Source organism: Ambystoma mexicanum, chromosome 6q (genome assembly GCF_040938575.1).
Source record: "Ambystoma mexicanum isolate Mex_15411 chromosome 6q, UKY_AmexF1_1, whole genome shotgun sequence".
Classification (NCBI taxonomy): Eukaryota; Metazoa; Chordata; class Amphibia; order Caudata; family Ambystomatidae; genus Ambystoma; species Ambystoma mexicanum.
The window spans coordinates 1129958183-1130102361 of NC_090937.1; positions in this window are offsets into that span (position 1 = coordinate 1129958183).

Here is a 144179-nt window from a genome sequence, read left to right on the forward strand (position 1 = left end):
GCAAGTGTGCCCACTGCTGAAATCCCCCGAAGATGTGTGGACACAGTAGTGGGAACATTTCCATAACCATGCTATGTTCTATTTTCTAGCATTGAACTAATAATCATCCCAAGAATCATCAAGGAGCCCTGAGTATCGCTCCATACTCCCAACCGGAACTGCCAAGGAGAGCGGGTCGCCTCAATCACTGACAGGTGAAGCAACTGAATTTTTCCACATAGACAGAAAAGAACATCCCAATCTCCCTCTTCCCCTTGACGTGAGGTCAAAACCAAGTCAGGAGGGGGGGATCTGTGGGATGTATTGACCTACTCTGCTATTTTATGTGGTATCCCTCTGATAGTTATGGTGCAAGAAACAATAACAATGGTGGCAAAACTCTTGTGTGTGCCAAAAACCTCCAAAACCGTGTGTTTAAACGCACAGAAAGATGGATGCACAACCTGCCACCCATGGTGCATATGTGGTGGGATAGAGCATACACTGCAGAAAATGTGGCAGTGGGCTCCATGACCAGCAAACAGAGTGCAGAGAGAGAAGCAGCGTTTTGCAAATGACACTCCAAAATGTGCCTATAAATGACATTTGCTTTGTTGCTAAAAACTCCAAAATGCCTATACACAACACTTCTCAACATTCAAAATCTTGATTGGTGCTAAAATTCATGTAATCTAATGAAGCATGGCGAATATACAAAGTCCTAAAGTGTAAAGAGCAAAACATTTCCTCAGACAAACTAGATTATCTGTAAACTGACTGCTCCTGTCAAAATCTATGTGCAGTACACTGGGCTACCTGTGAATGACAGCTGTCAGATGAGCTTCTGATGAAACCTCAAAGTATCTAAACTAAAAGTCTGCCAGATTAGCAAACATAAAAGGATTGTTGCTTAAAGGAATACGTGTTTTTGATCCCACATATTTAAAGCTAAGAAAGTAATGTATTTATGTTTGATGCAATAAGTTTTGTTTTTTCTGGGTTTAAGAAATTAAGAATAAATTAACCTGGCTGAGCTGCAAGGAGTGGAAAATCAGGTTTCTCCCAAGGGGATGGAAATCCTCTCAGCAGAAACTCACTAGGAGATGATAAGTGTGGGTTAGGCCAGACTTTTTTCTACAAAAAAAGAATGAATAATGGCAGATCCTCCAGCCCAGGAAAAGGACGTGTGAAAGGGTCCTAAACTGCTCCTGGAAGGAATTCCCCAAAGGAGGGGGCTACTCCTGGACTCCAGGGAGAGACAGAGGGGCGGACCATTTTCTATTAAGAATGAACAATGAATAATTTTTAGAGAGTTGTTAGTCTAATTTTTGGCTGCACAATTTAAGAGGTGGTAGAACTGTGTAACATATTCTGGACAGGAATGGCAATATATGTGGTTTTATGTGAACTGTATTAATACTAGAATTGTGAACATTAACACACACATCCCTATTATAAACACACACATTTGTAAACATTTGCAGAAAATGTGGAAAATGTGTTCATGGCGAAAAGGACAAAATTCTGTAGAAAGGTGAAACAAGATCCCACAGCTGCAGGATTTTGATGAACAGATGTAATCTTTGTGGGAGGTTTGTGTAGAGGTGACCAATGTAGAAATATGTATTTAGAATACAATCCGATTTTGACACTAGTAGCTGAGGGGAGGTTTCTAAGGGCTGTAAAGCTAAACCATAAATGTGACATCATCTGGCCTTGATGCAATCACTCAGATGCAAGGCGGAGATGAGGCCCTGATCCAATCCAAGCTCACAGGGGCAAGCTTAGTTAAGCCGGCCCATACACCCCTTTTGAGATGTTATTTGAAAGGCTAAATAGAGACAGCTGACAACACATAGAGACTCACTGATTCACTCACTTTCCTGATTCTGGCGAAGCATTTTGTTCCAGCATTCTACATCCAGCTTTAACATCCTTCCAGATCCAGATGCCAAGACTCTTGCTAAGCAGTAGAGAACCATTGACTTTCAGCAAGGCCTAAATCCTCCAACTTATTCTCACAACCCAGTGGAGCGCTGTGGTGTGGGAAGGCCTTTGGAACTAGTATCCTGAAACTCTCTAGCTTGCTACCACAAGGCTTGCCTGAGGAACTTGCTATCCAGCTGTTTTGAACTACTCAGAAACAAGAAGGGCAGATCCTGTGCAGATCCGGTGACCAGCCTATCTGATCCAGTCCCGCACCTGATGTGCTGTCCTTTCCTTGATAGACCCGATCCAATGACCAGAACTGAGGGTCCAATTTAATTACAAAGGACTGTAAGTATTAATAGGAAGAACAGTGACCCATAATATATCTGCATGGTATTATCACAATCTCAAAACCATTCCCTCTTTAATTCAGAACCATAGTATTGCTAGAACTTTCCTTGCGCTGACTTTTCTCTCATCTGTGTTACTAAACCCTAACTTCTTATTGATTTGATTAAGAAAAGTAATTCCCAAACCAAATGGAAACTAGAGTATCACACATGAATAGAGTAATGAGCGGCCATGAATAACGGATTCCTGTGTGGCATTCTCTTTTTTGTAGTCCTTAACATAGTATAAGAAAATCTATCTGTCAATTTTAAACCCGAATTTATGTTCTCCATTCTCGCGCCTATTTTGCAAAAACGTCTTTTACTAAAACCTCTATAACTCTCTCAGTTTTTGTGATAGAAGCGAAATTTCAACTCCTACTCGTACCTAACATCCTTAGCTATCCACGTGTGAATTGGCTTTAAATTATTTCCTACATTGACTTTGAGATTTCAAATGTTTTCTTCTGACTAAATCATTGCTTGTGATTGTTTGCATTTGTTCAAAGCGGCCCCAATAGGAATTTATAATAATTAAGTATTTTTGACCACATTTGGTATTTTTGCTTAGCCAATTTCAAAGACAATTTCAAAGCCAATCTGACAGTTGAAAAGTCAATTCCGTTTTTCTCTTGTGTTTGAAAGGGGAAGGTGGGGGTGATATACTGTTTGATTTGTGTTATTCCCAAGTACCTGCTCTGTCCTCACACCTATTTAAATTGCCTATTGGTGGGTTGAGGGGTGTTGCAGGATGAACCTCTAACCATAGCGCTATCTGTTCCAAATCAACCCAAAAGTATTCTTTTCTGTGCTGCAATTTTTTTTGTGTTCATTATTCGATTCCCAGTGCATTAAATATATTATTCAGTGTTCTGTCACCCCAGTGGTGATTGTTGTTACCTATTAAAATATATTGTGATTAAATTCTGAATACATAAATAAATATTTACCTTTGCAAGCTAGCCTGATTCCTGGTTCAGTGTGACCGGGGGGTCTCAGGAGAAGGGTGTGATATGAGTGGTATATTGTTCAGAATATTTAACTTATAGATAAAAATAAATAAGGGTTTCATTGCACTACATGCTGGGCGTGACTTGGGTGTGTGCCAGATTGAAATCACTTACAAAGAGCTAGAGGCAAATCAGAAATATACTGTTGAAAAGCAAGGGGGCTAAGGGACACCCCTGCTTTACCTCTCACTTAGTAAAGAATGAACCAGATAGCTCCCCATCTTTTGACAATCTAACCCTGACCTGGGTGTCACTGCACAAAGGTAATAACAACAGGGTAAATTATGGCTTGCTTGAGCCGAAGTAATAATTATCATCCCAAACCGTAGGGGTATAGTGGTACACAAAAGACGGTTGGACGGGGAAAGGATACTTAAATTAGCAGTATACAACTGCCATGGATAAGTAGTGAAGGTTGGGAGGTCCGTAATGGATGCTAGATGAAGAGATGCTCTGGCCCTCTGATCAGGTATCCCCTGCCCTACCTGTGGTGGAAAGGAGGGGGGTTGTATCTGAGGTAACCCGAGTGTGAACAAGCCTTAGTGTGGGGCTTTGTTTAGGAGGGAAGGGGTCGTTGGATGAATCGCTTTTTGTGGGGTGGTAGGTATCCCCCAATATATGGTGGTAACACTAATAGCCTGTTGGAAAAGGCAAAATCAGGCACCACCAAAAAGTTCTAGGTTGCTTAGAGAGGGAAATTATATCTCGTAGTGATGACTCACGCACCTTATAACTAGCATGAAGGGTGTGAGGGCATTGGGATTTCCAAGTGACTGCTTTATTCACCCAAATGTCTCAAAATCCTTTGCATGCGGGCGATTGTCTAGGTAAAAAAAAAAAAAAAACAAACAAAGAAAATGTCTAAAAAGTGTACATTTTTCCGCAAGGCTTAATTTCGAAGTCCATACCGACTTTTCGTGGAGTAAAGCAGGGCTGTCCTTTGGCTCCAGCTTTGTTCATATCTTTTCTCAGAGACTTCAAAGAGACCCAAACCACACTCAGATCATTTCCACCAAAAATAGGTAACACAAGGGTCCCGAGACTTTTATATGCAGACGATTTGATATTACTTGATTTCACTCAGGTCGGTCTGCAAAGACAACTGGATAACCTTACAGTTTACACCACTGAAAATAATTTGGAAATCAATAAGGCAAAGACTAAGATAATGATTCTGCAAAAACCAGGAACCAAAAAGAAAGAGACCTTTCGATGGCACCATGAGACAAAAATAGAAGTGGTTGACTCATTCAAGTACCTTGGAGTGCAACTGTATAGTACAAAGAAAGCACGGAACATGCAAGAGGAACTGTGGTCTAAGGCCAAGAATCTGGCTGCACAACTGAGAGCAGTTGATCGAAAATACGGCAAATTTTCTCTCCAACCGGTGATCAGCTTTTATAAGGCCAAGATCATTCCCTCGCTGACATATGGTATGGACGCTACCCCTTGAATTCCTTCGGCCCTCTGGCTTAAACGTGAAGGTTTCATTTGGAGATCGGTGCTAGACCTACCTAAAACCACTGCCGTAGCTCTGATAAGACGGGAACTCTGCATTGTCTCCCTAAAAGCAGTGGTGGACATAAGAACTTTACAGATATATAGGAAAGTCATCCATCCTGAGAGCCTGGAAATCTACCGCATGATTGCAGAAGAGATCGATAAAGGCAATAACCACTCTATGAATGAGTGGGCCATGGACAAAAATTTAAAACTGCAGGAAATTGCATGCAATAAAGAAGATCCTAAGAATAATCCTGTTAGGATTAAAATTAAATTGGAATACTTGGACTGGATTTCTACCACAGAAAAAGCCACACTTAACAAACTACTAGTTCATCTCCCTATGACTACCAATAAATTGAAAGAACATATGGCTTACTGTAAAAGATATCCAAATAAATCACTTATGAGAATCTTTCCGAAAGCTCGTCTTAATGTCCTGCCGACGCAAGAAATCCTTGCCATAAGAACAGGATCCATGGCTAAAGCCTGCAGACTCTGCAAAAATCCTGAAGAGACAGAATCTATCAGACTCCTGCTGATGATCTGCCCAGCTATGCATCAAGCCAGGCTAGCCTTTTTTAGTCCTCTGATGATAAATTAATTTGCTGGCAATGAAGAAACTTGGTGGAATCGCCTTATCACTGGGGACAAGACACGATGGCACACATCGTCTGCCAAACTTCTGAATCTGGCAATGGAAAAAATAAAACTGAATATTGCCGTCTGATCCCTGTCTACCACACATTGGTCAAAATGCTGTCTGTTGTCCCCCGTGTGATGTCTTTGCAAATCTTTCTTCTCTGCAACAGAATTTGTCTGTGATCTTGTAAAACACTTTTTTGATTATATACAAGTAATAAAAACATTTAAAAAAAAATAAGTTGATAAATGAGGAAACACAAATTTGCACAAAGGATGCGATTAGGTGGATTTCGGACATATCGATATCTCCCGTAGAAGTATATGACACGTATAGTCAGTATACGCCAGAAATGCAGAGGAAAGTGATGCCGGTAATGGTGGAATACCTGCAGGATCAATGTATAAAAAGAAAGATTTGTTGTCCCGCAGAATTATTGAATATCTACAAGAGAGCTTTTTCATCTAACTCTTCTTCAGCTGCTTTAGCGCTCGATCTAGCTCTGCTGCTCAGTAAGCATTCAGAGTTTCCTATCTCTCAATTGCCTATGAGAGAGATTCTGCCGACATTTGTCCCAAAAGATGAGATTCCAGCTAATGTTGCAGCAGGTACTGCTGCTCAAGAAATTCCTGCACATTATGGCCCTCATTCTGAGTTTGGAGGTAATCATGGCGCTATTTGCGCCATGAGTACCTCCAATACCGGTACCGAGTCTGCCCTGGTTCAATGGGGATTTACCGGTCTATTCCGACCTTTGCAGGACCGGTAAGTCCCCATTGAAAAAGCCATTCCCCATTCCCATTTCAGCCCCCATAGGGCTCAATGGGAAGGTGCTAATAACGGTACCGCAAATTGCGGTACCGTTATTAGCTCTGAAGTCCCTTATTGGGCTCCGTCCATAACGCCTTGTAAAAGCAGGTGTTAAGGAAGGGACCCGCTAAGGGACCTCAGAATAGGGTGCAAAGGAATTACCGGCACTGATGTCCTTAACAGTGCCCAGTATCCCTTTGCGCCCAACTCGGAATGCGGGCCTATGTATCACAGTTTGTTCATGTCCCGTTCTCAAGACAGGAAGTGAACATCATTAAACAATCCATTCCCGATATTAGAAAGAATCCGACGGGGTTCTATAAGGAGATGGAATCTGTATTGCAGTCATCAGTATTTACCTTGACCGATATTTATTTCTTATTTCCCATGCTCCTACCTGTTGATTTGTGGAAACAAATTAGGACTGTAGACGATGCAGCAGGGTTAGGACACACATAATAATACTGACTTTGCCTGAGAGAATAGTCACGAAATGAAAAGCTATAATTCCTGAAAGAAGGATTATTTGGGACAAACTTACTACTTGTGTCCAAGGGATGTCTGTGGGTGCTACTAAATTTTTTAATCGGTTCGAACAAGTGTTTTCAGATTACAGTGGACAAGATTTGAGCACAGAGTCTGGGAAGCGACTTTTTGTAGACAAGTTTGTGCGTGGATTGTTGCCTGTCTTCGGAGAGCACTTGGCAAGCTAAATCTCAGTCTGAAGTATTGCATATGGCTCAGCACTATGAGAACCTAGTCAATAATGAGAAAGAAAGAATTGAAAAAAGAAAGGGAGACTTGAAAACTAAAGTTCTTTTACAACAAATTGTTAGAGGCCGTAGAGGGGGTGATTCACAGTTTAGGGGACAGTATGCTCCACCGGGAAATGCGCCGTTGGGTCCTGTAAACATGAACCAGTGTGCTTATTGCAGACAAAAGGGTCATTGGTATCCTCCAGCAGAGGTCGAATAACGCATTTGGGAACATGGGTAGATGATCCAGAGGCCGTCCTGGGGCAGGGGGTCCTGGTAGAAGTCAGTTTTCTCAAAATTCGCAACCTTTTTCACAGGATAATCAGGCACTGAGTGTGGATAATAGAAACATTTTTGATCATCCTTCTGCTGCATATCTCTCTGAAGAACTTCCTTTTGATGACATTCTGTTTCGTTAGGATTGCCCGAAGCAGGGTTTGGAACCGATGCCTATTCCCGTTAATCAGAAAGGTCCCTACATTGAGATGGTAGTGGGAACTAGGAAACATCTATTATTGATAGATACCGGGGCACAGAACAGAAGTGTTCCATTCACCATTCACAGGTTCCAAACATTCCACTGTCAGGGCAATCCAATTTATCTGTAGGGTTTTCCGGTACGCCAGTAGTCTGTCCGGTCTCTTCACCAGTACCGATTACATTGGGTCCATTCACAGACCACTGTCCATTTCTTTTGACTATGAACTGTGGTGAGAATGTGTTGGGGTTGAATCTGTTGAAGGAATTAAATGTGGTAATTCATTGTTCTTCGGATGGAGTGCGTTTGACGATTTTACCACAGCAACGTTCTGTCTCTCAGTTCCTGACCAGACCTTTGCCGCCGGAATTTAGTGATGTTCCGGAGTGTTTGTGGGCAATTGATGACAATGATGTCGGTGTTCTACAAATTGAGCCTGTTAAGATCATTTTGAAACATGGAGTAAAGTTGCCACGTATTCCTCAGTATAAGATTTCGGTCGATGGTGAGCAAGCTTTGAAATGCATAGTCTCCGATTTTGTACATCGTGGGGTAATTGAGGAAATTGCAGGTAGTTTGTGCAATAGTCTGATTTTGCCTGTGTACAAAAAAGGCGATAATGCAATTCCCTTCCGTTTCATTTTTGATTTACGTGCCATCAATAAGATTGTTGCTCCATAATTTCCTATTGTGCCTGATGTGACGACAATATTAACCATGATTCTGGATTCTGCTACTCAATTTAGTGTTGTGGATCTTAAGAACGCTTTCTTTAGCATTCCTATACACCAGGATAGTAGATACCTGTTTGCGTTCACCTTATGGGGATGCTCGTTTACCTACACCTGTGCGCCGCAAGGTTACACGGAAAGTCCTAGCATCTATAGTAGGGCTTTGAAAGAGCAGCATGACACACTCGAGTTGCCTACCACTTGTACACTGCTTCAATATGCAGATGATCTACTTTTAGCTGCTGACTCGGAACGTGCCTGTAAGGAGGGCACCGTGTTGTTGCTTATACACCTAGCAAAACATAGACACAAAGCTTCACTCAAAATGTTTCAGTATTGTCGACAGGAGGTTGCCTATTTATGCTATCTCCTGTCAAAGAAGGGAAGAAGGTTGACGCCTGAATGGATTAAAATCATTTCTAGCACGTCTGTCCCAAATACACAGAAGGAAGTCAGAGCCTTGATAGGAATGGCTTCTTACTGTAGGCAGTGCATCCCAAACTTCTCGTTAACGATTAAACCAATGTTGGCTTTGATGAAGAAGGGCATTTCTTCGCCATTGCCGTGGAACTTGGAACACCAGCAAGCGTTTGATCTGCTCAAGACTGCACTGTGTTCGGCACCAGTTTTGGGCACACCAAATTATGAAAAGGCCTTCGTGTTGTATGTGCATGAACGTGAAGGATGTGATTTGGCTGTATTAATGCAGGAACATGGAGGGAAGAATAGGCTGTGCGGCTACTTTTCTTCCGCCCTTGATCCTGTTGCATGCGCTTTGCCAAGATGTTTGAGAGCTGTCGCTGCTGCTGCTGCATCTGTAAAACAGAGCGAGGGAATGGTCCTAGGCCATACTTTAACCCTGATGGTACCTCACTCTGTAGATGTTCTATTAAACAGGACACAAACGCACCACCACACCTCTGTACGATTAACGAGATATGAATTGATCTTGTTTGCTCCGCACATCAAAATTCAGAGGTGTTGTGCCCTGAATCTGGCTGAACTTTTACCTTTCCTGCAAGGTACTGCTTGCAGTGACGAAGCGTCACATAACTGCTTTTACACCACAGAGCAAGAGACAAAAGGCAGAATCGATTTGAAAGATACTCCTTTGAACAATCCACAAGGAGAGCTGTTTTGTGATGCCTCCTGTTTCCAATTTCCAGATGGTACATCCACGGCTGCTTATGCAATCACCACATTGGGCACAATTGTGGAAACCAAAAGAATCACGCATAACTCTGCGCAGGCCGCAGAGATTATAGCATTGAACTTTCCGAAGGGCTTACAGTAAATATATATTGTAATAGTCAGTATGCTTTTGGGATGGTTCACAACTTCGGCAGACTTTGGGCAGAACAAGGTTTCTTGACCTCCCATGGAACTAAAATCCAGTATGGCTCCTTGATAGTGCGGTTACTCTCAGCGCGTGCACTCCCCACTCAGTTAGCAATTATGAAATGCGCAGTGCATCAGAAGATCATAGATAATGTGGGAAAAGGGAACGCTTTCGTTGACCAGATAGCCAAACAGACTGCCACTGATCTCTATTCAGAAATGTATACTTCAAGGGAAGCCACAAATGTTTGTACTTTGGATGAGGGTATCGAATCTGTGAAATATATTCAAGCTGATGCCACTTTAGAGGAATCTAAACAATGGGCTGAGGGTTTGGCATGATTGGATGATGACGGGTGTTGGGTGGACAAGTTAGAAGGGAAATGGTTGTTGCCAGACACGTACTTTACAACGATGGTCGCTATGGCTCATGTCCCCACCCACATCTGTGTGTGGAAGGTTTCCAAAATGTTACAAAATGTCTGGGTGAATGATAAAACCTCCAAAGTAGCTGAACGTTTTGTTCAAAGTTGTATGATTTTTTTCCAGCACAATATGGGAAAGGGCACATCGACTCCAAGGGGTAATTCTGATCCACCTTCTGTCCCCTTTGAGGTTATCCACTTCAATTTCATTAAAATGGAGCATTGTAACAACTACAAGTATGTACTAGTTGTAATCTGCGCCTTTAGTAAATGAGTTGAAGCCTTTCCTGTTAAAGATGCCACAGCAATGACAACGGCGAAAACCATGCTGAAGGAATATTTTCCTAGGTTTGGTTTGCCAAGAGTCATCTGGTCGGACAATGGTCCACATTTTATCGCTGCTGTAATTCTGCATATATGCGCGGGATTACAGATCGATAAACGGTTCCATTCGGCTAGACATGCTCAAAGTGCTGGTTAGGTAGAGAGAGACACAACAGCATCATCAAGAACAAGCTCGCTAAGACGTGTGCCGGCACCAAACTGAAATCTCCTTACTGATTCTGTTGTTATCAATGAGAACGACCCCACAGACTAAGACTGGGCTCTCCCCATTTGAGGTGGCTATGGGTAGGCCAGCTTATATTTGATTTTGCGTGATATTGAACATGTACTTCTTTCCGACTACTGTGGCCAGTTAACTAAAAATCTGTAGTTGATTTATCAATAGGTGCGAGAAGCCCTCCATGTAAGGTATGAGAGCCCAGGTCACAACATACGGCCTGGAAGCTGGGTTCTGGTCAAATCGTTTGAAAGAGCATCCTGCCTCGTACCACCTTGGCAGGGCCCGCATCATCTTCTCTTGGTCACACAGACCGCAGTGCGAGTGTCGGGGCGGAAATATTGGATCCACGCGTCACACATCAAGAGGATTCCCTTCCCTTTGCCACACGATACAGAAGACACAGGTACCCTTACCTGCGCTGCACCCACAAACCACGTAGCATCGAGTAGCATCAAGAGTACTTCGGAGACTCTCCCTGAGCCGTAGGGCCTGGGGAAACAGCCGTTTTATCTCCACACTCTCCCACAGTTCCTTTTGCACCATTGTCAGAGTCCGTTACAAACCCACCACTTCCATCAGGAAGCAACAACACATTGTTCGCAGATCACGCAGTACCAGGAGTCACAAGGTACGATCTGTGCCCGAGGAGTTAGACTTACTGCACGGTTCGGCTGTGCCATTAGAAGAAATCATCGGAGGGCTTGTCTTTTTGGCCCCATTCTTTTGCACGTGAGGGAATATTGTTGGCTAGGGTTTGGAAAGGACTAAGAAAACACGCGATCGGGAGATCGCCAGCAAGCAAACTTTGGGGTGTTTTTGTTTGAAGAAACAATGCCTGCAACCGCTCCCACTCGTACGGAACAAATAAGAGACTGTGTGACCGACTGTAGTAAAGAACAATCAAATGTGTGGGCCCCGAAAACGTATTGTTGTCTTGTGATCATGTCAACTGGCTTCACAATAGTAATTGTCTTAGGATTTTGGTATTTGGAAGAAGTACATCCACTTGAAATTCTGTTACCCACTGAAAATGTACCTACTGTTTCTACACCTTTTGTGCATCTGCACTCTTTATCTCCTAGATACTCTCAGCACAGACAGAGTTACCACAACAACACTTTATTACTCATCATGAATGCCACACATGCCATTTTTAACAAGTCTAATCGTTGGGTCTGCTCGCATTTACCGCAACATGGAGATAAGGGACTGGGCTGGTATATTCATCCTTTACCTCTAGTGCCCTTAAAGAATCATGGTATGCTTCTTTAAGGGCAATATTCTTTGGCCGATGGAACAATAGCATCTCGGGGAACTTTGATGGACGAATTTGAATGATTTTGAAAAATGAGTTCTAACGCCCCAGGGATGCTCACTCTTTGCGAATAGGAGCACATTTAATGTTGCTTCTATTAGGCCTTCTGATAGACTGTCTCGTCCCTTTCAATCTTTGATCTCTTTCAACATTGCTCCTATAGGCAATAGGGATGCCACGCCACCTTCCTACGCTGTCAACCACCGCCCCGATTCAGTTTCTTTCTGCATACAGAGGAATGATACTCAGTCAATGGGTGATTTCAAGGGTTGCGCCAACGTTGCAAACTTGACCAGTGAGGACAGACCTTTGTATGTAGGCGAACCTGTCTACTTTGTTTGCGGTAATGAAGCTTTCCCATGGTTACCGAGGGATTGGCAGGGTACCTGTTATTTAGGAATTCTGTTACCCAGGGTATTCATAGCAAGCACCATGGAAATCTCTAAGGCTTGTCCAAGGCGGGACGAGATTGGTGATACTTCAGTACAAGTTCTGGGTGATGTAGCTAAATCCTTTGTACCTTTTTGGGGGCAAATATTGAATTTGGAAGACATCAGAAGACTAGCGAGAGTACTGGAGAGTACCATCAACCGGACCACTGACATACTCTATAACATGACTTTAGAACAAAAAGCGACAAGGTTAGTGGCACTTCAGAAGCAGATGGCATTAGACGTCATCCTGGCTGAGCGTGGTGGAGTATGTAAATTAGTGTGGTCCGCTTGTTGCGTTTTCGTACCAGATTCCTCCCCAACTATCTTTAAGGCAATACAAAATCTGCACGTCCTTAGTTCAGAAGTGCATGTTCTCCAGGGAAACTGGGATCTTAGCGCTTGGTTCTGGGACTTCTTACGAACTTGGGGATGGAAGCTACTTTCAGTCTTCCTGATCATTTTGGGCATTCTGTTGTTTTTCTGCTGCTGTATACAGTGTCTTACTGGCCTATGTTCGGTGTTAGGAGGATGTTGTGCACAGGCGATGGGAACATTAGGACACAAGGTACGCGCCCCTGAGAAAATGACCAATGCATTTGTGTTAAAGGAAATATCTGTTTCTGACCTCATGGCGATCGATATCTCTTGTAGTGAATCAGGGGGTATGGACACTGAGGCGTGGAGTGACTAGAAGTAGTTTAGCGCTTGGCTTAGGCCAAAAGGAGGGTTTGTTAAATGGAAATCATATTGTGCCTCCTTTCTCGTATATATTGGCCTCAGGCTAGTCGCTCTGAGAAGAAAACCGCGTTGCAAAGTTCCGATTTTAGATTGACTTCGCTGCCATTTTAGGTTTATCCGTCATTTTGATTTCTGTTCAAATGTAACTCTGTATTCTAAAATTGTGGACTGTGTTTCCAATGTGTAACCAAGCTGCTGAACCTTGCAACATAGTTAATGTTTAGACTGTCCGTTGGCTGAATGTTTGGGCTATGTAAAGGGACCTTGTTCCATGCCTGACTTGTGGTCTTAGGGCTGTCTTCACCAATAAGTCTGATCCGGGAACATACATTGAAACAATATAATACAAATATTGAACGTGGACACTGGCTGAACTGCATTATGAGGGACATGAGCTAAGGCTTACTGCTAAATCTTGGAATACAATGTTGCCATTGTAACTTGTTTGTATGTAAACCAAAGGTGATCTGTGTGCATATTATTGTATAAACCATAAGTGAACTCGGCACAAACTCTAGACCATGGATTATTAACTTGTAGAGGAGCTGGACATTATTACCGAAAATTTATAAAATGCACGAATGTCTAGATGTCCGGTACCTCTCACTTCTCACACTGAAGGGCTGGTATTCGCTGTGATGTACTGAGGGCCAGATAGCTATCTGTTTTGTTCTTTGTAAACTGCGCAGTAGTAATAAAGTTCTATGAATCTTCTAAGCCTGTGTTTGGTGTATTTCCTTTTGTGGTACTCAGCCTTGATATTTCCTTGCTTTTACACCACACCCTTTCCTGAAACCCGTCTGCTGCAAATTCAATAGACCCTTTTCTCTGACCCACGATGATAACAGCTCCAGTAGCAAGCCAGCAACTAACTTGGAGCTGCAATCCAACATTGCCAGTAACCTGTAATTAGCCAGCTGGTCGCTCAAACCCTTCTTGAGGATGGGAATCAGGATTGATGATTTCAAGTAGGTAGAATGACACCAGAATCACAAATCTGATTAAATAGTTGATGCAAAAAAGAGGCCAACTATTGCGGGTCACCCTTCAGGACCAGATTGCATAGTCTGTCAGGACCAGTGGACCCAGAAGCCTTCAACCTGCTAATGCTTAATACCAGGTCGGCCTCCCTAACAGGCTGGCTTACCACTGAGTCAGATGTTGACTCTGAAGCCTCCCCCACACAGGGGGGGCTCTCCCACACATACAATTTCTCAATATAGTGGCCCCAAAGCTCTTCTGATATACTCTAATTCATTGCAACATAGCAAGTTGGGAATACACGTGACCTGTTGGATACTAGTGAAAGTATTGTAATAAACATTACTACAAGGTGGCTTTTTCAGGCTCATATTTACAGAATGAGAAAGTCTTCCCGAAGTATTTAGTGTCAAGGAATTTGTTTTAAATGTTTTATTACATTTCTAAACATGGTTAATGTCAAACGTTTTTATGTGCAGAGTTTGTAGTGTAAGCTTAAGAAGTTTCAAAATCTATACACTTCTCAATGGGTGATGGGTCAAAAGGCATGAATTGTCAACCCTTTCAACTGAAAATACATGTTCCCATTGTACAGTCGTACATCTATCATAGGAAACACAACTTTTCTTTGTTTTGTTGACAGTTTCCCATAACATATTGAATGGGAATAACCTACCTCACAGTCAACTCTAAAACGTGGTAGCACACTCGCTATGATCGTGTCTATGCTGCCTCAATCATTGACTCTTCAATGCAGCTGATTGCACACATACATATTCCACTGCCTTACATAAAGACAACCAAATAAAGAAAACAAGAATCACATACCTACCTCAGCACATATGTGAATGCAAAGAATGCACACACATGCTCACACACACGTACACAAAAACATCCTCAATGACTGTAGCTCCACACTCTCCATATGCCCACACACTGTCCATACTTGGACAGGTAATGCCAATACCTTCCAAAGGGTACAAGACTTGGGCATACAATGCTAATGCTTCATGAATGCTTATGTAGCGCCAAAACAATTGGCATTGCCAATGATTGTTTTTTTCATGAGCTTGTTCGGGTTTTGGTACAGTCAGGCCTCAAACCCCTCTCCTCTTAGTGTAGATGACCCAATTTGTAGCACAAAATGTAGCACAAAATGTACTGACAGAGATACACAAAAATCATACTCACAACAATATCTTTATAAATCATCAAATGAAGCTGCATTGGTGGGAACTGAATTCAGATAAACATTCAACAAAATCATCATGTGTTGCATTTGCATTTACTTATTATATTAATGCAGCTTTTCATTTCACCTAAGTATAATAATGTATTGACACGTGAATAAATGGGGCATTCAATTATTTACCTTAACACGGAAAGTAAATGTTCAAAATGTAAATGTATTGAACAATAGCAGGATCATATCTGACCATAGGTCATTGATTAAATTGCAACACTTAACAAAGGGGAAACAAAAGAAAATATGAGCTGGTTACTGTAGGGCAAGTCCCAATGATCAGACCAAGAAAAAGGCTAGGTGCACACGCTTTGAGAAAGACAAGAGTTTTATTTTGTATACAAAAGAAAAAGGCGGAAGGGTATTATAAGTCCGCTGCCACAGAGCTCTCTCGTCCATCATGAAATGATGTATATTAAGTGGTCAGCATAAACTGGCACCACCCTACCCTTTATCCTAACCATATGATGTGCACCTGGTTATCAATGTGAACTCCTTGCGGACAAAGCATCAAATTTCTCATCCCAGACACGTTGGTGGCCCCATCATGCCCTCAATGCTGTATGGGCATTATCCTTAGCTCTCCTTGGCACAAAACATAGATCCTGTCGTTCTCTGTTGTCAACCGTTATCAGTTCCCCTCTCTGAGAGTGAGCCTAGCATCCCACTAATCAATCCAATTTACAAAACATTTAGAGGCCCTTTCCCTGCATATTTGGACGTTCAAAAAGAGTAACCATCATTCTGTGGGGAGCTAATGCCTTAAATCTTGGTTCATGTTTTGGCATCCCAAGATCTCTGCCATTGCTTCAGGAATATGATTGTGGTACTAGGCCGCAGCCCTTCACTTCTTCGGTTGCACATATTCCTACCTAATTAGTTCAGATGCCTAAAAGATGTGGGGGCATATATATGTTATTTTCTGCACCTGGGAACTGGATGCAATAATGGGATGAGGAATAAGGCCTCGTTTTTCTGTGTTTTCTGTGAGAACATGGCTTGCAAGGATTCAGGCCTACTCGTACATGCAGTGCTAGTTTGTGTTATGATTGTCGTATATATACATACTATGTCCTACATAATGCAATTACAACACTACTAACTAACTTCCCCCTTCATGATTTCCTACTGCCATCAATTATCTCTAGCCATGACACACCCTTTCCCCCCTGCACCATTCTGCGCTCATTTCCATATGCTAATATATTTATCACTATCTAAATCATCGAGAGGTGGTTTGGACATGCATCCCAACATTCCCCCCATTAGTTAATCCTTCATGAACTAACTTATCCCTTTCTCTTTGTCGATCAGATTCATCCTTAGGAACCCATGCCCTACACACTTGAAATACAATACCTCCATCTCACATATACCTTTCATGGGTATTCATTAGATATGTACAATCCCATCACCTGCTAAATCTTCCCACTGCTCAGTGTGGATCTGATGGGGGTGATGTTAGTGTCTGTGGAGGGCGAAGGGGTTGTTCAACCCTGACAATATGTGTATTGTTCGAATCCTCAGTTTGAGCCTGCACCTCTTTTGTGCCCTGAGAGCTATCCTTGCCGGAATAGTAACCATCATTTTTGTGCTGCTCAGTATAGTCTTGACAGAGCATTGGAGCATCATCTGGCATGTGCAAAACACCACCCATTCTCTGCGTCATTTGCGGGTGTGTATGTGCAACATGCCAACCCAATCTTTTTGAACATGCCCACTTCCATCACCTTTAGGAGATCTAAGACGTATCTATTTTGAAGCGTCATCAGCCAGATCACCCTTAGTTCACTTTGATCGCTTTGAGGCCTTGCTCTGTGTCATTCGCCAATTGGATCACCTCCCATCGAACAATCTGCAGTCACTTGGCATTCGCTGCAGCCAGGATTCCTGGAGTCATGAGGGAGGTGATAAATACTTTTGTTTTGGTGTGCAGCCAGTACTTTCTGGAATTGCTTTGAGCAGTTTGGACGATTCTTCTCAGATAGTTTGATCTCTTCCTTCTCAGCTTCAATGACCGCTTTTTCTTCATAGACGGTGAGATTGACTGCACCACCTCATATTCAGATGCTATTGTCAAATGACCTCCTTGCACCACCAGGATAGCTGAGTGTAGGGTTGTCAATGGACAGGTGCCTCGTCAAAAGGGTGGAAGGTGCAGGTATGCTGTTGACAGCATACCCAGTACATGTCCTTCAAAGAGTTCCTTTTGAAAAGTCTGGAATGAACAATGTCTTATTGCACTTAGTCTTAGTGCCAAATGGAACAGATCCATGCTCTCAAAAGCAAAACTGGTATTCACCCCCTGATTGCACTTTTACATGCTTCAATACATGTTAGTTTAGATATGTATGCAGACCACATCTCAAAACAGTTCTTATTAATGTTCCATATGACTTCTTCTCCAAACCCTGACAACCCCCCAGCTGCACAGCTCACCACCACCTTCTCCCTGTTTGATATGAACAGTACTCCATCCAATGTCAACATAGGCCGGGGCTTGCATTGAGGGGCACTGTTATCCTTTGCACACTTTTCTTCATCTTTGTCCATTAGTACAACGTGTAACCTGGAATATACTTCAGACCCAACACAGCGCTAAGTGTACCAAACACTGAGCCTCTAAAGGCGATATCTCCTGAGGTACAAATATGTTGGGTGTTCCCAACGCATGGGGGCTAGGGGAGCAGACATAACAACTCCCATTATACCTCTGTATCCCCTCTGAGTTCACATCACTGTACCACATTTTGCTAAACTTTGGGTGGTGCACATTGGACATTGTATCAAACACTATTACTTTCTACTGGTTATATTCTTTTTCCTCCTCCAACTCCCTTTTTACTCATATTTTTAAATCCCATAACAAAGTATCCTGTATTCCATTTGCATATGTACATGCCTCTGCATTACTACTACTACATTCCCACTGCTCGTTATATGGCATACCCATACAACATCACTAAATATGTATATGAACAATTCAAAGGCAACCCCACACATTAGCGGATACAGCATGGCACTACAAGTACACCCAGATGACACATATTTAATATTGTTCCATAATCTAGTCATTTGGACAAATATAGTGCAGAAAAGCCAATACGAAAATGATTAATAAAAAAGAGAATCTCTTCAATAATCAAAAAAATAGAAAGAAAATATAACACAATTGATACAGCTATAAAATGTTTAAAAAACCAGCATTATGAAAAAGAAACAGTTATTCAAAAACATTCAGTTAAAATGCTTGCTTTATCACCTTTTTTGTTTAACATTGCATTGGAACCCTTGGTTGCATTGATACGGAACGAACAGAGAATAACTGGGTTGAATTTTGGGACAAAGGAAGTGAAAGTTCTTTCTTATGCAGATGATATGGTTCTTAAGGAGGTGCTTGATAAAGTGGGCAAATATTCGGGTTACAAAATCAACTGGGATAAGACTGAGATGTTCCCACTTTCAACTGCAGTCAGGAGAGGGGATTTTGTAGGATGGAATTGCAAAATGGTCTGAAGCTTGTGTGAGATATTTGAGGATTATTCTGATCAAATATATGCGGAAAATGGTTCAATTTAATGTAACTAAATTGTTGGATACCCTTAGGAGGGATATTAGGAGGTGGTCCAGATTGGATTTAGGGATTTGGGCAAAAATTAATACAATTAAAATGACACTTTTACCCAAAGTTTTATATGTTATGCGATCAATTCCCTTGCATTTGTCTAAGACATTGCTTAAAAATCTTTATCAGGTTTTTCAGGATTTTCTTTGGGGTGATAGGAAGGCTCCTAAGATTCTAAGGTTTATTTTGTTACGAGACATGAAAGAAGGGGGGTTTGGATCTCCGGATTTGGAGAAGTATTATAGAGGTTTTATTTTGAAAAAAGCAGCCTTTTATGCAAATGAAGAATTGGAGGTAGAACCGATTTGGTTAACCATAGAAAGGGAAGCTTTGTTGCCGTTTCGGTTAGGGAATGTTTTTTCAATTTTTCAATGGGGAGACTGCCTAAAGGATCTACTAAATTGCCAACTATTAAGGTGACTAAAGACATAATGTCATGGTGGATACTTAATTTCAATCAAAATGTTTTTATGAATCTTAAATCGTCTATTTGGTATAATCCGGTTTTGCAAATAAGGAATACATTTCTATACTGGCGGAGCTGGGTCTCAAAAGGTGTATTGTCACTGGATGATTTACTGCAGGATGGGCGTTTGCTGACCTTTGAGGAGCTTCAAGTAAGGTTTAATTTAGGTGGAAGAGAAGTGAATAGATATAAGGAACTAGAAAAATGTTGATTCAAATATTCAATATGTTGTCTATGCCATTGGAGAAAGAACTGGCGGGTTGGAACATGTTTAGCTTATCGATACGTCAAGTGTCTACATATTTGAAACTGATGAGAGAAGGTGATTCAGTAATGGAGTCTTGGGAAAAATTGAAAGAGAAGTGGGAATTAGACTTGGATCGTGTAATTGATGACGAGGCCTGGAAATATGTATGGAGGGTTGGATACAGCAGCAAGTTGGATCTTAAATTGCGGCTTATACATCAGAAGATTTTGGGGAGGTTATACTGGACACTGGTATGGATGTTACCTTTGAATTTAATAACTGAAGATATTTGTTGGGGTGTGGGAGTGGTAGGGGGACGTTAGTCCATATGTTGTGGTATTGTCCGAGAGTGTTGACCTTTTGGCGAGAGGTATTGGATAGATTAGACATTACTCTGTCAATCTCATCCCAAGAAAACCGTTTCAAGTTTTGTTGTTGGTGAAAAGTGGGCGATGCTTGAAGGCTTGCTTATACGGAGTCTGGATAGATAAGGTTTTAGTGATAGCAATAAAACAGATCTTAAAAGTGTGGAAATCCAGGAAAAAAACAATAGTAGAAGGGTGGATCAATGATGTGATTGTATTATCTGAATTTGAATTGGTTATGTTTCGTAAGCAAGACAAAGAGGAAAGCTATTGGTCTTTATGGAAATCTTTCATTGATTTATATGGTAGTGATATGCATAATGATGGTCAAGATGAATGATTTTTTTCCCCTGTTCTTTGTCTTGTTCTTTTGTCTAAATGTTGAATGGTGAACTTTATGAATCTTGTACATAGTACTATGTAAATATGGTTGTGGTGTAATATTGTTGAGGAACATGTTAAAACTCTGTATTACTGTATTCATTTCTTTGTATTCACAATCTATTTGTAATTGTTCAAATCAAAATAAATATGGTTTTTATAAAAATGCTTGCTTGTGGAGACACAGTTTGCAGTGCTTTTCGAACATCAGATAAATGTACCCAATAACACAGTTCCTTAACCTTAAAAGCAAGGGGACTAGCATGTACTACAGTGTAAGAACCATTATAATGAGGTTCACTTCACCTATTCGCAAAATTATTTATGTAAAACATGGCATTAGGAAAAAATTGCAATGGTGGTGAGCTGGCAGATTCCAGTGCAGTGCTGTTATCGGTGTCAACTGATCACCGTGGAGTAATCTGTTGAGAAAGGTATTTGATACACTTTGATAACTGGATCAAATACGAAAGGAATTCATCCCCAAGGATCGATACAGCCCTGTGAGGATCTGAGGCACACTGCACAGGTGTTAGTGGCATGTGCATAGATCTCCCTGTCACATTCTCATAAGGTGAGAGGTGATTATCCTTACAGGGTTGAGTCCTTAAATGGAACAAGCCCAAGGGGTGACAATGCACCCAATTCTTCTTCAGTGTCACACACAACTTGGATAGTTTTGTTTTGAGAAGAACTTTCATCCTCTCCACAATTCCACTGTCCTGAGGATGATAAATGGAACACAGCTTGTTCTTTATTCCTAAAAGTACTGCAATTTCTTTAAACAACTCATTAAATAAGTGGGTTCTATTATCACTCATAAGAGTATCGCACACTCCCCCTCGAGGAAACACTTTTCTCACCAAGAACTTGGCGGCTGATTTGGCATCAGGATGTGCACACGGACCAGTCTCAACACAATGGGCAAAAGCACAAACAATCAAGTACCAAAAAGAATTGCACCTCTCTCCCACATCAGCAAAATCTATGTGCCATTCAGAATGGACCAGTGGGGCATGGCAAAGTTCCTTTTAATGCCTTCAAAGTTTGTCCTGTGCTGTAAGTCTGGCACACCACACAGCTGGAGGTAAACAAGGATAACAGTTCCTGGATATTAGGCACATACCAATCTTCCTGAATATCTGCTACAATTTGTTGTTTAGCTATGTGGGCAGGATAGTGCAGCTGGTCAAATAGCACCAATGCCAATGTTTGAGGTATCATGACCTTCCCTGTACTCATTTGTCTCCACACCAAGTCAAATGGGGATTGTGCACACCCTCTCTTTTGCCACACTAGCCTTTCACTTTGTGGGACCTGATCTTGTATCTCAAACATTTCTATAACAGGCAGGGCCTGATGCACAGGTATCTCAGGTACTGGCAAATAAGCGTCCTGCTTTGCTGTGACATCTGTCACTTTGTTCCCGAGGGAAACAAAGTCTACGCTGCTTGTGTGGGAGGCACATTTTACTATTGTGGCAAGCATAGGTTGTCCGAATGCAGCAATCAGTCTGTCTAACATGGCTGAATGTGTATGGGTGATCCATCTGCTCTACAAAACCCACTCTTCATCCAGCCTGTCGTAACGTGCGCATAGTCTGAAAATATGGTTACTCAGCACCCCTGTGCTTCCTCAAGTGCTTCAATGAGGGCAATTCATTCTGGTGCTTGTGCTGAATAATGACCTGCAACCACCGCTGCAAGACAACCGCAAACTCTCCCTTAACAAGACGCATCACTGCCACCCCCAATATGTCGCCTGACCTGTCTCCTGGTCAATATTTCAAGACCCGTCAATGAAATATACCTGTCTGTCATCAAGAGCGTAGTCGTGGGCCTTCGGGATACCATCTTCGGGAACTTCATGAGTAACACAATCATGCACCTTGCCATCATCAGTAATAGGTTTAGTCAAAAATCTAGATGAGTTCACAAAAAACAATGGAAATAGATGGACTTGACAGTATTACTTCTTATGCAAAAGCTTTTTGCATGGTCAGAGTGGATTTGCACCTTTCTAATATCGCAAAGACCCTGTGCTCAATGTACAATCTTAATGACAAACCTATGACTATAGTCGCAGACTTCTCAATAGTGAAGGCAGCAAAAGCCAATGTTTGTTCGCACAGGAACTGTCCTTGCATAACAGAATCTAACATGCCCCTCAATATGCCAAAGGTTTATGCCCCATTGTACCATGATGTGTCAATACAGCAGTCATCATTTGACCATCAGAATGTGAAAAGAGATAAATCTTTTGCGTATGATCAGTTGCAGCCAATACTGACCATCCCATCTGTCCAGATATTAGTATTGTTTGTGTGCTGTGCTTCTTTGAGTACATGAAGCAATGGTTTAGTGTACAACATGTAGTCAAAATTGCATGCTCTTCAATAATTATATAGGCCAAAACATTGGCACTCCCTGCTGCTCCTCGCTCTGGAGTAACTTTTTTACCATTCACTAAAATCAACTGTCCTAAATACAACACTTGCTGCTGACAATATTGCAATTGTGTTCGATCCACCTTGTACCCTTGGTCAATCAACCATTGTAACAATGCTATAGAGTCTTCCAAGCATTGATACTCTGTGCTGCTGCACACCAACACGTCATCCACACATTGGATTATGGTACTAGGGACAGAGATGTTACCTAATACTTCATGTAGCACCCTAGTGAAAATATTCGGGGACTCACAGTACATTTGAGGAAGCCTAGTATGTTGGAATCGGCTCCTGGCAAACGTAAAGGTGGTGAGAGACTGCGAGTCAGGATGCAAGGGCACTGAGAAAAAAGCATTTTTCAAATCCACTACAGTGAAATGAGCGGCCTCAACAGGTATATTGCACACTATTGTAGCAGGGTTTGGAACCACTGGGAACTCTACCTGTACAATGCCATTAAGAGGGCGTAGATCTTGAATCATCCTCTAACTAGCACCTTTTGATTTCTTCACTGGATAAATAGTCATGTTACCGGTTGAACTCGAGGGTACTATGATGCTGTGATGTAAAAGGGCCATAATAGTGTCATAAATCCCCTCCTTTGCTGCCTTCAATAGAGGATAATCTATTGCTTGCGGCAACAAAGTGGCAGGTTTCATGGTGATGCATATCGGTGGATACTTTTCAAAAGTCCCACGTCATGCAGATTGTTCGTCTGCAAATTGTCAGGAACCTTTGCCAAATCTACAGAGGTAAATGAAAGAGCAGTTCCTACTAGCAGCATAGGACACACTGTATATTAATTTCACAGTGAACACACACTTCCAATATTATTTCTCCCTCTTTTTTTTGGTTCTCAAACAACTCCTCATCTGAGACATTTTTCATTGGTTTTGTAGGGTCATGCACAGAACCGTGTCCCATTCCCTGTTGTTGGAATCAACTACTATCAAAACAATTTTGTGTTCTCCCACTAGACTTCTATATCCAGTTCAGTGATGGTGCCTGCAACTATCTCTTGAGTCTGGGTGGTCCTGAACAGAAACTCAGAGGGTACTCACCAATACTTGTTCGCCACTTATGGCACGGCACTCAGTAGTATGGTAATGCCATGTACAAACAAATCAGGGGCCCCTGGCATTCCTTTTATCACAGACTCAATGCCTAATGCATGCAAAGTCAACATAACCCTGACGGCACACATAACAAGCTTGGAATACACCCCACCTTTTTCGGTGAATGAGGTGGTCATGATGAGCTTACTCAAAATATCCCTTCTGAACAGATTGATTGGAGTCACAGTGGAAAAAAACAAGGCAGTCTACACCTCTCTGCCCTCTATGTTTATAGATACTTTCTTTGTGAAAGGAACCGATTGAACTGCACCAGAGAAGCCCTGAATTTCCATAACCTCACCTGATAGAGGGAATCCTACCTCGCTAATACATGATTTAGTCGCACCTGTGTCTACCATGAAAATGTATGGTTTACTCACTATCTCCATGCTTACCAAGGGTTCCTCTACTGGGTCAGCAATTACTGATAGAACTGGACACACTAAGGCTCTCTCTGGGCTGTCCTAAACTGGGTATGTGTTTGACCCCGGAAAGTGTCCCTGATAGTGAGTCACTGTACCATTTGGAACAGTGTTATTGCTCGGGATATAGGGACCCTGTTGCTGTCCCTGATGTACAGCATATGAGGGCATATTACTAGCTCCTGGGGTGGGTAACTGCAGGAAAGTTGGTGGGGGATCGGGCATTGGTGCACCATAGGAAGCTGCCGGGGGCATCTGTCCGTATGACTGGGAGTATAAACCTGGACCTCCCTGCGGATAAGGATACATATGGTGTTGAGGATAAGCAAACACCTGTTTGTTCCAAAGTTTCTTGGAAAAATGGCCACATGTCCAACACTGCCTGCTCCTCCTTCTTGCAGTCCGATTCCTCCGAAGCCAACTCACCCTCCCCTGCACACGAAAATCCCCCTATGTCCTGTCGAAATCCCCCTGGGAACTACTCTTGGTACTGAGATTGATACCCGCCTGTCCACCTGTTTTCTCCTCCCCACCTGGGTGCTGCGTGTATATCTGCATGAATCACCTAAGGTCTTCCAACCATTCCATCTGCACTGCTGCTGCAACCCCCTCCAATTCAACCTTAGCTGGCTTCTTTTGAACCAGTTTTGCTGTTTCCTTCTCTTTTTCTTTCAATCGCTTTCAATGGTGGGTAATAATAGACTGAATTTCTGCCTCAATCCTCACTATCTTGTCAAGTGCCTTCTGTACATCTTTCGGGAGACCTGTTCTAACTATGAAATAGAAAAAAGGAATTGCTTGATCCCATGTATCCTGTCTCCACCCGCCACATTTCTTGTATGTGTAATATGTATTGGCTCGGATCCTCATCGTCACGCATTGTTCATTGCATGAATGACTGAAGATCGGGCGTGTCTGGGTACGCACATTGTAATGCCCCCCATACTTGGGGCCCAATGTCATTACAATGTGCTCCGTCATGACTATCGTCACCCAATTTCACACCCTGGATACCCTGCTTTAATCCATGTATCATCAGCCTGATCTCTCAGTATCGACACAAACAAACTTTTCAAATACCCTACAGCAGAAGATTTCGCAGCTGTATGCTTGTCGAATGTTTGCATCCATTTCCCCGCCCCAGCTGTGAGGGATGGGAGAGTCTTTATGAGGTTATTTTTGTCCAAGTGTGCCCAAGAGATATACTGTGCTCGCCCTGGGCCTTTATGCAGCAGCGAAAGCGGTGCCCTTACTGTCTTCCCAATTTTCTTCTTTCCCACCACTGATCTCTTAGCTACTGCCATTCGCCCAAACCTGTTTCATAACCTGGGTCCTCACAAACTTTCTACTGATGGGGATATTACAGGTGGCTGCTCTTCCTCTTCCAATTCATCTATGGTATCCCACTTCTCTTCTCCTTCGTGTGTGTAGTCATATTCCTCCTCTGACATTGCCATTGCATAACCCACCCCCCTTCTCGCCTGCTTCTACCTTTACATTCCTTTTCTATATGCACATCTTCGATATCTGTACTATCTATGCAAAAGAAAATGTCCCCTGTCCTCCATTCATCTACCTCTATTGGTGTCTGTTGCCCATCTTGTCGTTCTAATTTTAATCATGCCAAATCACCCTCCACCTTCCTTAATTCATCCACCAGCTCTTATTGTGGATTTGAATCATCTTCCTCTGGTCTTTTACCCCTCCCAGCTGCTGACGCTGTGGGATTGGGAAGATTCTGATAGTGTGTCGATGTAGATGGCAGGGGTATTGTAAAAGGCATTCGGGCACACATAGAATGTATATATCCTGACGCAGTGCACATAGAGTAACATCCTAATGTTGGACACCTGTCTGTTTCCATAATGGCAACAGGAGCGCTTGGGACAGTAACTGCAGTAATAATAGTACTACACAAAGTAGTCACATGCTGCCTTAGACTAATCGGTGGGGCAATCATCTAAATCTTCCACCATTTTCCATAATTCCAACACCTCCTTTTTGTTTTTGAATTTTCTTCCCTTATATTTAGATGTTAACAACGTATACATGCCTCTCAATATCTATCTATTATTTGTGCCCTGGTCCGACCATGGCTTAAACATCCCTCCGTTTATTTCTGCACACCATTCTCTATGATATTTACAATGGAAGGGCCATGCACATGTAATCAAACAGGGTTGTTTGTTCCATAATAACTACCCCGTCCCGTCAATATTTTTGCAATATTACAAATAGACTTGTACCACCCCAACAACCCATATCTCATTCCTGTACCCCTTTTCATACCCTACACTCAACCCTCTTTGCTCACACACACAAATACACACACGTCTTTCACTCGTCCCATGTCACACCTTAATCAGCTGTACTTTTGGCCAATACTAACTGCACTGCAACAGAAAAACGTACTAACAATAAAATCACACCAAATTCTACTTTTTTGTTCCAACACCCCCACTATATTGAGTATCCCGTTTCTCCACAAATCATAATATAAAAGGGCTCAATACAAATATATACAATACCACGTGGTTTTCTATTTCATCAATCCACACTATCTTCTCCATACATATATACCCACACTCCTTCACACTTCCCAGGACTCATACACTCTCCTTGTACCTCCTAGTACCCCACCTATTTTTCTCCAAAAGGGGGTGCACTTATGTCTGCGTGTTCACCCGCAGTCCACTGTCATGGGTTCCCGTAAAGGGCCTGCACAATCCGGGGACAGCGCCCGCTCCAAAGAACAGACAGGAATTCTGATAATACAGGCCTTGTAAACCTTTCTAAGGTTGTCCACAAGGGTACTGGTCACTGCAGGTGGGTATGACCACTCTGGATGTGCGGCCAGGAATCCTCCATCTTTGTGGTGGTCACTGGGATCATGTCAGGGTCACCAAAAATGTAGGGCAACTCCCAGCAATCTGAACAAGAAACTACAATGCGCAAGGGTTTTATTTTGCATACAAAAGAAAAAAAGGTATCACAGTATTATAATTCCATAGCTTTCTGATACCTTCCGTACAAGATACAGATTACCAACACACACATTGTCACTCATGATGTAATCGATTTACAGTGTTTATCCCCACCCTCATTGGCTGCTGCCTGTATACATGCTAGAAATAGTCCATTCTCCAAGTGATTCCGCTGTCTTCTCGCTCATCTTCACCACACGTGGGTGACATCCTTGTCCATCATGGAATGCTATAAAGCAGTTGGTTAGCATCAACTGGCACCACCCTACCTTTTATCCTAACCGCTGATGTGCACCCAGTTATCAATGTCAACTCAGTGGGATTCTTCAAAGTCAGCCTGTTCCTTGCGGACAAAGCAGCCCTTTTCTCATCCCAGACACATTGGCACCCCCATCATGCCCTCCCCACTCTATGGGCATTATTCTTAACCCTCCTTTACACAAAACATAGATCATGTCGTTCTCTGTTGTCTCTGTTATTAGTTCCCCTCCTGAGAGTGAGCCTAGCATTGCACTAATCAATCCAATTCATAAAGGATTTTGAACCCATTTCCCTGCACATCTGGTAGTTTAAATAGAGTTACCGTCATTCTGGGGTGTGTAATGCCTTCAATCTTGATTCATGTTTTGGCTTCCCGAGACCTCTGGCTTCACTTTCAGGAATACAACCTTGGTGCTAGGCCGCAGCCTTTCTCTTCTTCGATTGCACACATTCCTACCTAATTAGTTCAGAGGCCTAATTGATGTAGGGGCATATGTGTGTCCTTGCAGCACCTGGGAACTGGGATGCAATGATGGGGCGAGGAATAAGGCCTTGTTCTGTGTTTTCTGTGAGAACACAGCCTGCGAGGATTCAGGCCAACTTGTACATGAGCTGTTAATTTGTGTTATGATTGTCTTACATATGCATACTATGTCCTACATAATGCAATTACACTTGTACTAACTAACTTCCCCCTTCATGATTTCCTACTTGCTCCAATTATCCCATCCCATGAAACACCTCCCACCCCCCTGCAGCGTTCCATGCTCATTTCCATATTCTAATATATATTCGCAATCTAAATTGCCAGGGAGCGGTGGTGGTCTGGGCATACATCCCAACATTACTAATGTGAGAAAATGCAGGAGGGAAAATGTATTTCTTTGTCTCCCAAACCTTTAATATTTTACACGTTGTGAGTCAAGGCCATGACATGAATGGAAAGTCAAATCTCATGCTTCACTTTTTAGAAAGAAAACGTTCTTCTCAATTAAATCAATGTGTGCAGTAGATAGTTATGGAGTCTGCCTGCTTTATAGTATATCGGTATAACACAGATGTAGAAAGTTGACAGAAATAACGTTCTGTTCCACCTATTTTCTCTGCCATATAAACAAATGAAAATGCTTCGTGGTGTGAATAGAAGCTGTTAACGCCTTGCTCAAGGCTTTTACACCTTCCATTCACTTTACACTGCCTAAGAACAGGAGCTCCCTTTGTGTATTTCCACCCTTGATTACTGCGACTATGTCTGAGTACGATATTATCACAAAACAGAGAATGAAGCTATATCAATTTGACTCCTTTCTTTGGTACTCTTTAATATTGGTTCTTAAAAGAGCCTTTTTGTTCTTGTAAGCCTGTGATCTTAATATGTACACATGCAATGTGTACTCATACACTTTTCATTGCATACTCCTCTTCCAATTTAATTTCTAAATTAATCATATTGAAGTACTTACTGAATAACACATTACTGTGTAAATGTCTGTCAAATCTATGATATATCACCAATCAAATAGGATGCATAGATTCCTTATTCCTGTTAGAAGTGATCTATCATTACATTGTAAAACATGTGTCATGTGTCATGTATCTACTACCATCCTATATCAAGAGTCTTTCCCCTTAGTCGCTGCCATGTGCGTGGACGGCTGCCATACAAGTGGGGGCTGGCCTTACACCTGCAACCTGAAGCCAAACAACAGCCCAGAAAATAAATTTAAAGGCCCTAGAACGAAAAAATATAAAATTCAGAAGATTTGCTGGTCCTGCAACCGATAGGCCAAAGGACTAAAAAGTGAAACAAAATAGAAAAACCCCATAAAGCAGTGTCAGCTTGTCTGCTGCTGCAGGCACAGCCCCTGTTCTTGTCTCATCCTTCTATACATTTCCCAAATTCGTAGGGCTGCCTCTCTCAGCATATGACCCTTGCATCAGCATGCCTTCTCAACCCATGTCACACTTCTGTAGTTTTCCCTTTGCTCAAGTCAACCTGATTTTGCTCCTAATTGCAACAGTAACAGCTTCTTTATTTCTTTTGCACATGGAAAGAATTGGATAAAGATTTTTATCACCTCTTCTCTCTAGGCACACGTTTCCTTGTGTGTATTGTTTAAAACAGTGCAACTTGTCTTTGTTTATGGAAATGTTCTTTCTTCTTCAAGATTCACTCTGTGCTATGTGACGGTCTCAGACACGTAGCCAGGAGCTGTTTAAGTCCCTACACAGCAATTATGAAGACTCTACCAGCAACCGGCAAAGGATTTATAGTTGCTGTGCCTTAGATAAGAATTTTAAAAGAAAGAATTGTATATATATATATTTGATTATGGACCATCTTTTTAAACAATAAAATGCTTGAGTGAACTACCACTTTAAGTAATTTACTTAATGAAATTACATTTATCAATTTGCATGTGTAAAGTGCATAGTAACACTAACACATTCTCTTTAAATTTGATCTTACTATTGTTAATGCAGTTAAAACATCAATCAGATATTTTAGTTAAACGGGTTATCATATTCCATCATCCAACTCATAACATGAATGTTCTCCACACCCCTTTTTAATCCGAATCTTCTTGAATTTGTACCATAAATTGAAAATGGCCAAAAGTTGGCAACATATCTGGACCGCCAAGCACCAGTGCCAGAAGCTCTCTGTAGCAATACTGTCTTGTTTATATACAATCTTTTCCCCAAGCTACTAATATACCATGATGCTAAGGAACTGCACAATGTTAAAACATGCCTGCTTGTTTCCAAAGCATCTAGACGTTTGCATAGTCTACTGTTCTGTGTACCCTCATGCCTGTCTATGCTCCACATACTGCCAGCATGGGGAGTTCACTCATTATTAGCAATAAGACACTTCTGTGTTTAGGGGATGGAAATTGCATAAAATACTTCTGCAGGGTTAAAAACCTGTGGTCTAACTTAGCAAACCTTTGCTATGTTTTTAACTTTGCTACATGCTGAAGTAATGAGATCCCATCATGTTCTCTTGCTTTCATTAATAGTTCTCTCTTAAGAGTATAGAAACCCTTACCCTACTCTGGCAACCAGTCTATAGGCCTCATTACGAGTCAGGCGGAATGGGTTAACGGGGTCCGCTAATGGATGCAAACTCGTTATTCCAATTCCGCCTGATTACGAGGTCCCCTCGCGGAACCCGGTAGGGACGCCTGGTAAAACCAGGCATCCTTACCGGGTCCCGCGAGGGGACCAGGGAGCTAATAACGGGCCGGTTGTAATCAGCCCGTTGTTAGCTCCCTGCACCCATTTCCATTGAGCCCTATGGGGGCTCGAATGGGAATGGGGAAGGTCCGACCCGGGTTCCCTGAGGGAGGAATTACCGGGCCCTCCAAACTCGGAATGGCCCGGTAATTCCCCATTCAGGGACCTGGACCCGGTTTTGGAGGCAGCAATGCCGCTAATAGCGGCATGGCTACTGCCAAAGCCGTAATGAGGCCCCATGTCTCTAAAACAATCTTCATTTAAATTACAATATTCACTTTCAACCTGGCCACCGTGCTATTTGAATACTTTAGCAAGAAGGATCAGGAAAAGGCACTCCGGTTTAGACAGACTTATGATGTACAGAAGCCCTCATTTAATGCACATGTTCATATGTATAAAACTGAGGCCAAGTTCTAGCCGTAAGGCCTCGATTGGTGTCCCTGTACATGCTTCCAGATTTTGCTCTCCCTTTTATCTATGAAATCTACTACAAGGGTCACCCCATAATTTTACCTCAGCGGGAGACAGGACGCCTACTTTAACTGAGGAAATTAACATGAAATCTAAAGAAGACAAGATGTGGGTAACCAAGTCCTATGCAGGCACTGAGACATGAGGTCCGGGTGCTACTTCATATGGATTTTCATCCTAAGTTCACACTTCAACAAATTCAGAACATACAAATTTGTTAAGAGAACATTAAAAAAACGTTATTTAAAACCCATTTCACAGATTTTTTATAAACACTCCATAAGGAACATTTTTCATAATTTTCAATGATAACATTTAAAAGTGCGAGGTTAGTAACCCAGTGTAAGGTTAGTAACCCAATAAAGTGCTGTATACATTAGTGATTGCAAATCAATTATTTAACATGGGAAATACACCACATAACATACTGCGCTATTAATGCAATGTCCAGCACAACTTCCTGTGACTTAGAGAGTGTACAATAGTATGTAGAAAAAGTCACTGAATGTCACATGCCGAACGCTTGTGGCTAAAATTCTATTCCCTATTGTTTATTATTATTTTTTTTTATTTGAATTTGTAAAGCACCAAACTGCCTTTGGGCATCGTGGCGCTGTTATGAAGGCCTAATTAGTTACAAAAGTGCATTGGGGGCATACATACATCTATTGGTCATTTCAATCACCAAGCAGATGCAACACTTAAAGAGAATGAATCACTCATAACTCTAAAACAAACATGTCGACTGGTGTTTTGGCCTTCAAGGTTCTGGGGTACACCCATGCCTAGTGTCCCCTGGATTTCATTAAATGGCCTTCTTCAGGACTGTAGTTTAAATTCGATGCACAGGTGTCATTAACAATCATTGTATTGATTGTGATATGCCGTAGCTATTGCACTGCCTGGGTAAAAGCTCATAGAGCCTGTTGGACACGTGTGACCTAAATTCACCCTCAATGAGCACATGCTGTCACTTCTCAGCTATGCTATTGTCAAACAATACACAGCCTGTCGATAATGTCCACTTTTCATTTTCAATCACTGAATGGTGAATTGTCTTAAAATGTCCAAGGCAATATTCTTTTTACAAAACATCCTGTGAACCAACTCGTCTCACCCAGGGGCCTAGAAACCCCGGTAAAATTATCCCCAGGAATCCCAGGTAACAGGGAAAACGGGACACCCGGGAGGGGAACAGAGAATCTTTATGGGATCAATAAAAACCCAGAGAAGCAATCAGACTTTATGGGACCAATCAGACTTGTCCCAGTTAAAGTGAATTTATAATAAAGAAGCAGAATCTTTACAGAGCCAATCACACTAGTCCCAGTCATGGTAAAGCAACTACAAAATTAAGACCGCGAGACATGAAGGAGTATCATTACAAGACCAATATTACTCATCTGCCCATACAAGGAACAGTCTCAGATGAGAACAGTGATGCAGACCTACTGGCTGAACATTGCAGTTTTGAAGTTCAGATATACTGAAACCTCACAGAAATGCAGCTTCAAGGTTGGCACATGTGTTTTATACATTTGTAAGTGCTTCCCTTTTGAGGTAGAAGTTCTGTGAAATAAACAACTCCTGGAGTATATGTTATAATATTTAGGGCTGGGTTTCATTTGAGCATCAGGTAGTCACCAAACAGGCGTTCTTTCTATGTTTCTTTGTTTAGTAAGTGCTTCCATATTAGGTGAGCAATTGCTGCAATATCTCCACTACAGAAAACCATCTTTCAAAACCTTCATTAAGCAAGCTTAGAAAAGGGTGGGGAAAATGTGGGAGGAGCCTCACATGAGAACAGTGATGCAGACCCACTGGCTGAACATTGTAGTTTTGAAATTCAGATGTATTGGAACCTCACAGAAATACAGCTTCAAGGTTGGCACCTGCTCTGCGTTTTATGTATTTAAATATATATATATATATATATATATATGTATATATATATATATGTATATATATGTATATATACATACATATATATATATATATATATATATATATATATATATATATATATATATATATATAATTTATTTTCTCACTGTTTTATTCTCTGTTTTCTCCTCCTCTCCCTTCTCCCTCTCTCTTCCCACCCTCCCTTACTTTTTTCTATGCACTTAATGTTTCAGAATTGTCCTTGGACCTAGTATGATAGCAGCAAATGTTGTCTCCTCCCCTCCTCTCTTTACTTGTCCCCCCCAGCACTATCGGAAATGTTGTCAGGCCAAGTATGATAGTCGCTTGTTTTGTTCCTCTCCCTCCTTTCTCGTCCCCCTCCCTCACCTCTTGTTAATCACCGACTCTACCAGAAATGTCATCAGGCCTAGTACGGTAGTCACCTGTCTGTTTCCCATTTCCTTCCTTTCTGTGTTTTAGCTCTTGCACTATCTGAAATGTCGTCAGGCCCGGTACGACAGTTACTTTCCCATTCTTGATGTTCATGCATGTAAGAATGTCATTGTATTTTCCCTTGTTTCCTCCCTTGCCGTGAAGTGCTTTGAAACACATTGTGTAGAGGCACTATATAAATAAACTATCATATCACATCATAGCTCAGTCAATAGATATACAAATAATGAAACCTCAAGGAAAGAATAAGAATCAACATTGGAATACTCAGTTATGTGCCAGTAAAGTCAAGGAGGGTATAAAGGAGAGAACTATAAGTCTTGGATATATAAGTCGAAAGAGAGAAGAACACATCTCTGTGGAGAAATTCAAGAGGAGGGTGATAGAACCCAAAAGAATACCTATCAATGAAAGGCAACGCCAAGCCAATTCTTGAACACATTGTTTGAACGGATCAACACAGTTATCAGAGACAATCTGAACATTTACTATTGAAATAGAATTTTGCAAGAAGCAGATAGGCTACAGTAGAAGGGAGTCATTCTCCTGTCCTTGGCTATTATTATAGTGGTAGGGTCAACTATGTTATTTTTTGTTGTTGGAGAAATTCTTTTTAGGACAGGCATACCCGTCGCACCAAACACAGAAACAGCAAAATTGTATTCAGTTGGTCAGGGCCAAAACAAGGAGCACATTTTATTATTATTATTATTATTATTATTATTATTATTATTATTATTATTATTATTATTTTTATTAGTATTATTATTAAATTAAATGCAAGTATTAATTAAGTGCAAACGTACATTCAAGATCAGGGAAAGTACATTATATTGCATTACGGATCTTGTGGGCTTTCTCAGTCCATGACAGGAAGAAGAAGCAGGGAGCACCGATAAGAGGTAGGATTCAGGGCAACAGCAGCTAAGTCGGGTGTGCTACCCATGGTTGCTCCGGCTATGTTGTGACTGTCCATTTACGGGTCTGCTACCCGTGGTTGCTCCGGCTATGTTGTGACTGTCCATTTACCCCATACCTTGAAAATGATTTGGGGGCAACCCTTGGCAGTGTATATGCGTTTTTCCAGAGACTCACACCTGTCCATCTCATTAGTCCATCTACTCAGGGCTGGACCTTCCGGCTCTCCCCACATGGTGGCCACAAGTCTTTTGGTTAGACCCATTGCAACAGCTAGAAAAGTTTTTTTCCGTTTGTGTATAATCCCCATCCCCCCCGATTTCCAACAGAGCGGCCTTGGGTTCCAGCTGAACCGGAGCGTTCAGGACCACATTCATTTTGGGAATACACTTACGCCAGAATTCCTGTATGACCTAACTATGTTAGTTTGGAAGGTGGACAGATGCTGTGGAGACAATCCCTGGCGACTGGCGAGAACCTTAGCTAATTTTGTTAGGTAAGTATGCCTTATAGCATAGGGAAAATCAGGTCTTTTTCCTTTTCTTTAATAAACCAATAGTGAAATGGCTTATCAGAGTCCAATGCTGCAGCCAGATCTCCAAGTATAGTTTCGCGAATATTTACCCTTCAATCTACCGTTAAGCATTACTATGTTACAGTCGTTCACAAACTCCAGCCAACGTTTACCTTGCATATTCTGTGTCATTTGCTTCATCATACAATACGAATATACACCATCAGAGTATGCATTAAATGGCATGTCTGTACAATGTGCATTTAAGTCTGTCATTATGTCCTCTATATCATTACCCCCAGGGGCGTTATAGACATTTACAAGCAGCAGTTTATGAGTTTTAGTGGTGTACACTATTTGCATCTTACCCACCAAGATGTTATCATTTGAAGAGGGACGCATTTTAACAGATTGCATGGAGTTATGAACACCTATCAATAGGCCTCAAAAAGAACGTCCCTTTGCACCCTTTCATGTTCATTTCTGGAAAATCTTGTATCCGTCCAAGTAGAACAATTCCATGATCCAACTTTCTTGTATATAAAATATTTTGGCATTTTGCAATATAGGATGACCCCCATACTGCTTGCAAAATGTCTATCGCCCCTGTGTTTCAACTGATTTACTTACAGGGTCATGGCCTCTTCGCGGGTTTAGTAGGCAGAAAAGATCACAAACATATACAATTTTCGGGGCACTCCCGTTCTACTATCACTATCACTAGTTGTGTGTCACGCCATCCTTCACCCAGCGTTAGACAGAGTCATTCTTAAGTCTTTATCACTAGTCCTGGTCAATTTCCCGAGTGCTGGTACTGTGGTATTCATCACGTAATTATCCAGGTCATAACCGAATTTAGGAAGCATTGCAAATGTGCTATAATCATATGCAAAATAACTGCTGATATGCACTCTGGTATTGGGACCATTAGCTTGATCAGTAAGCTAGATTTAATCAATGTCCCTTGAAGTCAGTACCCTTAAAGGTGGAATGTGAGATACAACGTGCAGGATACAACCCCTTGTTGCATCTTGATAGCACCTCGTTAGATTTGTATGGTTAGCTTGCTGATGATAAAAGATGCTGTGTTGTCAGAAGTCTGTATGGATGGCAGCGATCCAGAGTGCCAGGCAGACGTTTTCAAGGCGGCGTGTCTCACAATCAAAGTCCTCTGTGAACCAGCACCAAACAAGTCAGTGTCTGTGCAGAATATTGCACTCAGCCGCACTTGTGCAGTGCTATGCGCTAGGCAAACACTTTGAAGGCGGCGTGTCTCACAATCAAAGGACTCCGGGAACTGGTGTGTCTCACAATCAAATTGACTCTGGGAACCAGCACCAAACAAGTCAGGGTCCGTGCAGACGGCTGCACTCAGCAGCACTTGTGCTGTGCTATGCGCTAGGCAAACACTTTGAAGGCGGCGTGTCTCACAATCAAAGGACACTGGGAACTGGTGTGTCTCACAATCAAATTGACTCTGGGAACCAGCACCAAACAAGTCAGGGTCTGTGCAGAATACTGCACACAGCCGCACTTGTGCCGTCCATTGCGCTAGGCAAACACTTTGAAGGCGGCGTGTCTCACAATCAAAGGACTCTGGGAACCAGCACCAAACAAGTCAGGGTCTGTGCAGAATACTGCACTTAGCCGCACTTGTGCCTTGCTATGCGCTAGGCAAACACTTTGAAGGCAGCGTGTCACAGAATCAAAGGAGTCTGGGAACCAGCGTGTCTCGCAATCAAAGTCCTCTGGGAACCAGCACCAAACAAGTCAGGGTCCGTGCAGACGGCTGCACTCAGCCGCACTTGTGCCGTGCTATGTTCCAGGCAAACAATTTGAAGGCAGCGTGTCTCACAACCAAAGTCCTCTGGGAATTATTTTTTAATCATACAACGGCCAGATAAAGGTAACACAATCACCACAACATATTTGTTACCAGGCACCAGAAATAATATATGCCTTAACAGTGACATCCAATAATTTAGTTTGCATGAGCCTCTGTATCAAATAGAAGTGCAGAATCTACTAATTATGTATGCAATGTGACCACCACAAAATGTTAATGCTGGTTTCCCTTTGAATTGCTTGTTTATCTGACGATTGCTCTCAGCACAGCACCCTGGCTATCACAAATGTTATGTTGTTCCTGTTTGCAGAGTGAATTTCAGAGTGAATTTCATGCAGATAACTCTTGTAGAAGACTTCATTAAAGCGTCGTTAATGGAGCCAAGGGAATTCATTTAATTGGTATTTCTCAAGATGCACAGGGCTGCAAAGTAGAGCACTGTCAGCTCCGAACTTCGCATCCCTTTTGTATAGAATATACACAGCCTCTATTTTGCTCTCACCAGCAGGGTGGGGTGGGGGTTTTCTCTGCATTCTCATCCTATCTGGAGTCCATTCAAAGAACAACTGAATCAAGTTAAAATACAGTATGGCGCTTGCAGCATTATCAGGCACAAGAGTGAAATATGCCTGATGTTTGGGAAGGGAACATATTTTATTTATGTCTTAGAGGTGGCTGTAACAATTCAGGAGCCATGGGATCAGCGTTGAGAAAAACAAAATGTGCCTTTCTCCTTGTGAAAAAGGAATTAGGGGGGCCACTTGCTTTTAAAGCAGTCTTATTTGTTTACAATGACCCCTTTGACTTTCATGCGTTCTATATGAGGCCTTCAAAAAATACCTATGAGAATAGGTGTTGTGAAGAAGAAGGATAATCCGCCACCTCCCCAAGACATCCAAAAGGCGAGGATGGTTACTTCTTAGCAACGCGTCTTCACAATGGTTTTTAAAACAGCACTTTCACAAATTCAAGGTTTTTTTTAACATTTGAAACAGGATAAGCACATAGGCCTACATCCAAACCACATTCAACGGGTGGGATTATCACATACAAACATCTCCACTCTTAATAGTTTGGATTACAACCAATCTGATTAATTCATATGCCCATGTTAGGGTGAATTTTCAGTTTCTGTGCTAATTCCCTTTTACCCAGGAGACCCCAGCACTATTGCTTGATTTTAATCTCCTGGGTGAGAGGAACTTTTTACCACTCGCTCATTATTTTTCTCTGACTGGGATTTTTATTTTTACTGTTTTATGAAGTCTGGTAAAATCCATATGTTTAATACAGGCATCTGCTTTTTTCTTTGTGACACACAGCACCGTCGGTGCAGTGTCACTGATGAGTATCTTGGACTTCTCTTTATGTTTTAATACCTTCATTGTGAGAACTACAGTTCCCAATAGTAGTAAGGTAACTTTTATCTTGCTTACCCTTTCTTTTGTGGGTTGAGCACACACCACCTTATGTAGGGTTCTGGGGGGTTATATTGTAACTCCTTCTTCCACTACTCATTTAACGTTTTGTTACATTGATTAAACTTAAATGGCTGGTGGCAGTGGTTAATTTTACAACCTTCTGTGTAGGTTATTGGCAGGCTGATTTCTGAGCTGCAGTACAGCTCCCATGGGTGTCCATTTTCGCAAAATGGTCCCTGACCTCTTTTTTTGCAATGTTTTGTTTGTCAGTTCCTTCTGAGCTCTTTCTATCGATTCATGTAGATTTGAATCATTTGTGAGTTTTACCTTTGGTGGTATTCAGCCCTGAAGCCTGCAGGGTGTCTGGGAAAGCAGAAAGTGAAGAAGGGTCCTGAAACTTCACTGTCCTTTGTCTATAGGTGTGCCTGGTTGAAACCAGTTCTAGCTGGGCAGCTGGCTGTCCTGCAGCACATCCAACTCCCAGGTGATTGAAGGCTCCATGGGAGTGAATGAAGGGGTTCCAGTATATTAGGTGAGGATCTTTAGACTACAGGCAGAGTGACCAGTGGAACAAGGAATTCGGATCATAAGATGAGGAGAGATGCAAGCAACACCTTCAGCAGCTGTAGAATTACTGCTGAAGCCCTGCAGCTGTGCTGACCCCATTTTCATCTCAACAGGGAAGCTCAACCATGGATGATTTCCTCTCTCAGGATAGTGGGACCAACTAGACTCAAGACCTTCTTCATTTTGAGCCAGCCCCTGACATTCTGCAACTTTCATGGGCTGCAGAACACCAATACCTGGTGTACCTGGAACATTGCAAGTGCATCATTTTGCGAAGATTGAATCTGGCTGAAACTTTGCAGGCATCCATGTGGACCTCGAGAGGCAGCAAAAGTCCCCTCACAAGTTCAGGACCAGCTAATCGGAGGGTAATCGATCCAACTAGCAATATGTGTTTGTTCTTGGTGCTAAGAAAAAAACACCAAGTGCCGCTGGAGTGAGCTGAACGCTTTGCCACTGATCGCTTCTGCCGAATTCTGCTGATGAAGCCAATCAGAGGTCCCTCCTATCATCACCATGACCAAAGAGCAGGCATCAGGGTCTTCATTCTTGCACCTAGAAGGCAACCAACTACATTTTCATCTTCATTCTTAAGGTACTGTGGGGCTTGGGTTGCACTTATCGTAGGCCATTTTTGGTGCTCCTTTGCTTTGGGAGGGCTGTTTTCCTCAATTGGGAGTTGACCTCAACACCATTGTCTTACAGCATGTCTGCTATCAGGAATGCTCCTCTTGAGCTCCTGTATATTTTCTAGAAGAACAACTGACTGGTTACTTAACTTTCCTTTGAAGATGTTCATCAGAACTGGTGCTGTCCATTTGACTGTGGCTTTGCTGGTTTCCCAAAGACCCATCTTCTTGATCCTACTGGCTTTGGCAATGCTGGTTCCTCCATAAATTTAATTGTGTACACTTGTTTAGTTACGAAACAGGCAGCCTACATCCCTCTGGGAGAGTATATTTGTTATTTAACAGTTTCTAGCTGTGCTCTGTTTAACCTGTAGCTCCTGCCATAATCAATTTTGCAAAGGTGATACACACAAGTGGTTTACAGACCTTTACTGACGTCACTCTATGTGCTGGATATGTAAGGCATATGAAAAGCTCCTCACCTGCATTATTGCTCCTTCTATAATTTGGTTCCATTTGTAATTCAATGTTATTGTTAGTTGCTTCATTTCAGATTTGCTTGTGTGCCTTGTGCATACATAAATGCATATATATGATCTAACTTTAAGTAAGTGTTTGCTTGGGTCGATGTATGTACTGATTTCTTTGCACTGATCTACAGCTCGCATAACTCCCTCCTAAGCATGGCTACTCAGCTGATCTACCAACGTTTGTAGTACAGGCCTTTATTAAGAGTTGGGTTCCTATAATGATTTTGACTAAAACATAGCACCTATGTGTGCTTTTTACTCAAATATAGCACTTTGTGCGGTGCACCCAGAGCTATAATGGATATTTGCTTCAGGCCTCAGTGGAAGCTGCACTTGATGCAAACTACTTTTCCATTGGTAAACATGTTGTCAATGCTGTGTAGTGCGTATGTTATTCTGCAATGCTTCAAGGACACGTTGGAGAGAAGCTACACACAGAGCCATCTGGTCATTGTTAATGTTGTTGTGGAATGTAGCTTTCATGAGAAAGGGAAACGCAGAGACTTGGAAAAATCCAGAAAGTTTAGGAAAATGCCATTGTGCATTTCCAATGGCTTAAAAAGGGGGGCGGCGCCAGACAGTCAGACAGAGAGAGAAGGCTTTGCTTGTAGATAGGCACATCGTGCCAGGCTCACTGATATAAAGATCTATCTCCCTGTCTGTGGGTGAGCTTTCCATTGCAGTTTTTCCTGCGAGATGAAGTCGTTCTTTAACACTGTATCAACAGTGATGTATTGTTTCTAAACTACTTTTATTACTTCTTATTCTTCTTGTTTTTCTGCATTTATGTATGCTTTTGGTAAATAAATAGGCCATGTAAAGAGCCATTTCATAATCTAGCTTAGTGTGTGTCTGTGTGAATAACTGTCTCCCAGCGTCCAAGGTTGCTTTCCGTTAGTGTACTGAGGAGAAAAATAAGCAATATATCTGTGCACTTTTTGGAAAGCAAAACATTTTGCTGCTGTGAGCAGGATGTCTTGTGATGATTAATTCCAAGCATCAAAAGATCTCTGCTTGAATGCTGGTAGGCAATTATAGTGAAAGTACATGTTTTTCTTGTAGTGGGAGTTAGGCTTTGTTAATTAGTGTGCACTTGTGTGACTGCATTCAGGCTGTGGTGAATACGTTACTGTGCATAGACTATTGTAAATTATTGTAAATATGAATACACTGTTTAAGAAGAGAGTGTCTTCCGCAGGTGGAGATTGCCTTAGTGTTTTTATGATTGCCAGCTGGACGAAGGCCCCATCTGATCTGCAGAGGCAGTGTTGTGTTTACATCAGGTTCCCGTGGAGAAGGGAAAGGAATTTGCTGCTCTGGCGAGAAGAGAGTGGATTCTGTTGTATGTTTACAGAAAAATGCATCCGAGAAATGTAGAACTAGAGGCAGATGTTTTGCTCTTGGAAAAGGAGTTAGATAGTGAGAAGAAAATGTTATTGATGCAACAATTACAGTTGAAAATCTGGCATGACAACACACAGAAATATCAGCAGGTTGCTGAAAGGGGGCCTGTCAGATTTGCTTGATATAAATACAGAAAAGGATGAGGCAGTGTCAACAAAAGGAAGGCAATGCTGTGATTGTCACTGCAGGAGCAGATTGGGATCCTGATAAATGAGATGGTGATATTTGGAATTCTACTCACTCAGAGTATAGCCCAGAGGTGACAGCAGAATTGGAATGAAAACAGGAAGAAAAGCCTGTAACTGCTAAGCCAGTAACTAGGCGTAAGGCTGGCCTCTATACCCATAATCCACTGGGGCTTGTGTAGATTTGACCTCACTGGAAGATTACACAGAACATGAGGTTGGTGATATTAATACTTGTCTGAGGCAGAAGTCAGAGAATCCTTTACTCACCTGGATGGTGTGAATGTATGACGGGTGCCGGGGGCCTGTTAGTTGATTTCCCAGATTGCCCATGCTTCCTGCCTCTCTTCAGTGACACTAATATACAAGAAGCATTGTGGGCTGGACTCCTCCCGATGCCAATGGCCAGGCTTTACAGGTGTCTTTGTTGTACCTAGCGGGCCAAGGGTGTAACCAAAAGTATCCTATCACCAAGGATTGGTCCACTGAGGAAAATAAGTGGTATACATTGAAGGAGGCAGTTAAAAGAAATCAGAGAACATGCTATGAAGGAGGCAGTTCATGTAGATGAGCCAGTATATATGGGGGTGGTGTCAACCAGAAATATGGCCATAAGTACTGCCCCAACCACATATAAGAGTGTTATCATGGCTTTGCTATTGGGCATGACTGGGAAGCCAAATGATGAAGTGGTGGATGCTATTCAGATCTAGGTGAATGGGTCAAAGGTGAGGACAGACCGCGAGAGAGAGAGGTGTGCAGTGAGAGCAGAACAGAAGTAGGGACTCCCGAGTTTCAAGAAAGGATATGTATTTGACATTTTTGAAAGATGGTGTGCCACGAGAGGAGTTTGATGGTATTGAAACCAGGGAAATGTATGAGTTATATAAAAAGAGAGGGCTTGCTGTGAAAGAGCACTATAAATAAGCTAAGAGACAAATGGTGAGCAAGCAAAAAAGGGACAATTCACAATCAGGGCCTCCGGAGGAGGGGTATGGAGAAGGGTCTTTAGGGATCACTTGCCAGTACCAGCCAACATGTGCTGATTTGAGAAAAGTGTTGAGTGCAATGTTTGAGTTGGATACACTAATTCCAAATTTGACTAGGATTATGGCCATGTTCTGGCGATTTTAGCTTATGTAAAAGTTGACAGAGGACATAATGTTAATGTTAAGATATTTTGGAAACCTGGAAACAACCTAGAGGTCTGGCCTTTGATAGACACTTGGGTAGAGGCATCATTGATTCATGGAAAGCCTTCAAGATTTAAAGGTTGACACATTACCATTACTGGGCAGGGAAAGGAAACACCCAAACTACAGACAGGAGTAGAAACGAAGATAGGCAGTTTGTCAAAGCTTGTTAATACTGAGCAAATCGCAATGGATCATGATGTATTGATCAGGCTGAAATCTTGATTATGCAATGGGTGTTCAGCTCCCTTAAAACACACAGGATAGGACACGCTCACAAAGTCAGTATAATCAAATGGAAATGGTATATCCAAGACAGACGAATATCAGAAAAGGGTGGAGTTGCCAAATTACATCAGCAAGTGCCTAGTGTGCCACCAGTAGACTATATACCACAGGAAGTGACAGAAATGTGTGAATCTCCAGAATAATCCGGAGTAACTTATGGATATTTGACAGTAGAACAGACAGAACATACCTGGTTCACTGATGGCTACCTGGTTCACTGATGGCTCAGGCCATTATGTAGAAACGAGCATTATTGGAAAGTGGTATTAAATAATCCCAAAACAAAAAAGATCCTAACCACGTCCGGTGTCCGGTAAAGCAAAGAGCAGCCCGTTTGCAGAGCCTTATCCAGTGTATCATGCTTTGAAACAAGGAATATCTGGTCAAAATCATTTGTATACAGATTCATGGTCAGTGGCTAATGGGCTAGCTACATGGTTGTGGACATGGTAAATGAATGGTTGGAAAGTTCATTCCAAAGAGTTGTGAGGAAAGGAAATGTGGCAAGATATCTGGGAAATGCTATCACAAACTGAAGAAACAGTCATGTGGATGCACACTGTACTACTGACTCATTGGAAACACTGGTTAGATTCTGTTGCAGATGAAAACACCAAGATTTCCTCTGTGGATGCAGAGGCTCAGGAGGGCAATTTGGAGGGTTTGGCAAGGTGGGCTCACCAGAAATGTGGACACATGGGAGAGAAAGCTACTTGCAGTTGGGCACGAGCTTGAGGGATTAGCATCCGTCTAGAAGTAGTGAAAACAATAATTTCGCAGGGTCCTGTGTGCCAACATCAGCAGCATAGACCTGTCCATCACATTGCCCAGCGTAGTTTAAAAAGAGGCAAGTTGCTGGGGCAAACCTGGCAGATCGATTATATCAGTCTTATGCTAATTAGTAAAGGTTTCAAGTATGCATGCACACTTGTAGACACATAATCTGGATATTTTATGGTATTACCGTGTATGAGAGCCACACAACTGAACACTATTACATTGTTAGATCACATTACCTTGTATTATGGCATGCCCTTGCAAATTCAGAGTGACAATGGCTCACACTTTAAGGGAAAGTTGATTCAGAAATATTGTCAGGAAAAGAACATTGAGTGGCTCTATCATGTATTATATCACTCTGAAGCATCGGGTTTGATTGAAAGAATGAATGGTATGCTGAAACAACAGTTGCAATAATCAGGCAATGTTAGCCTGCCAGTAATGAGCCAGTGGTATCCTGGGATCTTGATTGATGAGACTTGATCAATGTTCCCGGATGTGGATTCTTAGATGTCTCATATTACTGCCAATATAAAAACATTTACACACACATTATATCATATACCACATGTGTTGTTTTACAGTTGATGAAATCCTTGATTGATATTTCTGTTCCTTCCTTATAGGCTCATTTTTCAAAATCGCTGTGTGTATACTTGCACATGGAGCATGTACCACATTTGTGGAAGCCTGCAATAGTTCTCAACCAGTCACTACCACTGGTTACTTGTATTTGAATGGTGTCAAAAAATGTGGTGCCTAGTTGGTGCCTGATTGTCAGAGCTTGGGTAAATACAAACCTGGTGAATATGATATAATTTTGGATCCAGATATGGCAGTGCTTTCCCATTGAGACACTTGTGAGTCAGTGTGATTACTTTAAAGCATACCTTTGCAGCCACTGGTAACCAGTGTAGTTCTTTCCTAGTACTGGTTACGTGTTCTCTTTTTGATATATTACTGACCATCCTGATTGCCTCATTTTTGTATTATTTGGAACTTCTGGATAATTTATTTACTCACGCTGCTAAGTAGAGCAATGCAGTAGTCTAATCTTGGCATAAAAATGACTATAACGAGGGGTCACAGTTCCTACGAGATTCCAGGGGTTTAATCTGTTTTAGTACTCGAAGATGGTAATGGAATTTTTTCACAGCTACATCCACATGGGCTTCAGCACCAAGAGAGGCCTCCAAGAAAACACCTAGCATTTCTACTTTATCTGACATGGGAAGGCAACTTCCTGTATAGAACAATACATTTGTCTGCTAAGATTAGGAATAAAACCTTTGCAAAATGACTGCCGTTTTTAGAAAAAGAGAGTCCCTTTTCTATGTTTGTAGATTTGTACATGACAACAGAAAAGACCGAAACGCGTGTTAGATTTTTTTTTTTTTGAGCAGCATTGTCACGCAGAGCTTTAAAACGCTACCACCATGCCTCTCGCCCCATTGGTCGAAGAACCCAGAAACATCCCCCTCTTCAAGTTCCAAACTATCGGTGTCTCTACTCTTGCTAATATCATCAAAGTTCTCAAACCTTCTCAATGCAAAGACAACACCTGCCCAGCCTCCAATGTATAATGATGAACCTCTTCTCCCACTCAATGGCTCCATCATAAACACCTCCTTTGCCACCTGCATGGTTCCACCTACCCTCGAAGAATCCTGGATCTCCCCTTTTCTTAAGAAACCGCCCTCAGCCCCTTAATCTCCACCAACTACTGACCTATAACTACAGTCCTGTTCCTCCTGAAAGTTATTGACAGAGTTGCATATCTACAAATTCAGGAAATCCTAGAAACACACTATATTCTGGGCATTCGGCAATCAGGTTTCCGCTCAAAGCATGGGACTGAAAAAGCCATTCTGGACCTCAAGAATCAGCTTGATGATGCAAACTATCCAGGCAACCTTTCCCTCCTCTTACTGCTTGACCTCCCTGCGGTCTTCAATCTTGTTGACCGATGCTCTGCCACCACCTCACTTCATCAGCTTACTTATCACCAGATGCTGGCAATTGGGTCACCTTGTTCCCGGCTGACAAACCTATCGTGCCTTTGCCAGCGATGCCATTGTCTGCCCCACACCAATCTCCTTTGGAGTACACAAAGGCTCATGTGTCTCCCCCACACTGTATAATGTCTACACAAAACCACTGTTTGACCACCTCGACTCATTAGGACTCTCATACACTAACTATGCCAACAACATGCAAATTTTCATCCTCCTCTCAGGCTACCACCCGCAGGATTCTCTCAGAGTGAACGCAATTTATGAAGCCATCCAATCCTGGATGGCCACACACAGCCTCTGTCTCAACGATGAAAAAAAAAAGCCTCTCCCCATCAGCCCACCCCGCCCAGCCTAACTAGGCCTAGAAAGCTTTCACCATCGACAGAGACAACATCCCGTTTGCCATCGCAGTGAAAACTCTTGGCGTACACCTGAACTCCTCTCTAAACATGACTCAACAGGTTAACCATATTGCCTCTTCGTCTGGCTATGCTACAAAGCGTATCAATGCTAGCTAACCCTTCATGTCCACCAAGAACTGGCTTGGACTAGCTTGTGCTCTTATCTGCTCAAAACCTGATTATTGTAACTCACTTTTATGTGGCACCTCTGCTAAAAACTTGAACAAGCTACAAATAAAACAGAACAATGCCCTGTGAGCGGCACTAGACATTGGCAAGCACGGCCATATCGCAAAGACCAGAAAATCTGTTCACTGACTCCCAGTTAAGGACAGAATAAACTTCAAGATCCTGTCCATCACCCACTGCTGTTTGTCTAACAATGCCCCTTCGTACCTTGCATAAAAAATCAAGACACATACCCCAGCAAAACTCCTTGTCACTCTTAGATTCAATAATACAATATCAGGGGGCTCCAGCTTCCCGTTCCGTGCCTCCACCCTCTGGAATGATTTCCCGCACACCTGTGGAAAGAACCATTCTACAATATCTTCAGGAAAAATCTCAAACCCACCTCTTTAACTAACCTCCCCCATGCACTCTTCGCCCTCCACCCTTTCTGTATCTGTCTCCTGCTTTTCTTTAACCAGTGCCTGGATGCCCACAGACTGTGTGCGCTTGTATAAATGTTTAAATAAATAAATAATGAAATAAAACGGATTTCACACAAATGATTTCGCTAATAAAAGGTACAATATGTGCACACTGCACGCAGAGATACATTTTGATTTCACGTGGTTATGATATAATTTTGAGTGAAGAACACTGTTTATGAGGAGTTGGCATTTGTGTGTGTTAACGAATGTGCAGGGAAAACATTATGACTTACGTGGTGAGGACGTGCTGTAACTCAAAAAACGTTTTCACACATATGCCAAGTTCAATCTACAGATACTGTTTAAACATATCACATGCAAATGAAAGATGCATGTCACACATTGTGTTTGACAAGTGCTTACTAAAGATTGAACAGAGAAATGGACCTAGCTAGAATGTGTTTAAATTGAGAAGACATGCACAGCACAGTCTCTCTATGAGAATATAGACATAGAGCTGTCTAATTATATTTACCATTTTAGAAAATATTTCTACTCATGGTTAATGGATTGCCCCTATGTGTTTTCTTGATAAAATAAAATATGTTGGAGAGTCAAAATGGATGATCTCCTGCATCAAAAATCTCATACCTGATTAACAACAATTAGAAAATGTGAGTGTTTGGGAGTCACTCCTGCTGATAACGCATATATATATTTAGTGAAATAAAACTTTGTTAAAGGAACGTTATGCTTAAGTTGCGCTAATAAAAAGCTATGAAATTCACTAAAAAAACATTGTTAAATGGACGTTATGGTTCCAGGTAAAACCGAAAAACCCCTGAAATTCGTCAGTTATGGTAAGCTAACCAACCATAACGCATGCCACCACCGTGCACTGCTAAGCCTAACACCCAGAACATCAAAGATGACATCACAGATGTTATTGATGACATCACTGTCACTGTGACTAAGAAATATTGCATGACCAAAATCTATGAAAGTCATTCCATTACAAGAACAAATTGCACCATCTTCCAAAAGGTTCTCATTTTGGAATGATGATATGCCCACAGAATTGTAAATAAACACCTTGCAAATGTTTCCCTGGCACATCACACCAGGTAGCCTCCACTCCCTGCTTTCCAACATTGTCTTAAATGTCACACATGTTTGCATACCACTGCAGATTAGTAATATAATGATCTCCCACTATCCACACTCTAACTCTGTCCATCTCAGCAACCACAGCCATCTTTACAGCATACAGCAATGAAAAAAATGAATACCCTCTCTCCCTATGAATGACACTCTCAGCACATGATTGGCCAATTCCCCTAGTCCTATTTCCATGCCAGATATGCAGAGAAGCCCCAAATGTGGCATGTCCTGTCTGCGAACAGCAGCGCTGTCTGCGGAGCTCTTAACACTGGGGCAGCCCTTCTACCCTTTCTGCTTCTCTCTTTGCACCATTCCCGCATTGGCTACTGTTAAGCAGTCACACAAACCATCCACCAATCACATCCAGGAACTCTACATCTAACTCCATCATCACAGTTCAGCACTTTAATGTACTGTTGATCACTCTGAGTACAATTGTGCTGTGATTGCAAAGCACCTACAGCAACAACTACTATAAAACTCTCCAATACTTCTGCTTGCAGATTCATACACATCCACATGCATGAACACAAACTACAGTTATGAATATTTTCTGCACAGTACATGTTCAGCTCTTGTATAAATACATATAAACAGGGTAACTTCCACTTACCCTTTATAACCTATAAAAAAGCTTACTGTCATTTCTCCTATCTGCTATGATCAAGTGTCACTTGCAAAACCGTCTGCTCTCCAACTTTTTGTTTACCCATATTACTAACTGTAATGTGGAAACTGTTATTCTCTTCATCCATTCTGTCATATGTGTAACCACTGCCACCTATTTATCCACATTAGAGCCATAATAGCATTTAATGCATTATAGTGCATTGGATGTACATACAATTTTCCTTCTATACATTCTGGATATTTTACATACAATCTATCATTTGAACTTCCTTTAGGAATGATTATAATGGTAATCAGACACAACACACACATCTATCTAACAAAGTGTCATTTCATGTTAAAAGATGGGAGAAATAACAGTATAATTATGGAAAAATGCTTTATAGTGTGTTATAAAATGACACGCAGCCAAGATGAGCACATGCATATTTATTTATGCACAGAAATAGCCAATATCATTTGAAAGTTTCCCAGATGAAACAACACCACTGTCTCTATAACTGTTCTTCCAATCTACACAACTCTCTCATTCCAGCTGGTTACCCATTCCATTCTAGATTTCACAACAGCATTCAACTATACACAGGTGCAGGCATATCTATGACATCATCTACAACTATGTACAGTGTTGTAAAGCAAGACATACAACATATCCCCCTTCCCTTCAGTCTGCAACAGAAGCACCAGGTCCTTCCTTGCAACCCTTACTTTATTTCAGACTCTCCCATCTCCAAACACCACCGAATGACGCAGTACTTAGTAATCACCTACTGAGTAATGAACTGGTGACCCCATCAAATCCTTCACATTTATTTCCCCTAAGCAGCCCACATACCACAATCAAAAAGTTTGGTAGCATTGTAGAGGTATGGTGTGGTGGTTGTGGCCGGGGCCTAGAGTCTAGGGTGCATGGCCTACGGCCTTCAGCCGTGCACCCAAGACTCTAGGCCCTGGCTACATCCACCGCAGCATAACACACCCATAGAAACACCTACCAAATGACCAAAGCCCAAAAACTTATACATCCACTTCAAAACTATGCACTTCAATTAACATTCTAAGTAGTGCGCCCAGTGTTTAGTATGTCCGCTGACAACCGCGGTGACCACGGACACCGCAAACACATCACGGCCTTCTCCCACCTAAAGAAATACAGCATTTGACCCATCTCTTCTCCCCCTCCCTCTCCAAGCACTCATACACACCAACACACTCCCCAAAATTGGATTTATGCTCACTTCCAGCGCATGTCCGCACATCCAATATGGCGGGGAACATCGAAACAATTTGCCGCACCTCACGCCTCATCCCAGCCAATCAGAGAACACGTCGAGTGTCCGCTGACATGACGCAAGCCCATCATCCAATTGGTGTCCTGTCCGCGGAGCGAATAGGGAAGTGTGTCCGCGGAGAGGACATAGATATCACTCATTTTTTTGCCTTATGTTTTGGTCGTTAAATAAAAACTACTGGACGGATTTACACCAAATTGATAAAAGCACGATTTCGGGACCAAGCCACCACTCCTGCCACAAATTTGGTGAAAATCCGTTCAGCGGTTTGGGCTGTAGGCGCGACAGAACGTTTTTCCCATTATGTCTATGGGAAAAAAAGACATTTTTGGAACCCCACTATAACTTTGCCCCGCCTTTCACCAATCCTCACCAAACTTTGCAGAGTGGGCCATATACTTTTTTATATACTTTTGTGCAAAGTTTGCCCATTTTGTCCATGGGGAGCGAAGGCGGTCCATGGGGAGGATTTGTCCAGGGGGAGCGAAGTTATAAGCCGCCCAAAAAGTGCTCTTCCTATGGGTTTAGCAACATAACCATAACTACAGGGCCACTACCGTGGTCAGTGTAATATAAGCTGTTAGAGTGAGATACTTACAAGTAGTCCAGTTTCTATGTTGTTACAGGATTGATGGACAAGATGTGCAATATCATGAATGCTAAGCAGTGAATGCACCTAGGTGACTTTGCAACAGAGTTATTATTCTCATGTTAATTCATTAGTTCAGGTCTTTAAATTGAGCTTCCGATAGACTCGCTTAAACAGACATGTAATTAAGTCATATTTATTGTTGTTTTTAGACACACGAACACAGGAACCCATCCATGGGTGTTGTAAGACAGTCCTGATGAAGTCATTTACATCTAGAGCGTGGAGAGGTTTGTGAAGGAGAAACACTTGGTGTCGTCTCTACTAGAAGATTAAGGCTCAGATTCATGTATTATTTGCACCAAAAAAAACGGGATTTGTGCGCCATTCTGCCCGCAAATCCCTGTTTAACTAATGGGGATTTGCGGGCAGACTGGCGCACAAATCCAGTTTTTTTTGGCGCAAATAATCCATGAATCAGGCAGTAAATAATAGATCACTGTGTAATATACAAGGGATTTAGAAAAGGAACAACAAATTGTCATTGCCCTTAATTTATATGAGGGTCCAGGGGTGAGAATTGTTTTGGGATAATTGCAAGAAAAGGACAATAGGCAGCTTGTGTTTTCCTGTGTTTTAGAGTTAGGTACTATGTCGGGGAGGACATTTGGTATTGGTTGTTTTGAAGCATATTTTTATACATTCAATGCTAAGAATGTTGAGTTATATTGGGTGTCTGTATGTCTAGTGAGATGCACTTTATATTTTATGCACTTTATATATGAAAAATGCATTCTAAATGTATGAATTTTATATATGTGTAAAAAGAAAAACTTTATTAATAAAACTATTGGTTTCAATAAAGTGAAATAATCATTCACAAACAAGATGTGTTTTTATAAATAATTGTAAATCCCATAGTCTATCTGAAGCATTAACCCTGGTAAATTTTTGTATTGTGCTTTCTATATTTTATATAATCACTCAATTTGATGTGGATCTTTATTGCATTATAGAGAGCTGGCTTGATTGATCTCTGAAGCTATTTTCACAAATGTTGGGGGTTAGATTGCTTATGTTTAGAATGCAACTCTCCTATGCTTCCCTATATCGTTATCTATGTAATGTTCAACCTTCTGTTTCCTTCGTTATGGTAAAGGCAATCTGCCCTTAAAATTGCTAATGCCATTCATACCCGTATAATATTTGTTTTAGGTTATTAAAATATAACCTGAAATACAACTCAGGATACTTGTGTGTCCTTGCTCTAATTTTAGTATTATATTGTAACCGCTGTCAGTTTGGTTGTATGCTGACTTTTAACATGGGTAATATTTAGCACATAATTATTTCTTAACATGCTTTACTTCAGTGTGCTCACCTGTCGTAATTGTTTGGTTAGGTTACCAAGACATCCCTTTCCTTTATCTGTGCCTTGTAGACCTCCTTCAGTCCAAAATCTAAGCACAATCGGTACTGCAAGATCATTCACTAATGTTGTATCTACTCTCCAAAGCAATACTTTAGGATTTTTAATTGTACAAGTGCCTTAGTGCCTTTTGGTTGACTGATCATCGTATCTCAATGTGTTTCACTGCTGCTTACTAAACATGTGTTCTTTTATCCATTATTCATATGATTAAAATTGAACAATGTCCTTGATCCCCCTTCAGCTAAGAACAGACAATGAACTGATTAGAATTTGGAATACGTTTCCTTTTTACCAGTTACATTTCTGTCTCATTCTTTCTTGTATGAAGTCAAAAACATATTCACATTATTGTGTGCCTTCCTACCTTATTTAATACATTATAATTATCATTCTGGCTGACCCATATAAATGCTTTCTCGAGTCAAGGTAATTCTGGCTGACTCATATAAATGCTTCCTTGAGTCAAGGTTTCTTTCCTGAATCACTGAAAATGGCCACATACTCCCTCTATTGAAGAAAGGCCATGATCCCCTAGAAAAAGAACATGTTTGATCTAGTGGATCACTCCATAATTACCGATCGCCTGCATCATGCAGCCTCCTTTGCTCCGTCAGCTGTGGCTTGGATAAAATCCTTCCACTTAGATTGAAAGGCCAAAGTCTTTTTCAAAGACGCCATGGCCGAAGAGTTCACAGTGACCTGTGGGGTACCACAGGGATCATGTGTATCACCCACCTTATTTCACATATTTATGTTACCACTGTTAGAACGTCTGCATAGGGAAGGAATTGTGTATACAAATTATGCTGATGATACAAAATGCCAGATCCCCCTTACTGGGATTTTCCATTCTGACCAACTTACCATCAATGTTATCAACAGCCAGTTTCAAACCTGGATGCGTGTCAATGGACTGGCACTGAACAACTCCAAGACCGAGCTTATGATCATGGGCAGCTTGGAACATCTTGGCCCAGAATACCAAAATGTTAATATCAGGCTGCAGTCTGTTCACCAAAACAAAAATCGAAACTTGTGAAGTCACCCTCGATCAAAATTGTAACATGCAGGCACAAATAAGCAGTATCGTTTTAAGTACTTCCTACCATCTCAAACTACTTGCCCAGCTCAGACCATTTCTCAACCCAGCCAACTGTGCTACCATTTCACTGCCATAATAGGAGCTAAAGTTGATTACTGTTCAAGCCTCCTGATGGGCGAGGCTAAGAGTGAAGTAATGCGACTGCAGGTTGTCCAGATCAATGATGTTCATATTGTAGAAGGCCTCCGCAGATCGGACCATGTGTCCGCTGCACATAAAGCCCTACACTGGCTCCTGATCAGCAGTAAAATCTTCTTTAGAGTCCAAGTGTCTGTATGGAGTGAGTCCAAAGTACCTGACTTACTGTATATCCTGGCTCCCAGATCGCATGGTGCTAAGATCCAATAATGCCTGCCGTCTAGACACTCATTGGGCAAAACGATGTACTGTTGCCCAAAGATCCTTTTCTTACGGAGCCTCCAATTTGTGGAATGCCTTACCACCAGACCTGAGATCCTGCGCCTCCCGCCCTGCCTTCAAACATGGTTTAAAAAAAGCCCAGTTTAAGTAATTCCTGCATGCCCAGGCTCTTCCCTCATTTTACTTGTAAGTCACTTGTTTTGTCATGTCTACACACCCCTATGCCTACAGGCTCGTTGTCCTTTTATTCAGACCTTTACACTCAAAGATAGATTTGAGGGTTTTTTGGTCTGTTCTTATGACAAACTCAGTAGCCCAATGGCATGTCAACACCTATTTTTCCAAGACTGAATAATTTCTTTCTGAACCCCTCAAAGCTCTTGAGGAATCGGCAAAGATCTCCTCATCAGCATCGTCCCTCATATGCGTTAACACAGCTCCATACCATTATCACTTGCATTCACAGTAATTACACTCTTTCTGTGTGTATCAAAACCTTTCAAAGTGTGTGCCAAATCAATTTCCTTTTTTATCGCACAAAATTCTCTATCACACTTTTCACTCCAGACAAATTCCTCCCCCTTCTTCAGCAACTTTCTCATCTCAGATACTTTATTCACATAATTCTTTATGAATTATTGGTAGAACTCTATCATACCTAGAAATGAGCACAGTTCACCTTTTGACCCTACTCTTTCTACCCTCTTTATCGAATTCACTGTAATGCTAGAAATGCATTGGAGAGACATTGCCTCCATGTCCTTGTCCTGTACTCCCTTATCGGGTGTGTTCTGTGTTGTTTTCTGCACAGGAGTCCAGTGGGACCCCAGGCAGTGCAGCTCTTCCTCTGTATGGTAATTGTGAACAGAGGCCCTTGGGATACCCTTATGGCAAGCATGGGTGGGGGTACAACCCTGTACCCCTAGTGTATGTTTTTGGGCATCTGTGTTTTTTTCCCACCGTGCAGGGTATGGGCTTTTGGCATCTCCATTCAGAATTTGACAGGTGCTCTGAGTATCCTTCATTTTGGAAACCCAGGCCCTGCCATGAGGAATCAGTGGATTCCTGATAGAAGGCAAGATGGCCCCTGGGGCCTTTTAGTTTCTAGTGCCTGTTACCATGTTTTCCCACATTCCTGGGAAGCACTGACTCTGTCCCTTCCACTGACTGGCTGTTGGCTGGAAAAACCATACATGGTATTGTTGGGAAGTCCAGGCCAGAATGTCTAGAGCCTTCCCAGTGACTGTATGTGGTGGGGACACACTTGGGGTGGGACCTGTGTGAATAGAGTGTGTGACCAATATGCATTCTATATTATGGGTGTCTGGTTTGTGTGTGTGTGACACAATGAATGAGACAGCCATTCCTGAAACTGACATAAATGCATTGTGGTGTGCTGAAAGGCTAAGTGTTTGCCCCAATCCACATTCCTTGTTATCGGTGTATGAATGTCCTTCTGTGTGATTGGCTGACTGAGCTTGGCTCAGCCAGCGTGAATGAGGGACAGATGTGTATATCTGGGGACCATTCACTTCCCAATTTGTTCAGAAGCTGTAGTTGAAACTTGAACCTCATTGTTGAAGCCCAGCTGAAAGAAGATGAATTGCTGCTGCATTTTCTTCAACAAAATCTAAAAGCTGTTGAGTCTGTCAAGGACTGATCCGAGAGAGGACCTGACTAGGAGAACTCCCCCGAGCTATGGGGACCATCGTGCATAACTGCTGCTCTTCATCGAGGCACCCTGGAAGCAAGTCCTGAAAAGCTGTTGACCGCAGAAGGAGTCCACGAGAATTTTGAAGTAAAGCACCACCACATCAAGGCCAACGAAGTCCATTGCAATCGACTGGGGTTCCGAGGATCTCTGTAACTGCTGGAAGCCAGTTGAAGAATGTCACCCAGAAACGGGAATAAATGGACGCGTGCTGCTCGATGATCAGAGCTGCAATGCTCCACCTTGCCTAAGAACATTGAATGAAGGGCTCCCTTGCCATCACCGTCAACCGTGTTGTCCCGCTAGAAAATCTGCCGGTGGATTTCCTGCCACCCGAAGCCAACAAAGACACTGATGGAGTGAAGATCCGAGGACCAGCCTGTGGTCGAGTCCCGATCGCTGAAGCTATCCCGAGGTGCATGCTGTGGCTGCAGCACTGACTGGCCAGAGGACTGCCAATGCATCTCTTGACACCCGATGCCCGCTGCTGGACCTACATCCATCTTCTTTGCAGCACCCAACACCTTTCATAGAGGTGGATCGCATGCCTCATCTTCCCAGGACTTCCACGAACGATCGTAGAAGAGCACTGCGAAGGTCGAAGCTTCTGTCCCGACACCAGTGTTCACTTTTCTTCAAGGAATCCCGATGCCCTGTGGCTCCTGCTTTAAAGGGAATCCACCTTCGACGGATCCATCGACGAACCGTTAAAGACAATCTTCTATCTCAGGTATATTGGGGTAGTTGAACATTTGACCAGGAAACAAGACTGATAAAACATTAATGGACTGGGCTTGTTAACACTTCCATTACAGGTTGCCCAGGTGGGGGAATTCTCACTCAGAATTGTGTCTTAGTAGCTTTGCATCCTTGGCTACGCTCACGCCCGCTCTTCCTCTGCCCGCATGGTTCCCTTGCATTCACTGATCATGTGTGCTCCACGCCCCTTCCATCCTTGTCTACGTTCATGCCTGCGCATCCTCTGCCTGTGTGGTTCGCTCGCAACCCTTGATAGCGTGAGCTCCGCACCCCTTCCATCCTTGGCTATGCTCACACCTGCGCATCCACTGTCCATGTGGTTTCCTCGCAAACCTTGAACAAGTATGCTCCATGCCTCTCACTTGCAGCTACACGTCCTCTGCATGTCCACTGCTCCCCGTGCAGGCCCCTTCCATTTCCCATTCCCTTTTCCCCATCCCAGCCCCTGTTGCTACTCTGTGCTCTGCTGCTTTTTTCTTCTTCTAGGCCCCCTTTTGCTTGACTGCACTGTTCTTGGGTCTGCAATCCTTGACTGCTGTATACTTGTACTGCCTACTTCTGTATGTGTTTCACTCATCACCCTAGCTTCCCTTGATCAGTGTTCTGTTACTTAGCCTTTGCTCTGCCTGGTTGGTCCCTTTTCTTTTTCCTTTTTCTTTCAGGTTTCCTCATTCTTATTCTGTTAACTGGTTTGTTTTTCACATCTATATGACTGCTCTTTGTTAAGCAGAATCATATGCAGTACCTTTTGGGACCACCACATACAATTAAGACTACAGGTGTAAGTACAAATTTGGTACAAGCCTGTACCACACAGTAAAGTGGTAGCGATGGCGGATCAGCCAGACTTATCTCAAGAGTAAAGTGAGCAGTATCAGAATTTACACAAAGGACAGCAATTGTTAGGGTTCAAACAAACACTGACTCAAGGTTTCTGATTAAAAGAATATACATTTATTTACACCACCAGTTGTAAAACAGTTCACTAATAAAACGCAGCAGAAAATCACAGTCTTAATATACTACACAACACCCAGTCAATTCTGGACAAGTTAAGCTAAAATGAAGTGTGAGCAAAATGGCACTCCAGCAATTTACAAAGGGAGGGAAAGACAAGGTTATTCTAAATCAAGCATCACCGACAAGTAAGTAGGCATGGCAATCTAGACAAGGCTTACTACAACTAGGATTCAATCAATAGGCTTGGGCCAATGATAATGGTTCAGAGTCTTTGCAGAGGATCACACAGTTCAGAGTAGTTTGCGGTTAAGTCTTTGCCAAGAGTTTGAAACGAAGTTGGTCACTTTCACCGCGGTCGGACGGAACAAAAGACCAGATTTGAACAGTACCTTAGTAGAAGAAGAATGTTGTAGCTGAGGCAGAACTTCCTGGCAGGTCCTGCAGGCTCACGGTTCCTGAAGCGACTGTCGGACTGACAAGAAGGAGGAAGACTGGAGGGTCCTGCACAGCCCAGGGAAGGAACCAGCAGCAGAGCAAAGCAACGAATAAAAGGTGCGCTCCTTAAAACCCAAACAGGGTCCGGTCCTCCTGGCTATCTGGTTCACTGCAGCGATTCACAGTAAATTCGACCAGGGGAGGGATGCCTTGCTTGGTGTTTGGTGAAGTGGTTGGTCACACCAGCTCAAAGGAAGAATATTCCATGCATATCTTCTCTGTCGTCCAAGTTTAGGAGATACGGACCCGCAGCAGTGCTTCACCGGGAGGTTCAATAGTTGCAGTAGTCCCATTCCTTCAGCTTCTCTTTGGTTCTCTCGATCCAGTGGCGACTCTGCCTTCCAAGTCCCAGAGACCTGCTTTTTATGCAGTTTTCCCCCATCACAAAGCCTGGCTGTCAATCACACAGCAGGGTGGCTGTCCTGGCAGGACAGTCACCTAGCCAATCAAACAAGAGTGTGACTTGGGTCTCCAAGGAGACCCTGTGCAGGGGGCCTAAAACCCTCCCTCATATCCTGTCCATTGAGACTCTCAGGCGCCTAAGGAGGGCTTCTGTGGAGAAGCGCGCCAAAGGACGGCGAACAAAGGAATCAAACCTGGTTTGATACGCAGAGTAAAACACGAGAAAGTCCTTTACAAAAAGAAATGGCAAATAAACCAAGCCGGAACTAAATAAAATTAAATGGGGTCCAGCGGATTTTGAAAGTTTGAGGCTACTAACATAGCCTAAAGCAGTACCAAGGCTATTTTCATAGTCTGCGGTAGGAAAAATATGGTAGATACCACTGCCACCAGCCGAATCTTAAAGAAAGGGGAACGAAATAATGTTCCATGAGAGGCAGACAAAAAGGGATAACTATTAACCCTTTCCAGTACTCTATTGAATATAGTTTGTACTGGGTCTGTGGATTTAAAAGACTAATAAAGTCAATGGCAACTTTACATGTTCTGGGAGACAGTATTCAGTCCCATAAAATGGAATTTAAAGTGGGAAGTCTGAAAAAGATAACTCTGTGTCACTGCACTAAAGGTGCTTCGTGACACACAGTAACAAGATGATGCCTATGGAGTAGGTGATACTCCACAGTCTATGAACACAAAAATTTAAAACACACAGCAAAACACAAGTAAGAATGGCAAAATAGGCTCACTCTCTTATCAGGTGAAAAAAATAAATCCTAGAAATCCAGCAAAGCTGCTGAGGGACTCAGTAGGTATTGGAAATTACCCATTCTTGAAAATTCTCCCTAACACTCTTCTTTTTTGTCTAACTAGCCCATCATGTATTTTATTAATTTGTTGTTGTCTCGATCTTGTCATGTCTGCTTTCACCCTTCCTCTTGTGCCCTCCCCTAGTGTCTCCTCCTTATCTTTGTTCCCCCTCCCTTGACCTCCCCCGTTCTCCCATCTCCCTTTCCTCTGCATCCTCAATGTTGCTCTCTGTCTCTCCTATTTTCTCTAACTGCTTCTCTATTGACTATCCTGTCCTTATACTAGGTCTGGTAGGAAGAAGTTCAAAAGGGATGACCTAGTCTCCAACCCAGGACTCCCTATGGCTGATACCTACACCAGTGCTTCCTCCAGACAGACCCTCACCGAAATCATCTTGGGTGTCCTTCGCCAGACCTATGCACTCCAGATATGGTCTCTGTGCTCTCTCCTTTTTCCTCCTCTCCTCTCCATTAATGGTGGCACCCGGTTTGTGGCCCTCCTGGCCCCCTTCTACTCCTCTAAGACCATAATTAATGTTTACCTAAATGACACCGTCTTGGTCCAAGGACCTCAGGCCAACCTCTTCTGTTTTGATAGATGCTTCCCGTGCCTCATCAACTTCCTTTATTCTCCTGCTGTGCCTTCTTTCATGTCTTTGGCTCCTTCGCCTCCACCCTCTGCCACCTCTCTGGCTTCCCCGACTTCTTCTCTCACTGCCTTGCTGCCTCCCACCCCTGCCACCTCTCTGGCGCCTTCATCCTCCTCCTTGGCTACCTTGCCCTCTCCTCCTTCCTCTTCTGCCCACCCTCGGGCTCCTTCTACTCTGCCGCAGGGCGTACCTCTGACCTGTACCTCTCCACAGAAGTCTTTCAAGGGTGGCAACCTTCTCCACATTGCGAATCTCAACTCTAGCTCAGCTGCCTAACACTATCTGCCATCTCCTGGAAGAACTCAAGCTTGATGTTCGGCCAGATCTGTCACAAGTTTTGACACTCTCCTGTCTGATGGCTACAAGATCCTCTCCACACCCATATCCAGCCGTCCCAGTGGACATGTAGCCTTGATCTTCCCGGAGTGGATCTCTGCCTCTATAATTCCTAGGCAGGCCTACTTCTCATTTGAATGCCTGGTCTGCACGCTCTCTCTCCTGGCCGCTCTCTCACTGTGGCTACTATTTACCTGACACCTGTTCAGGTAACCTCCTTCCTCTCCGAGTGGGCTGATCCCTCCTCCTCCCTCCGGCCTCAAGCACTCAACTCCTCATCCTCGGAGACCTCAACATCCATCTGGCCTGATGAAATCTGCAGGGCACACCCTGGATGTTCTGATCTCCTCAGACCTCCCCCTCTCTAACCCTCTCACAACTCCCTGCACTGCCACCCACCTTCTCGGTCATCCAACCCATGAAGCGTGTGTCAGCTGAGGCTTTCACTGCCACTTTCTCTCCCCCTCCTGCACCTTTGGCTAACTCACATCCTGACACAGCCCTTTCCAACCTCCCTTCTTCTATCTCTGACACTATTGATGTTCTTGCCCATGTCATGAGGATCTGCTTCAAGCCCAAAGCCAAGTGCAACTCTTGGTATGACTCAGACCTTGTCACCCTTAAACGCAAGTGTAGAGCGACTGGAGGAAATGGCAGGCATCTTGTGCATCATCTAACAAACTAGCCTGCCTCCTGTTCCAAAGTCAGTCCACACTAAGAAGAGAGCTCACATCCAAGCCTGCGTCTCTGTGGCATCTAACAACTCGGCCAAACTCTTTGAAATCTGCAAGGAGCTGGCCAATCCTGCTGCAGTCTCTACTTCTCTTTCCCCTCCCAGGCCCTCTGCAAAGCCTTGGCTTCACATTCTATCTCAAAAACCCAGGACATCCTTTCCACCCTCTCTTCCTCTCCTTCTTCCACTATGTTTTCCTCTACCTCTGGCCTTCCTGCGGCTGCCTCTCGTTCTCCCTTCTTTTCCTTTCCTTTGTTCACCCCTGATGAGGTTTCTAGACAAGTCTGATCTATGAAAGTCTTGTCAAAACAGTTTCTTCCCTGTTTATCCAAAATCATCAAGGACCACATTGACACCCTCGCTCCAGCCTTGGCTGACTTCTGCAACCACTCTTTCACCACTGGAACTTTCCCTTCCCCCTGAAGCACTCTCTTGTGCACCCTCTTCTTAAGAAACCCTCAGCCGACTCCTCCTGTCCAGCTAACTATCGCCCGATCTCCATTACTCCTTTTCTGGCCAAACGCTTGGAAAAGCTGGCCATCTCCCAGCTTAACCTTCACACCAAATCTGTTGGTTTTCTCCATAACCATCAGTCTGGCTTCAGAGCAGCCAGAAACATGGAAACTGCTCTCCTGAACATCTGTGAAGACCTGCTCTCAAACTTTGATACTAACCACCCATCGGTCCTCATCCTATTTAATCTCTCTTCTGCTTCCGATACTGTCAACCATGCCATCACTGATCAGGCCCTGGCCTGACTGACCTACTTTCTCTCTGACCGACGACCTCCCAGGTCCAACTTGGGTCCTTCCTCTCCTCTATCTCTCGCTCTATCTCTGGTGTTCCCCAGGAGTCTAATCTTTTTCCCAGGATGTGCAGCCAGTACCTGGCACCTCTTGCTCACTGCATAGCTGCTCTCTGCTCCAACTTTTAGTGCTATGGTGATGACACTCAGCTCGGATTCAGGCTCCCCTCAGCCACCTCTTCTCCCTCTCTTATCCCAGATTGCCTGTCCGCAATCCAGGAGTGGTGTGACGCCAATGATCTTTGCCTTAATGCCAGTAAGACAGAAAACCTTCTCATCGGCTCACTAGCACCTCCCTTTCCTTTCACTCTCTGGCCGCCCACTCTGGGCTCTCTTCCTGCTCCCACCTATGAGGCTAAGAACCTTGAGGTCATCTTCAACTCCACAATCTCCTTCTCTCCTCACATCTCAGATGTCTCTAAGAAGTCTAACTACCTGCTGCACCTCCTCAGAGTTATTCTTCATTTCCTCACTTTCACCTCAAAGCTCACTGTCTCCAGAGCTCTAGTTCTTTATAGGCTGGACTACTGCAACAGCCTCTTTCTAAATCTACCTGCCTCTACTCGCCGTCCTCTAAAACTCATCCAGAACAGGACTGCAAGACTTGTCTTTGGTTTCAAGCCCAGGGATTGTATTTCTCCAGCTCTGAAATCTCTCCATTGGCTCCTAGTGGTGGCAAGGATCAAGTTCAAGACCCTCTGCATTGTCCACAAGGCTTTCTGGGGCCTGGGACTGCAATACCTCCAACTCTCCCTATAGAAATATCTTCATACTCAAACTCTTCGCTCAACTCCTTGAGGGTCAGTCGCTTCTCCAAGCAATGAGTTGGGGCAGATCTATTTTTTCGGCTGGTGCCTCCCTCTGGAACAGCCTCACTGCCTCTCTGAAACTTGAGCAGAACCATCTCTGCTTTCGGAAGCACCTCAAGACCTTCCTCTTTCCTTCTTCCTTCTCTCATCCTCTCCCATGCTGATCTCCTGTCTCACACATGCACTGGTCTCCTGGCTACCCTCTGAATTTGGGCCCAGGTCCCTTGCCCATCCAGCTGCATACCCATTAGACTCCTGTTGTCTGCACTTCTAACACCCATATTTGCCACCTGTTGGCTGCACTACTTGTTGTGTTGATTCCTTGTCCTGCACTTGTCCATCTTCCCAACCGCCCCCCCCTACACTGGCACTTCTCCCCTCCCCACTCCCCATGCACTTGTGCGGTCTCAATGTCACTAGCCTAGTAGGATTGTTTTTTTGTCCTCCCTCTTTTTCCCCTCCCTTGACTTGTCACACCTTGAAACACTTTTGTATAGGCCTGTTATAAATGCCATATAATATCATATCATAACATATCATATCATATCAAGGAAAGCATTCTGCCATTGTTTAAGATAACCTGCCTTCCTTCCTTATGATCTATGCTGTTACACCTTCCTGTATGATTTGCCATTATAACTGTCAGTAGTTGATGCATTTCAAAGGAATCTAAAGCTAAGTCTAGTACCACATAGACATTATATATATGTTTCCCACATTATAATTACCAAAGTACAAAGTATGCTATTAATTGTGTATATATCTCTGAACCTTATTTTTATATCAAGTACTGTGTTATCACATAACATAGTGTGTGGACATTCCTTTGTGGTGGCATGGGGCTCACTGTACGTAAGAACCAGCCTGCATCACTTCCTGAGAGATTAAGCCTTGGTTGCTCATCCATTGCTACCACAATAGAGAACCTTGGCTGGGGTGCTCTGTGCCTCTGCTCTGCCATGTAGAGGGCAGAAGTACAGATACACCCCTTTAGTCTTTACATCCACCATTTCAGATTTTGGCTTCACACCATCCACTGACACCTCATGACTCAAATATTCAACTTTGTTTCTTTTAAACACACACTTCTCTTCTCTCAATGTCACACCTTTCTGTTCCACAATTGTCAACACTTGCTTCAGAAGTTGATCATGTTCCATCTCAGATTCTCCACATACTAACACATCATCCTGGAATCAAAAACAACCTTTCATCCCTCTAAACAAGTTTCACCATCACTTTTTGGAACACGGAATACGCTGATAGAATGCCAAATGGCATCCTTCGAAATTGTAAAATTCATTCATGCGTTATGAACGCTGTCAATTTCCTACACTCTTCCAATTCTGTCTGGTGATACGCCAAAGCTATATCCAACTTAGAAAACACTCTCCACCACCACACATTTATTCAGTTCACGGCAATAAAAACACAATCTAAAATCTCCAGATTTTTTCTTTACAACCAGCAAAGGTGAAACCCATTGAACTCCACCTGTCCTCTCAATTGTACCCATACTGAGCAAATCCTCAGGTTCCCATTTTACCTTGAAGGTCTTCATGAGACTGGAGAGTGAGAATGACCCCTTAAAGCTCACATACAATGACTCGGAGCTAAGGGGTGAGGCCCTTGGGGAACAAACCCTAGTAAATCCTACATAGCACTTGGCAATAGTGACATCTGTTAAATGGCATTCTTTGAATAATGAATCTATATTTCCAGCTTTATACTCTGATGTGCTGCCCCCCTTGAATGCTTACTCAGGAGGTGATGTGGATTGTAATTATTTGTTGTTTATGATCAGCTATTGACTACGTTGAAGGGTTATGTTATCTGCAAAACCATTTATCACAAGCTACCACCAAATGGGATAGATGGTATGACAAAGAATGTAGAGGGGCAAAGGTTGAATTACTTGCAGCTTTAAAAAATCCACGTGGTAAGAATTGGGACGATATAAAAAGGGAACGTCTAGCCTATACGTCATTGCTCATTATGAAAAAAGATCATCAATGTGTTGGCAAGCCCTGAAAACTGTTGTACAATCACATTATGAGAGAGATTTATGGAGGATGGTTTCTGAAGGTTGAACGTCTTCTGTGCAGCCTTCTTTGATAGCGGGCCATATATGGCTATCTTAATTTAGCTCTCTGTTTGATGCAGATATTGTGGTCATAGGGCCGAGGGTGAAGCAGACCAATTCTGTGGGTCCATGAATTATTGAGTTGGGATCAGCTAGGCTTGAGCCTCTGAAATTTACCGAAGGGGAGATATAACTCGCATTAGCTCGACACAAATCTAATAAAGCGCCGGAATGGGATTTTTTGCCAACAGATTTCTTTAAGGAGGAACCATTAATATGGGTATCTTTCCAGACACCATTCTTCAATGAAGTCCTTGAGAGGAACAGAATCCCTAGAAGTTGGCATGTTTCAGTCATTCATTATAGGCCAATATCCTTATTGGATTCCCTCTCCAAGCTCTACGCTAAAGCATTAACCTTAACGCTTGAGTCTTCGTGTGCAGATAATAGGATCCTAGCCCCAGCTCAGGCGGGGTTTAGGAAATCATTGACATTAGATCAGTCCTTCAAATTGTCCCTCTTGGTGGACAAATATGTTAAGTTTGGAGGATGCCTTTATATATCACTTGTATTGACTGTCATGTGTCTTTTGATTCTGTTTCTAGGCCTCAATTATGGGCCTTGTTAGAATTAATAGGGGTGACAGCAACACTGATTTTTGCAATATCTCAGTTATATGAAAACAATTTAGCAGTTGTCCATTGGGGCAATGCAGGAGAGTGTACTGCCCAATTTTCTATCTCAAAAGGGATTAGGTAGGGGGTATTATGGCTCCTTTCCTATTTTTCCTATTTACTAATGATATTGCATTTGTCAATTGTTTTGACCCATGTTGAACCAATAGACTGGGTAGATGTGGGGATGAGCTGTCGCCGCCCATCATTCCATCCCAGAACCAGGAAAACCGCGCGGTTGTGCACACACCAAAATGGTTGTCTAACCTGCCACCCACCAGTGCCAGCATGATGGACCGGAAGCGCCAGGGGTGAAAGTTGGTGTCAAAGGAAAAATAACAGTGTTGTTAGACCAAAAGCACCTTAAAATCACCTTTGTTTTCCTGAATGCAAGCTCAAAGTGCCTATTTCAAACATTGCAGGATATTCAAAAATCTTACTGAACACCAGCAGACATCTTGCACAATGAAGTGTTGTGTGCATACAAAATCTAAGCTTGCTAGGGGGGAACTGAATTATATTTGATTGCAGGGGGGGAGCGAATTGTCAAGGAAAAGTGATTACATTGTCTTTTGTTGAAGCCATATCAAGTTATTTTCTGTACTGCATTTCATTCACCCTTGTGTTTCCTTGAACCATATAAAGCATTCTTTCCCACCTCATTCTTCTGTTCCTATTCATAAGTAACCACGAACTGTGCTACTGTAGGATTACCTCTTGCTGATTACTGCTCATATTCACAAGTGTACTATCCATTATCAATGTATTTATAGAAGTGTGATATATATATATATATATATATATATATATATTGTTTAGTTTTTCAAATAAACCTTTTAAATTTGCAAAACAAGCCTACTTCTTGGCTCAGTGGGGTCAAGGGGGATTCTAAGAGAGGGGTGTTATACAAGGGTTCATCATCCAGATTATAAATTGCCATAAAAATACATAAATAAGGGCTTCCCTTGGGCATCCCAGACAAGGCACTGACTTAATGGGATTGCTTGATTGGAGTCACTTACACAGTAGGGATTAACACTTTGTAAGCTGATGCGCCAGTATTGGGCATCAAAAAGTGTGGTATTTTACTATTTGCCGATTATGCTGTTTTAATTCCAGAGACCCCCTTAGCCCTACACAAACAATTGACTGATTTTTGAATTTAGTGTCAGGCTAAAGGCTTAAAAATTAACATTTCAAAGTTTGAAGCCATGATCTTAACTCCTAAGAACCATCATATTTGGCATCTTAACGCCACAATTGTATAACTGATTATTTACTGCAATTATGTAACCTATCCTTAAGCGCCCATTTACCCCTGGGTCTGGAGCGCTATACTAAATAAAACAAACAAACAAACATGCGCAAATCGTATTCATTTTACATGGGTTGCCTTAATTTGCAACAGGTGGAGGGTTATTTCTTTCTGAGGCTATTGGTTTGCTTGAATTGCACTTGGAGTAGCCAGGCAGAGAAAAGCTTAAATACCCTGTCCAGGTGGGATTTGGTGGTGATTAGTTTCAACAATCAGTGTGGAGGGAGAAGTATTTCCCCAACTATGGAATTCATAGAATGTAAGCTCTGCCTGCTGCGTTGTTTGGAGCAGAATTGCAGGGGTATACAGATACTCGTGGCTTAGTTTGGGAGGAAAATGGCATCTCCTTAACCATCCCAAAAAGGGCTGGTATGGGCTGCAGTATCTGAAAAAGCTGTGACTCTTACTATACTGATTGCCAATATGGCATACAAGTGAACCTGTAGCATACCAGGAGGGAATGAGTGACCTGCTGCATCAGAATGGTGCAAAAGGTCTTCCGTGGTTTTAATTTATAGAGAATTGCTAGATTGATGGACCTTCCTCATTTGTGTAAGGACCCTCCGCGGTTGGGACATAATTACAAACTTGAGGTGTAAAATAATGGTTTTTAAATGAGATAGGCAAACAATTGTCAGGAAAGAAGGTGATGCTTGCATTTATAGAGTTTAAACATGTTGTTGTACTGTAATTAAATGTAGATATCCCTTGTACAAGTGTTAGAACTGATATAATATTGTTTTGTCCTCATCGTATATGTTGGCCTATGCCCAGTCGCTTTGCGAGGAAATCCGTATTACAAGGTCGTGACCTCAAGTGAATCAAGCCTCCATTTAGATTAGAACCGCCATTTTGTGGTTTTGTACAAAGTCACCCTGTAATCTAAAATGGCCGTCTCGTTTGCTCTTGTTCTTGCCTTAACCTCTTCAAGTTCTGTAGGAGAGTTAATGTCCAACCTGCCTTCAAGCCACATGTTAGGGTCATGTAGACCTTGTCCTTTGTTGACCTCGGGAGCAGGGGATCACTTGAATCAGCAATGCTAAACTACAAGTATACAAGAACAGTAATGCTATCAGAATATAATATGCGAAACATTTGTTTGATCTGTATTAAAACCATATGTAAAGAGTGTAACATTAAATTAAAGAATAATGGAGTGTGTTAGTAAATGTATTTAAAGGTAAATTAAACCGCATGCACGAGATGTGTAAATTAGGAAAGTGAACCTGGCGCGACCCTAGCCCAATGTATTATCAACTTGTAAGAGGCTGGAAATCATTTTTACAAATTGTATAAATACGTCGATGTCCAGCTAGCAAATTCTGCTCACTGCTCACATTGAACCCTGCTGGTGGTCTCTGTGATGTATTGACGGCCAAATAGCTATTTGTGTACTTTGTTGAATACTGTTCAGTTTTGTAATAAAGATTCTGGGAATCTTTATAAGCCTGTGTCGGTGTATTTTCCTTTGCTTGGAGTAACAGCCGTAATATTGTATTTTTTTCTGATTACACATAAGCATCAAGAAGACCTTGATGATAAAGTTTAGATTAGAAATTCTTCCAGTTCATTACCTTGTTTTGCGTTGGAATAAAGCTTCTCTAGTTAAATGTCCATTCTGTAGCACGTTAGTGGAAGATGTTATGCATTTTATTTGTATCTGCCCTGGGAGGATAGCCGAGCGGCAACGTGCACGCCTTGGAAGCAAGACGACACGAAACAACACAAGTTCGATCCCGGGGTCCGCGCTTTGAAACCTCTGGGTGTTTAAGTGCGTTATAAATACGCAACTAAGACAAAAACAATTAAGCAACTAAAAAGCAAACAATTTCTGTAACAGCACCTCAATGCCTGCGGGCTGTGTGAGCGCTTCAAAAAGTAATTAAAAAAAAATGCAAATATATCTCCATAAGGAGATGATATTTAAGACCGTTATTTGTTCAGTGGCAAACAAGGACTATTGTTGTGGCCTATAGCCTTCTGAAAATAACAAGGGGTGAAAATTGTGTAGTTCAACTAATGAAGTATTTAGTCTCTTCTTGTGCTTTGCACACAACATTTTTAAATCCTTGTGTACGAATTTAATTTATATGATGTATAATGTACATTTTATTGTGTTTTAAAATTGTAAACATGTTATGACATTGCTGAAATAAATGCAACAGAGGCCACTTTCTCCTTTCTTCCCACCTCACCCTCTCTACCCCACAGGCCAAGCCACCTCCATCACTGCCACCCACCTTCTCGGTCATCCTACCCATGAAGCGCATTTCAGTTGAGGCTTTTGCCGCCACTTTCTCACTCCCCCGCCCTTTGGCTGATTCTCAACCTGACGCAGTCCTCTCCACGCTCCACTCTGCTATATCTTATACTCTTGATATCCTTGCCCCTGTCATGAGAATCCACCTGAAGCCCAAAGCCAAGTGCAACTCCTGGTATGACTCAGACCTCGTCACCCTTAAAAGCAAGTGCACAGTGGCTGAGAGGAAATGGAGTGCTTCTTGTACATCGTCCGACAAACTGGCCTGCCGCCTGCCCCAAAGGCAATACCGGCTCTCTGTCCTCACCAAGTAGAGAGCTCATATGCAAGCCTGCGCCTCGGCAGCATCTAATGAATCGGCTGAGGTCTTTAACATCTGCAAGGAACTGGCCAATCCTGCTGCAGTCTCTACCTCTCCTATCCCTTCCCAGGTCCTCTGCACGGCACTGGCTTCTCACTTCATCTCTAAAACTCAGGACATCCTGTCCTCACTCTCCTCCTCTCCCCTCCCTCCCTATACTCCCTGCTCTTCCTCTGGCCCTTCTGCAGCCACCTCTCCTCCCTCCTTCTCTGCCTTTCTCCACAGATGAGATTTCTAGACAAGTCCCATCAATGAAATTCTTGTCAAAACAGGTTCACCCCTGTTCCTCCAAAACCATCAAGGACCACATTGACACCCTAGCCCCTCCTTTGGCTGACTTCTGCAACCAATTATTCACCACTGGAGTCTTCCCATCCCCCCTGAAGCACTCCCTTGTGCACCCTCCTCTTAAGAAACGCTCTGCTGATCCCTCCTGCCCGGGCAACTATCACCCAATCTCCATCACTCCCTTCCTGGGAAAGCTCCTGGAGCAACTAGCCACCTTCCAGCTTAATCTCAACACTGAATCTGTTGGTTGTCTTCATGACCATTAGTCTGGCTTCAGAGCTGCCAGAAGCACGGAAACTACTCTCGTGACATCTGTGAAGACCTGCTCTCCAACCTTGACTCTAACACCCCCTGTGTCCTCATCTTGCTTGATCTCTCATCTGCCTTTGACACTGTTAACCATGCCATCCTTCTAAAGTGTCTCCATTATAACCTAGGTATCACCGATCAGGCCCTGGCATGGCTGACTTCCTTCCTCTCTAACCGACCCTCCCAGGTCCAACTTGGGCCCTCTCTGCTATCTTTTTCTCTACCTGTGGTGTCCCCCAGGGGTCTACCTCTCTCCCTTTCTGTTCAACCAATACCTGGCACTCCTTGCCCACTGCATTGCCACTCTCTGTGCCAACTTTCAGTGCTATGCGGATGACACTCAGCTCATTTTCAGGCTACCTTCAGCCACCTCTTCCCCCTCCCTTATCTCTGACTGTCTGTCCGCTATCCAGGAGTGGTGTGCCGTAAATGACCTCTGCCTTAATGCCGGTAAGACTGAGATTCTCCTCACATCCACTCTCTCCTTTCCTGTAGTTCTCTGGCCGGCCTCTCTTGACCCTCTTCCTGCTCCCACCTGCAAGGCTAAAACCCTGGGGGTAATCTTCGACTCTGCACTCTCTTTCTCCCCTCACATATCTGACGTTTCTAAGAAGTCATACTACCAGCTGCACCTCATCAAGGGTATTTTTCCTTTTCTCTCCTTCCCCCAGAAGCTCACTGTCTCCAGAGCTCTGGTTCTCTCCAGGCTTGACTACTGCAACAGCCTCTTTCTAAATCTGCCTGCTTCTACTCTTCACCCTCTGCAACTCATCCAGAACAGGACTGCAAGACTTGTCCTTGGCTTCTAGCCCATGGATCACATCTCCCCAGGACTGAAATCTCTGCACTGGCTCTCTGAGGCTGCGAGGATTAAGTTCAAAACCCTCTGCATTGTCTACAAGGGCTTCTGGGGCCTGGGGCCTCAATACCTTCAACTCTCTCTTCCTAAATATCTTCCCTCTCAAGCTCTTCGCTCATCTGCCTCCAACTCCCTCAGGGTCCGTCGCTTCTCCAAGCAACGCGTTGGTGGTAGATCTCTCTCTTCGGCTCGGGCCTCCCTCTGGAACAGCCTCCCCACACCTCTGAAACTTGAGGAGAACCATGTTCAGTCCTGGAAGCACCTAAAAACCTTCCTCTTTGCTTCTGCTTTCTCCCCTCTCTCCCCTGCTGAAGTCCTGGCTCACAATGAGATTGCACGGGTTACCTGGCCACCCATCTGAACTTGGGCTCTAGCCCTGCCAGTTGCATGCTTGCGCTGCCTCCCTAGGAACCCCTGCACCTGGGGACTGTTTACCATATCCCTACAGTCCCCAAACCAACACTTTTGTCTGCACTCAACTTGCACTTGGCATCAGCTGGCCTTTCTTTATTTATTTTATGTGATTATTTATTATCCCATTTACTGCACAGTACCATACCCCTGCACTTTTCTTTTCCGCCTTCCCTTGCACTTGCGCGATCTGAATAACACCTGGCCTAGTAAGATCGTTGTCTGTCTTCCCTCTGTTACCCCTCCCTTGCCTCATCGCGCCTTGAAACACTTGTGTATGGGAGCGTTATAAATGTCATATCATATCACATCAAATCATGGGAGTGGATGAACTCAACTAAAGGCTGGATGTAAATGTTGAATACAAGAGAAGTAGACTGAGAATGGAAAGAAGAGAGAGTCAGAGTTTGACCCCTATCAGTCAGGAAAGATGTAAACCAGGACAAGACCTGGCCAAAGAGACCTGACAAGACCAGGCGGTGCAACAGCAAGGGGTGCTCAGACATATCAAACACTGCTGATAGAGCTAATAAAATTATTTCACCCACTCCACCCTGATCAGAAAGCCGGGCCAAGTCATCCAACACTGAAATCAGGACACTCTCCATGCCACAGCCAGGAGAGAAACTTGACTGTAAGGGGACAAAGAAGTGAGATTTTTTCAAGAATAATCACTCTAATATTGTGTACGGTGCACTTGGTGTCACTGATAGATTTATGATAGAGTTCCGTAACTTGATGTAGCACAGTTTGTCATTCTGGCAGTAAGTGGACCACCACATATGCTCAGTTTGCCTCAGTTTCAAATGCAAACTTTTGAGGTCCTCATTAAACCATGTCTCAGATGGATGGCCACAGAGCTTAAAGGACCAAAGAAGGTCAAGACTATCGGCTATAGAAATGAAACACCTGAGTCAAAAGGGACATATCAGCAGCATGACCATTCCTACATGTATCTTCAATAGAGGAAATAATATCAGCCTTGGCAGCTGTCCATCAGTTGGGTTTAGAAACATCCTGCCAAATAAGAGTCGGCCGAGAGACCTGAAGTTCAACTGGGAGCAGAACAATCAAATGGTCGGTCCAGGTTACTTGAAAGACTGGAAAAATAGTAGGCAGAGTCTCTAAAGAGAAAATAAGGTAAAGAATGTTCCCCAAATAGTGTGTGGGCTCCAATGCATGTTGTTTAAGACTTACATCGGACATAGTATCAAAGAAATGTGAAGAAGATAGGTCAATAGGAACATTAAATCTTAGATTAAAGTCCTCCATTATTAACAAATTAGGCTATTTGATTTGGAGATTAGCCACTAGTTTTAAAAAAGAGTCAAAAAAGAGTGAGTCAAAGCACGGAATGCAATAAACAATTAGAATATGTGCCATGATTGAGCTGAAGCGGTCAAACTAACCAAGAGAGCCTCCATTATAATATCATGGGAGAGGGGTAGTGAAGTGACCAAAAGATGTGAGTTATAATCACAGCAATCATTCCTCCTGAGTGTGTAAAGGCAAATTGAGACTGATGATGGTATACTTGCCAGGAAGCACTTGAACTTGGTCTGAGGAATCCCTGAGCCAGGTTTTGGTCACGCATTCAACATCAGGCCAAAATTCAGATATCAAACCATAGCACAATGCTGAGTGGGCAACCAAAGACAAACATTTGTAAAAGTATGCCTTCTGAAAACTCTCAGCAGAGCTCACTGGCGAGCAGGATGTGAAGGTGTGAAAAGTGATATAAAATCTGCCTTTGGCCAAGCCCATAGTGGGCAACCATGCATCAGTCTTAGACAATCTCTGAGGGGGTTGTGGATCACTGTGCCACCCTGCTCATGTATCCCAGGGCCTTTGTGCACTCTGTTACTCCTAGATTACTCCTATCTTACTCCAATGGACACATTAACATAAGACACAAAGAAAATACATGAATCGATTCAACAATAGAAACACTGTTATTCATACATAGCAACTATCATAATGCAAATCTTGAATTTGCACCTTTTATGCTTTTGGTGCAAATCTACCAGCAATGCAATAACTATAAGCCTTACAGGCTTCTAATGCAAGCGATCTAATAGCCACACCATTCCTTTCCATTCCACACCATACTTCCCACTCTCTCTCTAAGACAAACCCTGTCTGATTACCTCATCTATAGCTCTGTGTGAGTGCCTGTTCTAATTCCCCATGCACGTGTCTTATTCAGCAATACTCCCCTTTGCTATGTGTTTTGCTCTGTCTCTCCTCTCCTGCTAACTCTGCAACCAACCAGTCAGTCAGGGCCAGGCCTCTCTCTGCCAGATCCCTGCCAGATCTCATCAGCTTTGCTCAGAATGCTTTTCCAATGCTCCCTCGATCTCAGAGTCATCCAAACGTCTCTCCTATGCCACCGCCAAACATCTCTCTTCCATCTCAGTTTCAGCTCCCTCGATCTCAGAACTACATCTCCAACTACATCCCATAGAGCTACGAGCAGAGAGCAGCAACTTCCTCAAATCTCAGAGCCTCACTTCTCATTATTCTGTTCAATGATGTATACATATCCATGGTTACACTTGTTCTCTCCAAGCTAAAATCCCTCTCTTTCTGTCTGTCAGCAATTCTAAATATGAGCAGTGCCTAAATGTCTGTGATGCATCTACTTTTTCAATCACTGCGTGTTCTGGTGAATGTGACGTTTTCTACATATCTATACCATATCTCCTTCTGTCTGCCTGCCACATCTCCTCATATTTCTCCATTCAAATCCCTCTATCCTCCTGCATGCAAAGCCCTCCCTACACAAGCTCTTCCTCTCCATGGCGCTGCCTACCCCCACCTTCCTCTGTCTGCCAAGCAACAGAGGCTTATAAGGCCTCTCTTGCCTTCTCCCTCTTGGACAAAGGTCATGTTATCTGTCTGCGAAGCAACTTGATTATGCATACTTGTACACTGTAACTCATAATAACTTCTCCGCACTCCGCGGCACTTCTGTGTGTCTCATTCTGTGAAATGGCTTCATGCTTTCTCTACTCTCGAATGTAGTGCCTAACACATTCATTAATACCAAGCACTATACTCTAAGCTCCATGCACATTCTAAGTGCACAGTCAACGCATGTCTCTCTACATGCATACATAATACATAACAACATATCTCTACATGTGTCTCTACAAATATAACATGTGTCTCTAAATGGCACTTCAAATATAATAGGCCTCATTCTATAACAAATATAAAGGGCTACATATATGTGGATAGTCTAATGATGTACTGCATGTCACTACTAATCAGTCCTAATCAGAATGTATGATGGATAATTGGACCCCTAAATGGGTAATGGATCCCTAATGGGTAATGATTCTCTAACAATGGGTAATGATTCCATAATGATAACAAACCAGCCTTCTCCATACTATCAGGTTTCAAAAAGGCTGGAGGCAACACCGTATCCGGCAGAGCCAGCCAAAGTAAATAATCACAAGCCAATGTTAAGATTCTATTAGGGGTAGAAGAACAAGTAGGTTTCCTTGGCCATGGCCAGTTCTGCACATGGAAACAGACACAGGTGGGTTTAACTTAAGATCAACTTCAGGGCTAGAAGTTAGTCCACTGCGCATCCTGGAAACAGTCTGTCTATAAACACACATGATATCGCCGGAGAAATCTGTCAGCTCCTGCCAGATGGGCAGTGAGAAAAGACTGTGCATGGTCAATGCATGCTAAATTAAATGAAATAGATAAAAGACAGCCTCACTGGGCACAAGACCCCAATCCGTACCAAGAGGCCACGCAACCTCCCACCGTGCAAACCGGCATACAAATAAAATTTAAAAAAATAACACAATCAATTAAAATAATAAAATCAACCAAGTAACTATAATAAACTGTCTGCTACTCATGAAAAGGGCATCCAGTCAACCGCTATAGCCCGGGTATACCGGTGCTTAAAAGGAAATCAAAATAAGACAACTAATAAAAACTAAACAGAAGTAGTGAAACAAATTAAACAGGAGGCACAGTACGTTTACCTGTTGGATGCTCCACGGATGGCAACTGTGGGACTAAGAGCCCACAATAGCTAATCCGTCAGCTCCTACCAGATAGGCAGTGAAAAAAGCCTGCTTGCAGTCGATGCGTGCTGAATGAAATGAAATAAATAAAAGACCGAAAGTGTGGGTAGAACATAGGTATGGGCTGCAAAATGTGGTCATTTGTGTGTCGCATCAAGTACTCGCTCTAAGTACCGCTTGGCTGCTTGTGGACGGTGCTCCTGTGGACTTCTGCGGATTTGGCGGTTCTCCTTGGTGCCCGGAGTGTGTGGATTGCCTGGAGCCGTACTCTGTGCTGTGGCTCCTTTAAGAGACTCACTGAGGACGAACAGGAAGTAAGCAGGAGGTTGTTGGCTGGTGGCAACTTTTGTGGCAACCTGAATATTTGACCGTGATCCAACTGGCTCTTCTTTTCCTTCCTTGGTCCCGCCCTTGTTTTGTTCTCCACCAAATTCCTTTTCCTTACATACGAGTACTTGCTCTAAGTACCGCTTGGCCGCTTAGCCGAGTAGCCGGCAGCCAGTGAGCTGCAAAAGCAAATTTGATCAGGTAAAGGTAGTATTTTGATACACGTGTGTATTTGACAGTATGAATTTGCATGGAAGATTATATTCTTTAAAATCCGACATGCCAAATGTGGTCAGTCTATGTAACAGCGTAGATAAAATGGTGAATCACAAGTAATTGCACGTGTCTCATAAATCGATCGTTCTCAATCCCTCACCTGTCTCGTTGTATGGTGGAAATGATGCTACCTTTAAACCTCAAGAGCTGCCTACCCCAAAATCCACTAATATGGGTAAGTGGCAGACTGCCAATATAACCAATATGCGACCTGATGTTGATTCATCAAAATGCCAGTGTTGTTTGAGGGGTGTTGGAGGTCCCAGGGTTCCGCAAGTATTATTAGATAACACTACGCTAGCCTCTCTCTGCCCTATCCCGACTCATAATTGGGGCCATCAGTCAACTAGTATACTGTCAACAGTCTCATCAACTGGAAGTATAGACAAACAGGAGGTCTCATTGTACTCAAGTCAATGTGAATCTCCAATTTCTATTCATAGCTCACAAAATAATCTTAGAATTGTGTCTGTAGCAGATTCTTCTTTTAAAGATCAATCTATATCTGCGGTATCTTTTGTGCAGCCTACACCGCAACGTGCCATAGTGATGCCTTGGGTGAGAGAAACACAATCTCCGTTCATACAAATAGCGTTAACTGCTATCAATACCACCTTATTGACACTTTTCAAATTATTTGAAACTCTTGATATAAAAATGTTTAATCAAGAATCAAATGTAGATGTTTTGCTGAATTGGCTTCAAAATAAGGACAACTGGCCCAAATGTTCTAACCAAACCCCTGCCCAAGTTGAATCCAGCAAGGTAAATGCGCCTTCTGTGGCGCAAATCGAGTCAGAATCAGATGGGATGGACAAGGTAATTCGGACTGCATTACCGGCGTTCAACCATATAATCACGCCGCCAATAGACGGCGTAAAGCCATCTTCCCCGCCGGTGGTTAATACCTCGTGGATTAGCGTGCTGGATTCGCCAGCAAAATGTGATGATGAAAACTGTGGGCTGCCGTAGCCTCCGGTAGGGGCTGGACAAAGATTTAGGAATGACACCCAACCAACCAAAAAAAAGAAGGGTGCCAGGTTGACAGCAAAAAAACCAAAGAACATGCCATCTGTAAGAAATGTTAAAGCCTCTCTAAATTCCTTTTTAAAAAAATAACACTGAATAAAACTAACACGCCTGATGTCCCAATTTGCAATAACCCAATAGTGGAACAAGCGATTACTGCCCCTCAGGCGACTAAATGCTTAGATTATCGCTTCGATCCGCCGGCTCATGAGCCGCTAGATGATTTGGTATATGAGCTTAAATGTGCCGGAAATTTGAGCTCCCTTATTGCTATACAGCAACAGGTAGTTCTGGTGCCTGAAACCAGAGCTAATGAAGCGTTAAACGTAATAGAGTCAAACATGCAAAGATCAACAATGCTAACTGAACTGCGCAAAGCAGTTGATTCCTATTTGGATTAACGTGTACATGGTGTGAATGTTGAACAAATTAATCATGGGTCAGGCACACATGCAAAATCGGTATCGTGTGCCATTATAGTGGCTGTGTGTGAAAATTTGCCAAGCAGAACAGATAATAATAGGCAGAGCTCAGTGCAGTACACTGCCGCTCAGAAGGTTGAAAGTGCAAAATACAGACCTGAGTCACTTAATAACCCTTCTACAAAAAGCAGTATACCAAATTTGAGTTCCAGCATGTCACGACACTCATTCTTTCTACAATTGGTCTGTCATTCTCTAATCTTGAAATGCCGAGTAGGTCTATATGACTCATATAATTTGAACAGACAAAGTGTCCTTAATATCTTTGGTGATATTGTGAAGCTTGAAGATTTAGTATCTCGCGACATTGCTCAAGTTGAATATCTTTCAGACACTGTCACTTCCATCGTGAGACTGTGGATAACTTCAGGAGTAGTGCTAAACGCTATATGGAAAGCTAAAATGTTTTTGTTTGAAATGGGGTTCTTAATTGCTCAGGACCCAGAACGTGTGGCATTGCGTGCAGAGTCACACAGATTACAATATAAGATGTACGTGGGTTCTCGAAACGTGGCTCACTCTGGGTTGGATCAGACATCTAAAATCTAACCATTAACAGTTGCTCGGGCGCCCTCATTTAGGGTGGCCAGTTGGAACTCACGAGGACACTGCCATTTGCAAGCCTCGATTAACATTTTTCCAGAACAATATGATATAATTTGCTTACAAGAGACATGGTACACCGAGACCCCTACATGGGACAATTATGATCTGGTTCTTTTGCCGGCAAGAGAGGGCCTTCATGGCCGTCCCTCTTCGGGGCTCCAAGTAGCGGTAAACATAAACCATGGTCTTAACATTGAAGAATGGAGAAACATCAATATCTATATACAACTGGTGAAAATCACTTGTCCACGACACGTGATTGCATTTGTTAATGTATATCGTAACTGGGGTGGCCTGACAGATGAAGCTTTCTACCATGGTTTGGCAAAATTATTGGATCTGATAACAATGACAGTGGAAATCACGGACACTATTTTCGTCGGGGACCTGAAATTTAGACTGCCTATCCACCAGTTCAAAACGTAAGGACAAAGATGTTTCCATATGGTCCAATTTTATGAGCGATAGGAACTTTTACATGGTAAATGGTGCAGTGGAGGGAGATATGCCACGAAAATATACATGGCATCGTGAATCGAGTAGAAGTACGATTATATGAATGTAGAGCAACAACTGTTTTATAAAATTAATCTATTTGAAAACATCCCACAGTCACAAAGTGATCACCATTTACTATTGTTGCTTATTCATTGGCCAACAGTGAACCTAAATTGTGAGGGGATGAGACAACAGGTAGTTGTTAACAACACAAAAACTTGACTTAAATGGTCACAAAATAACCTGTCAAAATGTTCACATTTAGTAAACAGGTTCTCAAACTCACATAGGCTGATTCATTATATCAATCTATTGGAACCTTTTAAAAACACGATCATCCCTAATCTAAATAAGAGAGCTCATATTCATTCTTTTGATCCCAAAGTTAAATTGTGCAAAAGTGGATACTGTAAAGAAGGAAGGTTAATATTGGCTGTGAATTTAACCAATCCTTTTCAAGTTTTAAGAAAATCCAAATGTAAATATTTAAATTGTATACGCAGCCGACGCTCTCTGTTCTTTCAACATGACGGTGAAAAAATTCTAAATGCCCTAGGTTCCAAAAATTCTGCAGAAATTTGGAGACTTTTTAAAAACCGTGCGGATTGTAACCAAGCACATGACCAAACGAGTGCAGTACTGGAGGAAGTATGGGTAGCCCATTACACAACCTTTTACAACGATCCTGAATTAAGAGCAGACAAATACACTAGGCAAACATCATCAAAATGGTCAATCGAATGCTCGCCAGCACTTCTTGAAGAGCTGATAAAAAAAACTAAGCTCTTCAAGTACGGCGGGCCCTGATGGGTTGCATAATGTGCTATTTAAACAAGATCCGAGATACTGGGCTAATATCTTCTATATTACCTTTAAAGAAATTATGGCAAGATGCATACTACCAGCATCTTGTAAAACATCAATTATTGTGCCCATATATAAAAAAGGAGATTGTACTGACCCGAAAAACTACCACCCAATCGCATTATTAGATGCACCGGGTAAACATTTTGCGAATTTATTTCTGGGTGAATTTAATGCTTGGACAAAGTCACTTGGCTTAAGGGACCCACAGCAAACTGGGTTTGCGGCAGCATTAGGAACTAATGTTAACCTCTTATTACTTAATGCCATAAAAGCACATTGTATCTCAACCAAGCAGTTAGTATTTTTTGCCTTTGTGGATTTACACGCGGCCTTCGACTCTGTCTCCCGCACTCTCCTCATGGCCAAGGTGAAAAAAGATGGATGCTCCCCAGCCCTACAGGACATCATCCACGCATTTCATGCAGATACATCTATCCGAATAAGTCTCACATTGGAAGGATTATTATCTGCCCCAATTTTGACAGCCCATGGGCTTAAGCAAGGCTGTCTATTAGCATCAGCAATTTTTAACTACCTCATACCAGATCTGCGATACTCCTTCTTGCATATAATATCTGATTTTCAGATTCTTAATGGGACAAAGATCCCAAACCTAAATTATGCAGATTACATAGTTCTTAGCTCCAAAACCCGGTGGGTTTGCAAAATTTGCTTTGTGCTTTTAGCTCATATTTGGAATCGAACCAACTAACTATTAATACAAAAAAACATAAGTTGCAAATAAGAATAAGAGGAATACATATAGTTGTACTATAAATCAATCCATACTCGAAGTTGTCAATAAATATACCTATTTCGGCACGGTTTTTGAAAGTGTAAACAATCCAAAGGGTCAAATGGAAAGCATGGAGTTGAAATTAAACACAGCCATATCACAAGCAAAGATTTTATTGCATCAATACGGAAAATTTACGGTAAAACCAGCCATCATCTTCTGGAACATGCAAGCCATTCTGACAATCTTATACGGCACGGAAACTCTACTGAGTTGGCAAATAACAAAACTGGATAGGATGGAAGCTAAATTTTGGAGGTCGGTATATCTTCGCCTCAGTACGTACCGGAGGCGTGTTTGCACCATGAATTGGGTTTGATTTCAGTGCATGCTATTTGTTTGTGGTGACTTTGTGGTTTATTTCGCAAATGTTTGGTTGTAAACCATCAGACAAATATGTTGCAAGTAATTGCTAATTATATGTTCTCTTCAAACAGTACATTTGTGAAAAGTTGGGTAGAGAAATCTCTTATATGCCTGGCTGATGTGAATGTATCAATTGATATGCTGGTGACAAACTCGGACAAAGCTAAAGCCCTAATTTATCAGTTTCATTGGATAACTATGAAAAACTTGTGTTTAAAGAATCGCCAGATCTGTAAATTCAGATTTTGGCATAAAAAAGTCAAAATGACAGAAACATATCTCCTGAAGTCTCCACCTGTAGCATTTAGATCAGCATTCCTAAGAGTGCGTTTTGACTTATGGGCCACCAGACAAGTACGAGCCAGAAGGCTTCTGATACCCCATAACACAATGTTCTGTAGATTCTGCATCAATCCGGATACAGTTGAATCATTGGAACATTTAGTATGCCATTATTTATCCAGCATTAAATGATGTAAGAACAACATATTTTGTAAATGTACCTCCAATTTTAAAACTTGTTGAACAGGAGCTACGTTGGTGTTTTCTAACATGCTCTGACAAAAGCACAATACAGATAGCACTAGTAAACTTTCTGGAATCGTGGAATTTAGAAAGCGCAATCCTTTCTGGTGAGAAAAAACAACAAGTATAGCGTAAATGTTTCCAGTGAGAGCAAATAAGGGATTGTAGTATCTTTAGCTAATTACAATACTGTAAAAACTGCTATACATGTGCCTTTTAGTTTATACAGGATGATAACAATGACTTGTTTTACAACACAGAATGGAATGTTAAATATATGTAAATGTTTATTTTATTTTTTATTAATTAACCTTTCTATCAATTGTATTTTATTTTTAATGTTTTTTTTCTGATGAACATTTTGTGTTGAAAAGCTGATTAATTTTAGATAAATATAATTTAAAAAAATGTGGTCATTTGGGGAGATTCTGTGCTGGTTGGGTTTGGTCCTATGTATCTTGCTGGGTGTGAAGACTATTCCTATGGATGAGGAAGGTAATGATATATTTTCCAAATTGCACGGGGGTAGGAGAGACTCATGTTGATTGATTTGAGGTTCCACACTCTGGGCCATAGATGGAGGAGGATTGTTGCCTGGTTCTTTTTTGTAGTATTTCTGCTGCTCTCTTTTGGCCAGGTCCTTACTGCTGGTGATGGGCTGACCACGAGAGATTGTGACTTTGGCTGACAGATGAGAGGACACGTGCATGGTGGCAGCTTTGTATATGATCCAACTGATTCACCATTCAATAGGATTCTCTATATGGGCATACACATTTAAAAGAACTATCCTTAAGTCATCTACTGCACAATTTAAAAGAAGTGCAAAACCATTGTTCTGTCAAGCTCTGCTATATGTGGTGGTCTATTTTGGTATTACAATAGAAGCCCATATATTTGGTGATTTTTTGTGCCATGCCACCATAATTTCCATAAAGTGGAACTTTAGAAAAAATAAAACTGTACATAGAATCTTGTGAATTTGGTGCTATTAAAAACATTGCTGCATTTATTTATTTATATTTGGTGTTTGTAGAGAGCAACACTCACCAATATGTTGTGAAGAAAACAGCACCTCTGTAAAGTCAGCGGAGTGTCCTCTACGCACAGCCATGCAAGCCATGACAGGAAATGTCGGCTTTCTCGTTACGCAGCCTCGCTGCTTTAGGCCGCATTCACAAACGTTCTCAATCCATCTCCGCCTCACCTCACAGGAGGGACTTGAGCTCAGCAAACCACACAACCTTTGTATGGTATGCCGAGGAATAAGCAGGCAAGTTTGACACCTTCTAATTGTCGCGGAATTTAATAATACAAGTTAAATTGGCTTTCCAGACCGGGAGCATGGAATTAAGCGGCCATGCAAGACATCGCTTGGCCACACCACTCTCGCATAGTGAGGCTTTGAGGTGCAAGACCAGGCATAAATAAAACATGGTCTTCAAAATCCCTGACCAGGAATTAACTTAAAGTTAGCATGAAACCTAAAACCCTGTCAATAATGTTCAAACACCTCCACTATGAGGGTAGGTTTTAAGCTCTGGAACAATCTTCCTTTTCTAATAGTGGATGAAGACCATAAGAATTTCAGGAACATTATAAGAATCGTGTTTTGCTATTTAAATTTTGAACTCCTGAATTTAGATTATTGGTAGATTGCCCATTCGGATTCCTAGCCGGGTTGAATTCAGCATCTAGTGTCATTCAATATGTATAGCAATAGCATTACTTTGGAGGCTTACCTGTCCCTAAATTCTCTCACTGGGTGTTAGGGAATTATTATCATTGCTTTGCTAATTACTTTCAACCTTAGAGAACCCCAGCTCTTTTGCTGGACTTTAGGACTTTTTAATTTTAACCCTGGAGTGAGTGAGCCCGTTTTCTCACTCTCTCATGTGTTTTTATCTGATTTGGATTATGTGTTTCCTTTGTTTTTGGAGTCTGACAAACTCCATAGGAATTTACTTTTTGTATGGTGACACACAGCACCTTCAGTGCAGTGTCACAGAGAAATCCTTTAGAATTCTCATGAGGTTTAAATACCTTTTCTCGAGAATAGTAAAGTGAAATTGACTTTACTTACCTTTTCTCATTGTAGGTCCATCTTATGTGGAGTGCTGGGGGCTTATCCTACTTACTCATGTAACATTTATTATGTTACCCTCACTACTTTAAATGGCTGGTGGAAGTGGTTTAATTTTCCTACCATTGTGCTTTTCTACTGCAGGTTGAATCCTCAGCTGCAGTATAACACCCATGGGTGACCATTTTGTCAAAATGGCCCGGTGTTCTTTTTTTGACATTTTCTGTTTGTGAGGTCTTTCTTGGGTTTAACTCTGTGTACCAAGCCACGTTTGACACCTTTGTTTGTTTTGCTTTTGGTGGGCTTCAGTACTGAAAATCGCCTCTGGCTCCAGTGTGTCTGGAAGGGCAGGAAGTGAGGGAGGTTCCCAAAACTCCCCTGTCATTTGTCTTTGGGAAAGTCTGAATCCACCCAGTCCTGATTGGCTGACTGGCAACCCTGCTGTTTGAGTGACAGATAGGTTGTGCATGAATGGGAGAAACCTGCTTTAAAGGTCAGGATTCAAGACAGAGTCCACCACTGGGAAGATCAACCCGACAAAGAAACCATGAATTAAGCTTGCTGCATCTTCCTGTACCTTTGAATTGCCCAGTGAAGCCCTGCTGCTGCACTGAAACTCCTTTTTCTAATAGACAAGAGAAGCTTAACCTTAAGCTTAACCTTGAGTATAAGCGTTACTTAACTGCTTGCATTGGTGGATTTCATTGTTACAGCTCTACAGCTCACATTTAGCCCTCTTGATATAAGCCTGGCTGCTCAGTCATACTACCAACGTGTATAGTACAGGCCTATACCAAAAGGTGTGTTACCTAATATCAAGAGGACAAGCGTTGTATAGTATCCCACAGGGTTACTACATCAATTCTTGTCTAACACCGGGTCATGTTCATTTTTCTAACCTGGGAAGTGTAATTTTCCACCTGGAATCATTATTGTACCTTTCATTCTTGCCCTCTTTTATTTCCAAGCTCTGATCATCTTTTATCCTTCCTCTGTTCCCATCACCAACCCTATTCCTCCGGTTCCCTGGTACCTGCACTTTAAAGTTTTTTTTTTTTATTTTTCAATTCTTCTGAAGGGTTGCTGGAAGATGACTAATTGCTTAGTGGCTTGCTGATTATTGGGAGACGTGTGTGTTGCGGACTAGGTAAGCTGTCAAGGACCAGGGGTGTTGCTACGTCTAGAAATGATCTAGGGCTAAGCTAGTGTTGGAACTGTCGGGACTCGGGGCTAGTAAGCCTTTTGGTTGTAGCCCCAGAGATTCTATCCGGGGCTACAACTAAAAGACCGGGGGCTATAACCCCTAAGCCCCCCTACCCACTAGCAACGCCTCCATCCAGGACCATGTGAATGGGTGCATGAGCCAGAAATATGACAAGAGTGAAAGCCCATCTTAAGGAGGGAACCTCATATCAAATAACATGGTCAGGCAAGGATCACGTAGTCTGTGATGAAGGCGATGTTTGCAAGAAGCCCTATAGTTTAGGGTACATGAAGATGGTTCATATTTTAAGGTTGATTGATAGAGTGAGGGTGACCATAGGTACCACCACATATCCATGATGTAGGGCCTGGAGGAAGTAGAGGGAGATACCCCAATCTCCCTTTCCCATGACGAGCCTTAGAAGAAATGCTGTGTCACTACATCATAGATATCTCAGGACAACACCCTCAATGGATGGAGACCTCAGGATAAGGGATACTTTAGACCAGGGTGAGGGAATACAGGCACTGATAGAAGCAAATCACTCAAGGGTTTGGAAGGGATGCACAACTTGCTGAGGTAGGGGCAGTCAGGGAAATGTCAGTGACCCTCTCACCATCACTGTAACCTCTAAAACCCTTATAGTGAAAGGAGTTTATTCCCATTTGTCAAGAGACTTTCTAACCCATTATTAAATCAGTCTTCTCAGCAAAGTTGTGCCCCCTTTCAAAAGCCCATTGTCTGACTGAAACCCATTACACCTCCTGCCCACATAGTACCACTATCCCACCACACTTGACTGGTTCTAGGGTGGTCAGAGGAAAGTATGATTTTTTGGCTAACAGTTACTCTTTAATGATTTGTAGCAAGAACCTGCTTTTCACACATACAACAGCATCAAATAATTACCAGAATGGGCAGTACACAGCCCAGGACAGTCAAACATACAGCAAGAGATACATTCACAAAAGGTTCAGAGGACAATCATCAAATCCCTTGCACAGGCTTGTGAGCCAGGAAAGGGATTGCTGGCTGGTGGCAGGAAAGAGAAGGAGCTGGCAAACAAAATGATGTATGGGCATTACAAGGATTTAGTCCCTGGATTCGTGCAGGAACACGTGGACCAACCAGAGGCAGCTACAAGACAATATTTGAACTCAATCCAATTGCTCAGCTTTCTGGTCTGCACAGTTGAGTATGTTCCATGTTTGCAGCCTCCGGGGGGCAGGCCCACAGGGGTGCAAAAGGGTTTGGAGCAAGTCTGTTTAAGAAAGGAGGGCAGTGACGATTGGGAGCAGCGAGGATGGGACCGTGGATTGAGATAGAGTGAGCATGAAGGTAGAACTGTGGAGAGAGGATTGGATGAAAATATGAGGAGATAGAGGAGGAAAAAGAGAAAAGAACCATAAACCCCTGATGCACGTTTTGCTGTAAAGCTCTTTTGCATCAGATTTTCAGAGCTGCAAGTTTTCTATTGATTCCATCGCTGTGAAAGGTAACGCTAGCAGAAACGGATCTTCAAGAATTGGAGAGAGTGTGTTGATCCCATCCCTGTGAAAGGTAATACTAGAAGTAAAGGATCTTCAAAAATCGGAGAGTTTGCTCCTGAAGAGGCCAATAGACACCTTGGATGAATGCTTTGAAGCACATTATTTCATCAGTGAGATCTAGCGCAGTGTTTGGGGAGAGAAGATGGGGATGTGGCGTTATGAATATTAGCAGTCTGTGGACTAGGCTTCATGTGTGAATGGGACTAGGTTACTGTCCTAATCTTCAAGGAGTGAGCCTTGTTGCAGCTGCTGAGTAGTGTTGGTAGTGTCTGGAGGGGAAGGCATGAATTAGTGAAGCTGGCATGTGATGGTTAGTAACTGAATAACAGGCGGTTGGATGGGGGCACCATTGTTTTGTGGCTGGGTCGGTACAAATTCTGATTGAGAACTAGTTTGGGCTTACTACTGTGGAAATGCATGTGAGAGAAGGGGTAGGTGTAGAAGATGATTTGCTGAGTAGTCAGTCAATCAATACCACTTTTATTTGATGCAGACATAAAAGTAAACACACAAAAATTACTTTTCATAATAAAAACACATGATAGGTACTGATGTTCAGTCAATTCACACCACAAAGTAAATGTAATTAAGGCTTTATTGAGTTACTGCGGAAAGGAGCAGCCACATCAGCACCAAGCTCTCCTTCAACTGCCTCAAGTTCCAGAACCATTAGGTTCACATACTGATTGAGGAACTGGCGTAAACATTTGAAATATTTTTTGGCAATGTTACACATTGACGTGCACGGCCATTTGTATACTGGATGTTCTGGTTCAGTTGAATGGAGAGGTGATACTGACATTTCTGGGGACATTTTTGCAAGCAGTATTTCTTGTTCCATAATGGTATTATTAAGTTGTTCATAGCCTCTTCCACTGATATGTATGGCAATTATGTTTGTTTGCTTTTGTTTGTATGCTTCTTCATTGAAATATGGTTCTGTGCTGGTGGTATGACTCCATTCACCTCCACAGATACTTAAAAAGTTATTTTTGTTGACATTCCATTTATTTAGAAGTCTTTTTTGTAATTTAGTAGTTAGTTTTGTTAGTGGTTTCATTCTGTTTAACACTAAAATAAATAACTTCATTTTGAGAAGGATTGCACTGTCTATCAAAACTTTGAAAATTCATTTTCTACGGTAGGTTTTAAGGGTTGTGCATGATTTTCTGTCATGTTTTTATAAGATTTTGAAGGACTCTATGGTGGAACATTTTTTCTAATATACTTTTTTTGGTATGGTTACTTGCCAGTACATCAAGATTTATAGGAGCAGTGTTGGCAGTAGTGGAAGCTGAATCACTTTTTGGTTTTTTTTACATTTTGAAAGAGGAGGGAAAGTTTTTGTACTGGAAGCTTGTTTTATTTCACTTAATGACTCTATTAGATCTTTTGTTTTAACTTTTAGTACAAATTCTGCTAGAGATGGATGCTTATTTTTCACACTTTTACTTTCATTTGCTCTACTTCTGCGTTGCTTTCTACAGACTTGGTTCTTGGTAGGCATTCTATGGGGTCTGTTGAAAAAAAGAAGTTATGGGTTGGGCTGTTCTGCAATGTATGTGTGCTGTGTGCATGAGTGTTTGATTATGATGGTAAAGATGTATGTGGTGGTGTGTGATTGTACATTGGGCAGCTACAACTAGTTGGGAAGGCTATTCTTGTACTTGTGTGTTATTATACTTGGGTTCAGATGACAGTAAAAAGTAAGCTAGTGGTGAGCAGAAGTACTAATACTAAATCTAATGGCATAGAATTAAAACAGTTCTTTGTTCTGTAATACTAACATTCTAGGGACTGAGATATGTAATTTGTGTATCGAAAAATTGGGATTTGTGTGCTATTCTGCCTGTTAATCCCTGTTTAACAAATGGGGATTTGTGGGAAGAATGGCGTACAAATCTCTGTTTTTTGGCGCACAAATTCAATGAATCAACTGCACAGTGAGTTTGAGTAATAGTAAGAATATTATGGTAGTATTGTACTTACTTTTTTTGTTTGGATTGAGCAGGTTTCTTCTCAGTTGTTGTTTGTACTTCAGATGTTGTTGCTTTTCAGGAGAGTGGTCTTCACTGCAATTGTAGAAGAAAGAAGTTAGCAATTTTGTGTGTTTATAGCATTGATGTTAATTTAGATGTTTATTTGTATGTTTTTGTAGTATTATTCTTGTTTGATAAGAGAACACAGTGTGTGAATACAGTTTCCTTTGACTATGTGCAGGCTTTATATTTTACTTACACTATGTAACTTCAGTATGCTTTGCAAATGTACTTCACTATGCTTTGCAAATGAGTAGAATACTAAGTGTATGAAACTCACTTGGTTTTTTAAGGCTGTGTTATTGAATGTTAGGAGATAGAAGAAATAATGATATACTTATTTTGCAATTTTTATAAGGTAAACAGTAGGAATTGTATAAAGAAGCATGGAATGTATGCATTTGTGAAATTATGGGTAATAAATTAGAAGAATTTGATTTATAGGCAGTGGTGTTATTTCAGCTGGGAGCTTTTCAATGATACTGTCTATCTGTGTGTGTGTGTGAGTGAATGAAGATGCATAATCTTACCCCGACTGTGTGTAATTTTATAATACACTACTTTTCTATAAGTATACTGTTATTTCTCCCATCTTTTAATATTGTAATTTTTTAGATAGCTGTGTGTGTAAAAAAAAAAATAGATAGCAGACAGGTTTGGAAGTGAGAGTTGATTATAGCAGATGGGAAAAATGACAGTAAGGTTTTTTTTATAGGTTATACAGGTTAAGAGGCAGTTACTCTGTTTATATGCATTCATAAGAGTTGTTCATGTACTGTACAGAAAATATGCATACCTGTAGTTGTATTCTTGCATGGGGATATGCCTGTAGCTGCAAGTAGAAATCTTGGAGACTTGTACAGTAGTTTTTTGTAGTAGGTGCTTTCCAATGATATGAGACTTGTACTCAGAGTGATCATCAGTACATTTGAAGTGCTGAACTCTGATGATGGAGTTAGATGTAGAGGTCTTGGATGTGATTGGTTGATGGATGTGTGACTGCTTAGCTGTATCCAATAAGGGAATGGCAGAGAGAGTGAAGTGGAAAGGGTAGAAGGGCTGTCCAAGATGTCTGTCAAGCATCTGCAAACCCCCCCCTAAAAAAGTCTCTTTTCAGAGCCAGCCTCAAAGGGGAAATGGGGCACACTATTTAAATTTAAATACACCACGCTCAGATTTTTCGATATGTCCATGGATATTACATACAGGGATTATGGGGTGGAAAGGCATGCAAATGAGAATGAGAAAAGCAAGGGATTGGTCAGTAAAGTTTACTGGGTGTGTTGTGTAAGGAGAGAGTTTGTCAGAAAGTCTTTTTCCTGAGAGAAGAACAGATAGCTATGGCTGTGTGTTTCAGAAAACAGATTATATGGATTTTGGGAGACTCATGGATACATTGGTTGGAGTTGCATGCAGAACGCTGTGGAGTAGCTTCAGATCTTGGATTCCCTCATGTGGAAATGCACTGGCATGGAGTGCGTGGAAGGAAGTGGCTGGACTTGGTACATCTCTGTGCTAGTTGGAGACATCATCATCCAGACATAATTATAATTCATTGTGGAGGGAACAGTTTAGGATATATGTCTGGAATATCTTTGCAATTTGCAATGAAAGAAGGACTTGGGAAGGTCATGGACATATTTCCAAATTACCAAGTAATTTTTTCTCGTGTTGCGCAGAGACAAATGTGGCTGCATTCTTCTTCATTTGGTCCACAAATGGAGAAAGCGAGGCGCAATGTAAATAAGGCTGTCTGTGCCTTTCTAAGAGATGTTGGCATGTCCTCTTTTCACAATGAAAATATTATATTTCGTAGTACATACATTTTTCGCAGAAATGGAGTTCATCTTGCTTATGCTGGCAATCAGATTTTTCTGAGAAATGTGCAAAATGCATCATGACCTTTTTTCGAATTACAGCAATCCATTTTGCAGTAGGTGTTGACCGTTTGAGGTATTTCAAACACAAACACCACCAAACGGCTCTTTTCAGAGCCACCACTTCCTCACAGAGAAAAGTGCAATGGTTATGATAGGGCAGCACCCCAAAATTTTAGATGTCTGCAAACTGTCCGCGGACTTCTAAAAAATGCAGAGGGCCCTGCAGGGGGGATTTTTGTTGTTTTTTTAAACATGACACACTAGGAGAGGAGGGGAAAGGAGGGTAAGGAAGGGACACCAACCACGGGCATAAGAAAGGGCGGTTGGAGAGAGGAAGATGTAGGGTGGGCCTTATTTAGGTAGTGGGCAGACCTTCTCATGCTCCTTGACCGTAGTCTCGAAAGCACTCCGAAGACTCTCCCCCCTGCAGAGTACTGCGCCGCAGTACATACACAATATTGTGACCCTCGAAAGGTAAGGGTCAACTGCATCGTGAATGGCCTGTGAGGCAGCTGGAGGGATGCGCTGTCCCACAGGAGTGTCTCTTGTTGTGACAGGAGTGGAAACGGAGGATGTGATAGAGGAACTCAACCTCCTACGTTGATCACAAGGTACAACCTTGCGAACAGCCCCACCGTGGAACAACCTTAGGTGTCGCTTCATAGATCTTGTACCAAAGCTGTACGAACCAGTCCTCCCATGACTCAGCACCATGTGGCACTGATTGCAGGTGACCTTGTTCGCACATGCTTTTGGCACTCCACCCTGAATGGGAAACAACCGCCACACCCAAGACTCACGGCGAGTGCTGGTAGTAGGGACTTCCACTACCTCATCCTCTTAATCCTCCTCTACATCCTCGCGCCGGTTTCCCTCTTCAGGCCCTTGGGGAGGTGGTGGTGCTGGAAGGGGTGGGGGTGGTACTGAGGCAGATGTAGCAACAGGTGGAACAACAGCAGCCATGATGCCATCAGGTTTCAGCAAAGGCAGCACAGCAAAAGCAGGTAATCTTCAATAGTAGGAAGACAGAATAAATATCAGTTTTGGGGTGTGGCCTTTTATAGGGGTGCTAGTGCGTGCTCCGCGGACAGTTCGAACACCCCAAAAAGGCTTAAAAAGTTCCAAAGAGTATGTAGAAAGTCCGGGTCATTGTCTGGGACATGTACAATGGTGAATATTTACTGTAAAATACTTTGGATTGCCCAAAAAAGTACTTTTAAAATGTTCGTGGTTCAGAACAGTGTCCGCAATTCAGGACACATGCTCAGCATGGGTGCGGTTACATGATGATGTCACAAACACGTCCGCAAAGGGAACCGGTGTCCGCAAGACACCAAATGCACATGAACGGTCATGCGCGCCAATGTTTTACGGACAGTGTTCGAATCCTCAAACTAATTAAAAGTGGGACACGAGTAATACGGACAGTTACGGACAGGCGCAATGTTCGTAGGACTTATGGGTGTGGTGCGCATGTGCGTAGATTTTCTACAGACAGTACGGACAGGTATAGTGTCCTTAGGACACCTCCATTTTGGGTTAATTGCAAACATTTCAGACACCCAATGTGTTCTAATAACAGTTCCATGTTGCTTGTGGACTGTACGAACAGATATAGTGTCCTTAGGACACCTCCATTTTGGTTAATTACAGACACTCCGGACACCGATTGTGTTCTAAGAACAGTTCCATGTTGCTTGCGGACAGTACAGACAGGTAAAGTGTCGTCAGGACACCTCCATTTTGGTTACTTGCAGACATTCTAAGCACCGAAAGTGTTCTAAGAACAGTTCTATCTTGCTTGCGGACAGTACGGACAGGTATAGTGTCCTTAGGGCAGCTCCATTTTGGTTAATTGCGGACATTCTGGACACCAAAAGCGTTCTAAGAACAGTTCTATCTTGCTTGCGGACAGTGCAGACAGGTATAGTGTCCTTAGGACACCTCCATTTTGGTTAATTGCAGACATTCTGTACACCTAGTCTGTTCTAAGAACAGTTTCATCTTGCCTGTGGACAGTACGGACAGGTATAATGTCCTCAGGGCACCCCATTTTGGTTAATTACGGACATTCTGGACACCGAAAGTGTTCTAAGAACAGTTCTATCTTGCTTCCGGACAGTGCAGAAATTGTCCTCAAGCCATTCCAAAGTACTGGACATTTCTGTGTAGAAAAAAATATATATTACTTTTACTGTACCAAATACAGAAAGTTTAGACATTCATAAGAAAAATGAAGTTTACTTACTAGTTTCTGGTAAATTGTGTTCTTACTGTTGTGTAGGTCTGCTGTTGCTCTTAGCTGTGCAGTTTCTGTCAGGTAATTATGTTGGAGGCATATCTTTTTTGTTGTGGTATATTCCATTTTAGTACATATGGTATTTAAATGGATGGTTGATGTGTTACATATATAGGTTCCATTTCTTATTTATTATGACATTTAATGCGTTTATGTGCTGCTTTTTGAACTTTTTCAGTGTTTATATAGGATGACAGAACAATCTAAGATACCCCTGAGTTTTTGGGTAGTTTTGATGTTTTCCTCATCCATCCGCAGACATTCGCACAGTCCGGGGACATCAAAATCACTAGCAGGGGGTTCAGCATTTTATATGTATATAAAGTAAGGGAATCCTAGTAAACATCTATCAAATTCACACTATGTATATGTGTATTCAGGAAAAAAAACTTTGATAAAGGGACGTTATGGATAAGTTGCGTTACTAAAAACATATGAACTTCAGTAAAAAAACCTTGTTAAAGGGACGTTATGGTTCAGTTGCGCTACTAAACACCTATGAAATTCAGTAAAAAAACTTTGTTAAAGGGACGTTATTGTTCCAAGTAAAACCGAAAACCCCCTGAAATTCGCCAATTATGGTAAGCTATGCAACCATAACTCGCGCCACCACCATGTATTGCTAAAACTAACACCCAGGACATCAAAGATGACATCACAGATGCCTACAGCCCAAACTGCTTGATGGATTTTCACCAAATTTGTGGCTAGAGCGGTGGCTTGCTCCCGAAAGCGTGGTTTTGTAAATTTGGTGAAAATATGTGAAAAATACACAAAATGTTGGTGCCAAAGAATTAGTGATATCTGGCTCTACTCCACAGGCGCATTTCCCTGTTTGCTCCGCGAACCGCACTCTGATTGGCCCAGAGGGCAGCATGATATCCGCAGACATCCAGCACACCCGCTGAATGGTTGGACGGACTGTGATGAGCGGAATATTTTCCGAAACGCCTGCCATATTGTACCCATGGATATTTGCGGATAGTGCAGCGGCGGACAGGACTCGAAAGCATGTTTTAGAGCATCTGGTGTTGGGAACAGGGGCTGGAAAGGGTGGGGGAGTGAACAATGGTTCATATGATGTGTTTGTTTAGGTGGAAGAAGATTGTGTTGTGTTTGAGGTATCCACGAACACTGCGGCAGTTCGCAGACAGATCCTCGGGCGAGCAGCTTATGAGTGCAGGTAGTCTTCATTAGGGTAGGATAGGTCCTGAGACGTGCAGCTTCTGTGTTGACTGCAGGCAGGCTTCATTAGGGTAGGGGAGTGGAATGTAGATGATATGAGGATGTTTGTATAGGCCGTATTATGCTGTGGTATTTGTGGCAGCTACTAGAGTCTTGGGTGCACCCGACAATTTGCCCACTGGTTGAAGTACTGTAGAGAAATGTACAGGGATGCAGGCGGTTGAGGGTAGGGGAGTGGAATGTGAATGGTTGCAAGTACTCTGCGGCCCTTTGTGGTTAGGTCCTCAGGTGAGTAGCTTATGTGGTGTCTGCAGGCAGTCTTCATTGATGCACTCAAGAGTTAAGAGTGTGCCCACTGGTTGAAGTACTGTAATGGTATGTGTAGGAAAGTGCACAGGGACTCTGATGGCTGGCTTATTAGAGTGAAGAGTGTGCGGACTGGTTGTACGTACTGTAATACTATGTGTACAGAAGTTGACAGGGCCTCAGGTGGATGCGTTATGTGCTTGGGTTGTGGCCACTGGACAGATTTTTGGGTACTTTACTGTATCATGCTATATAGGTTGTGGGAAGTTAATAGAGTCTAGGGATCAGAGGGTATGCATCCAAGAGTTTGTCCATTGGTTGGAAGTACTGTAATAGTATGTCAAATGAAGTGGATAGGGCCTCAGGTGGTTGTGTTATGTGTGTGGGTTTTGGTAAGTGGGCAAATGTTTGCATGCATGGTTGTATTATGCTGCCGTGGTTGTCGCCAGGGCCTAGACTCTTGGGTGCTAGGCCGTAGGCCATGCATCTTTTGTGCATGCACTGCAGAATACTGTTCAAGCGCCAATAGCAGATTTGCCTAATGTCGTATGTGGAACGTGCAGAAGAAATTGTTGTTTCATTGTCTGTGATAAAAGAAAAAATAACATGTTAAAGTAAGTACTTTGTAATTTCGTATTGCATTGCATTGTAAGCATTTGTGCACTTTGTGGACCCTCATAATTACTACAATGTGCTCAGTTCCTGTTTTTTCGCATAATAATTGGGACTGTGGGAAAAGATACCATGCAGGATTTTAAAAAAAGGTTTTACATTAATTTGTTGCTATGTGGAACACTCTGTTTCAGTGACGTGTGCACTGCTTACACTAATGTTTAAGGTTCATATGTATGTGGTATTGTGGTTCTAGCACTGTTGCAGTAGGAGGAATGTAAATGGTGTATGATTTTCCTTTTGGAAGTGTTGGTACTTTGGTTGTAGTTAGATACCAGTTGTCGTATTATAACTGTTTATTTGTTTTCTGTTTTCAGTAGTATTTGTTTATGAATTTGCTTGCTGTTCATGTTGTCTAAGTACTGTAGTATTGCAGAATAATATTGCAGGATTGTGGGGTCAGTTAGAAACCTGTTGGCATATTCTAACTGTTGGTAGTTTGAAAGTTGTTGAGGGTATGTTTATAGCTGGTTGTTTATACTTAATAAGTGTTGGAGGGTTTCCTCAGAAGAACTTTCATTTTTGCAGGGTGGATTGATGGGAAGAAATATTGCAGTATTATGGTTGTAGTTAGATACCAATTGGCATATTCTAACTGTTCTTATATGTGATGGTAGGTATTGGGCACTAGATCAGTGAGTACATTTTGATTTCAAGAATATTAAGTAGGCATTTGCAAGATTTGCTGGTAATCTCTGATTTAGAGTAATAGTATCATTGCATTCAATTCTTCCACATTTCTTTTAAATGTACGCAGTATAGTGACCTGCACTGAGTGTGGCGCCTGTGTGGTAGATTATGCTTACTGTTGTGAAGGTTTTCTTACCAAGTTATACTTGTCTGTGTGTGAAGCTCGTAAGCTTGCAGTTGTTTTTGGTACCATATGCATTGTATCGTTAAAGCATTACTGTTACGTATTGGGTATTTGATTGTATCTGTAATGTGGAACAAATGTCGGATTTGCGAGTAGTACATAATATGCAGTTCTTTGCATTTTGTACTAGCTGTGGAAATGGCATGGATTCAGAGTTAGGTATAGATACATACAGAAAGTGCTAGTTAGGGACTCCTTCTTTCACCACATGGCTGCAGATAGTGCACGTATCTTTCCACATGTATGAAATCTGGAAAATTTCATTTATAGGTATGTTTTTGCTTTCCATTACTTGTAGTATGTACATTAGAAAGTCTTGTGGATCATCTTGTGTGTTTATAGAGAATCTCACCATTCCCGCACAGTAGTACAATTCCTTCTGGCCCTGCCATTTACAAACACCACTGGTCCATGCCGTTTAAGTAAATGTTTTCAACAATTGATGGCAATTGGAATAGAACATTGATTGCTACATTTGCATAGCGATTTACACCAGTTGTATTGGAGAATTTGAATGGACCAGGCAGCTCAGTGTCTGACTCATTTGATGGAAGTCCATGTGGTTTGTTTGAAGAGGTAGTTCTGTTTGTTTGTGCCGTTCTGTATGCATTTGCCTTTTCAGTACATCCTTCTGTGGTTGTGGTAATTGATGGAGTACTAGCTGTTTTCAATTTCTTTGGTGGTACTGTTGGGAGATCATGTATAAGTTGTGTTTTCTCTAGTTTTCTTTTACAAAGTTTGCCTTTTGAGGAACAGGGTACATTTTGAGATGGTGTGTGTAGAGTGCACATAGTCTGTTGTACTCTACGATGCAAAGAATTTCAGCTTTGACTTTACTTGCATCAAAATTGACTAGAAATATTCCTTCAAGTGTACATAGACGTGACAGTGCTACATAACTCATGCCTTCTTTAAAGACTGTGCTGCCAATGTCAATCAATGCTTGATCTAGGGTTAGAAACCGTCTGAAATCCAGCACCGCGTATGCAAGGCAGCTGCTACAGCCCTACCGTAACCTGATACATCACGATACATCAGAATGCTCCAGTCTAGACACATCTAAACTATTTATCAGTCACCTGATTCATCATTGTGAATCGAACACAAGCCAAATAAAGGGTGGGGTGTCGTGCAGACACATTTGGAATTCTCATCTTTTTGCAGCACATTAACCCATGCTGTGGCTCTGAAGAAAGATGGATCACAACTGACACCACTCAAACCAGTAGGCCAGACCTGACCCTTTCTTTCGTAGAAGGAATACACCAGTGACATGGTAAAAAGGGTCAATATATGAAAGAAATTGTGTTGAGTATTTCAGCTTCCAAACCCAATGGGTTGAAAGCGTTTTTCAGAACAACTTTGCACTGAAAAGAAGCTTGAATACAAAGTATGGTCTTTTTAAGTACCCATATTAGTTTTTTCTTTCTAAATAAACCAAAACATATTGTTTTGTATGTATTTTAAAGTGTGGCAATGCCTAGCAAAGAAAAAGTTGTTTGTTTGTTTCAAAACTCTGCGTAGCTCCATAACAGCTTCTGCTGAAAGTTTGTAGCAGTCTAATTTGTTTTGGTGCTCTACTGGAAGGAGTAGTAATTGGTGTAAAGTAACACCACCTGTGTTGTAGGCAGCAAACCTGTGGGGGCAGTTACAACAGCTGAAAGGTTGTTGTTTGTCAATTGTTGGAGGAACTGGCTGATCATTTTTATCAGGAATGTTTTGCCTGAACCAGCTTGACCACTTACATAAAGGAGGACATGTTTATGGTTTTGACAGGTACAAGTTTTAGTTTCGTGCTGCATACCATGTTCAATTTCTTTAGTTAGTTCTAGGAAAATGCTACATTGCTTATTGTTCAGTTGTGATTTTAGTAGAGCAAAGTTTTCTGCAGATTGCTCATACTGACACATGGTGTTTTCTACTTCAGTCATGGCTAATTCTGCCTCATTTGCTTTGAGTGGCCGTCCAAGTGGTACTTGGCTCCCTGTAAGAGAAGGTTGACTGCTCTCAGGAGTGTCTACATTTAGTTGTGCTTGGAGTTCTTCTTTTTTTTACATGGGTAATAGAAGCTTGACATCTGCAAGGTTGTCGGTACTCTAAAGTTACTGGATTTTGTATGTGCTCTTCAGTTCCAAAATATTTGTTATAGATGTGGTCTATTTCTTTGAGCAGTTCTTTGGCCGTACCATGTAGGAGAATGTAATTTAAATGCTCCAGTGCTAAAGCAGGACTTTTTGCATATAATAATCTCTGAATAGGTTTTCGTACAGTAGAATGGTGTGTCGCTAACATTTGGATGTGGTGGAAGGTGCTTTTGCAAGCAGGTCCAGAAATGCAGGATAATGAATGTCCTTGTTGTCCTGTGTATTTGCGCAGTGGACAGGAGTCCATGGTTTCTAATATTTTTATTTTGAATTTGTCTTTGGCTTTCAGATACTGATTGAGGAACTGCTGCAAAGATTTGAAAGATTGTTTGCGCACGATACACATTGATAGGCACAGCCATTTGTACACAGGATGTATTGGTTTGGTGGAATGGAGAGTTGATTGTAAGTTTGTTGGGGATATTCTTGCAAGCAGCATTTGATCTTCCATAATGGTATTGCCTACCGTTTCATACCCTTGCCCACTGCTATGTATAGCAATTGGGTTTATTTGCTCTTGTTTGTATGCCTCTTCATTAAAATATGGCTCAGGGCTGGTGGTGTGAATCCACTCACCTGCAGAGATGTTTGCAAAGTTATCTATACTGATATGGCATATGTTGCGAAGTACATTGTGTAGTTTACTAATTAATTTCGTTAGTGGTTTCATTCTGTTTAAAACTAATAAAATTATTTCCTTTTGAGGAGCATTGCACTGACTATTAGAGCTTTCAAGATCAGTTTTCTGCTGTAGGTTTTAAGGGGTGAGTGTGATTTCTCCCCTGTTTTTATGAGGTTCTGAAGGATTCTATGGTAGAACATTTTTTGTAAAATACATGTATTGAATGCTTACTTGTGGCTAAGTTATTGTTGGTAGATGTAGTGTTTGCACTACTGATAGTTACATTAGTGTTAATACTTTTAGTTTTAGATTTGGAAAGAGAAGTTACACTTTATTTCCTGCTACCTGGTTCCGTTTTGCTTAGTGTCTGTAAATGCTGTTTTGTTTGAACATTTGTCTGATAGAGGTGGATGGGCATTTTGTTTGGCTTGAGTTTTATCTACTCTGTTTCTGCATTGTTTTCTATAGAGTTGCTTTTTGGTAGGTATTGTCTGTTGGAGAAAAAAGGAAAGTTTGGGATTTGTAGTTGTTATATGATATTATATAATATGATAGTTTGTTTATAAAGCGCTTATTCACACTGGCCCTCATTACGACCCAGGCGGTAAGGGGTTTACGCCGGCGTAAACATCGCCGACCCTTACCGCCTGAGTACGAGTTCCCTTAGCGCCATGGCGGATTTAACACCTGCTTTTAGCAGGTGTTAAAATCCATGGTGCTAAGGGACCTTGTTGTTAATTACGCCACCGTAATTTACGGTGGCGTAATTAACGCCTTCCCCACTCCCATTATGCCCTATGGGGCAAAAATGGGAATGGGGAAGGGTAAATGGGGATTGGGGACTTACCGCCCCGCCAAGGTCGGAATGGGGCGGTAAGTCCGCCAACCACCATGGCGGAGTTGGCAACTTAGCGCCATGGACCATGGTGCTAATAGCACCATGGTTCTCCGCCAAGGTCGTAATGAGGGCCACTGTGTTTAAAAGCACTTCAAGGCAAGGGAGGGAGCAAGGGAAAATACAATGACATTCTTACAGGCCATGAACAATAAGAATGTGAAATTAATTATCGTACTCAGCCTGGTGACATTTCAGATAGTGCACGAGCTAAGACATAGATAAGGAAGGAAGGGGGAGAGTGGGACGGATATGGAAACACACAGGTGACTTCCATACTAGGCCTGATGACATTGCTGGTAGAGCTGGAGTTTAACAAAAGGTGAGGGCGAGGGGTACAGAAAGGGTGGGGAGGAACAAAAAAAGTGACTAACATACTAGGCCTGATGACATTTCAGAGAGGGAAGGAGGATGAAAGCAAGTAGGGGAGGGGGAGGAGACACACAAGGTTGCTATCATACTAGGTCAAGGACAATTATGATAGAGCAAGTGCATAGAAGAAAGTAAGGGGAGGAGGGGATAAGATAGGAAAAGGGAGAAAGGGAGAGGAGGAAAGAACAGAGAGTCAGCAGTGAAAAAGTGGAGAAGCAAGGGGGGAGAGCAAATACTATTGCAGAAGTCAGTAGTAACACATAATGTTGTGAGGGAACAGCAAATACAAGCCAGGATTCAAGATGAAAATGGGAACAACATGATTGAGGTCCACTATGAATACAAGATGGAGGGGAAGTACAGCATGAGAGTTCAGAGAGGGTGACACACTGTGAGTCAATGAAGTCCATAAAAGTCAAATCTATGCATTGGCAAAAGGCGTTGATGGTGAAACCAGAATGTATCAATACAGACTCCTACAGAGGTAGGATGTAGGGGGGAGGAGAAGTGTGTAATTAAATGTATTTGTGTGTACTGTGGATGAGTGTTTGAATATGAGTATAGGTATATATAGAGGAGTGTAATTGTACACAGGGTTGTTAGTTTCAGTTGGGATGGTTGTAGTGCTGTGTGTGTGTGTTCTTGTAGGAAAGGTTTGCTTAAGTGTGCATGGTGTTCTGATGACAATGGAAACAGTACACCTGGCACGGTGAATGAGTACGGGTGAAACGACTGCTGTGGGCTTACATAACATTGTCTAGTCTACAATACAACAACACTGCACTGTCTGAGTGACAGGCAGAACACTACAAAAGTACAGCACTTACTTTTATGGATGTTAAGAGTAGGTAAATGTATGGCTTTTATCTTCTAGCAAAGATGTCACTGGCTTTCAGCAGGTTTTTTTACTGCAATTGCAAAACAAGGAAGTTAGTGGGTATGTATGTTAATTATAAAATAATAGCAGTAGTAGAACACGCTGTTGTATATTGTAGGAGGATTTGTTGGCAGGAAGAGTGTGTGTGTGTGTATGTGCAATTGTACAGCATTATATATGAGTGAGGACTTGGGAATATTAGCATTGTTGGTATGGGGGCCAGTGCTGCAGTGATTACTGTGGCCTATGGGGCTATATTTTTGAAGTTTGTGAGAGGTTTTTGTACTTTATGTTTTGGAAATGGATTAGTGGAAGTTATAGTAGAGTGAGAAAAAGAGCAGAAAGATGTGGAGATTGGAAAAGAGAATGTTACCATATGTGGAATTTTGTTAAGTTTCTGACAGATATATACTTTCTATATGGGTACAGAAATTCTTTTCAGTTGTTGCATTTATGTATGCAAATTTACAGATAGCAATGTTTCCAATGTACATATGCATTTCTTTGCTTTTTTTTTCCAATGGTACATATTGTCAATTGTGCAATGCATATGCTTTGCATGCTATCCTAATGTACATGTAGTCATCCTTTTTTGTGTGCATTCTGGCCATTTGACATAGGATCTGTCTCTTGCATGTGGTGTGGAAATGTTCTCAATGTGGTGTTCTATAAAAATATCAGAGTCAGTGGTGGTGAAATTGAAATATGTGGTTTGTAGCTAGTTGTTATGCTGGTGGACAGTACAAGAAAACTGTGAAAGCAAACAGCATTGTAAGTAACTGTAAGTTGATGTGAGGAGATGGTACACATGCCAGTATGTTTATTTGGTAGGTTATACAGGGCAAGTGGCAGACACCCTGTTTACATGCATGTAATATATGTAATTTCTATTCTTTGGTAACATTCAGGCAGTTTTCATTTTCTATGTGCAGTCTGGTCATTTTGCAGTAGGTGTGTTAGTGGGAGAAGTGATTGCAAAAGTGACAGAAGAAAAGATGAAAATAATGGTTTGCACATTACAGTGGGTGAAAGGGGAAAGCATGCATGACAGGTTAATATATTGAAGTTTCACGTAGGATCTGGCACTTGAACTTGCTGTGCAAATTTTCCCAATGTCTGTTTTTACCAAAAGATCAGAGAGTGCTGCTAAAATTAAAATATATGCTTCGTAGTTGTTATGCACGTGGGCATTAAAAGAAAACTTTAAAAGCACACAGGATTGTAAGGAACTGACACTTGATGTCAGGACATAGGACAAATGACAGTATGAATATTGATTAAGTTAGGCATAGTAAGTGGCAGGCACCCTGTTCATATACATGGCATCTATGTACTTGCTATACTTTGGTAACATACATGCAGTTTTCGTTTTACTGTTTGAATTACAAAACATATGCATACCTGTAGTTTGTGTTGTTGTATGTAGATGTGGATGAATCTGGAAGTAGAAATCTTTGAGAGTTTTGCAGTACTTTTGGATGCAGGTGTTTGGGAATCACGGGAGACCTGTACCCTGAGTGTTGAACAGTACATCTGCAGTGTTGAACTGAGATGATAGAGTTAGATGTAGAAATCTTGGATGTGATTAGTGGATGGGTGTGTGACTGCTTACCAGTAGCCAATGAGAGAGTGCTGCAAAGTGTAAAGGGAAGAAAGGCTGCCCCCGTGTTATGAGGTCTGCAGACACTGCGGCAGTCTACGGATCACACGTTCTGCATCCAGGGCTTATCAGCATGCTTGGCATGAAAATGTTAGTGTACTACGGGGATTATCTAATCAGGTGTTAAGGGTGTGCTTTACAGGAAGGGAGGGTGATACTTTATTTCATTGCTGTGTTGTTTGTATGCTGAAGACGGCAGCATATTGTGTCTGGGTATTTGGCGATAGGTTTGTTGCTGATCTGGAGAGGTATTCAAAATCAAGAGGTGTTTCTGCAGATTTTGGCTCTCCAGGCATGGAGGTTTTGTGGTGGAGTGTGCCTTGGTGCAATTTGGAGGGACTGGTTTCTCTTTGTAGAAACATGTCTACTTTTCTTAGTCCAGACTTTTTGGTGCACTGTGGAGGAGAATATTTTGGGTGCATCAGTGCCCCAAGTGATTCTGTTTTGAAGTCCTTCGCGGAGAGAGTAATGCACATTTTTCCATGTGCAAAAGTGGGGTTTTGGAAGTATTACCAAGAGCAATATGGAATCAGCCAAATGTGTTGAATCCCCAGCAAAATCTTGGAAGGTTGCATGTCAATAAAGGCATGAGTGTAGTTATGCGGCGTGCAAATATGTTTATTTTCCAATGACAATGTTGACTGCCTTAATGTGCAGTTTTTTTAATGCTGATGGAGTTTCATTGTCCATTCTGGGGAATGCTCATTTTTTTTCAGAATCTGAGGGATGCTGTTAAGAGGCTAATATAAGGAAGAAAGGAAGATAAAAAATAAAAAATAAAACATTACATTTTTTTTGTTGAAGCACCTTTGAAAAAAAGGCTCTTTAGAGCCACCACTAAACAGGAAATCTCCTACCCTGGTTGAAATGTGTTCCCCCACCCCTGTGCAATGCACAATATGTCAGTGGACATTGGTATTCGGGGATCGCACGTGCCATGTCAGGGGCTTTTGATGATCCCGACTCTTCCCAAGGTAAAGATCTTGGGGGTTATTCTGGACCAATCGCTCACCATGAGTTATTATGTGGCCAGCACTGTGTCTTCCGCTACCTACTATATTAAACTGCTCTCCCACTTGCGACCACTTATCTCTCAGCCTAATGCAGAGTCCATTGCTCATGCCATCATAGGTTCTAAATTGGATTATTGCTGCAGTCTATTAGCAGGTGCCAGCAAAAAGACCATTAGCCGCCTTCAGTTGGTTCAGAATGGAGCCGTCAGAGCTATCACTGGTCTAGACTATACAGCACATGTTTCTGAGGCCCGGCGCGCCTTGCACTGGTTGCCAGTGGAGGCACGTATTACCTTCCGACTCATGGTCATCACCTTAAATGTCTTAAGGGAACCATGCTTACCTACCTTCAAAGGTACATAGGAATAAAATCTAATCTCAGAAATGTACGCTCCAATAATCAGAACATGCTTCATCAACCCAAATTCAAGACCAAAAAAGCACAATGCGTTGCCTTTTCCATTGCAGCACCGGCTATTTGGAACACCCTACCTGGTCAGCTGAGAAACTCTGCATCACTTAGCAACTTCAAGAAGGACCTAAAAACCTTCCTCTTCAAGTAGTAGTTTACTACTCTTAGACCACCTCTTGGTTCTCGGTTCTCTCTGTCTCCTTTTTTTCTGTTTTCTGTACCTGTCCGCGCCCTCACACCTATGGGTTTATGGTTGCGCAAGATAAATGCAATAAAGTAAAGTAAAAAGTAAAAGACATGGAAATGGGACTGTGGAGACCAGCGGAATGGTCAATAAGTTTTCCTGGGTGTGGTGTGGAAGGAGAGAGTATGGCAGAAGGTCTGTTTGCTGAGAGGAGTGCAGATGGCTATAGCTATGCCTGTGTCTTTCAGGAGGCAGAGTGTATGGATTTTGGCACACTCATGCATACATTGGTTGCAGGTGCATGGGGAGCACTGTGGAGTGGCTGCAGATCTTGGATTCCCTCATGTGAATGTGCACTGGTATGGAGTGCATTGCATGAGGTGGCTGGATTTGCTTCCTCTTTGTGCCACTTTGGTTATGCAGCATCATCTAGCCATTATTATTGTCCATTGTGGAGGGAACAGTTTAGGAAATGTTACCGGAATCTCATTGCAGTTTGCCATGAAGAAGGCACTTGGCAAAGTCATGGAAATGTTTCCAAACTCCCGAGTAATTTTCTCTCGCATTGCCCAGAGACAGATGTGGCTGTGCTCTTCTTCATTTGGTCCGCAAATGGAGAAAGTGAGGCGCAATGTGAACAAGGCTGTGTGTGCCTTTTTGAGAGATATTGGCATGCCCTTCTTCCACAAGTAACATATTACGTTTCGTAGCAACAACATTTTTCGTAGAGATGGAGTTCTTATTACTGATGCTGCAAATCAGCTTTTATTCTGAAATATTCCAAATCCATTGCAGTCCTTTTTGAAACTTTAGCAAGCAATGAAATGAAATGAACCATTTCATTGGGGACTTCTATTTTTAAAATGTGAAAGGTGGCTCTGAAAAGAGCCTTTTTCTTTTGATTTTTCAGTTTTGTGTATTTTTACACATGACACACAAGGGAGGGAAGGGTATGGAGGGTAGGGAAGGGGCACCAACCACATGGATATGAAAGGGCAGATGGAGAGAGGACGCTGTTGGGTGCGCCTCATGGAGGTAGGGCACAATTTCCTTCATGGTCCCAGACCGCAGGCTCGAAACCACTCTGGGACTGCTCACCCCTGCAGAGTACTGCATTGCAGTACATACACAAAACAGCTACCGTGGAAAGTTAAGGATCCACTGCTGTGCATATGGCCTGTGAGGCTTCTTGAGGAATCCTCTCTAACACAGGAGTGTCCCGTGTGGTGACAGGAGCAGATGTTAAGAATGCTGCCGAGGAACTCAACCTACTACCCTGTTTGAAGGGGACAACCCTCCAAACTGCTGCTTCGTGATTGGATCTTAGGTGTCGTCCCATGGAAGTAGTCCAATAACTGTACAGCCCAGGTTTTCTGTGACTGAGTATCAATACACACTCTCAGTGCAGTGAACCGTGGCCACACTACTCTTGGGCTTTACCATCTATGCTGGTAGAAGCTTCCACACCCAAAACTCACGCTGCAAGCTACCTCATCCTCTTCTTCCATTTTGTTCCTCCTCTGCATCGTCATGCTTGTTCCCCTCTGCAGGCCCTTGAGGAGTTGGTGGTGGTGGTGTGGGGGTGCTGAGGCAGAGGCAGTAGCAGCAGGAGCAGCCTTGGATGCCATCACCAACGGTATCAGGAACCAGGAAGTGGGCAATCTGCAAAACAGGTGTTAGGTAGACTTCTCCAGAATGGCTACTTTTCCTTACCTACTGGGTCCCTCAACAGCTTTGCTGGATTTCTAGGATTTATTTTTTTCACCTGGTAAGAGTGTGAGCCTTTTTCCCCCACTCTTATATGTGCTTTGCTGTGTGTTTAACATGTTTGTATTCATAGACTGTGGAGCCTCACCTACTCCATAGGCATCATCTTTTTACTGTGGGTCACACAGCACATTTAGTGCAGTTACACAGGGTTATCTTTTTCAGACTTCCCACTCTAAACTCCATATTCTGGGACTAACTACTGTCTCCAGAACATGTAAAGTTGCCATTGCCTTTATTAGCCTTTTTAAATTCACAGACCCAGTACAACCTATCTAACATAGAGTACTGGAAAGGGTTAATAGTTATCCCTTTTTGTCTGTCTCTCATGGAACATAATTTTGTTCCCCTTTCTTTAAGATGTGACTGGTGGCAGTGGTATCTACCATATTTTTCCTACCGCAGTCTATGTTAATAGCCTTGGTACTGTTTTAGGCTATCTTGGTAGCCTCAAACTTAAATCCGCTGGACCCCATTTACTTTTATTTGGTTCCGGCTGCATTTATTCACCATTTCTTTTTGTAAAGGTCTTTCTCGTGTTTTACTCTGTGCGCCAAACCAGGTGTAGTTCCTATGTTCGCCGTCCTTTGCTGGGCTTGTGCACAGAAGCCCTCCGTAGGTGCCTGAGTGTCTGCGGAGACAGGATGTGAGGGAGTGGTTTTAGGCCCCCTGCACAGGATCCCCTTGGAAACCCAAATCGCACTCTGGTTTGATTGGCTAGGTGAGTGTCCTGCCAGGACAGCCACCCTGCTGTGTGATTGACAGCCAGGCTATGTGAATGGGGGAAAACTGCATAAAAAGCAGGTCTCTGGGACTAGGAAAGCAAAGTTGCCACTGGATCGAGAGAACCGAAGAGAAGCTGAAGGAAGAGGTCCACTACCATGACTGAACCTCCCGGTGAAGCCCTGCTGCGGGTCCTTATCTCCTAAACTTCAACGACAGAGAAGATCTGCAAGGAATCTTCTTCCCTTGAGCTGGTGGGACCAAACAGTTCGCCAAACACCAAGCAAGGCCTCCCTCCCCTGGTCAAATTTGCTGTGCACTGCTGCAGTGAACTGGATAACCAGGAGGACCGGACCCTGTTTTGGTTTTAAGGAGTGCACCTTTTATTCGTTGCTTTGCTCTGCTGCTGGTTTCTTCCGTGGGCAGTGCAGGACCCTCCAGTCTTCCTTCTTCGTGTCAGGCCAACAGTCGCTTCAGGAACCGTGAGCCTTCAGGATCTGCCAGGAACTTCTGCCTCAGCTACAGCCTTCTTCTTCATTTAAGGTACTGTTCTAACCCAGGTGTTTGTTCCGTCTGACCGCGGTGAAAGTGTTTGAAATCTTTCACCAATCAGAGGGCTTGTCCTTCTCTACTCTTTTAAATAACTTTTCCTTCAACCAACTTCGTTTCGAACTCTATGGGAAAATACTTAACCACAAGCTACTCTGAATTGTGTGATCCTCTGCAAATCCTCATTTTAGCAAGCCTGTTCTAGATTGCCCTGCCTACTTACTTGTTGGTGTTGCTTAATTTTGTATAACCTTGTTTTTCCCTCCCTTTTTAATTACTGGAGTGCCATTTTGCTCACACTTCATTTTGAGCTTAACTTGTCCAGAATTCATTTGGTGTTGTGTAGTGTATTTAGAGTGTGATTTTCCTACTGCTTTAATAAGTGAACTGTTTTACAAATGAATGTGTAAATAAATGTATATTATTTTACTCAGAAACCTTGAGTAAGTGTTTGTTTGAACCATAGTAATTGCTGTCCATTATGTAACTTCTGATACTGCTCACTTTACTCTTAAGATAAGTCTGGCTGCTCAGCCAGCGCTACCACTTTACTGTGTAGTACAGGCTTGTATCAAAGGTGAATTTGTAATTACACTTGTCTTAATTGTGTATGGTGTTCCCAAAGGGCACTGCATATGATTCTGCCTAACAACAGGAAACAGCAAACAGCAAGCTGCAGCAGTGCTTAGTAGTCCTGGTCACCAGAAAGGAGCAAAAAGTAATTCCTGCTGGTAGCCAAAAGCAATTAAGCCAGGAGGAAAAGCAGTTTCAGCAAGTGGCCAAAAGCAAAGATGCAAAACCACAAATGTGGAGCAGTGCTCTGTCCTGGTCAGCCAAAACAGAATGAGGAGCAGCACTGGAGTGTAGCCTTTTATGGGGGTGCTGGAGAGCGCTTTGCGGACAGTCGCTCGGTCCGCGGACACTTCGAACCCCAAGCTGGGTTAAAAAAGTTTTTTTTAAAAAGTGTCCAGATCATCAGAGCCATGGTGTGGGACGTCTGCAAGGGTGAAGTCTCACAGTTAAACACCTTGGATTGCTCGGAAAAGTATGTTTTTGCTGTCTGGGGGCCCGGATTCTGTCCGCAGATAGGGGCCGATGCTCAGCATGCGTGCAGTCACATGGTGACATCACGGACGTTCATGAATGGGACAGAGGTCCGCAGGACACCTATTGCATGGGATCTGTTGTGCGCATGCGTATAGGTGTCCTAGGGACAGTGTTGGGCTCCCAAAATATAAAATGATAAATGCTTTCATATTAGAGTTTTCCATAGTGTGAAACATGTAATAAGTAGCTAATAAAGCCCACTTATTACATAATTGTATTACTGCAGACAAAACATAAAGAGACTACAACGCATACGAATATGAGCATATACTAACGTATTATCTTCATGCACAGAAATGATTGCTGTGTTTCAAGCCTGCTTCTTTACCTATGTATATGTATCATATTATGTGACTACACCCTAAGGAAAGTAGTGTAAGAACATATGAGAAGGGCAAGGTCTACAAATATAGTATCTTTTGCATTTTTAGTTTGTGATTGTTAGTGAAGAAAACCATCTGGCCTAGATATGTCAGTAAAGAAAAAAGAGGGAGCCAGACATGTGATGTCATCAGTGACATTTTTGATTTCATCTTTGATGTCATGGGTGTTAGTCTTAGCAGTGCTGGTGCGTGTTATGGTTGCTTATCTTACCATAACTGGCGAATTTCTGTTTTTTTTTCGGTTTTACTTGTAACCATAATATGGATAGGTTGTTAATGGTGCAAACTACATTTTTTCACTGAATTTGGTAGGTTTTTAGTAGCGCAACTTAACCATAACGTCCCTTTAACAAAGTTTTTTCACTGAATATATATATATATATATATATATATATATATATATATATATATATATATATATATATATATATATATATATATATATATATATATATATTTACAGGGCCTGCTGTAGCAGCCTTGTAGATATGGTTAAGTTGCTCAACCCATAGGAAGAGCACTTGTTCCTTAGAACTTCGCCCTCCCTAGACATATCCTTACATAACTTTGCAAAAGACGTATATGGCACTGTCAGATCCTGCGATGTTTGGTGAGGTTTCGACAAGGGGGCGCAAAATTATAGGTGGGGTCCCAAAATGTGTATTTTTCCCCATAGATGCAATGGAAAAAAATGCCCAAACTGCTGGATGGATTTTCACCAAATTTGCAGCAGGAGCAGCGGCTGGGTCCTGAAAGCGTGATTTTGTAAATTTGGTGTAAATCCGTTCAGTAGTTTGTTTTAAATGACCAAAAAGTAGGTAAAACCAAATGTGTGATATCTGAGTTTGGTCGGTGGACTCACTGCCCTGTTTGGTCCACGGACGGGCATACAATTGATCTATAGACCGATGTGCAGTCTGCGGATATTGGACATGCCCACTGATTGGATGGTGAAAAGCGGGAGGTGCGTCATATTTTTGGAAGGCCCACCATATTGGAATTGCGGCCAGTGACCACGGACAGTCGTGGTGGGAAAAAGTATGGAAAACACGTTTTGGGTCATCTGATGGTGGAACAAGGGGATGTGAAGGGTGGGGAAGTGGAGAAAATATGAGATGGGGCTGTTTTTGTAGGTTGAAATAGGCCTTCCAGGTGCTTTAGCTCTCCGCGGACACTGCGGTAGTTCACTGACAGCGCGGTGAACGGACAGCTCGGAAAAGACATTTGGGGTTTGTTTGTTGGCTGGAAGAGGACGTAGAAATGGTAGGCCAGCGGAATTAAGGTATTGTAGAGCTGTTTTTGTAGGTGAATAAAGGGTTTGGAAATGTTGCCATGTCTGCAGTCAATTTCGGTATCATTTAGATTGCAGGTGGGTGGAGGTGAGTTTTTGTAGTTGACCGTGTATGATACGTACTTGTTATACAGTTAATTGTGTTGTGGTCAGTGGTCAGATTCTGGGGGGCCTGGCCTCAGAATATGTGCACTGGGCACAATCACCACAGTAGTAATATGTGTACTCTAATTATAGGTATTGTCGTAGGAGTATGGCCAGAATCACCATAGTAGCAAAATATGAGTAAACGTGTTTGTAATATGGAGAAATTATGTGATTCAATTGTATACAGTACTTATGATTGTAGTACAATTGAGGATAGTGCTCACAGAATATGTAGTTGATTAAGATTGCTGTGGCTACTTAGTGTTGTAGCATCATTAAGGTGCAATGTCTGGTTTCTTTTCTGTGGAAAAACACATTGCAATTGTTAAGCATGATAGTTAAATAGCTGTAGTGGTATACAATTTTCAGTATACATTTTATTATTTAGACCCTCATAAAGAGTACATTTTAAGTACTATGTTTGGTACAACATTAGTGTATGACACACTGCTGTTGTTTTGACCTTTCATAATCGTTGGGTCATTTGGAAAAGAAAACTGTACTGGATTACAAAGAAAACCTGATTACAGTTACGTGAGTGTAAGGGTGATAGTATGTTTGAAGTTAGTTGAAATTGAAGGAATGCTGGAAATGGTTAGAAACCTGTTGGCATATTCTAACTACATTAGAGGTTAGAAGATGTTTTGTCATATAAGAATTGAAATGGCGTATGTGAAGTGCTTTACAATGAAGGGTATTTCAAGTAGTTAGATACTTGTTGGCATATTCTAACTAGATCGACTTTCAAAAGTGTTCTTGCAGTATTATGGATGTAGTTAGATACCGGCTGGCATATTCAAACTGTTAATTGTGCTATAGTTTAGTGACTAAATTTTGGTTGAAGGAATATTAAGTAGGTATTTGTTAAATTTGCTGTTAGCCTATGTGTTGGGGTAATGGAGGTATCTTTACATTCAAACCAACAACTTTTTTTTCCACATATGCAATGTAGTGCCCTGAAGTAGTTGCAGTACCAGTATGGCATATTATACCTACTGTTGTGAGGGTTTTCTTTCCAAGAGATACTTGGCTATGTGTGAAGCCTGTAAGCTGACAGTTATTTTTGGTACCATCTGCATTGTACCTTAGAAGCATTAGTATGTGGCATATTGGCTATGTGAGTTTTTTTGTATGGTGGAGCGATTGTCTGAATTGCACAAAGGGCATAGTATGCCATGATTTGCATTCTGCAGAAACTGGTGAAATGGAATGGATTCACAATTTGGTACATATAGAAATCGTTCATTAGGGATGTGGTCTTGCAAAACATGGTTGCAGACAGTGCATGTATGTTTCCACGTGAATGAAATCTGGAAGATTTCATTTATAGTGAAGTTTTTTGTTTCCAGTACCTCTAGTAAGTACATTAGGAATTCTTGTGGATATTCATGTGTGTTTATTGTAAGTTTTACTATTCCTGCACAGTAGTCCAATTATCGCCTTATACCTGAGACACTGTAATTATTGTCAGGATTATTTGTGGCTTTTCTGTGAAGGACGAACATTTGCAAACACAACTGGTCAAAGCCATTTAAGTAAATGTTGTTAACAATTGGTGGCAATTGAATGAAAAGATTGTCACATTGGCATAACAATTTGCTTCAGTTGGGTTTATGAATTTAAATGGACCAGAGAGTTCTATTTGTGGATCGGTCGATGGTCTTGCAGATCATTCTGGAGAAGAGACATGTGTGTCTTTCTTTTCTGATGGATGTGAAGTTGACTTTGTACTAGATTGTTTTGTGGTTTTATTGTTTGATGCAGGACTTGGTTGTTTTTTTTTAGTGGTATTGTTGGGACATCTGCTATAGCCTCTGTTTCTATTATTTGTCTTTTAATAGGTTTCCTTTTTTGAGGTACAGGGGGCATATCTAGATGGGGGTGTGCAGTGCCCGTAGCCTGTTGTATTCCAGGGTGAAAGTCATATCAGCATTGACTTGGTTTGCATCAAAGTTAACTATGATTAGACCATTGAGTATTCACAGATGTGAAAGTACTACAGAACTCATACCTTCTTTAAAGACTGTGCTGCCAATGTCAATCAATGCTTGGTCTAGGGTTAGACATTGGCCCTCATTACGACCCTGGCGGAAAGGGGAAAACGATGGCGGAAATGCAATACCGCCATCGAAAAGCGCTCGGTGCGACTATGACCCGTCACCGCAAAGTACGAAGCCATTAGCGACACCGTAGTGAACGCCAACGCTAACTGCACTAAGCACGCGCGCGCGCACCATGCCAAACCGCAAACACCACCATGGTGCAACGGTACGGCAATTCCGACCCTAGCGGACATGTACCTAACGCCATCAGGCATGGCGGAATGGACCATTCCGCCATGGCTAGAAATACGGCATCGTGAACCAACCGTAAATGGCCCACTGAGTGCCTGTACTCCACTCCCTGGCCACATTGCACAACTCCTGGCAGGCGCAATGTACTCACACCATGCAACCAGTGAAATCTACAATTCACCCATGCATGCCAACGTAGAAATGCATGCAGGTGTTCGAAGCGCCCCGTGAGTGGGCATCCATGTACGGCATTTCACCATAGCCGTACTGATGCAGCACAGGCATGTGAAGGTACAAGACATCAAAATGGAAATCAAGAACACATGACACAAAACAACAGTAGTCCCCCATCGCTTGCCACAAGCGCAAGGCAACATCCAAAACAGCATCCTGAGGGGGATTGCACCAGACCTGTACTCTTGCCAGTAAACAAACCAACCATCAGCAGAAGCATGTACCACACAAGTTGGCAGAGTGACTGAGCAGCCAGGCACATCCCAAGAGGGGCCGATGGGAGCTGCAGGGCACAGATGGCATGAATACAGAAGCTATTCCAATGGACATGACCCCAGTCCCCCTCCAACAAACGCACGCAAACACAGGCACCTGTGACCAGCCACATTCTGAACATCCCATCATACCATCAATCGACCTGGCTGACAGGCACCAGTCGGCCAAAAGCCAATCCCCCGCCCCTGAACAGCACATCATGTAAACAGTCACAATGGCAGCCCCTATCCGTGACCACACTGTGCTACGTAGGCAAAAGCGGCCAGTACTGTACCACACAACTCAACTCAGAAGGCGGAACACAATGCAGATCATCTCGCAATACATACCGCCACAAATCGAAAATCGCCACATCACCTGCAAAGAATAACGCAACACGCCAAATATCGGAATACAATTTAAATGCACATCCAAATGACAAAGGCCTCACAGCAATTTGTAAAATAACACCAAAACATCCATCATCACCGAGGGCTGCATCTGCAATAATTGACCAGCTTCCACTTGTGTGACGCCCTGTACCATCATGGCACACAGGGCCAACATCAACGTTCCAAAAGGCAACATGGAAGCGGCAAGAACCGCAGGTCCGTCCCATGAGGCAGGCACTAGTCCAGCTGAAAGGCCGAAATGTTGCACCTAGCCACCAGAACAGCGTAAGGGCATGTGGCCCATTGGCGATCGTCCCATAAGATCGTAATGCTGCTCCACTGATTCACCCGAAGCTGCAGGTGTCGAGAGTAAAAACCATCTGGAGGAGTGGCGTACAGATGGCATCTGCAATAGGGCAGGAGATACCTGTCACCAAAATGAAACACAAATTAACCGATTGCACTACATGACACATGATGCATCACTATCTTCATTCAACACACCAAATCCACACCCATATGCATGCTAGGCCACTCCAAAGGAATATACACACCCCTAAATCAGTATCGATACATAACGAAACCAATCGAGGTTAATACACCATTGGCAACGTCGGTTACTGTGCATGCGTCCGTCAAGATAGAACCCATGACATGGGATTAGTAACGTGCCTAGACACAAGTGTATGAAGGCGCGTCGAGACAGGGAGGATCCGACAAGGGCAGATAGACGTAAGTCCCACTATGGCAGCCTTGCATCACATAGCGCAGGGGAAGGGGATTGAATCAAAAAACACATGTACATGGCAGACCCTAAATGGAATCATCTGTCCATGCATCCATTCATCATTCCCTCATCCCGCAATGAAAACGCATGAACATTCACTCACATAATATGTGAAACTTCCATCGCGTCTGTGCGTAATGCAGTCTGCAAAAACCACTGTGCTCCTGGCCGGATCTGTAGTGTCGTGAAGCTAGATGGACTTGGGAACGTCCTGCCTTATCGTCCACTACGCTATTGCGCATCCCATTCAATTCATGTCATTCATTGCTTGCTCGTTATGGGCCCTGTCCCAAGGACATTCAACAATAGAACGTTACATTTCCAGGCAGACCTGTGGGCGTCTCCTCACCGCTACTTCGCAACCAAAAATCCTGGCCTTCGAATTCCACACTTGCAACATTACGTCGAAAAGGCTTCTGTGAACGCTTGCATTCACAATTACATCAATGTAGTGCGGCTGTGTGTCATAATGCTAACTGGCTGCAATCACAAATGGGACGCCACGCCCGTCGGTGAAGTACGATACTGTGCTGCATGAGGGTCGGCCATCGATCGAGCCCTACATACCACTGACTCTTCACAGGTATGTAAGCGGCTGCAATCATAGCATGTGTAACAATGGGAGCATAGCATGAAAATCAGTCAAAGTACATCACACTGCCATCGGGATTTGATACATGATTCCAACCCCAAGATGCCATGCGGCCAAATGCAGCCTTACGTGCGGGACGTGCTCGGCCAGAAGGGATTGCATCTGCCACAGATTCATTCAATCAGCACAGGTGGAGGCCATACAGGCCGACAGCACATATATAGCAGACCCAAACCCCTCCCACAACCACTCCCACTCCAAAATGCTACCGGCAGGACTAGCGATGTTGGGCCTGGGGCACCAGATAGCACTGCAAGTGCTACAACTACAAGAAGACGACGAACAACAACAGGTACAACAACCGGGCGCACAGGGGAGACGGAGGAGAAGGAGGAGGAGGAGGGCAAGGCAGGGTCAGCAAGGCCCACAAGCACTGCCACTACCACCACGCAGGCGGCCCGCAATCCCACGCCTCCGAGCTGATCCGTTCAACCTCACTGCTGAGCAGATCCACACCCTCTACCGTTTGGACCGGGACACCATAATCGCCATTGTGGACATGACACATGCTGACCTCGTGAGCATGATAGATAGCCCAACCGCCATCCCACCCCTACTGAAGGTGGTGTCTGTACTCCACTTCCTGGCCACAGGCACCTACCAGCACACAGTGGGACAGTTGCATGGCATTTCACAGCCACTGTTCTCACGGACACTCTCCCAAGTGCACGATGCCCTCCTGAAGCACGCCGACGACCACATCACACTACCACGCACGTACCAGGAGATTACCAACGCAAAGGTGGGATTCCATGCACTTGGCGGCATCCCGGGTTGCATTGGTGCCATCGACTGCACCCATGTTGAATTGGTTGTCCCACATGCCATGGAGGTCCAGTACCGCAACCGGAAACAATTTCATTCAATCAATGTGCAAATGGTGTGTGACTCCAACAAGATCTTTACGCATTGTTGTGCCAGATTTCCAGGATCTACCCATGATTCTATGGTCCTGAGGAACACAAGAATACCACGCTACATGGAGCGACACGCAGGGCACAGATCCTGGCTACTCGGTGAGTCTCATTCCATGCATGACATCGTGGCCCATTTGATGCGTCAATGACCTTGCAGGAGGGGGGGGGGCTACTTAGCACTATCATTCCACTGACACCCTTTATTCGTCCCATACAGGTGATGCCGGGTATCCACTGAAGAGATGGCTCCTTACACCAATCCGGAACCCACAGAACCAGCATGAGGAGGACTACAACCATGCCCACTCACGTAGCCGTGTGGTCATTGAACAGGCATTCGGCCTACTGAAGGCTCGTTTCCGCAGCCTCAGCAGGTCTGGCGGGGCACTCATGTACAGCCATGAGAGGGTTTCTAAGATGGTCATGGCATGTGTCATGCTGCACAACATGTGCATACGTAGGAATGTGCCCATGCCCCCTGACGCTGTACTGCATGCACCTGAAGATGATGATGATGAGGGTGGGGATGTGGAGGGACGCCAGGGAGTCCATGAGGCACAGGATGCACGTGCAATCCGACAGAGCATCATAGATGCATGCTTCTAGCAACCACGCATGGTGCCTATTACACGGAAAGGGGACCTGTGGCACTGTGTGTGTGTAGTACACGCACATAGTGGACTGTACGCCTATGAAGGCCTCGTACGCAAATATCAATGTCCACACATGTCATTGGATGATAATGAAGTGCTGTATTGTTAATGTGATTTGATTCATACACCCTATGGACCCGCCACCCAGTGAAGCCCAACACACCCCCTCCACCCTACTTCCTCCCCCCCCAACACCAGTGTCCAGATATGCATGCTGCCCGTGGGTAGACGCTATTGCAAGCCCCCTCTACGGGTATCAGGGGCACCCCTGCCCGTGGAGCGCAGGTTCCTGCCAGATCTGCGTTGGGGGCTGCCCTGGACGGAACTTGCCACGGATGACGTCTCTGCCTGCTCGCGTCCATGCATGTCTCTGAGGGTTTGTGAGAGCTCCGAGAGCACACGGCGCACAGCAGCAAGTTCAGCACAAACGTCTTTGGACGTCGCATGCAGTTCCCCCCTCAGGCTCTCGGTGCTTTTCTCCATTTGTGCTCTCAGGCTCTCGGTGCTTCTCTCCATTTCTCCCCTGAGGCTCTCACTACTTTTCTCTATTTGTGCCCTGAGTGTCTCGGTGGATGTTTCCATGGCTGCCCTGGAACCCCCGCATTCATTTGCATGGTCCTTGAGTAGCGTGGACGCTTCCTGCTGTTGCTCGATCAGCAGGTCGAGGGACTGTTGCCTCTGCTGGGCCATGGACATTTGCGGTGGTGTGACAGGGGGGCTGCTCAACACATGTTGCCTTGGCACAGGACTTGTGGGGGTTGGCCAGTCGTCGTCTTCAGGGTGCCCCTGCGTGGTTTCGTCATGGTGTAGGGGATGGAACATGCAGGGGGATTGGGAAAGGTCATGGATGGTACCTACGTCGCCAGCACTGTTTTCCGTGTCGGAGCATGCTGGCATGACAGCTGTGTCACCTATGGTGCTGCTACCACCAGAGGCAGTGCCATCAGATACGTTCTTTGGGGGGACCTGTGGTGCTGGGGTTGTGGACTTGCTGGCTGCTGGGGTGCCTGTTGCAGTCCCCTCCAGTGTGCTGGCACTTGATTCCTGCTGCTGCCGTGTCTTGATCCTTGCACCTGAGGTGGAGGCTCTTGGGACGTTGGTCCTGGCCCTCTTTGCAGGCGTGCTGGTAGGGGTGTCCTGCAGCTCGTCGTTGGTATCGGACCCTGTGGTGGAGTAAAGAGGGGCGAGCGTTAGTTATGGGTCTGTCGGATTTGGAATGGCAACGTGTCAAATGCATTGGGGTGGTACATGAGGCTGATATGGGACTGGGCCTTGGAGGTGGTCTCATTTTCGTGTGGATTGAGGATGCATTCATTTGGCTGCCTGCAGTTAGGGGGTGCATGCTGCACATGTAGGGGTTGTTTATGGCATCTTGATTAATTTGTTTATTCATTCTGACTTTTAGAGGGCGCTGTCAGGGCAAAGTATGTATTGCACTATGGGGTCACATGGTACTGCACATGTTCGTGGTTTGTGGATTTCGCATTGTTTCTCTTGGCAAACCTACCTGATTCTCCGGATGTCGGCACTCCTTTCTCCATCCCTCCGACTCCCTCTATGCTCTCCACTCCTATGGTGGAGGCGCAGATCTCCTCCCAGGGGGTCAACTTGATGGGCGACTCTGATCCCCCCCCGGTAGCTGTGGCGATGTTCCTGTTCGCAGAAAGTATGCTGCGTACGCGGATCCGCAGGTCGTCCCACCGCTTGCGACATTGCTGTGGCGTGCGGGGTGTTGTCCCCACCGCACTTACGCGCTGTGCCACAAGGGCCCATATGGCCTTCTTGTTGGCAAGGGCCGTCCTGGTCATTTGACTGGAGAAGACGACGGCACCATTTTCCTGCAGGGTCTCGGTCAGCACGGTCAGTTCCTCTCGGGAGAAGTGGACCTGCCGCTTGCGATCACACGCTTTCTTGGCTACCTTTCCCATATTTATTTTTTGAACTGGGGTTGCTAACGGGTTGGGATGTGTGTCAGGGTCGGATTTTTAATGGTTGTGTTGGGATTCGGATTTTATAGTTGTGCGGCGTGCTGTTTCCCGTTCCGGCCACATGCTTTTACTTCCGTTTCCGTATATTTACGGTGCCCGTAATTTGCGGTGCCCGCTCATTACGGTGCCCGCTCATTACGGTGACCGCTAAGATGGGTGGCGGTATTGCACCTGGTGCAGCGTACGGCGGCGGTAAGGGCCGTTTTGGGGTCATTTCCGCCATCGCAGCCTTTCGGATTCCGCCATGGCGTAATGCTCGTGCCCGATGGGTCGTAATTAGCCGCACTTTGCTCCTTCGTGCAATGGCGGAAACGCTATTTACGCTGTTGCGGTCCGGTCAGTCAATTTCCGCAAGGGTCGTAATGAGGGCCATTGTGATTTGTGAATAGTGACAACATATGCAAGTGACAGAGAACATTGCTCTCTGCGCACTTACATGTCTTTCAAAAGATGGAAATGTCCTATTGTTCGGCACATTTATTTTACTTCTGCAAGTTTGTCGAAGTGAATTTTGACAAACTGAATGTTGTTGTAATGTAGATGTGTTTGGAAGCCAACAACTGTACCAATTGCTCCGTTGACTAAGCCTTGTTCTACATCAAGGTTACGCTTTAGAATTACTCTGCCGTTCAGAGACAAAGTTAATATTTTCTCAATGCGGCTGTGTTGGAGATACATTTTTCTAAGCTTTTTAGTCAAGGTGTTGCTTATTGACACAGATGAAGGGTCATCCCGCACACTTCTAGTTTGTCTGTGGTGCTGATATGCAGGATAGGTTGCATTTCTTTTTTTTTAATGCTGTCTTGTTGAATTGACTACATCTTGCAAGGCTTGGAATTAAGGACATACATTTTAGATTTTCTTGAGTTTATTGTTCCATGAAATCAGGAGCAGATGTGTTTCGCCCATATAGCTCATTGTTACGCAGCTGTTGGTCGTGCAGAGTATGGGCTATCCCTCTGTTCCCAAGTATCAGACTGACAATCACGGAAATACCGCCAGAGTGGTGCTTGGGGCCAAAGAAGGTAGTCCGTAGAGCCAGGACTCAGGAACAACCGGAAGAACCCCTGGAGCGCTGCAAAAGAAGGGATAAGGTTATGTAACTGTACAGTATGTAGTATTCTTAGTGAAAACAACCAGGGCACTAAATACCTGTGAGGACTGGAGCGTTATCTCCGAGAATCGAAAGTAGGCGTTAGCCAGTTGTTCAGAACGGGGCAGCGGGTCCGAGCAGGCGTGGCAGCAGAGATGGGCAGGTAACCACCTAAGACAGGACCGGAGTCCTGACGTAACACCTGAAACGTGGAGAGTACCAAAGCAGTCCGAGGGGCTAAACACAAGGCAGTCCGTAGGGCAGAGCGTAGGTCGGCATCAGTGGATCCAAATTCCAAGGTAGCAAAGGGGCAAGACACAAGCAATCCGTTGGGCAAAAATAGTTCGTCAACCAATAGTCCAAAGTTCCAAAGCAGACAAGAGTTAGGCACTGAGCAATCCGTATAACAAAGCCGAGGTCAGATGAAGTGAGGAGTCTTGAAACGAAGAGTAAGCAACACGTGATCCAGATAGAACAGCTGTGAAGCAACGCTTTCCGTGACCGGACTCCTTTTATCCATGGAGAGGAAACACGTGACCACTATCACGTGACACGTATACCCAAGCATTGAGAATTGCTAGGCAACGAGTCACGTGTTCCGAGCCGCGCTAGGTCGCGCAGTCCTCCGTGCGTTTCTGTGATGAAGCCTCCAGTTCGCTTGCCACAAACATGAAGGGCCGAGCATGCCACGCCTTGCCCCATAGCGTGACACCTGATGAGGTGATAAGGTACCCCTGTCGGGACGTGTGTGTTTGGGTGTTGGTTGAGAAGAGGCTGTGGACGTGGAGGGGCGTGCCTTAGTAGGAGGAGTCGTAGCTCGTGCGGGGAGCTGTGTGACAGAATCCCCCCGCAACGGCCCACGACCCCGTGGGCTAGCCGGGTTGTCCCTATGGAACTGTGACACCACAGGGCCTGGACGTCATGGGAGGGAACCCAGGATCGGTCCTCAGGACCATAACCCAGCCAGTCCACTAGGTACTGTAGGCGGCCCCTATGGAATCGGGACCCGAGGATGGCACTGACCTCATAAATGTCCTGGGAAGACACAGAGACAGGGGCGGGAGGAACAAGGATGCGAGTGGAAGCAAGGAATGGCTTAAGGAGGGAGACATGGAAAACCGGGTGGATCCGCCAAGCACGCGGAACAGACAGACGCAGGGCCACAGGATTAAGTATTCTGACGATCCGATAGGGGCCCACAAAGCGGGGCAACAGCTTGCGACAACCAGGGATTCGCAAGTGTCTGGTCGACAACCATACCCGATCGCCCACATGATACACCGGTGCCTCGGCCTGCTTACGGTCTGCTTTGATCTTCATCACCGACTGAGCCTCGTGGAGGTGGACCAGTGTTTGTGCATGGACACCTGCTAGATCACGCACGCAGGCGTTAGCGGCAGGAGTGACAGAGGAGAAATCAGGGAGCGGTAGGGCGCGAGGATGTTGTCCATATAGAGAGTAGAAAGGGGAGAACCCAGTGGCCGAATGACGTGAATTATTGTATGCGAACTCAGCCAGATAGAGCAGCTTGAACCAGGAGTCCTGGTACTGAAGGGACAGACAGCGCAGGTACTGCTCTAGGGCTTGGTTAACCCTCTCCGTCTGCCCATCGCTTTCAGGGTGGTACGCCGAAGAGAAGCGGGCATCGATCTTCAGGAGTCCGGTAAGAGCACGCCAGAAGCAGGACGTGAACTGGGATCCCCGGTCTGATATAATGACATGTGGTAAACCGAAAAGACAGAAAACCGTTTTGAAGAACAGGCGAGCCAGTGTTGGGGCCGACGGGATGCCTGTGCAGGGAATGAAACGGGCCATTTTGGTATATGAGTCGACGATAACCCATATGGTATCGTAACCCTGTCTGCGAGGTAGATCAGTTATGAGGTCCATAGAGATGGTGTGCCACGGCCTGGGAGGTATGGGTAATGGTAGGAGTAACCCCAAAGGCCGTCCTCTACGTGTTTTGCATTGTGCGCATATAGAACATATGTTTACATAGTTTTCTATGTCCTTTCTCATGGATGGCCACCAGCACCAGCGTTGTAATAATTCAAGGGTGCGTTGTTGCCCGGGATGGCCATTTATGGCCGCATCGTGCGACCATGCCAGCGCCTGGTTGCGTGCATCGCATGTAGGAAGGAATAGTTTGCCCTGAATGAAAGGTAGCCCGTCCTGGAGAGTTATGTCCCATTCCGTGAGTGTATGAGGATGTTGAGAAACCCATTCTCTAATGGCAGTGAGCATGAGTGGCGAGGGTGTACACAAGCATACAACATGGCTTTTCCCTAATAAAGTGTCTGGAAATGTAACCAAGGATTCACCACCGGGAGATCGGGACAAAGCGTCAGCCTTGCCATTGATATGGCCTGGTCTATGTTTAACAACAAAATCGAAGGCAGCAAAAAACAAGTGCCAGCGTACCTGCCGGCTGTTTACGCACTTCAGGGAGGCCAGGTCTTGCAGGTTTTTGTGGTCTGTATAAACCACCGTTTGGTGCTTTGCCCCCATGAGATGATGTCGCCATGTCTGGAGGGCGTCCTTGATGGCCAGCAGCTCTTTCTCGGTTACAGTGTAATGAGTTTCGGCTGTTGTGAACTTCCGAGAGTGATAGGCCACCGGATGCAACCGACCCGTGGCTGGACATGGCTGGGACAACACCGCACCTAGTGCAAACGAAGAGGCGTCTGCTTCCAGGACGTAGGGGAGGTCGGGATCGGGGTGTTGTAGGACCGGGGCAGAAGTAAACCTGGATTTGAGTGTCTTGAATGCCCTTTGCTGCGCCGGGGTCCAAGAGTACGGGACAAGAGGACTGGTCAAAGCGGTCAATGGAGAAACGATGGAAGAGAAGCCGGCGATGAACCGTCGGTAGAAATTAGCAAAACCAAGAAAGGACTGAAGTTGTTTAATGTTAGTCGGAGTCGGCCATTCCATGACAGCGCGAACCTTGGACTGGTTCATGGACAGGCCTCCAGGGGAGATGTGAAAACCTAGGAACTCTACTTCCTTTGAATGGAAAGTGCATTTCTCCAGCTTGGCGAACAGGGCGTTCGCCTTAAGGCGAGAGAGGACCTCTCTGACGTGACCAATGTGTTCCTCTAAGGAGGGTGAAAAAACCAATATATCGTCCAGGTATACCACTACGTACGTATCCAAGATGTCAGAGAATACGTCATTGATAAACCGCTGGAAAGTTGCGGGAGCGTTACAAAGCCCAAAGGGCATTACGGTGTACTCAAATAACCCCTGCCGAGAACAGAAGGCCGTCTTCCACTCATCCCCAAGTCGCATACGGATCAGGTTGTATGCCCCTCTTAAGTCCAACTTGGTGAAAACGGTAGCCCTTGTTAATCTGTCCAACAGTGTGGAGATGAGGGGGAGAGGGTACCTGTTTTTTATAGTAACGGCATTCAACTTCCTGTAGTCCACACATGGACGCAAATCGCCTTCCCTTTTTGGCACGAAAAATATCGGGCTGGCAGCAGGGGAACTCGATGGACGGATGTGACCTAATTGCAACGCCTGCTGGATGTATTCATTGAGGGCCTGCTCCTCTGATGGGGACAATGAGTAGATCCTCCCCCTGGGTATAGGTGCATCCGGAGCCAAATCGATCGGACAGTCGTATGGTCTATGTGGGGGTAGACCCTCCGCCTTGGCTTTATCAAATACCATGTGGAATTCGTGGTATTCGATGGGGATATTAGCCAGGATGGCCCCCACAGTATGTGAAGGCCCAGTCTCTGAGGTTACGTCAGTAATGCGAGTAGAGGCCATGGCGCCCAGGATAGTGGCAGGAGAGGAGAGCGTATCACCATCCACAAGACAAAACTGCTGACAGACCTCTGATTCGAACGTGACCTGTCCTGTCCCCCAGTTAATCAACGGGTTGTGTTGCCGTAACCAGGGTATTCCCAAAATGACACCGAATTGAGGTGTGGTGATAAGGTCAAACGACATGGTTTCCCTGTGGGTGCTCTGAATCAATACTTCCAAGGGCGCGGTCTGAAACTGAATGGGGCCGGACGACAAGGACTTGCCGTCCACAGCATGTACGGGTTCCGGGTGTTCTTTCCTGACCAGGGGTAGGTTGAGACGATGGGCCAAGGCAATATCAATAAAACAACCTGTGGCCCCAGAGTCAATTACGATTTGGACCACATGTGCGATCTCCCTGGTGGGTTTCATAAGGGCCTGGACTATTACTGGTCTGACAGGGCCAAAGGCGGGTTCAGAGGGGTTTGAAGACAGGCTCGCCGGTGCCCCCTGTATCATGGGCGAGCCCTCTGAAAACCCGGGGTTTTGTTCTTAGGGCGTCGGGGGCATTCCCTTACATAGTGCCGTTTAACCCGCAATAAAAGCAGGCGTTATCCGCCCTCTGGCGTTCACGCTCGGACGGTGTTATCGGGCTTCGGATACCACCAATTTGCATGGGTTCGGAAGGGGTGGTAGAAGAGGCCTGACCGGACTGGCTAGTGAACATTGTTTCTGTCCTTCTCTCGGATCTCCTTGCATCTATCTGTAAAGCGAGATCCACCAGATCCGAGAACACAGAGGGAAGGGCAGGAACTACTGAAAGCGCATCTTTCATGGAGTTACATAAACCACGGTAGAACACAATCGCCTTTTTCTCCTCCGGCCAGGAAGTCTCGGCGGCGAGCTGGTTATATCGAGCAATGTATTCAATCAATGATAGTTTACCCTGTGTTAGGTCCAGGAGTTCCAGGTCCCTCGATTGAGCTTTATGGTGTGTATTAAAGACCTTGGCCATGTCCGAGGTAAGAAGGTCAAAATCATACAGAGCGGGATGATCGCTTTCCAACATTGGGTTTGCCCAGGTGGCCGCCACCCCAGATAAATGTGACAGAAGAAATGCGGCCTTTGTGACTGAATCGGGGAAAGCCAAGGGTCTGCACAAGAAGTGGAGTTTACATTGATTAATGAAGGTCCGGTATTTCCGAGGGTCCCCCTGGTAGCGTTCTGGGGCAGCAAGAGGAACGGGTGTCGGAAACAACATAGGAGTGGGTGCAGAGGCCGGGATAGGTGCTGGCTGATCCGAGGGACCGGAGTCCCCGAATTCGGTGTCTTGGGGTAATGGGTAACGTGTGCTCTGTAAGGCGTCAAGACGGTCATGTATGGCTGTTGTGGCGGCAGCCATGTCGGTCCTGAGGGCCGCTACTGCTTGCATCAAAGCGGTCACTGGGTCCCCGGTGGAGGGATTCATACTCTGGATGACCAAGAAGGCTTCACAGTCTGTTACGCAGCTGTTGGTCGTGCAGAGTATGGGCTATCCCTCTGTTCCCAAGTATCAGACTGACAATCACGGAAATACCGCCAGAGTGGTGCTTGGGGCCAAAGAAGGTAGTCCGTAGAGCCAGGACTCAGGAACAACCGGAAGAACCCCTGGAGCGCTGCAAAAGAAGGGATAAGGTTATGTAACTGTACAGTATGTAGTATTCTTAGTGAAAACAACCAGGGCACTAAATACCTGTGAGGACTGGAGCGTTATCTCCGAGAATCGAAAGTAGGCGTTAGCCAGTTGTTCAGAACGGGGCAGCGGGTCCGAGCAGGCGTGGCAGCAGAGATGGGCAGGTAACCACCTAAGACAGGACCGGAGTCCTGACGTAACACCTGAAACGTGGAGAGTACCAAAGCAGTCCGAGGGGCTAAACACAAGGCAGTCCGTAGGGCAGAGCGTAGGTCGGCATCAGTGGATCCAAATTCCAAGGTAGCAAAGGGGCAAGACACAAGCAATCCGTTGGGCAAAAATAGTTCGTCAACCAATAGTCCAAAGTTCCAAAGCAGACAAGAGTTAGGCACTGAGCAATCCGTATAACAAAGCCGAGGTCAGATGAAGTGAGGAGTCTTGAAACGAAGAGTAAGCAACACGTGATCCAGATAGAACAGCTGTGAAGCAACGCTTTCCGTGACCGGACTCCTTTTATCCATGGAGAGGAAACACGTGACCACTATCACGTGACACGTATACCCAAGCATTGAGAATTGCTAGGCAACGAGTCACGTGTTCCGAGCCGCGCTAGGTCGCGCAGTCCTCCGTGCGTTTCTGTGATGAAGCCTCCAGTTCGCTTGCCACAAACATGAAGGGCGATAGACTCCAGCCCTGCCGAGCATGCCACGCCTTGCCCCATAGCGTGACACCTGATGAGGTGATAAGGTACCCCTGTCGGGACGTGTGTGTTTGGGTGTTGGTTGAGAAGAGGCTGTGGACGTGGAGGGGCGTGCCTTAGTAGGAGGAGTCGTAGCTCGTGCGGGGAGCGGTGTGACACTCATGGATTAGTCTACTATTTAAGATAAATTTTGCATCTTTAGTAAGCAGCGCAGTTCTAATGCTTTTTAAAATGTTAGCATATGTGAGGTTTGCAGACTGGCGCATGTTTAGAATTAGTTCTCTGTAGTGAAAATGTTGCCAGAGATTTACATTTCCAATGCTGCCGAGAGTATTAAGGCATTCTTTTTTTCCTAATGTTTTGAAAATAGGTTGCCCTTTCACTGCTGTTAACTGTAGGAGGTCTCCAGAAACAATAATATGTTTTCCTCCAAACTGTTCCCTGTAGTTGGTTTTTAGGACTTCTTGCATTCTGGGATGGATTAAAGCTGACATGAGGTTGGACACCATGCTTACTTCATTTATCAGGAGTACTTTCATTTGTTTTTGAATTATGCGTACCTCAGTAGAAGCTTCTGCTGACAATTGGTAATATTATAATTTGTTTTGGTGTTCTACGGGGAGGAGCAGTATTCGGTGTAAAGTGACAGCACCTATGTTGTAAGCATCTAAACCCGTGTGGGCTGTTACTACAGCCAAAAGGTTGTTGTTTGTTAAGTTTTGTAGAAATGTGCTGATTACTTTAATTAAGAATGTTTTGCCAGAACCAGCTTCACCACTTACATATAGGAGCAGGGGTTCATAATTCTTACAGGTACAGGTTTTAGTTTTATGTTTAAAACCATGCTCATTTTCTTGAGTGACTTCAAGATAAATGGTGAGTTGTTCATCATTTAGCTGAGATTCCAGAACTGATGAGTCTTCCTCAGATTGTTTATATTGATAAATGGTATTTTCTACTCCAGTAATGGCTATTTCTGCTTCATTTACAATGAGTGGTTCTCCAAGTGGGTTTTGGCTTCCTGTAAGGGAAGGTTGACTGCCCCCAGGAGTGTCTTTGTCTAGCTGAGCTTCAATGTCTTCCTCTTGTTAGCGTTCATTGCCCTACATTTGTTTGTATTGTTTGAAATTGTCATTTGTTATACTAGTTTCATTTGCTTTAAATGCGGCATCAAATGAGGCATAGTCAACTAATAATTATTTTTCTTTTCTCCAAGGTTTACAATGTTGGAGTAGGGCCATGTAATACAGTTCTCTATGTTGTGGAGTTTTAAATGATAACTTTACATGATTAATTAGACTGGGTTTGGTTAGTTTCACTAGGCTTCCTACTGAAACGGAATATTTGCCTTTTGTCTCATGTGATGTGACATAGTTTTTGTTGGTGTAGTTTTGGGCAATGTCGTACTTCTGTTTGGGTAGTATGTATGTTTCAAGTACATTGTTTATTTTAAATGTCCCGGCTGTTGGGATCATTTGTGGCTTTGTTTTCTATCTCTTGGTAGGATTTTAGTAGTTCTTTTCAGGATGAGGCTGGACCAATGTTCAGTCAGACAACGTGATCAGATTTGCCGTATAAGGCTGTACCTATTAAACGGTCTGCAGCTTTGTAGGACCTGCATTCTCTATGGGAGAGCATTTTTATACAAAAGCTGTACAATTTCTGTGATATTTGTCAGATGATATGTCATCCCAGAGGTCCTTTAGCTCTGTTTTCTCAGCTTTGGTGAGGCTGTGACATATCTTGCAACTGCAGTGGACGTGTCTGACATCTACTGTACGTCTATGTTTGCATTCCACAAGGGGGCAATGATTGCATTGCTTGATCCCTTCTAATGTTGTATGTATTTTTAGTGGATTTGTCTTTTATGCTGAGTCTAACAGAAGACATCAAGCTATTTACTCGTCCTTTTTTGCACACTGGTATAGGGAAGCCAAAACAACATTTGATTTACAGGGTAATTCATAGAATTTTGCAGAAAAGTGTCGCAAGCGGCTGGCGCAGAGTGTCCGCGTGCGATTGTCTGCGCCAGGCGCGTGCGCCAAAACCGATTTCCGCGCACAGCGTATTCATGGATTTCAGGCTCCCAAACCAGCCGTGGCGCAGAGTATCGCAGCGACCCTGCAGCAGCGCCAGTAACGCCCCCAAGAAAGCCCTCGCGCAAGGAAAAGCCATCAAAATCGCTAAATCATCGCAAAGGGCTGCGCCAACCCTGGACCAGTTTACAGGGCTGCCAGACAAGGAACGCAAAGCGGGTAACGTTCATATCAGGGGTACGCGGGAAGTATTACATGCGATTAGCCAGGGTACGTGTATGACAGGGGTACGCGTGAAGTTTTACACGCGATTAGCCAGGGTACGTGTATTACAGGGGTACGCGGGAATTATCACACGCGATTTGGCTGGGTACGTGTATGACAGGGGTACGCGTGAAGTTTTACACGCGATTAGCCAGGGTACGTGTATTACAGGGGTACGCGGGAATTGTCACACGCGATTTGGCTGGGTACGTGTATTACAGGGGTGCGCGGGAATTATCACACGCGATTTGGCTGGGTACGTGTATTACAGGGGTGCGCGGGAAGTTACACAGGCGATTAGGCTGGGTGGGTCCTCACAGGTGTTTCCTGTACACCCTCCACGGCCCCTGCAGGCAGCCCAAAAAACAGGGGACTACCCTGCACACCTGCTCATGTCTCCCACCCCCCACCCCCGCTGCAGTGTGGGGCACCCTCCACCAGGCCCCCACCCATGTCTCCCACCACCCCCACCCCCCACCCACCATGGGCAGCCTCCGCCAGGCCCCCACTCATGTCTCCCACCCACCCCCACCCCCCCAGCAGTGTGGGGCACCCTCCACCAGACTCCCACCCATGTCTACCACCACCCCCACCCCCCAGCACTGTGGGGCAGCCTCCACCAGGCCCCCACTCATGTCTCCCGCCACCCCCACCCCCCAGCCACCATGGGCAGCCCCCACCAGGCCCCCACTCATGTCTCCCACCCACCCCCACCCCCCAGCAGTGCAGGGGCACCGTCCGCCAGGCCCCCACTCATGTCTCCCACCCACCCCCACCCCCCCAGCAGTGTGTGGCACCCTCCACCAGGCTCCCACCCATGTCTACCACCACCCCCACCCCCCAGCACTGTGGGGCAGCCTCCACCAGGCCCCCACCCATGTCTCCCACCACCCCCACCCCCCAGCCACCATGGGCAGCCTCCGCCAGGCCCCCACTCATGTCTCCCACCACCCCCACCCCCCCAGCAGTGTGGGGCACCCTCCACCAGGCCCCCACCCATGTCTCCCACCACCCCCACCCCCCACCCACCATGGGCAGCACCCGCCAGGCCCCCACTCATGTCTCCCACCCCCCCACCCCCCCAGCAGTGTGGGGCACCCTCCACCAGGCCCCCACCCATGTCTCCCACCATCCCCACCCCCCAGCCACCATGGGCAGCCTCCGCCAGGCCACCACTCATGTCTCCCACCCACCCCCACCCCAGCAGTGTGGGGCACCCTCCACCAGGCTCCCACCCATGTTTACCACCACCCCCACCCCCCAGCCACCATGGGCAGCCCCCGCCAGGCACCCACTCATGTCTCCCACCACCCCCACCCCCCCAGCAGTGCAGGGGCACCCTCCACCAGGCCCCCACTCATGTCTCCCACCACCGCCACCCCCCAGCATCCAGGGGCACCCTCCGCCAGGCCCCCACTCATGTCTCCCACCACCCCCACCCCCAGCAGTGCAGGGGCACCCTCCACCAGGCCCCCACTCATGTCTCCCACCACCCCCACCCCCCTGCAGTGCAGGGGCACACTCCACCAGGCCCCCACTCATGTCTCCCACCACCCCCACCCCCCAGCCGTGCAGGGGCACCCTCCACCAGGCCCCCACCCATGTCTCCCACCACCCCCACCCCCCAGCCACCATGGGCAGCCTCCGCCAGGCCCCCACTCATGTCTCCCACCCACCCTCACCCCCCCAGCAGTGTGGGGCACCCTCCACCAGGCTCCCACCCATGTCTACCACCACCCCCACCCCCCAGCCACCATGGGCAGCCCCCACCAGGCCCCCACTCATGCCTCCCACCCACCCCCACCCCCCAGCAGTGCAGGGGCAGCCCCCACCAGGCTCCCACCCATGTCTACCATCTCCCCACCCCCCAGCCACCATGGGCAGCCCCTGCCAGGCCCCCACTCATGTCTCCCACCACCCCCACCCCCCCAGCAGTGTGGGGCACCCTCCACCAGGCCCCCACCCATGTCTCCCACCACCCCCACCCCCGACCCACCATGGGCAGCCTCCGCCAGGCCCCCACTCCTGTCTCCCACCACCCCCACCCCCCCAGCAGTGTGGGGCACCCTCCACCAGGCCCCCACCCAGGTCTCCCACCACCCCCACCCCCCACCCACCATGGGCAGCCTCCGCCAGGCCCCCACTCATGTCTCCTACCACCCTCACCCCCCCAGCAGTGTGGGGCACCCTCCACCAGGCCCCCACTCATGTCTCCCACCCACCCCCACCCCCCAGCAGTGCAGGGGCATCCTCCACCAGGCTCCCACCCGTGTCTACCACCCCCCACCCCCCAGCCACCATGGGCAGCCCCCGCCAGGCCCCCACTCATGTCTCCCACCACCCCCACCCCCCAGCATCCAGGGGCACCCTCCGCCAGGCCCCCACTCATGTCTCCTACCACCCCCACCCCCCAGCATCCAGGGGCACCCTCCACCAGGCCCCCACTCATGTCTCCCACCACCCCCACCCCCCCAGCAGTGTGGGGTACCCTCCACCAGGCCCCCACTCATGTCTCCCACCCACCCCCACCCCCCAGCAGTGCAGGGGCACCCTCCACCAGGCCCCCACTCATGTCTCCCACCACCCCCACCCCCCCAGCAGTGTGGGGCACCCTCCACCAGGTCCCCACTCATGTCTCCCACCAACCCCCACCCCCCAGCAGTGCAGGGGCACCCTCCACCAGGCTCCCACCCGTGTCTACCACCCCCCCACCCCCCAGCCACCATGGGCAGCCCCCGCCAGGCCCCCACTCATGTCTCCCACCACCCCCACCCCCCCAGCAGTGCAGGGGCACCCTCCACCAGGCCCCCACCCATGTCTCCCACCACCCCCACCCACCATGGGCAGCCTCTGCCAGGCCCCCACTCATGTCTCCCACCACCCCCACCCCCCAGCAGTGTGGGGCACCCTCCACCAGGCCCCCACCCATGTCTCCCACCACCCCCACCCCCCACACACCATGGGCAGCCTTCGCCAGGCCCCCACTCATGTCCCCCTGCCCACAGGCCCTAACAATCCTCAAGCATGTGCCTCCTGGCCAGCCACCACAGCCCAAAGACACAACCAAGTATTACATGTGCCCATGATACTACTCCAATGGAAACAATGTAAATCAACACATGTGTCTCACACACACACAATGGTTGCAAGTGAACCTGAAAACCCATATCATGACATGCATGAAAACAATGAGATGAAACGACACATTGAAGAATGAGAAAATCCAAATAATGTATTAAAAACAACAGCAATGGCAATCAAAATTAACCAAAATACACAAGTAAAAAAATAACAAAATTAAGCTGGCTGTCCCTTTTCAAATTAAAATCAATAAATGATAATCCAAAAAAATATCTTCCAAAGTTCAAGTCCATGAAAAGGAAATGAAGGGAAAAAAGAAATAGAAAACCATTGCTCCATGGGAAAAAATATTCATAGTAAAAAAAATATCCAAATCCAAAGTCCAACTATGTACAAAGTATTCAGGGTCCATCATCCCAAGAGAAGAAATGAAACCTACCAAAAAACCTATCTAAAATGGAACTATATACAAAAGGTGGAGCAGTGTCCGTCGACTCCAAATAAAAATAAACTATTAAGGAAACCTATCACTAAATAACTATATACAATGGCGGGGGGACAGTCCAGCGGCTCACTTAGTGGTGTTCCGGGCCAGGGCATCATCGAACTCCTCGTCTATGTCCCGGAGGCGGTCCTGTTCCATGGCCCCGAGGGTCCGCAGGGACGCCGACATGTTCACCTCCAACTCCCTGCGGATTGCCTCGAGGCACTCGGCCCGTCTCAGGGCCCTCCGCATGGAGTTCTCCGCCCTGACCATCGTGAGCCGCGCCTCTTCCGCCCGCCACCGCTCCGCATCTATGGCGTGGCCCAACCGCTGCCACACGGAAGACACTTCCCGTCCAGGGTCCTCCTGCCCTCCGGCCGATGCCTGCCCCTCCGATGTTGAAGGCCCCGAGCTTTCGTGGCTCCCACCTACAGCCTCCTGCTGCTGCAGCTGCTGCTGTCCATGTGCCCTGTCCGATGGTGCCTGCACATCCTCCTCCAGCTGGGGTGCAGTCGTTGATGTGGCCACCGACTGTGGCAGGGATCTGTTGTCCACCAGCCTGGCCGCACAGTCGGAGGCAGCTCCACAGGGCACCCAGGTGACACATGGGTGGGAAGATGGCATGGAGGACGACTGGGGCATAGGGGGTTCTGTGGAGAAGGGGGTCGGAACAAGGTCCAGGAAACGGTGGAATCCAGCCCTGGTGAGCTGTCCCAGTGGGTCAACGCGGTCAACGAGCCATGCGAGAAGACTTGCAGACTCATCATGAAAAGACTGCAGGTCAGCTCGCATGGCCCGTTGACGCAACGCCACCCCACCCTGGACAGGCTCAACCTGGTGCAGGATAGCCACATCCGCAGGGAGAGGAAGGCCAGGTGTTGTAAGCCAATCCTCTCCCTGAGAACGGGTCTGGAGGTAGGCATCCCCGCTGGTGCAAGATGATGCAGTGACAGGAGCAGGGACAGGATTGCACACAGGCACCTCCGCGGCGGCCTGTGCTGCCTCCTGTCCCTGATCCTGCACTGCACCACTAGCACCAGTGGAATCCCCACCTCCAGACCCCGCCACTGTCGCTTGCACGGCCTCCTCCTCCACCAAACCCCCCACCAACCTGGATGACTCCGTGCCATCTTCCTCCTTTGGGCCCTGTGGGGTACCAGCTGGCCCTTCTGCTGCCGAGGAGTCCAACTCCAACCTCCGCCTCTTGGACCTCCCCTCGGCAGCTGCGGCCTGGGACGCGGCACCGGACTCCTCACTCCCCGACGAGATCACAACCTGGGAGGGGATCCGGGCCTTGCGTCTCCGGCTGGTGGTGCGACCCCTGCCGCTGTGCTCCACAGCACCTTCTCCGCCCTCTTCATCAGTTGATGCTGCAGACAGGGAGAAAGAAAACACAGGCATCAGGGCACTGTAAAATGGACTCATACACACATGACAGTTATACATGAGTGGCATTGGTAAACCTCAGACATGGCATCACAATCCCCAACACACATGTCATTTCAACTTGCACACATGAGCCATACCACAGCCATATTGCAACAGCCAGCACCATCCATTCACATACAACAGCATGAGCAGCCAAAGGTCATCCACACATCACATGCAACATAGGGAGTACACTACACATGCACACACAACACCAAACTTGCATGCATGTGTACACATCCGCCAACTGTCGCAGTGTTTTGATCGACATCCATGTCACACCTGACAATCATTCCTCCACATCCTGTGCCATGCAAGCCCACACACACAAGCACCATCCATGTGTCACACATGAGACCCCTCGCATGTGTCACCCTCACGGCCCTGTACACCCCCCTACTTGGCCACATAAAAATACATGTTCAACCTGCACACTACTGGCACACCACCACACGCACAGCTTACAATCAGTATGTACACTTATCGCTCGACTCCAGACGGGTCTGCTTCTCAAGGACCTGGATGTGGAGCGCTGGGGATATGCGTTCCAGGACCCTCATCTGATCTTCCGACAAGTGGCCCCGGCGCCCCTTAGCATCCGCTGCCTTCAGGAGGTGCCGGGCCTTGTTGAGGGTCCTGGACCTGAAGTCCTCCCAGCGCTTCCTGACACGTTCGTAGTTGCGGACTGCCACCTCCTCCGCGTTGATGGCAGTCACGATGTCCATCCAGATCCGAGTCCGTCCTTCCTTGTCGGCGCGCAACCTTCCGAAGAGGGCATCATACTGCCCCAGGACATGCTCCACCAGGACACCAACTTCGGTGGCAGTGAAGCTCGTGCCCCTCTGCCTCCTTGGCCGGGGGTTGCTACTGGTGCCAGATGTTGCAGTGCCCGACATGGCAACCCCAGAGGCAGGAATGGGTGGGCAACTGGGTCCTGGGGCTGGGCTGTGGGGCGATGGAAAAGCAGTCGGGAGTCTTCGGTTCCAGCAGGGGTGGTCACAGCAACAGCACCCCTGGCTGATGTGCAGGCAGCAAATGGTAGGGCACATGGGCAGCAGGCAGTCAGGCAGCAGCAGATGGCAGGTGGGAGCGTGCTCAGGGCTCTGGGGGGCAGTAATTCGGCCTTCTGGGCAGGAGCGTGGTCTTCCGTGTGTGAATGCGTGGCCATCTTGATACGGAGTGATTTTGCACATGAAAACGTTTGCGTGTAGTTCGAGGAAAGGCCCTTAGCGCGTAAACGCGTCAGCACACTGTACATTCATTGGCCCAAAGGCCACCAGCGTATGCGCGTCTATGAAGTCACGTGCACGTTGAATAGGGCACACGTTGGAAATGTTGCGTGTTAAAAAAAATGAAAGACACGTCCGAGTGTCAAAGCGTGTAATTGGTGGAAATGGCCTTAGCGCGTACACGCGGAAGTGACAAAGCGTGTAATTGGTGGAAATGGCCCTACACGCAGAAGTGACAAAGCGTGTAATTGGTGGAAATGTCCCTACACGCAGAAGTGACAAAGCGTGTAATTGGTGGAAATTGCCCTACACGCAGAAGTGACAAAGCGTGTAATTGGTGGAAATGGCCCTACACGCAGAAGTGACAAAGCGTGTAATTGGTGGAAATGGCCTTAGCGCGTACACGCGGAAGTGACAAAGCGTGTAATTGGTGGAAATGGCCCTACACGCAGAAGTGACAAAGCGTGTAATTGGTGGAAATGGCCCTAGCGCGTACACGCCGCGTAAGTGACGCTGGACGTGTGGGCCTGCATAAAAGGTACATGTAGAACACCATTTCCTTGTACGTGCTTTTCGTGGAGAGCGAGTGGGTGAATTCTGTACTTCTTGTCGTTTCACAGGTGATTTACTTCACGGCGTTTCAAGTTCGTACTCCCTGTTACCTCTGACAGCTTTTTCTCTTTTTTCTCTTTTTCTGGTTTTCCTGGGCCTGTTCCCTCAAACAGTGTTCCCTTCTACTGTTGTCCTGTCTCCTCAGACAGCGTACAAATCTTCTTTTGGCGGGGGTGTTGCCAACCAAACGCGCTTCTTTTTCACGCTCTTTTTTCTGGCAGACGGTGAGTCGCGCACGTATCTAACATCTGTGCTTGCCCCGTGTGTAGCCTACCCCTTCAGAGGTCATTCTAGGCTGCGTGTGACACGCATACGTTCATTCTTGTGTTACTGGGTGCCACAGCGTAGTGCAGGTTTTTTTTTCCGCACACGTGGTCTAGGAGGGGTTGCGTGCACGTCATCTCCCTTTTTTGGGCTTCCTGTGCGTTGCGTGACCCGTCATCTTTCCCCAGGGGTCACATTCAGCCTTGCTAGAGCACTAGGGTACAATTACCATCTGGTACCCAACCCCTTTGACCCCCAATTGCCCAGGACAATAGTTTACAGCCACTCCCATACGCACATTAACATCAGTGCCATGGTTGGGAGGCGAGGATTCCGTAAGGGTGGCAAAGGTGGACGAGCCACAAGTGGTGGCTGTGGTGGATCCGGTAGGGGACGTGGTCGTTACTTGCAGGGTGACCCTGTCCCCCCATGTGTGGAGGACCAGTCAGGGGCACCCATAATCCCCCCCCCGGTTGAGGCTGATGTGGCTGACACCATCCATGCTCAGCCCTTGTTGGACCAGCCCATTGTGGCACCAGACCTGGCTGACTCCATGGCTGACTTCCAGGTCAGCAGGCCTATGACACGTGCGCTGGTGCACGTTGATGTCATCAGGCCACGTGGATCAGGGGCAGCAAGGTCATCTGCTGCCCCAAGTAGGCAGGGTGGAGAGGCTGCAGGGGCAGCTGCGGCTCCATCCACCCCAGCTCTCACACACCCAGCCAGGACAGTGTCGGTCCTAGTCCATCCTGCTGACATTCCCCCTGACACCATTACACTTGAGCCAATGCCTGCACCAACTCCCATGCTGAGTGTGCAATCCCACACTCCTGATACAGAGTCCACCAGGGCTCCTGCCCCTAGTGTCCAGAGCGGCGCAGGACACTCAGGATCACCACCACCTTCCAAGCGGAAGAGGAAGAGTGCTCGTCCGGCACAGGCTGATGCCCCAGACACGGCTACACAGTCCGGCCCGTCGAGGAAGCCCAGCTTCACGGATGCCGAACTGAATGCACTTGTCGAGTATGTGTCCGCACATGATAACGAGATGGTCATTGTTGCAGGATCCAAGACCACACCTGCACAACGCCAGGCACACTGGCAGACCGTTGCGGACATCGTAAGTGCCCTTGAAATCGTGAGGCGCACAGCCAATGATTGCTATAAGCGCTGGAATGACCTAAAGCGCAGGGCAAAGAATAAGCTGGCCTCAAGTCATGCCGCAACTCTAGTGACTGGAGGTGGGTCTCCAGTAGAAGACATGGAACTCACTCCACATGAGTCAGTCGCTGGGACCTACGTCACGGAGGAACAGATCCAAGGCGTGGGAGATCTGCCTGATTATGAGGCGTTGTCCGGTGAGTGCACATGCATGTGTGTGTCATCCATGTGCATGGTGTGTGTGTGAGGGCTTCTGTTTGTGTGCCAGGTGAGGGTGTGTCCGCCTGAGTCGTTTGGGTCACCCATGTGCTTCATGCAATACATTCTGCGCAGCAGCATTTGGCCATAGCAGTATCCCTTCTGCCAACAGTAGACATCTAGGCGAACAGCACGCCAGTTGCCCTTGAAGTGTCACCTTGCCACAACATTGTTGCTTATTTTTCTCTTTTCATTCAGGCAGATTGTTTGCATTCCACCACTTTTACTAGGCATTTCTCAGTCCTGTAGTCACATGTCTGACATGGCTATGGTAAAGTGGAGTGACTTTGTTACCTGGATATCATTTGTTCACACATGTCCCTATGCAATCGGACCATTTTGGACTGGCAGCTCCAGGTGAAAAATCAGACCTGTTTGAATTAGAAAAGCTATTACATGCGGGAACTGGACTGAATGAATAAGTGCTGCCCTCCTCTCCATCTTCACTCAATAGCAATGGTACATGCCATCTGTGTGATGGCATGTGTATTTCACCTGGCAATCACAGGCCAATGTGTGATGCCACTGCCAGGCAGCATGCAGAAAATGTGTTCACCTTCCATCTTGGTGTCATCAGTGTGTGCCATTTGCCTGCCCTTCATACGCAGTGAGGGTGCATGCATGGGATATGATATGATATGATATGGTATTTGTAACGCGCCTATACACAAGTGTTTCAAGGCGCGACGAGGCAGGGACGGAGGGAAACAAGGGGAAGACAGACAAACGATCCTACTAGGCCAGGTGTCATTCAGATCGCGCAAGTGCAGAGGTAAGGGGAAAAGGAGAAAGTGCAAGGGGAGGAGGTGGGGGGGAAAGTGCAATACAAGGTAAGTAGCGTAATAAAATAATAAATAATAAATAAAAGGGCCAGCTGGTGGCAAGTGCGAGGTAAGTGCAGAGCAAGTGCTGGGAAGGGGGCTGTAGGGATACAGTGACAGTCCCACAGTGCAGGGGGAGCCAGGGAGGCAGTGCAAGTGGAGAGTGGCTGGGCCCTGGACCGAGGTCGCTAAGAGTGGCCAAGATGCAGGTTTAGTGCAGAGTTCAGTGGGGAGTTAAGCAGGTTTAGCAGGGGAGAGGGAGAGAGAAGGCAGAAGCGAAGAGGAAGGTTTTAAGGTGCTTCCGGAACCGGAGATGGTTCTCCTCAAGTTTCAGGGAGGCAGGAAGGCTGTTCCAGAGGGAGGCCCCTGCTGCGGAGAGAGATCTACCCCCAGCTCGTTGCTTCGAGAAGCGGCTGACCATGAGGGAGTTGAAGACGGATGAGCGAAGGGCTCGTGAAGGAAGATATTTAGGAAGAGAGAGTTGAAGGTATTTAGGCCCCAGGCCCCAGAAGGCCTTGTGGACAATGCAGAGGGTTTTGAACTTAATCCTCGCAGCCACTGGGAGCCAGTGAAGAGATTTCAGTCCTGGAGAGATATGGTCCCTGGGCTTGAGGCCAAGGACAAGTCTCGCAGTTCTGTTCTGGATAAGTTGCAGAGGGCGGAGAGTGGAGGCAGGCAGATTAAGATAGAGGCTGTTACAGTAGTCCAGCCTTGAGAGAACCAGGGCTCGGGAGACAGTGAGCTTCTGGGGGAAGGAGAGGAAGGGAAGAATACCTCTGAGGAGGTGCAGCTGGTAGTGTGACTTCTTAGAGACGTCAGATATATGAGGAGAGAAGGAGAGTGTGGAGTCGAAGATGACCCCGAGGTTTTTAGCCTTGCAGGTAGGGGCAGGAAGGGGGCCAAGGGAGGCCGGCCAGAGAGCTGCAGGGAAGGAGGGAGTGGGTGTGCCGATGAGTAGAATCTCAGTCTTACTGGCATTAAGGCAGAGGTCATTGGCGGCACACCATTCCTGGATAGCAGACAGACAGTCGGAGATGAGGGAAGGAGGGGAGGAGGCCGAGGGTAGCCTGAAAATGAGCTGGGTATCGTCCGCATAGCACTGGAAGTGGGGGCAGAGAGCGGCGATGCGGTGGGCAAGGAGTGCCAGGGTTTTAGTCATGTGGGACATGTGTCAATCAAGTACTGGTTCTCTTGCTTCTCAGCCCTCATTGTGTGCCATGGTGCTAATGCCTGTTTCCATTTGTTTTCTTTGCAGGGGAAGACGCACCTGATACTGCTGGGGTTGTGGAGATGGTGCAGACCCAGGAGGGGTCCGAGGGCCGACCGACCACCAGCGAGGGACGTGGTGTGGTGGTGGGTGAGAACCCACAACTGCTGCAGGTCGTGCTCTCAAGGGGTGTCTCTGGCTGCACCTCCCCCGAGCTGTACTCAGGTGTTGATTCGGATGATGAGACCTACGTGCCGTCGCAGGTGAGTGTTCCTGGGAGGGATTCTGTTCTGTCCCACCCACCTGCACCAGGGTCAGAACCCTCAATGGGGATGTCAGTGTTGGCAGCTACGCCTTTGGTGGTTACGGATGCAGGGTCACACTCCGCGACATCTGATCCTGTTCCTGGGCCAGCAGATCAGAGGGGGAATGCAGTCCTGCAGCCTCAGGCAGTGCCGGCACAGCAAGGCGCAGTTCGCCTTGCCCCAGATAGGTGTGGTGCCCGCCGACGTGGTGGCCGTACGCCACCTGGCAATACCGCATGGGAGCAATCCATTTACGGTATGGCAACCCAACAGGCAGCATCATCAGAGATGATGGCTCAGGCCATGGATAGGGTGGCCACTTCCATTGTCCACCCCGAAAGGCTGATGGAGCGACTACAGCAGGCAACCGACTCCATCTGCCAGTCACACAGGGAGGACATGTTGGCGTCCAACAGGGACAGGCGGGCGGCACTGGCGACTCTGCAGGAAGCCATCTCCATAGAGTCCCAGGGCCACAGGGAAGCCCTGAGGCAGGAGCTCCTTCACCTCAGGACGACTCTTGTTGAGCTTGAGGCTTCAACAAACCGAAGGACAGAACAGCAGCTGGAGCGTCTCACCCGTACGCTCTCAGCTAAGATGCAGGCAACTAGGGCGGAGGTCCAGGCATCCCGTGAGTTGTTGCATGGGGACCTCCGCACACTCATCCTCCAGAACGAGACCTACCACACCCGCATGCTTGCAGCCATGGAGGAACAGACTAGGGCCTTGCGTGGGCTGCCTCCCATAGTGCAACCACCTCCGGATGCAGCTGCACAGGGTGATAATAGCGACAGCAGTGATACTCCCACAATAGGGTAGCCGTGTGGGCTATGAGCCCATGGAGGTGTTTTTTTTTCCCAAGATCCACACAGGTGGGTTTTGGTGTGCACCCTGTCCTCGGACCTCCTGGGTGGCCTCCCCAACCCCCCTGGGCCCATTAATGGCCATTTTTGATTTTTTTTTTTTCTTTATTTTTTATTTTTTGGGACAATGTGTTGCCTTCCGTGGCTCCTGTGGGCATACGCTGCATTGTGGCTGGGCACATGCAGGCTTGTCATGTATTTGGTTCAGATGCTTGGGTTTTTGTCACACACACCCCTCCTGCTTCCCGTTTCCATGGGCTTGCAAAGGGTGTGCCCAAGTGACATTGACGTACATGGTGACATTGGACTCCCACTACATGTGTGGGTAGTCTAGTCAATACTGTGTATACATTCCTAGTGCATATTGCTGTTGTGTTGTACACTGCATGTTGCATTGATGTGTAACTCATCATCTGTGTCTACCTCCTAATTTGCAGGTCCTTTCCTCATGTCTACACAAGGCCCTCTACTTTGGAGATGGGGTCCATGTTGGCAGCAGTGCACCTACAACTCTACATGGCGGCAACACTGTACATTTGGAAGTGGTGGGAGTGCAGGCATTTCCAGGTGGTGAGACTACTAATTCCTTACATTCGTAATGTCATGTTAATGGTAGTTTTGAGGGTCAGTGGCTGATAAGTGTTATTGCTAAATACCTGCTCAAGTGTGTTTTTTTTGGTACTGCATTACTGTGAGCATTTCAGGTGTTGCGAGTTTCAATTAGGGACACTGTACATTGTGACACTTGTGTCATGTTGTGGGGATTACTTTGTTTACCTGCACATAGCATGATATGGTACGGTGTGTCGTGTGGCGGTGCTGGGGATGGGTTGGGTGACATGGCACTGTCCTCATGTTGCATTTTGCAAGTGGGTATTCATTTTAGCTGCTTGAATGTGTTTTTTCACAAAACTGCATTGGTGGTGTCTGTGTAGGTAGGGATGCACACATTGTAACACTTCCAGGTGAACAATCTCAGGCTGATATGGTTTTGACGGTTGATTCTCCAGACATTCAGGATCAGTGTCAGGTTGAGTCATCATTGATTGTCAGATGGTATGTGCCAGGGCAGTGTGCACTCCACAGGGGTGTGATTTCTAGGTGAAGTAATTAGCCACTAGCTGTGTACGGGCTGCCTCCCCCCGTGCCCTTTCCCCTCCCATGCGCGGCGGCCGTGCATGTGGTTGGGATGTGGGGCCACCACCATATCCACGGCCAGGCCCCGGCGTGTTGCAACGTTGTGCAGGACACATGCTGCCACTATGATCCTGCACACTACTGGGGGAGCGTATAACAGCTGCCCGCCAGAACGGTAAAGGGAGCGAAAGCGTGACTTAAGCACTCCGAATGTGCGCTCCACTATGCCCCGGGTTGAAATGTGGGCTGTGTTATATCTTACCTCGGGTGGCGTGGTGGGGTTCCGAATTGGCGTCATCATGTGGGGGCTGAGAGGGTAGGCACTGTCCCCTGTGGAGGTGGTGATTGGTATCATTGGTGGGGTTGTGACCTTGCTCAGTATCTGACATGCATGCATGTGCAGTGGCATTCATACTCACCAATCAGCCATGTATCGCCATGCCGCCCAGCTTCTAGGTCCCGGCTTAGGGTGGACATTCGGTAAATGAAGCTGTCGTGGGTGGACCCGGGATAGTTGGCATATACTGAGGTGATGATTCCCTTGGCATTACATACTACCTGCACGTTGATGGAATGCCAGTGCTTGCGGTTCCTATAGATGTGCTCAGATGCCCTGGGGGGACGTAGAGCCACATGGGTGCAGTCGATGGCACCTAGCACTTTGGGGAATCGTGCCACACCGTAAAAATCAAGGGCGGCAGCATGCCTTCCTGCAGGTGTTCTGGGCAGGTATATGTGCCTGCGGACTGATGGGCGTGCAGTGATGATGTTCAAGACCTGGTGTAGGCAGCGTGACTGCGTGGCCTGCGACACCCCACCCACTATGGCACTTGTCCGCTGAAATGATCCAGTGGCTAAGAAGTGCAGTACATTGAGGACCTTCTCCAGGGGGCTGAGTGCTTGGGAGCACAGGGTGGGTGATGTGAGGTCATCCTCCCACTCACTCACCAGGTCCAGTATTATGTGTGGTGGAAACCTGTACCTCCCATACACCTGGTCATCAGGCATCCCGAAAAGGCTGGTTCTGGGTGTGAATATTCTGGCCCTGACTATCCTCCTCCTCCTCCTTTGGTAGCCGACGGCCACTGCTGCTAGGAACGGTATATTCATCCTGGCGTCTGAGCTTGTTATTTTGTTTGCGCGCAAATGTATGCGTCGCGGGTCGACGTATGCCTGCTTCCTACTGGCGTACGTGTTTCGTTGCGCGTGTTGTAGGCGAGCGTGTGAAACTTCCCGCGCACCCCTGAAATCCAGTACCCAGGCCAATAGCGTGTGGAAATTCCTGCGCACCCCGGTATACACGTGCGCTGATGTACTCGCGTGTGAAACTTCCCGCGCACCCCTGAAATCCAGTACCCAGGCCAATAGCGTGTGGAAATTCCTGCGCACCCCGGTATACACGTGCGCTGATGTACTCGCGTGTGTAAGTGCCCGCGCACCCCTGAAATACACGTACATAGGCCAATCGCGTGTACGTGCACTTTTGTCCAATTACACGAGATGACACTCTGACGTGCAGTCTTTCCACGTGTGCTCCGTCATCACGTGCTATGAGGGAAACACCCGTGCGGGTCATGTCACAGACGCGCTTACACGCTGAGGGCCTTTGGTCCAATAGAATCGCGTAAGGGCCTTTCCTCGAATTTCACGTTGACGTGCAGGATTTTCACGTGCCAAATCACTCCGTATCAAGCTGGCCACGCGAAAACACACGGAAGACCACGCTCCTGCCCAGAAGGCCGAATTACTGCCCCCCAGTGCCCCGAGCAGCCTCCCACGTGCCATCGCTGCTGCTGCCTGCCTGCCTGCCTGCCTGCTGCCACCGTGCCCTGCCATTTGGTGCCTGCACATCAGCCATCTGCAGGGGTCCAGTTGCTGTGTCCACCCCTGCTGGAACTGAAGACTCCCGACTGGGATAACATCGCTCCACAGCCCAGCCCCAGGACCCAGTTGCCCACCCACTCCTGCCTCTGGGGTTGCCATGTCGGGCACTTCCACATCTGGCACCAGTGGCAACCGCAGGCCAGAGGGGCAGAGGGGCACCAGCTTCACTGCCACCGAAGTTGGTGTCCTGGTGGAGCATGTCCTGGGGCAGTATGATGCCCTCTTTGGATCGTCCCGCGCCAGCAAGGAAGGACGGGAGAGGATCTGGGCAGACTGTGTGGTTGCCATCAACGCGGAGGGGGTGGCAACCCGCGACGTCCAGAAGATCAAGAAGCGCTGGGAGGACTTGAGGTCCAGGACCCTCGTGAAGGCCCGGCGCCTCGTGGAGGGGGGCCGGGGCCGCATGAGTTCCATCCAGATGAGGGTCCTGGAACGCGTACGCCCAGCACTCCACGCCCAGATCCTTGAGAGGGAGACCCGTCTGGAGTTGAGCGGTAAGTGTCCAAGCATTGCTGTGTGAGACAGGGCATGTTGCGGTGTGCTGGTTGTCTGATACTTGCCTGTATGTGTGACATAGGCCATGTATGCATGTATGTGTGCAGGGACATCATGGTAATGCATGTGCGACCAGTGATGTGTGAACCACATGGTTGTTGCATGTGTTTAAATGCCACATGGGGAGCCCTATGCAGATTTTACACATGAGAGCATGCCAGTCTCTGTTCCTGGACATGGGTGGGGGTGAGGGATGGGTGCTGATGCCAGGTACATATATGGTAGCCATGTCTGTGTGCCTGACCTGCGTGTATGTGACTTGTGAATGCCATGGATGCATGACACATGTGTGTGACAATGCACAGATTCACTGATGCAGCCTAGTTACCCTTGTATCCGCTGTGTTTGGGGTGTATGAGGCCAGATGGATGTGACTGAGGTGAAGTGTGTGCATGTGATAGGCATGACCCATGATGCATGTGAGTTCCATATCATTGTATGTTTCAAGAGTCCATTGGACATGTATGGAAATGTCCATGGCATGCACCATGCCTGTTACTGTGTGTGTTTTGCCTGGACTGACCCATGTGTTGTGGAGGGACATGATGGAAGTGTACTTTGACAGTGGTACTCATCTGCTATTGCTTCCTGTCTAGGGGACCATTGAACAGTACCCTGATGCTTGTGTTCTATGTCTCCCTCTACACAGCGGCTAGTGAAGAAGAGGGCGGAGACGGCGCTGTGGAGCAAGGCGGCAGGGATGCCCCCACGGCTGCAGCGGAAGGGGTGGGTGAGCCCCCACAGGGGCCTGCTACGGCGGAAGACGGTGAGGAGCCATCCAGGTTGGTGGTTTCCACAGAGGAGGAGGAGGCCGCCACTGAGGCACACATGGGGCCTGGTGGGGGCATCCCTGCTGGTGCAAGTGGTGCGGGGCAGGGGCAGGAGCCAGCACAGGTCACCGTGCAGGGGCCTGTGCATGTCGCTGTCCCTGACCCTGTGATTGCACCACCATGCACCAGCAGGGATGCCCCGTCCCAGGCCCGTCCGCAGGTAGAGGGGATGTCCATGTCACCTGACTCCCCTCCACCTGCGGACGAGGGGACCCGTGTCCGTATGGAGAAGGTCCTGATTGGGGTCGCGATGCGCGCTGGTGCAATTCGTGATGACGTGCGTGCTTCCCGGGAGGAGCAGGCACATCATCACGAAGAGCACCGTGCCGACGTGGCCCAATTGGGATCTTCCATGTTCGGGGGTTTCCTGCATGTGCCGGCCAATCTGGCGGCCCTCTCCTCCTCTGTGGAGGCTATACGCCGGTCGTTCTCCTTGCTGTCTTCCGGCCCAGATGCCACCAGGGCCCCCTGTGGACCTGCCCTGACCAATGCAGCCAGCTCGGTGGGGATCCCATCCCTGCCACAGTCGGGAGTCGGAGGTCCAGCAGGGGTGGACACCACAGCAACTGTATCCCAGCAGATGGAGGATGTGCCGGCATCATCAGGCAGGGCACGTGCACGACGGCGTCGGTGGATTCCATCAGCCTGGATGCCGTCGTGCTGGCAGAGGCAGTTGCGTCGGAGGCAGCAGCAGAGTCAACGTGGGAGGCATCATGGCTCGGGGCCATCAACATCGGAGGGGCAGGCATCGGCCGGAGGGCAGGAGGACCCAGGACAGGAAGTGTCTTCCGTGTGGCTGCGGTTGGGCCAGCAGATAGGTGCGGAGCGGCGGCGGGCGGAAGAGGCGCGGCTCACGATGGTCAGGGCGGAGAACTCCATGCGGAGGGCCCTGAGGCGGGCCGAGTGCCTCGAGGCAATCCGCAGTGGGTTGGAGGAGCAGATGGCGTCGTTCCTGCGGACCCTCGGGGCCATGGAACAGGACCGCCTCCGGGACATAGACGAGGAGTTTGATGATGCCCTGGCCCGGAACCCCACGAGTGAGCCGCTGGACTTGCCCGCCGCCTTTGTATATAGTTCTTTAGTTTTAGGTTTCATTTGTTTCTTCTTATGATTTGGAGTCGACGGACACTGCTCCACTTTTTGTATATAGTTGCATTTTAGTTAGGGTTTTTTGTAGGTTTCCTTTGTTCAGTTGGGCTCATGGACCCTTGGATGTTTTGTACATAGTTCTTCATTGGATTGTTTTATTTTTTTATTTTTGATTTATTCTCCATGGAGCAATGGTCTTTGCATTTATTTTTATCTCTCGGATTGATTTTATTTTTAATGTGACTTTGAACAACATTTTTTTGGATTTGGATTTGTAGTTTTGATTTTTTTGGACGGACATGCAGCTTATCTTTTTTTCATTGCCATTGTAGTTTGTTTCATTTCATTTGCATTCAATTTTTTTTAATACAATTTTGTTTTCATACTTCACTGTGTGGTATCATCTCATTGGTTTCATGCATGTCATGTTGGGTGTTTTCCCATTCATTTGCAACCATTGTGTGTGACGGACATGGGTTCATTTGCTTTATGAACATTGGGGGTGTAACATGTAATTTCCATTTCCATGTGGGTGAATGGGTTACTTGGTAGGGCCTTTTGGCTGTGGAGGCTGACCATAACGCACATGATTGGGGATTGTGAGGACCTGGGTGCAGGGGGACATGAGTGGGGGCTTGGTGGAGGGTGCCCCTGGATGCTGGGGGGTGGGGGTGGTGGGAGACA